The following is a 144,179-nucleotide window of genomic DNA, read 5'->3' as shown; positions in this document are numbered from 1 at the left end:
GCGTTTGCCCATTCTGTGCATCTCATGACATGGACTCGTTCAATATGTGACCCTTTGTGTCTCTCGGGGGGACAGGAGGAGGGAGGCATGGGAGAGCCTGCTAACAGGGGCAGGGTTTCTTTGGGGGGGTGATAAAAATGTTTTGGAATTACAGAGTGGTGACAGTTGTGCAATCTTGTGATACACAAAAAGCCACTGAAGTGGATCTCTTTTATTGTTTAAAATATATATAACAGGAGGAGGGGGTCAATGGGGGGAAAGGGAGGACATCTGTAATACTTTCAACAATAAAGTTAAAATGTGTGTGTGTGTGTGTGTGTGTGTGTGTGTGTGAACATAACATTGACCAGTTAAACCTTTTTAACTCTGTACCCTTAAAATACAAGCTTTGCATTTTCCCCTCCCTGCAGCCCCGGTCACCGCCATTCCACTCTCTGTCTCTATGAATGTGACTGTCTAGGTGCCCCACATACTTGGAAGCATCCGGTATTTGTCCTTTTGTGCCTGGCTTATCTCACTTAGCATAATGCCTTCAAGGTCCGTCTATGTTGTAGCCTGTGTCAGGATCTCCCTTTTAGGGATGAACACTGTTCCATTGTATGGATAGAACGCATTTTGTGTATCCATTCATCCATCATGACATGTGGGCTCTTTCCACGTTAGCTACTGTCAATAGTGCTGCTATGGATATAAACATGGGTATGCAAATATCTCTTTGAGACCCTGCTTTCAATGCCTTTGGGCATATACCCACAAACAGAATTTTTTGAATCGAATGGTAATTCTATCCTTCATTTATTTTTTATTTACTTTTGAGGACGTTTTGTTTTTCCGCTTATTCACTCGAGGCACAGGGCGAGCAGCTGGGTGAGGTGAACTGGAAGGCGGCGGGTTTAGCGGGTACGAGAACAGACTCTGATGTCACCTTCACTCAGTTCAGCTCCTGCACCTGCCACATATTGGACCGAAACGTGAGGTAAGCCACTTAACCTCTACGAGCCTCTATTTCCTCGTCTGTGAAATGAGGATAATACAACAACAGTCCCTACCTGAGGGCTCTGGTAAAATCAAAGGACGTATGCTTCCCCCAGATCCTGGGCTGCAGTAGGTGAACCAGGCTCAACGCCAAATCCTGAGGGGCCAGCAGGAAACAGGACAGCCAACTCGGTACGCATCAGCTGCTGAGGTGGTCACCGGCGTTTTTATTACTGTCCCCAGAATCTCAAGAAAGGTGTTTGATAAAGACGTGTTGGCATCATGGTGGAAGAAAGGAAAGAAGGAAGGAAGGGAGGGAGGGAGGGAGGGAGGGAGGGAGGGAGGGAGGAAGGAAGGAAGGAAGGAAGGAAGGAAGGAAGGAAGGAAGGAAGGGGAAGGAGGAGAGGAAGAAGGAAGGAAGGAAGGAAGGAAGGAAGGAAGGAAGGAAGGAAGGAAGGAAGGAAGGAAGGGGAAGGAGGAGAGGAAGAAGAAGAAAAGGAAGGAAGGAAGGAAGGAAGGAAGGAAGGAAGGAAGGAAGGAAGGAAGGAAGGAAGGAAGGAGAAGAAAAGGAAGGGAGGGAGGGAGGAAGGAAGGGACGGAGGGAGGGAGGGAGGGAGGGAGGGAGGAAGGAAGGAAGGAAGGAAGGAAGGAAGGAAGGATCAATGTATGGATAGACTCTCTTGGCGGTCAGAGAGTTGGTATTTAGAATCCCCAACTAGTTGGACGGGTTAACAACCTCCCTACACATACAGCCCCACCAGTGGGAGAACCTGCCTGAGCTCCCTTCTCTGCCCCGACAGAGTAAGAAGACACCCTTAATACACAGCCTCAGTGTACACAGCAACCCCCTCGAAAATCACTCTTAACAAAACTCTAAAAGAAAGATACGCTTGCCACTGCCGTGAGAATTATAGGTTGTCAGCAGCCCAGCATTGGTGCATTTTCCTAGACTTTATTTATTTTCAATAATGAAGTTGCCGGGCCCTTTGATCATGGGGGCCATGCCATCTTTGAATCTCCTCCTGCCACCTGACAGAGAAGGGGCCACTACACCACCCGACCTCAAGCAAGCCGCTGGCTTCAGCCAGACAGCGCCATGAATAATAATGAGCTGCTACCTCCCAGTGTGGGTGTGGAGGGTGAGGGGCAGCGCGGCCCACACCAACCTTGGACGCAAAGACAAACCCCAGCTCAATTCATTGAAAGGTAATTACAGGGAATGTCAGAAGCTGTTGCGGCTTTATTTGTACTGGAGGAAGGTGCAGAAACCTAATCACTCCACATATTCCAAAATAATCTCGAATTCCCACTGTGAATATGGGGTCAGTCACTCCTCACTACCAAATACAAGCATCTGCAAAGCACTTCACTTCTTTCAAATAGAACAACAACAAAAATGAGCTATTGCCTTTTCAATGATCCCCAAAGGGAGTGTAGCAGAGAAGCAGTGTTTATTAAGCATCTATTATATACTGTGCTAGACATTTATGGATATGTTTCATGCCAATCACATATCTTGTGAGGTTCCCATTTTACAGATGGAGAGACTGAGGTTTAGGAGTTAAATGATTTTAGGTCACAAAGGGATCTGTACGCATACTCATGACTCCAAAGCTGGGGTGAGCTCCCAGATGCCCGCGCTGCTCATCTTAGTAGTTGGTTCACCCTGTAGCTGACGCTGCTCCCTGCTTGCCACCGACCTGCCCAGCTGCCCACAATGATGTCCAGTCATGTGGATGCTCTGACCCAGCCAAAAAGATGCCCATGCCGAGCTAGCCTGGGTCTGCAGCCCACATGCCCGACTCAGTGTGACAGGGGCAAGAAAGCTGCCCACGATCCCGTCTACACACAGTGTCTATGCCTGGCCCCTTGAGCCCTGTTCGGGGGTTTCACTCCATTGTAGCTGTGGCCAGACACCTTGACCTGATTCCTACCACCCTAAACCCCTAGGACTGCCCTAGCCCTCTCTGCGTCCCTGGCTCATGCCCAAATCACCTTTCTTCTCTTCTCCCTGAAACAGATCCTTATTGTGAGCCTTCTCTGAACCAGGCTCAATACCGAGTTCTAAGGGGCCAGCAGTGAACAGGACAGCCAGAGCCCTAGCCTTGGCAGAGCAAAGGGGACAGACACAAACCATCTGAGATCAGACATCTCCAGAGTCATCCATTCAACACACCAATGTTCCCACTGAAACAGTAACAGGGCATCCAGATGGACCCGAACATCATCCAGAGGGTGACCTCAGTTAACCCTCCACAAGGGACTATGAGTTAAGTACTAATATTATCCCCAGTTTACAGATGGAAAAACTGAGTTCCAGAGAAGCTAAGCAAGCCCAAGAGCTCCCAGTTGACAAGTGGAGAAGCCAGGGTTTAAACCAGGCAGCGTGAGTCCAGCGTCTGCCCAGAGAGCTGCCGGATGAAGTGTCCTAGTCGACTTGGGTAGCCAGTAGGCGCATTTACTTCGAAAACAAGTTTAAAAAATAATTCAGTTGGAGGCTAGCATACTCACAGTGGCCAGACATCATCTTTTAAAACAGCTTGTTTTTACCACTTGACAGGTGTCCTGGTGGCCCCGGGCACAAATCAGGACTCATTTCGTTGCCAGGAGGCAGAGCCACGGCTGAAGATAGAGGACAAGCCCCCCCCGACAGCGCTTGGCAGGCCCAGTCCTCCGTCTGGCTGGCTGGTGTCCCTGGCCGAGAGGTCACAGCTGACGCCTCCTCTCCTCCCAAGCCTGGGGAGGGCCGGCCACCGTGAGCAGACAACGAGCAATTGATTTCAGATCTCTCTCTCCGATCCCAGGGACCCATCAATTACCCGCGCACACGAGGCCCATCCGAAGTATGGATATTACCTTCTGCGCTCACAGCTCAGCCGCGCGTCTTGCTCCAAGCACAGATGGGAGACACGGACGTGGGGTTAACCGATCAAGCAGCAGCCGCTCCTGAGCGAGGGCTGGCATAAAGTGGCTAGTTTCGCAGATGCACAGGCCCTTGCTCGCCAGTTTCCCGTGATAAAACCAGGTCACTAATGCCTTTGAGCAAACACACCCAAACTTACACAGTCAGGTTCATCTTATCTCCCCCAAGGGGTCACCTTGGAATACCCCACTCACCTTCCTCCATTCTACAGACATGTACTGAATACCAGCCAGACACAGAGCAGGTTGCTAGGACTAGGGGGCTGGGGCGAGGTTACAATTCAGTGCAGCTAAGTTCATTTCAACTGACGTGTTGTAAGTATCTACTGGGTACAAGGCAGCATGGCAGACAACCGGAATGTGAAAATGGGCCCTACTGTTAGGAGAAGGATAGACAGACAAACAAAAGTGTGTCCCGCCCTGGCCAGTTTGGCTCAGGGTTTGGAGCGTCAGCCCGTGGACCAAAGAGTCTCGGGTTTGATTCCAGTCAAGGGCACGTACCTCGCTTGTGGTTTGGTCCTCAGCCCTGGTCGGGGTCATGTGGAAGGCAACCAGTCGATGTATCTCATATCGGTGTTTCTCTCTCTCTCCCTCCCACTCTGTATAAATGGGGGTGGGCAATATCCTCAGGTGAGGATTTAAAAAACAAATAAAAGTGTGTCCTGCGGGGTGGCAGGAGGTCGGGGGAGGGCAGAGCACAGGTGCGGGGACGACACAAGATAGGTGATGCTGAATCCCGGGAGAAATGGTGGTGGGTGTTACGCTAAGAAAGGCAAGAATTCCCACAATAATTTTATTTCCTCTAAATCTAGCCCAGATTCCAGTTTACTGAACTAGCAGGAAGTTCATACTTGGAGTCCCTTCTTGCCCCCAAATTCTCATTAAGGTCTTAAGGGTCTTACATAGAGCCAATTTGGGGATGTCCAGTAGATCCACACTGGTGGCCTTTTTTAAGACCTTGGGGATTCTGTGGGCAGATGGCAATATTGCCTCCATGCCAAGTTGGGCTCAGGAAACTACCCAGACTGGGAGCCCCTGTGCTGGGGACCCAGCCTCCTTAGAACGCCCTCTGGACCCTGATACCTCCAGGAATTCTCTTCTCCTTACAGAACTCCAAAAGCATGTCCATCCTGGTCTGCGGGAATTCTTTCTTTCTCTCCCTCCTCACTTTGCATTACACACACACACACACACACACACACACACACATACACACACAGTGAGCCTAGGTTTTTTAAAAAAAAAACAAAGCCAGAAAGGAGATCCCTCCTCAGGCAGCTTTTCTTTTTCACCCAGACAAACGCTCCTACCTTAGAATAGGGAACGCGAGAACGCAACGCAAATTAGTGTATTAAGTTATCCCATCTGTCAACGGCAGACTCAGAAACAGAAGTATTTAGAAAGGAAAAGAAAATTTCACTTGCAAAGAGCGCAAGGGCGTCAGGCGAAGGATTGGCTCGTCAAATGCAAAACACAGCAATTGTTTAAAGGAAAACAATTGCAAAGTCACCAAGCTCACCGCGATTACATTAATCTGTTCATGGCGTGAAAACAGCAACTTTCTCACATGATAATCATAGTCACAAAGGTATCTTCCGAGATCATAGCTACAAGGACCAAGGATAAGGTTGCCTTTGTTAGGCAGTCCAGGTTCAAGTGAACTAGTCCAGATTTGTTATTTCTGGGACCCGGCTATTTTGGGTTTGTCTCGGGGTTTATGAGTCTGTAGCTATGTTGGTTCTGCTCTTTGCCCCCTGATGTGGTGTATGAAGTCCTTAATCATATTGGAAGCAGGGCAAAGTGGCTGTTTGGGCTTCTACAAACCACAGAATCTGTAGAGAAAATGCAAAGAGAACCCAAACTTGTTAATCAGAGGAGATCATAAAAGAATCAGTGCCCGGCCGGTATAGCTCAGTGGTTGAACATTGACCCATGCACCAAGAGGTCTCCGGTTTCATTCCCGGTCAGGGCACATGCCCAGGTTGTGGGCCCGATACCCAGTGGGGGGCATGCGGGAGGTGGCCAACTGGTGTTCTCTCCCATCGATGTTTCCATCTCTCTCCCTCTCCCTTCCTCTCTCTGTAAAATCAATAAAAAGAAAAAAATGTAAAAGAAAAAACGAATCAGTATGCAAACGTAAAGCCAGGGCAGTTTGGGAACACAGGCAGGGGAGGGCATAGACACAGGGTCACATTCACCCAGCTGGGCAGCTTGCACGAAGCGTGAGGCATTGGGGGGGTGGGGGGGGTAGAAGACCTGGCTAACGGCCAAGTTGAGAACCTCGGCTGTATACATGTGCCAAGAAGGGCAGCTCTGTGCCAGTGGCCTCGGAATCCTAAACCATTTGCAGACACTGAGTCCGTTTAATTCAATCTCTTCCAACACGAAAGGCAAAACTGACGCCACAGAGCTTGGATATGTCCAAACACTATGCACAGACTGATTGGAATATGGACATGACCTCTCGAAGGGGTCAATACGCATTTTGCCGGTGATGTTCTGGGATCTTTTCTTTCTTTTTACGTATTGCTCATTTTAATTGAAAATAATAATCCATGGTCACTGTGAACCATCTCAATGATAAAGAAGAAAACAGAGCCGTGGCCGGTTTGGCTCAGCAGTTAGAGCATCGGCCTGCGGTCCAGAGAGACCCGGGTTCGGTTCCCGCTAAGGGCACGTACTTCGGTTGCAGTTTGTCCCCGGCCCTGGTTGGGTCGTGCAGGTGGCAGCCACTAGATGTGTCCCTTTCACATCGATGTTTCTCTCTCTCTCTCTCTCTCTCTCTCTCTCTCTCTTCCTCTCTCTCTCTCCCACTCTATCTGAACAAAAAATGGAAAAAATTTCCTCAGGTGAGGATAAAAAAAAGAAGGAAACAGCGTACAAACCAAGGGCTCCCTTTATACCTAGCCTCATCTCGCTCTTCCCCTGGAAAACGATCTTAGCAATAGAGTGACTGCCTCCCCAGATATTTGCACTTATTCGCCAATTTGTATGCATATAAGTGCATTTGATGAAGGCTTTCTCTACTTAAAGGGCATTATACAATATATATTCAGTTTGGCTTTTTTTTTCTTTACTGAGCTTGGTAGCACAGACATCTTTTCACGTCCTATAGCTTGACCTTCTTCGTTTAAACAGCTGCAAATCACATCACGTGGGTGCTCTATGGTCGATATAAATGTTACTTATTAATGCACAATTAGGTTATTTCCAAGCCCCCAATGCATATAAATAATGGCACCTAGAACATAAGACATGTTTGTACCAATACGTGCATATTCTATAGAAGAGCTTCCTGCAGGTGAAACGTGGATTCGGTGAATACAGGTGGAGCAAAAGTAGGTTTCCAGTCGTTCATATAGAAAATAATACAAGAATTAATAAGCATACAAGAATAAACTGTGTTTCATGTACTCACAACTGTAAACCTACTTTTGCCCATCCCTGTACGTATATTTGATCCTCTTGACACCAGCACAGTAGGGGGGACAGATTCATTCCGTACCCCCTCACTAAACCAGATATTAACGACCTTTTAAGAAGCTTTGTCAATTTGACATGCGGAAAATAGTATCACATTTTCTTTCTTTCTTTTTTTTATCCTCACCCGAGGACATTTTTCCATTTTTTGTTCAGGTAGAGTGGGAGGGAGAGAGAGGAACAGAGAGAGAGAGAAACATCGATGTGAAAGGGACACATCGAGTGGCTGCCACCCGCACAACCGACCAGGGCCGGGGACAAACTGCAACCGAGGTACGCGCCCTTAGCGGGAACCGAACCCGGGCTCTCAGGACCGCAGGCCGACGCTCTAACCGCTGAGCCAAACCGGCCAGGGCTAGTATCACATTTTCATTTGCACCTCCTTCGTCATGAGTAAGGCTGAGTAGGTTTGTACGTGCCCACCTGGCTCAGGCCAGTGGGGAGTGTCCACGGTGGCCTGGTTCGAGGGCCCCGCCGTGCCCAGCATTGACGAGGAAGAGCCAGGGGACGTGTAGCCTGGCGTGACCACCACAGGGGACCCAAAGCTGCTCCAGCTTTAGGCTGTCTCTCGACTCTTCTCCCCACGGCAGGCTGTCTTGAAGGGAGATCTGAGCGACGCATCTGCATGGCCGCCACTGTCACCCAGCCGCGACCATTACCTGGCAGCTGTGGCTGGCTTTTCTGTTACATTGTTGCCCTTTTGTTACCGATCTGCAGAAACTCTTCGCATTTGGTATCGGGGCTCTTCGTTGCCCATGCTACAAGTACTTCCTCCCAGTGTTTGCTTTCCTTTAACTTCACCCCTGTGTTTCACTATCTAGACGTTTTTTAAATTTTTTTTTAAATTTTTTTCGATAGTAAAATATGTTCCTTTTTTTTTTTAAGCCTTCTGTGTCTTTTTGAAGAATGTTGTCTCCTTTTAATAGAAAGAAAAAATGGGAAAAGGGTCCCATTACTTTATCTCATACCTTCCCTGACTGCACAGTATATTATGGACATAAATTTAGTGGAAACGATTATATTATACACCGACCAGGGCTTGATTGAGTTTTCTTCTCATCATTTCCAGTTTTTTGCCATCTAATTATTCCAAAATATGTTACCTTTTGAAATTAGTGGCTCTATTTGTTCAAGACAAAGCCCATAATTTCCCCCACAATGTCACCAGTCACTGTGCAGCAGAAAGAAAACCTTTGCAACAGAAGACACGGGCGAGAGTCAGCCTTTGAGAGATGAAGCAGACCGGGCTCTCGTGGTGGGCGGGGCCTGGCGGTGTGCGACCCCAGCAGCAGCAAGGGTGGGAGGGAGCCAGGGGAGCCGGGTCGGAGCACCTGGTCCACCCTGCACACGCCTGGGTCATCCTGTCGCAGCCTCCCTTTGGTTTCTCCACAGCAGCTCTCATAGGCTCCAACTGTTACATTTACGGCTTGGAAACCGGAGTTGTCTGGCACCTTCAGGACTCACTATTAGGCAAGAGGCTGTGGGACATCTGGTCACCACTAAGTCCACCTGGAGAAGGATTTGGGGAGGAGGTCTACCTTGCAGGGGATGGGCCGGTAGGGCTTTCTACCCCACACTTAACCTTATCCCATCTTATCCTCCAATGTCATTACTATCAGTTCATTCCAGGGGCCTGCAGGGAACAGCCCAGCACGGCCCTGGATGCCATCGGCCACGCCCACCCTCCCTGAGCTCCGAAACCCTCCTGAGACCACAGGGATTAGCCCCAGACAGTGACCAGTGACGTGGGACTGTCTTCAGCTCCCATTTTATGTCAGGATGAATTTGGACTCTGAAGTTTATCTCCTTGTTGCGGGGGCTTTAGGAGGGAAAGATTACATCGTTCTCTGAAGTGTGCGTCATTAGGCCCCAAATCCTCGAAGCGTCGTTAAAGCGCCTTCTCGCTGAGACGCTCTCAATCACAGCTTGACAGATATCGGCAGGAATAATCTCGCCATGATTTGGGAGCTAAACCGGCTGGGAGGCTCTGTCAGACGTAATTTCGCTGCAGCCCTTGGAGCCTGGTCCTTTTGCCGCGTGTGACTCAGAACCCATGAGTGTCGCAAAAACCAGAGGCTGGTCCTGGTTCTGTTTTTCCCAGGAAAAGTCATTCCGGGTCCTCCCTTACCGGGCCAGGCTACCATGAACCTACAACTGCAGATTCAGTCTGGGACCAGGGTAGGGCTTAGTCCATGGTCAGAGTACAGCCCGGGGCGAGTCTGTGGCCTGGGTTACAGCCCAGTCTCTGGCCAGGGGTTCACGGACTGAACCAGGCCTGGCATCACCCGAACTCAGCTCAGGGTACCAGGATCCGACACCTCGTCTGAGTACGCCCAGCCAGGCTGTGCCGATAGCCACTGAGAGACTCGATGTTTTCGGTGAGAGGGAGCAGACAGGAGTGTCGGCAGGTGAGGGCCCGCACTAGAGGGGGGCAGGGGGAAGCTGAGGCAGAACCGTGAGGGGTCCGGAATGGTGACAGGAGAAGCTGGGGTGTCACCAGGGCCTCAGCCTCAGAAATCCAAGGCAAAGACAGAGGGACCCTGCATCATTCCCAACTTTCTCCCAGCAAAACGTACCACCAGCTCATTTTCTTTCTTATCCTCACCTGAGGACATTTTTGCATTTATCTTCAGAAAGAGCTGGAGGGAGAGAGGGGGGAAGAGAGAGAGAGAAACATCGATGTGAGAGAGACACATCGAGTGGTTGCACCCACAAGACCCCAACCAGGGCCAGGGACAAACTGCAATTGAGGTACGTGCCCTTAGTGGGAGCCGAACCCAGGATTCTCTGGTCCACAGGCCAATGCTCTAACTGCTGAGCCAAGCCGGCCAGGGCCATCAGCTCATTTTCTGATTTCAGCAGCAAAAAGAGCCTCAATCTTTGGGGAAGGGTCCAAGCTGATGCCAAGTTTCCTTCCCATGATGGCTGAGGAGATGGCTTAGCATGGAGCCCAACTGACTTGCTGGGGGACCTTCAGCAGGTCACCCTTTTTCTCTGGACTTTAGGGTATGCTTTACAAAAGAAGGCATTGGAGCAGCTCATCGACCATGCCCTCAGTGCAGCCAGCTGGGAAGAGGATGAGAAGAGAGCACCAGTTGGGAGGAAGGGCGCTGGAAAGGTCCCAGGCAAGAGAGAGCTTGGCAGGTGCGAGGACCTGGACCGAGCCTAGTATAACAGACAAGTAATGGGGGCAGAAAAGTAGGTCGTGACTAAGCCCACAAGAGGCAAGGAGCCTGGTTTTCATCCTGCCAGCAATGAAGAGGCTCGAAGGGTTTCGAACAGGAGCGAGAACACCATCAGATTTGCACTTTAGGATGACCTGTCTGATTGCTGTGTGCAGGACGGATCAGAGGATGGAGACACTGGTGGAGAAAAGGAGGAGATGATGCAATTGTCCAGGTGAGAGATGCTAGAGGCCTGGACTAGGGAAAGGGGCAGAGGGATTGGTGAGAGAGACAAATCGAGCAAGTAGAGTGTCGACAGGACTTGATGACCAGCAGATACGAGGGGGTGTGAGAGAGGGTCAAGGAGAACTGGTGAAGGCCAAGGTCTGGCTTGTACAACAGGGGGACGGGCATGAAACTCACTGAGGTGGGAAGATAAACAAGAAGGATTGGTGGGGAAGGTGATGGTGGATGCCAGGCTACACCTGTTGAGTTGACTACGGGACTTTCAAGTGGAGGTGTCCAGGAATAAATTGGGAACAAGGGCCAGGAGTTCAGATGAGCAAACTGAGCTGAGGATACAAATTAGGGAGATTGAAACATTTCCCAGGGATAACGTATAGGGAGAGAACAGAAGGGGGCCCCGGATGGAATCTTGGGACACTCATCATTGAGAACCAACAGAAGAGAAGTCAGCAAAGGAGACTGAGAATGAGTAAGCAGACAGGTGGGGGGAAAGAAGTTAAAAGAGGTAGTGTATTAGGAATTACAGAATGATACTGAATGTGGCCGAGAGACAGGATGTGAGAACTCAAAGGATTCAGTGACCATGAAGGTCCTCGGTGACCTCATAAAAAGCAATTTCCAGAACTCTTCTGGGGGTGGGGGCAGAAACAAAACTGGAAGGAGTAGAAGAATGAATTGGAGACGGGGAGGTGGAGATAAGAAGGGCAGACAACTCTTCAGATAAGTTTTCTTACGGGGGATACGGTGGGATCGCTGATGAAGCAAGGCACGGGTGTGGGGCAGAGAGGTGGGTCCCAAGCAGAAAGAGACTTGAACATGTATGAATGCTGGTGGGACGGGCCCGCCACAGGAAGAAATTAGACACAGAAAGAGCTGTGGGGAGAAGGAATGGGCCACGGGGTGCCTGTCATTATCAGCACACAGGGTGCGTCCCACGCATTAACTATTCACTTCACTTACCACCACCGATAAGTTATTTTAATCCTTCTTGGGCTTCTTTATTGACTCCCTTCGCCACTGATCGCTAAGCTCCAGGGATCTCCCAGTCTCTGTCAAGATGATCTCATCTTGCTTGATTTTTCATCATGACACTTAATACTCCCCGATGTGACAGGATTTGCTTGCTGTTTGCTTTTTATCTGTCTCCCCTCCCCCAAACGCAGACCCAGGGTGGACGGGACTTGGTCGGCCTTATTCTCTAGGACAGCCCAGCACCAAGCACCGAGCGCCACACTCCGCCCAGCTCGCCGTAGGCTCACAACAAATGTGTGGAATGAATGGATCGATCGACATCTTCCAGGGAAAGGTTCTCAGAACCACAAAGTACTGCTTGGAAGTGAAGGGTCAGGAGAAGAGCCTAACATTTATCAAGCTATACCATCTACCGCCTGTCTCGTTTCATCTGAACTTCGTGGTAACGTTCTGAGATGAGACTTGTAGTTGCCTTTTCAGCAGGGAAGAAAGTGGTCTCCGCAGAGATGGAGCGCTGTCAGAAATCACACAGCTCATACATGGCGGCGCCAATGTATTATTTTTATGTTTCTATTTGTTTTTCTCAAAAAACCGGGGTTCATTTCCTGCCCTGTCTCCCTGGCCTCTGGGGATGTCACAGACCCCTGCCCTCACCTGTGCTCAGGACAGCAGGCCTGGGAGAGAGGCTGACTCAGTCCAGTGTGTTCTAGAACTGCCCCCCCCCCCCGGCTGCACCACATGGAAGGAGGGGGCGCCTTCCCCAGGGTGTTGGTGGCCTGAGTTGAAAGGCAGTCTGGAGAGAGACTTGAGAGAGAACATGGGCAGGACCCGATGGGTGCTGGGAAGCGGAGGTGGGAAAGAGCGAGAACTGGGGTAGACTTGGGAGTGGGTGCAACGGGCTGAGACCCGGAGAAGAGAAGGGGCAAGTGTGGGAAGAGAGGCGGGGCCATTGGATAGCGAGCGGGCAGGCCTGTGGACACCCAGGTGGTGGTGTCCAGGGCAGAGCTCCAGGGAGGGGCCAAGTTGGGGGTGGTCAGTAGCGCCCTCATGGTGGGTGCTCTTGCTGAGAAAGCCTGGTGAGAGGGAGGGGCTGGGGAGCATTCCGCAGGGTGGGCAGAAGGGAGTCGGCCAGCTGTGCCCAGAGCAGCGAGGAGTCGGCAAGACAGGAAGAGAGCGCCCCTTCTGAACTATGTGGTTGTGGAGACAAAAGACAGGACAGATGAGCTTTTCTGTGTGTTCGCTCGACAGAATATTCTACGGCCTCCCTGGATATACAAGCTGCCATCTCCCCCCAAGCCTCTATCAATAGAAGCAGCCTGGGGAAAAGATAACACCATGGGTTTGGATGCTCTTAGCTGCTGGTGCCTAATGACTACCCAAGAAAACACATCTAGAGAGTTGTAGGCAGATTGGCCTGCCAGCTGCCTGGGGAGAGGAGTCATTTCTCCATCCTCAGGGGAGGACAAAAGACAAGCACAGACAATACTGAGCTCCTACTGGGCGCCAGACCCTTGGCACACATCATCTTATTTAATTCAGTGGAAGGGGATCAGCCCCATTTTGCAGATGAGGAGACAGAGGCTCAGAGGGGCCTGCCAACGCGCCCCAGTTAAAGGAGAAGGTCCATGCCTGGCCTCCACCCTCTCCCCCAATCCTGAAGCGTCAAGTCCAAACGCCATGCGCTTGATTTTGCAGCTCTGTTTACTATTCTTTCCACAAGACGTCCATTTGTAAGAACTAAAACGGCTGGGCTCGGCAGCAGGACAATAACTATAAAGAAAACTGCCATTAAGAGCGTGGAGCTCGCTCCCAGCATCACTGTATATTCAAAGCACATTTCAAAACCGCCATTTGACATAGCTGGTCATTCCAGGGGAACCCATGTGCCTCTCTCCTGCCGGGCCCCAAACATGTCCAAGGTGGAATCAGGAAGGAGAGGAGGTGAGGGAGCAGGAAAGGAACTAGACCTTCCCTTAAGGGGCTGTCAGCAGTCTTCGGGGCTCAGGACTGGTCAGCTGATTGCTCCCAGCCCCTCCCTTTCTAACCTTAGAGACGGGGAAATGGGACCCAGAAAGGAGCGGTGACCAGGCCACCCGGGGTTAGTTCCCAAGTCCCCTGCCTCCTAGCCCACAGTAATCTCCCCAAGATAGCGTGCAGCTTCCTGAGGGGCCAAGAAATCCATTTATAAGAAAAATTTGTATATGTATTACTTTTTTTATTTAAATTAATTATTTTACCTTGAAAAAGAATCCCTATGTATACCTTCCAATGCAACTGGCCAAAGACCACTTCCCTATGAAAAGAATAAACATCTAAAGAGCAACCAGCATGTCACTAGCTTTGTCTTTTATCATTAATTCGCACGACTGTACCCCACACTCCAGCCACACTGGCCTTGCTTTCAGTCCCATGAAACCCCCAACCTGCTCCTGCCTCAAGGCCTTTTCCCTTGCTCTGCCCTCTGCCTGGAACATCTCAAGGCTCACGTGGCTAGATTTCTCTTATCGCTGAGATCTCAACTCAAATGTCACCGCCTCTGAGAGGCCTTCCCTGACTACCTCAGTCACAACATTGTCACTCCCTGTAACAGGGATCTCAAACTTGAGCACGTATCCGATCTACCTTGAGGGCTTCAGATACAGATTGCTGGGCCCCACCCCCAGAGTTTCCCTTTCAATATGCTAGGTGAAGCCTGAGAAAGTAGAGTTCTCGTAGGTCCCCAGGTTGTGCTAATGCTACCAGTACAGGGACACTCTGAGAACCACTGCTCTTGTTGTCTTCATAGTATTACCACTGTCTGAAATTGCCCCGGTAACCCATCCAGTTACTGCTCTGTGGTCTCCCCTTCACACTGACTGGATGTTTCCAAAAGCAGGGTATCTGCATTTCTTATTGCAATATCCCCAGCGCTCAGAACCGAGCCAAGTATGTGATAGATGCCTCAGAACCGAGCCAAGTATATGATAGACGCTCAATGAGTACTTGTTGAATGAATCAATTAGCAAATGGGTAGATGAATGGATGATGAATGGATGATGGATGGATGGATGGATGGATGGATGGATGGATGGATGGATGGATGGATTCTCACCTCAGCCTCCAGATTCCTGCCTCCACACATTCTATCTTTATTCCACATCAAGCTGACCCCCAGCTAAAACCAATCCCATCTTTGATTTCCCAAAACCCACTGATAAAAGCAAGCACATGGGACAAAAAAACAATACAGAACATTTTGGCAAAGATGTTGGAAGGCCACGGTCAGGAGACACACTTACAAAATGACAAATGACTTTAAACTGCGCATTGCATAGCTGCTCTTACGGTCATTTCAGCTGCCCTATCACCCCCACTGGTCCCCAGCCTGCTGCCATTTTGAAGGCTCCTCCTCTGCCTTCTCCTCCTGCCTGCTCTTTTCCTCCTCAAACACCTAAAAAATAATCTTTCTCAGTTTCCAATATAGAGCCCCTTAACCATTACTTTTCATTGCTTAAGGAACCCAATCAGACCAGTCAGTACACCTCCTCTGTCTTTAAAATCACCTGCATCTTGAGCCCTGGCCAGTTTGGCTCAGCAGTTAGAGTGTCAGCCCATGGACCAAGGAGTCACGGGTTCGATTCAGGTCAAGGGCACGTACCTCAGTTGAGTGTGTCCCCAGCCCTGGTGAGGTCGTGCGGGAGGCGACCAGTCAATGTGTCCCTCTCATGTTGATGTTTCTCTCTCTCTCCCCCTGCCCCCTACTCTCTCTGAAGATAAACACAAAAATATCCTCAGGTGAGGATTAAAAAAAGAATAATAATAAAATAAAATCACCTGCACCTTGGAGACTCAGATGCATCGTATCTTCTTCCCCTCCCCATAGTTATGTAACCTCCTGGAAACAGTGCCTCGTGCCGTGACGCCTTCGTCCCAGCTCCCTGGCTTCACCCTGAATGACCTCGGGAGGCAGGTCGACTGCTGGCAGCGGGACCTGGCTGTCGGGGGAGGAACAGCTAAGAGGTGTGACGAGAGTGAGGAAAGCTTTAAATAATTGCTGTGCACGGTGGAGGGGCGAGCTGGCTGGAGCAACGCGGGTCCTCCTTCTGGAAACTGGTGAGGAGTCGGCCGGGAACAGAGAACCAGGATGTGAAGGCTCATCCCAACGCTTCTTTCTCCATCCTCTTGGTCACTGTTATTTTCCCAGTGCTGTTGTACCAGACTGATGACACGAATGTTGTTCCACAGTTCTGGAGATGGGAGTTTGGAGTGGCGGTGTTCCTTCTGGGGCCCTGGAAAGAATCTGCTTCCTTGACTTTTCTGGAAGTTACCTGCATTCCGTGGCTCATGGCCCCTTCTCTGTCTTCAAGGGGTGTTTTCTCTTTCAATCTGTCTCTCTCTCATGGGCATCTTTGGGGGAGGCGTCATTATTCTACCAGTCACCCACTGGGTGGGTCACTCCCTGAACTTTAGCAGCATCTACCTGCCTCTTTGGAAAACACGCATCAACACTCTCCCTGCAGCCTCCTCTCCACCAGCCTGCATGCCCAAGCATTCCACCGCAGCCGTTCTGCAACATCAGGACCTCCAAACCATCTGCCTCTCCTCTTACTCCCACCCAGGTGCCTCCCTGCCTTCCCCACCTCCCTCTGTCACTTGGATCCTATGACCTATGATCACTGTGTTGCCTCACCCCTCCGTCTTCCTGTCACCTCTCCTGGCCATCGCCCAATCCTAAATGATCAACCACCTTCCTCTTCCATGCTATCTGGGGAGACACTGCTGGACAAAACCGCACAACAATAACATGCAAATCTCCAGTGTGCAACACCAACTTCACCATGGAGGCCAAGAAAAGCCAGAGGAAGATTTCAAGCTTGGAGGTGGTCCAATCAGATTTATATTGTAGAAAAATAATCTCTGCAACAGTGTGAAGGATTCGAGGCAGGAAATAGAGAGATGAAGGAGTGCACTCTTTTCACACCAACACTACCCCTTATGCTCTATGGTTAGTTCACAGCTAGCATCCTCCTCTTCCTCTTCTCTAATATTCCTGCAGTTCATCCTATCACTTGCCTATGTATCTACCTCCTTGGCTAGAAAGGCAAGAAGTTTAAACAGAGGGTCAAACTTCAGGTTCAGTCCCTTCGCTGACAAGCTGTGTGAACTTGGACAAGTTACTCAACCTCTCTGCGCTTCCATTTCCCGATGCACTCAGGACACTCAACTAAAACAAGACTGAATGAATATTATCCGCGATCAATAGCATTACGATATTCATAAAAGGCGCCTTGCAAACTGTAAAGCATCCTATAAATAATACCTATTATCATTACCCCAGTTTATCGCTCCCCTGAGGGCAGGGCTCGTACCTTTCTTGTATTTGCAGCCATCCCTCCCAGGGCCTCGCACACTGAAAATACTCTATAAATGCCTTAAGAGATAAATAAAGCCATTGGATATCACATTAATGAACATTTAAAGAGGGAATAAAACATTACCAAGGCTGCCCTTGTAAAATCTTCTCCTTCTCTCTCCCATGGTGATCTTTGCTCTGATTTGATTTTCTCTCTTCTGAAAGATCCATCCTTACTACCCATAGGCAGAAATTAGTGTGTTCAGAAAGGTACCTGCCTCCTGGTGCCACCACCCAGGGGACCAAAGAGTGAAGTGTTACAGGCCCTGGTGAAACCTTCAGGTCTCAAGAGTTTGTTTCCAATACATTCAATGGGCTCATCCAGTGCCTCTTTGTCCGGAGAATTTGTTTTATGCTGCTCTTCTGAAATTATTGTCTCTACAGTATTCCCCCTTTCTCTGCAGGGGATACATTGCAAGACCCCCAACAAATGCCTGAAACCACAGATAGTGCTGAGAACTCTGGATAGACTCTGTCTCTTCCGATGCACACATACTTTTCACTTCAAGGAGACACTTTAAGGCTCCTCTTTGGCATACCTGAAATGCCAGCATCACTACCCTTGTGCGTTGGGGCCATCAATAAGTAAAAGAAGGGTGACTCGAACTCAAGCACAGTGATACCCTGACATTTGATCTGATGACCAAGGTGTCTACTGAGTGACTAATGGGCAGGGATGAAGGCATGATTCATGTCCTGGACCGGACGGAGAGGGACACACCAGATTTCATCACACTGCTCAGAAGGGCACACAATTTAAAACGTGTGAATTGCTCTGGCTGGTTTGGCTCAGCAGTTAGAGCATCAGCCCGCGGACCAGAGAGACCCGGGTTCGGTTCCCGCTAAGGGCATGTACCTCGGTTGCAGTTTGTCCCCAGCCCCGGTTGGGGTTGTGTGAGTGGCACCCGGTCAATGTGTGTCTCTCACATTGATGTTTCTCTCTATCTCTCTTCCTCCCTCTCTCCGTCTGCTCTGTCTGAAGATAAATGCAAAAATGTCCTAGGGTGAGGTTAAAATAAAAATAATTAAAAAAATTTTAAAATGCGTGAATTGTTTATTTCTGAAATCTTCCATTTAATATTTTCAGACCATGGTTGTCCGGGTACCTGAAACCACAGGAAGTGAAACCAGGAATTAGGGGTGACTACTGTACTTGGAGATCCCCGAAATGGGGCTTCCTCTCAGAACCATCTGGTCACCCAGGTCCCCGCAGACACCCCTCTTCCCAGCATAAGCAGGAGCAATCATGGCCCACACCACTCTCGCACATCTAGGCTTAGGCATTGACTTGGGATCACTGGTTAATTTTAAGAAACACTGAGGCACCTGGACCTGAAGGATAAGTTATTAGGGGAAAGAAAGAAGCAAACAGAATTAAATCAATCCCACCCCAGGAATAGACCTCAGGTAGCTTTGAGGCTTGGACCTACTGAGTGATGCTATGTCTAGAAAATTTTCTTCTGCGTCTCTCCAGGGTCACAGTCATTGCTCAGCAGGGCAAAAAAGCTGTATTTTACTGGTTATTGCCAGACTGTTCAAAATGGTTGGGGGAGAGGGGCACCCAGAAAGGATAACAACCCCCGAGAATGACAAAGGCTAACTTCTCTCATCCAGCAGCGGCGTCATCCAAAACTGAACATCCCCAGAGGGGAATTTAGGGGTCCTCAAAGCCTGTACATCTCTCTGGGAATGCCCCGTAACGTCTCATGCTTTGTGTAACTGGCTTCTTTCACTGAAAGTTAAGTCTTGAACAGAGGGACATAGAAACTGCCAAAGTAGGGGGTCTATCCCATCCCACACTGTTCCTCTTCCCACCTTCAGGAGCTGCCTCGATTCTCCAGTGCACCTCCATTTGGGGACTTCGACAGCCTCTGCTTTCTGAGAGTTAGCCAAAGTTGGTTTCTGAACCTTGTCATCCAATCCTGGGGGAACATGGAGATGGTATAAACATCCAGCAAAGAGGTTGACTCCTTACATACATCTGTCCCAAATGATCGGGGGGCTGTACTCCCCATTTTCTTCTGCAGCAGATATGCCAGAGTGGAGAACACATTCTCTCTCCCAGGTCCTCAGGGGCAGGACAGAAGATGCGTGTGGCGCTTCAGGCTCTGGCGATCTTTGCCTGCCTTGCAAAGTTCAGTCCTACTGCCAACGGCTCACATAGTGAGCCAGAAGAGAAACTCTCAGAAGTAGAACCATTTGCCAAGAGCAACTCATGGTCTTGAGCTACCCTTGAAGGAGTTGAGTCAACCCTACACCACTGAGATGTATTGCACTGAGAATTTCTGGAGGATAAGAAATGCAACTCTCACCCACAACTTGGGACAGTTATCTTGCCTGGAGTTCTTTCTCTCCACCTTGAGGGGTGTTACAAAATTCATTGAACTGTGTTTAATCTAAAATACGTGGAGGCAGATCTGCCCAAATCCCCAGCTCCACACTCCCCTTGCCCTGGTAGAGAGCCTACAACTCCCTAATGAACTCTGAGTTGAAGTCCAGCCCTTTCCCCAACAGAAGGCCTTCCGCTAAGGAGGCTGGGGGTCCCTGAGGCGTTCTGAAGACACTCCCCCTTAGGGTGCTGTATAAGAAAGAGTAGGCAAAATGACGTAAAAAACAACCCCAAAATCCCAGTGGCGCAGCACCATAATGTTTGTTTTTCACATCACTGTACAACACAGGTCATTTGGAGGTGTGGAAATTTCTACTATGTGCCTGTCATTAGGGACCCAAGTCCTTTCTACCTTGTGGCTACACCTTTATCTCAGTGTTTGGAGTTCTGTCCTTTCATCCAGTGGATGGTGAAAGAAAGAGTGTGGAGAATTACACAGGAAATGTTTGTGGGCCATGCAGGTTATTGCTTCTGCCCACATTCCATTGGTCAGAACTCAGTCATGTGATATCGCCTAATTGCAAGGGACCCTGGGAACTGTAGTTTTAGGTGCATGCCAGATAAAAAGGAAGAGGGCCTGGTAAACAAAGGAAGGCCACTGCCGCTTAGCATTTGTGCCATGGAGTAGGGTCTGCCTCCCCTAGGTGGTGAGTGCCTCAAAAATGGGAACTGCTTTCATATTTGCTTCTCGGACTCATGAACTGCAAGCTGCAAACACAGGCTGAGTGGTCCAGACGGTGGCGTGCCAGAAGTGGAGGTCCCGACTGAGCACACCACCCACCATGCTGCCAGGCATCTGGCAAAGACAGGCAGATCATGACACAGGCCACCAGATAGGAGCCTGACCAAGAGGGCTTAGGGTAGGGAAGGAAAAAGAACCTAGAAGAACCCAAGGCCAAGGAAACAGCCCTCAATTGGAGCATGGAGGGCTCTGGGAAGGGCAACAATCCCGCTTGGACTTAGAGTTTATAAAGGACTGTCCCATTCAATGTATTAACCCTTGCCACAAAGAGGTCAGGCCTTATGTACCTAATTCATAGAAATGGGAATCGAGGGATTTTCCCCCTAGTCAACCAGCACTAGAACCCAAGCCTCCTGCCTAAGGAACTACATGAACCTACCAGACTATCCATTACTAATCCATGAACATTCAAGGACACACCGTGCCTGGCAGCAGGGTGGGTGGTGTGCTCAGTGAGGACCTCTGGGACCTGGAAGCCCCCGCCTCCCTCGAAGGGCTCTGTGCTGTCTTCTGCCCTAGGGAGCGAGGTGACCACGTACACCTGGCAATGAGTTATATCACCCAGACGAGTCTGAGGGATCTGCCTCTTATTTCCAAAAACATTGTATGTCATCGGCCATATTTAAAAATCAACAGATTTCACATAAAATTCTGGAGTCCTGGCTTTTCATTTTTTAAAAGTCAAGAGGTCCAGCCATCGTGGGTCCAATTCCCACAAGGTGACAGTCATTCAGGACTGAGCATCTGTCCCCATAGACAGGACATGTGTCCTCCAGGTCCCCACAACCTCACCTTCCTATTTTTCTTCTTTCTGAACCATGTCACTCATGTAACCCTCCCCCTGGCCCTTGTAGGCATTTGAGTTTGCGATTTCTGTCCTGTGCATTCTCAAGTCTTCGACCACTTACTCCCTGCCCAGTCAATCTGCCAGCAGGTGTTTGCCGAGTGCTGTTCTGGTCCAAGCTGGTGCTGGACAGTGGGGATAAAACTAGACACAGTCCTGTCCTCCGAGAGCTCCTAGTCCGGAGAGAAAGACAGATACAGAAACACATCGTGGCCAGTGTGGGACGTTCTGTAGATCCCAGATTTGCAAGTTCATGCAGATGCCATCAGTGCCTGACCCACATCCCCTTGGCTCTCATCATTCCTGTGCCAGGTGATGGTTTCTACCGTCAGCACGTACCACTCTCTCTTGAGTGTCTCCATGTGCAGGCTAGAAATGCTAGGGAACAGATGTCCCCAGGTGTCAACCAACAAGTAACCTTCAGGTGGAAAAACTGTGATTCGTGTTCTATGCGGTCTACCAGATGTCCCCTGTGGCCAGTCGCAGTAACCTGCCCAATAAGGCATTCTATACTTTCCCTTCCATGCCACTTCTCCTGTCCCCCAACCCCCTTTCATTTCTCCTTCAGTTCACCTCCCAGGGAAACCATTTGCATTCACAACTTTGTCTGCTTCTGGGGGAGCCCAATCAGAGGCACGCACCAGTAAACAAATGGGGTGCACAGCCCTTCCAGCCCTTCGGAGTCTGTTTCCTTCAAATGGAAACTTGCTGTTAATTAGCCTGGAATGGGTCAGGGGATTCGCCCCAACAATTCACCAGCTTTTCTTAACAAACAATCACCATACTAATCAGACTAAAATGAAGTATCACAAGCATATCACATCAAACATACCAATATAAAATAAGAAATAAATAAAACCATCAACGTGATCGTGAAAATGCTGCCTGAGCCGGTGCAGAGGGCGTGTGTGTCAGCACTTGGGGCTGTGTTGTCTCTTGGTGGCCCTGCCGCACACAGAGCCAGCTCATTCAGTCCCTCTGGAGGGGCTGGGCCCACAGCTGCAGAGACTTTCCTTTCAATTAATGCCTTTGCTGGTGCTTTTTGAAAGAAAGCAAGCCAGTGAAAATTAGGAAACAGATCAGAACCCAGGGGTGAATGGTGTTTGGGAATCTTCATCCCAGAAACTTTCCGCCTGTTACTTCGTCAGTTCCTCCTGCCTGACCTGTGCGGGAGACAGTATCATCTTCCCCCTTGCGGAGGGCAACGGGACTCAGGAGAGTCAGGTGGCCTGTCCAAGATCACATGTCCCAAATCCATGTGACTTCAAGCCCTCACATTGCCTTCTCCTCAAGCTGTATGTGTGTCTGTAGACTGGACTCAGGAGGAAGAGCATGAAAACCAAACCCTGGGCCCAGCCAGTGTGGCTCAGTTGGTTGGGCATCATTCTGTGCACCAAAAGGTTGCTGGTTCGATTCCTGGTCAGGGCACATGCCCGGGTTGCAGGCTTGATCCCCAGTAGGGGGCATACAGGAGGCAGCCAATGGATGTTTCTCTCTCATCGATGTTTCTCTCTCTCTCCCCCCTCCCTTGCTCTCTCTGAAATGAATTTAAAAAGACATACATAAAAAAAACAAAAACAAAAACAAACCTTGGGTCTTAGAGGAGCCACTGTAGGAATGGGCATTCAAACTGCAGGCTGCTGCTTCCCTTTGTTCAAGGCACCCAGAGAACAAAAATTTGAAGCATAAGAAACAAAGATAAATCTTTTTTTTTTTTTTTTTTTTTTTTTTTTTTTAGATCATCAGCAAGGGATCAAGGATGCTCAGAAACATCTATGGAGCTGTTTTTAAAAAGTTATTTTTTTTTTAATCTGATAGAAGCTGTGTACTAATTGTTTGGACAGACAAAAACAAAATCTCTTTCTGTAATCTCATCATGTGCTCACAAGTAGGTGAGGCCAAAAATATAGGGGTCCCACCTCTTTGGGTGATGTAAAGACTCAGTGGCAACACACAAGCACCAGCACAGGGCCAGGCACTTAGCAATGGCTCAATGCATGTCTGCTCACTCCTCCCCCCTCCCCCCGTCCTAGTGAGGGAGAGGCCCCCGCATTGACTTTTCCTTGCTAATGTCTGCCTTCCAGGATTCCATACTGCCTGCTTCTCTCAAGAAGCTAAACCAATATTTCCAACCCATCAACACTTAAACACGAGGCCAATTTGCCCAGTACACTGTCTATTTATTTTCCAGGCTGCAATCTTTATGGTGCATATTCCTGAGGCAGTTAATTTGCTCTTGAATACATCTCTTTGTGCATTGGTTACCCATTTCATTAGCTGCGATATTGAGACTGGCTGGGACATGTGTGGGATTTTTCACTGAGTGAAAGGAGCATTTTAATAAGCCCCATCATCACTGGCTTTATGGTGCTATTTGATGAGCAACAAATGTATTCATTTGGCAGCTGCATTCCTTAATCAGGTATTCACTGGGTAACAGCATATATAAATATGGAAAAACAGAATTTGGGGAGCTGAGTGCAGCCATTTTCCGCGGGGATTGGGGCATTGTCTGTATTCCCCATCAGACTGCAGGCAAGGGCCCCTTCTGCGGGACGTGGCGTTCTGGATGTAAGCATGCGGCACCCAGATATGGCATTAGCGTCATCTATCAAGAGCAATCCTCCTCCACCAAGGGGCCAGACACTCCAGGGGACCCTGTCCCCTCTTCCATATCAAACAAGACCTCAACATTCCGGGAGTTTTTTGACCAATGGTACTAAACCTTTCCTGTGATTTTCCATTTCATTCGCCTCCATTTAGTGATAAAAATTACTAATGTATGTTAGCTCTTTTTTAACAGTTTTATTGAGGTATAAGCTGACTTAAAATTGTATAGGTTGCAGCCACGATGGAAAACAATATTGTGTTTCCTCAAAAAATTAAAAATGGAACTGCCACTGACTCAGTGATCCCACTTCTCAAATATATCCTAAGACGCCTGAAACACCAATCAGAAAGAATACATGACCCCATGTTCATAGAAGCACTATCTACAGTCAGGAAGATTGGAAACAGCCCAAGTGCCCATCAGTAGAGTGGATAAAAAGCTGTGGTACATTTACACAGTGGAACACTATGCAGCTGTAAAAAAGAAAAGTTCTCTTACCCTTTGAGACGACATGGAGGGACCTGGAGAGTATTATGCTGAGCAAAATAAGCCAGTCAGAGAAAGACAAATACCACATGATCCCACTTGTTTATGGAATACAATGAACAAAATAAGCTGACAAACAAAATAGATCCAGAGACATGGAAGTAGGGAACAGACTGATAAACCTCAGAGGGAAGGGAAATGGGGTGGGGGGTGGGGGAAGAGATAAACCAAAGAACTTACATGCATATATTTATAACCAATGGACACAGACAACAGTGTGGGGAAGGCAGGAGTGGGGTGAGAGCGGGGAGGAGGGGGTCAATGGGGAAAAAAGACAGTACATCTTACTTTCAACAGTAAAGATAAAAAAATAAAACTGTACATGTTTAAGGTATACAACCTGATGTCTTAATATATGCAGATACTGTGAAATGATCACCACAATCAAGCTAATTAACATGTCCATAAACTCACAGTTTCTTTTTTTTTTCATGTGATGAGAACACTTAAGATCTACTCTCTAAACAAATTTCAAGCATAAAATACACAAGTCATCGTGTTATACAGTATCAGATCTCCAGAACTTAGTCATCTCGTATAACTGAAACTTTGTACCCTTTGGCCATCTCCCCATTTTCCCCTTCCCCCAGCCCTTGGCAACCACCATTCAACTCCCTTCTTCTGAGTTTGGCTATTTTAGATTCTACATAGAAGTCAGGTCATGCCGTTTTTGTCTCTGTCTGGCTTATTTCACTTAGCACAGTGTCCTCCAGGTTCATCCGTGACATTATAAATGAGAGGATTTCCTTCTTCTTTAAGGCTGAATAATATTCCATTGCATATCACCACCTCTTCTCTATCCATTCATCTTTTGACACACACCTAGGTTGTTTCCGTGTCTTGACTACTGTGAATAATAACGCAAGGAGCCTGGGAGTGCAGATCTCTCTTCCAGATCCTGGTATCGGTTCCTCAGGAGACATGGCCAGAAGGAGGATTGCTGGGTCCTATGGTAGTTCTGTTTTTAATTTTTTAAAGCCTTTGGAGAAGCCGCCATACTGTTTTCCATAGTGGCTGTACTAATTCACATTCCCACCAACAGTACACAAGTGTCCCCTTTTTTCCTCATCCTTGCCAACACTTATTATTTATTCTTTTTGATAAAAGCCCTTCTAACAGGGGTGAGGCATGTTTGTAGAAATTTCTTAGCACTGGTTAGAGAAAGGATGACTCAGCTACTTAGGGGCCTGTTCTGCGCCCAGTCACTTCCAGGCTGTAAGAGCAAACTTTAGATGTGCCAACAGAAGGGGGTTTGGCGATAAGCAGACCTCCGGCCCCCTACAGGCCAGCGGTGGCTATTCTGGGACGATGCCTCTACTCGGTGAACCCTGAGGGAAGAACGGAACAAAGAAAGGAGAACATCCAAGTAGAAAACAAGCAGATGGAGGAAACCCAGCCCAGCTGCTGGCAGCCGTGAGCGAGGAACAGTTATCTCGGTTTAGAAAGGAGAATGTCTGAAGGACTTGGCCAAGATCATAATTAAAGGAGAAAATGCATTTAATGTTGTGAAAAGAACATAGGTTTTTGTTGTTGTTGTTGTTGTTGTTGTTTTCCTCATATCTGGAACTACCTGAACCTTTCCTGATGGTCACTGTCAAAACAGGTCCTGGATCAGGGAGAGGTAGGCTGGGACCTCTAACATGCAGAGAGCAGGGAGGCCCAAGGTCATAGCCAAAGGGACATGGTGGACTCAGGTGTGGATAGTTTCGTCCCAAATGGAGGGCACCCAGATGAGGGTCCAGACACCAGGAGATGGCAAAGCAATCCTGGGAGGCTAGGGGTGTGGTCCTTGCTTCAAAGAGCAGCGGCTAGGAGTCCGGAGGTATCCGTGCTGGGTGACAGACCAGGAGCAAGTGCCCCTCACCAGCCTCCTGCATCTGCTCCAGGTAGCTCTACTTGCGACACACTTCACAGGTGACAGCTTTCCTGGCCGCCTCAACCACCGACATCTCCTTATTGGCAGGAACCATACCATGCTGGGTGTGAAAAATGAAACAGAAAGGGAAGAGCCTGCCTTTCAGGTCGGCTGTTGGGGAGGAGAAAGATCACTCTGGAACAAAAGACAGACTAGAGCTTTGCAGCTCCAAGTCTTGCTGCTCCCAGGACCAGCAGCATGGACACCACCTGGAGCTTGGTTCAAAGGCAGCACCTCGGGCTCCTCCCAGACCTCCCGGATCGAGATCTGCATGTTAACAAGATCCCCAAGTGACATACGTGATCCTTGTCATTTGAGAAGCAACCAGCTGGAGAGCTGAACTTGGATCTTTGGGACTCTAAACTCCATCCTCTTTGAATTCCCTCATTTCCATGGCCCTCTGAAAGTCCTACAGCATTCCGACACAGTCTCTCTTCACGCTTCTCCAGCCTGAATTGAGTTGAGCAAGGGAGGAAGGGAACACTGTAAGGGAAACTAGAAGTCATTAATAGAGTGCCTACTCGGAGCCATTCACAAAGCTGGAAGCTGTCGCATGCATTCTCTTATTAAGTCACCAACGCAAGCACCGAAGGTGAAAGAATAATGAGCACCATTTGCCAGATGGAGTGAAACTGAGAATAGTTGAGTAACTTGACTGAGTTCTCACAATTTGAACTTATTGAGCTGCAAGAAACAGAAAGACCCCATGCTAACTCAATCAAAGAAAATAGATTACCCAGAGTCCCAAGATAGGAAACACAAGACCAAATCTTTTGGAGCCTGAAAGCGAACACCTGTTGAGAATCAAGGTCTCGGTCTTTGTTTCCTGGAAATCCATCTCGACCTTGAGATGGGGATTCTTGGACAAGTGACTTATTGAGGGAGTCCCTTAAGAGAAAGGGGCAGAGGGAAGCAGGACAAGGTGGGGGGCAGGGGGCAAGGAAGAAGAAAGCTAAGCAAGGATGTCACCTCAGGTGGAGACGGAGAACATGATGGAACGTGATCAAGAGAACTAGGGAATGCTCATGTTCTTCTACGAAAAGTTATAAGCGGGGCAGGCTGTGCTGGAAATTCCTAGTTCTGCTCACTAGCTGGAATGCATGTTCCTCTGACTCCAAAATCTATGTTCCTCCCACATTCCTCCCCCACCCTAGTGTGGCCTCCCAAAAAGATGAGTTTCAACATGGAGCTGAGGACAGAGCCTGTGCGAGTGGAAGGCTTTAATAGGTCCCCTCCTTGCTCGGCTCCAGAGACCTTCACACTTTATATTAAAGCAGGTTAAGTTTAGCTAAAGTCACAAACAAATGCCAAAATGTAGCAATCCACATAAATATCCCTGACTAGGGGACAGATTTTTTTCCATGTTCCTTCCTTGAGATGCATGGATCCACCCTCCTTGTCATCATACGTGTCCACCTAGCATCATATGCCGTCATCTGCTCTTCAAGATCCTTTGATTGGCAGAGCCAAGAGATGAAAGGAGCCTTGGTTCCCAAGACATCCTGTGGAAGGTCACCCATCAAGTGCCCAAATGTACAGTGTTATAAGCAAAAAACAAAACATTTATTGTCAAAAAGCCACTGAGATTTTGGAGATGTTTGTTACAGCAACCAACACGAATTATGCTGACTGATATAAGTAATAATCATAAATTTAAAAAACGGAGGCTCCAAGAGCCAAGGTTCATATTGCAGTTGTCTCATGTTGAATTCGGGGCTCCTTCCCCCGTGGCACCCTGCAGGTAGTCCTGGTTCAGGCTCTAGCTCTCTGTGAGCCTCAGGGGAAGTCACTTCCCCTCCCTAGGCCTCAGTTTTCCCATCTGCAGAATGAGAACCCTGTCCTGGGTAGTGGCATGGGGCACTCTGTAGGTAAGTCTTACTGCTGCCCTGCAGCCCAAACGCATCACTCCATTGGGACCTCATGCAGAGTCACCACCCACAATCCTTGGGCCAGTGAGTCGTTCATTGCAAGATGAGGGTCATCAGTGCAAGAAAAGGGTCAAAACTTTTTTCTCCCCCAAAAGTCATTCCAGTTGGTTATATAACCATCTACATTTAGAATGCCTTTACAGTAACCATGGCAACCACGGCATATATGCAGTTCAAACTTTGTTCTAAATCTGCTGATAAGGATTTTTAAAAATGGCTCCTTATTTGGACCTTAGAGGGCCGGGCATGGTTCTGTTCCCTCCTCTGTGGAGCTCGGCTTGGCTGATGGCCATGAGGAGCCAAGGCAAAAGGGGGAGAGCTTTCCTGGTGGAGGTGAGCAACATCTAAGTGAATTTTGCCAGATTACTGGGGTTTTCCAGGCACAGGAGAGAGAGAGGGAACTCCTGCTGGGAGACAGAGCATGTGCAAAAAGCGGGGTGAAACAGGAAACAAGCAGATGGGTGTTTCCAGGTCTAAGTGTGGGAAGGGGGACAGTAGCAGGTGAGAGGCTGGGGAGGTAGTCGAGGTAACCGGGTGAGTGTAACAGAGGATCCAGTACAAAGACGAGCAGGGTGAAGGAAACACAACGTGCTCAGGATGAGAAACGGCGGCACCATTACCAGCCCGTGGCCTGCGGGGAAGGAAGCTGCACAGAACCTGAGAGCTGGGTGCAGAGCCGCAGCCTTCAGTAAGGACACAGCCAATAACCAGTGACCTGGGGGAAGAAATACCCCAGCTGCATCTTCCTCCCTCCCTCCGGTCTCCGGCCAGGCCCCCCAGGGGCCCAGTCCAACCTGCAGGCAGAGAACAGAAGAGCCATTTGATGAAGTCGGCAGCGATCGGCCTGCAGCAGGCAGAGGAGGGTGGAGGCGGCAGAGGGGGGATCCGGAGGGGTAACCGGAAGGTGTCCGGCACACCTGCAGTAAGGGCAGGTGTAGTCTGTGTGATTGTTCAAAGCCTATCTGTCCCATCCAACCTTGAACTCCATGAGGGCAAGGACTGGTCACCGCTTTATTCCTAGCAGCTGGCGAAGCACCCACACGTAGAAGGCACCCACTAAATATTCACTGGAAATGAATGAATGAATGAAAATAGGTGGTTGAGCAAGTGAACATACTCCTCAGTATTGAAGAGCAGACACTCACAGAGGGAAGGCCTCAGGGTTACTCAGGACTGGCCATTCCTCTTCAGACCCAGACAGCTGATGAATGGTCATCACTGAGCATCAGCCATGACCTCCAGCCCCTTGTCGCCCAGCCTGGGGCTCAGCCTGGTCCAGGGGCGGGGCCTGGAAGAGATGCCCTGACATACTCTATCTTCCCCATAGACTCAGAGCTGGACCCCACTGTGCATACCCCCAGACTCGGTGTGGGACCCCAGGGAGCCCCAGCCCTGCTGTCCACCAACTCCTCTGGTGGGTCCTGCCCGGCCCTCACCACATCTAACCCCTGCACGTGAAGACCAGCCTGATCATCCTGAGGTCCCCGTGCCTCCTCCTATCGTGTGGTTAGGATCATGAACTGCCTGCCACTCAGTCCTGCGCCAGATTACACCCCACCCACCCACCACACCTGGCCCAGTCCCACCAGCTTCCCTCTCAGGGGCTGCTAAAGTCCCAGCATTGCAGCTGGTAATGTCTGCATAGCATCCAAAAAATCATGTGCCTGGGGAGAAGGGGGCATCCAGGGTCTGTAGGCTTTGAACCTGCGACAGGGACCAGGCCAATCAAGTCTGGCTCTGCCTTCCTGTCACCTCCCTCTACATGGAGAAGGAGACCAAGTCTGCTGTGTGCAGATGTAAAAGTTGCTCACCGAACAAAGGTGCCTAGCTGAGTCGAACAGTGAGGGTTGAAATACAGCCCGTGCTCCACTGGCCAAGCGGCGCACCGGCCACGAGCTGGGGCTGCCCAAAGGAAGGACCACCTTTTTCTAATCTGAACAAAGATGCCTACGGGCTAGCAGGCTTCCCCGACAGAGAGCCTACACAACACCTGGGCAAAGGAGCTATACCCAACACAACCGGGGCCTGGAATATTCTCTTCTATCTCTGAATTTCAGGAAATCAGATGGCTTCGAGGCCAGCCCTCCGTGTGGAAATTCATTACACCCCCAAAAAAGACCCGGAGTAACAAAAGATATCACTGCAATTACATTTATCAAAAAAGCGTGGCAATCAATGTCTCATGCACAGACCGCGTTTCAAATGCCCTTAATCAATGGCTGTGCTAATTACACATTTATTGCAATTAATTTTGTTTCAATTATGCCTTAATTACTAACCTTGAGTGAGATTGGGCAGCTCAGTGAATTCATGTCACCACACAGTGAGGACCCAGAGATAAGCTGCCGTCCTTCCACTGAAAGATGCTGCTCCATTAAAAGTTGGTTTATTGGATCAAGGCCTTTTTTGGAGAGGAGAGGGTTGGCTTCTCCAGGGAGGCCATTCATAACGGGAGTCGGAAATTGAATGCAGGAATGGAGGCAGCTGCGCTCACTGATTAACTGGAGCTGGTATTTCATTTGCTTCTTATTGACGCCGATTCCTCCCTGGTTCATTAGCTGTGGTCAGAGTCTAAATGCCTTCAGAGTTCATGCTTTTGTGATGTTCCTGCCTCTGATTTGGTCCTACCTGTTCCTTATCTTCCCTGGAAAGAGAGCTCTTTCCCAGCCCCTCCTCGTGCCCAAAGGGCTCAGCTCTGCTTTTCTCCGGCAAGGCCTGAGCCCCTTGGCATCAACGGCCTGCCCGTCGGGACTCCCAAGGAGAGTGCCATTTCAACAACCCAGGCAGAGGGTGTTGGCAGAGAACCTGCCCTGTGCCAAAGCAAGAGCAGTGTGCCCAGTAGACAGAACTCAGGCTCTGGAATCCCTCGGTCCTGAGTTCAAGTCCCACTTCTGATACTTCCTAGCTCTGTGGTCTTTGGGCAAACCATTTAATCTCCCTGAGTCAAGTAAATTAAAAACAAGAGCCCAACCCTGGCAGGAGCTCAAAAAAGGGTCAAGAGCTTTCTTTTTTTTTTTTTTTTTATCCTCACCTGAGGACATTTTTTGTTCAGATAGAGTGGGAGGAAGAGAGAGAGAGAAACATCGATGTGAAAGGGACACATCGAGCAGTTGCCACCCGCCCGACCCAACAACCAGGGCTGGGGACAAACTGCAACCGAGGTACGTGCCCTTAGCGGGAACCGAACCCGGGTCTCTCTGGACTGCAGGCCGACGCTCTAACCGCTGAGTCAAACTGGCCAGGGCGGGGTCAAGCACTTTCCACAATAAACCCTTCTCTGCGGCTTACAGCAAGCCTGCCTCCAGGAGGTGTCCTGACTTCTAGGAGAGCCGATCTTAATGTAAACCATCTTCTCAATGAGCTCAGGAGAAAGGAACTGTACACATCTGCTACTCCATACCTTCACCTTAAAGATGGGGGAACCGAGGCAAGAACGGGGGAGCCTGAAGGCACATGATGAGTTGGTGCAAGAATTAGACTAACACCGAGTCACCTGAGTGCCAACTCTTTCCTGTCGCATCACAAAGCAACCTCTTTCAAAAGCTACTTGTCAGTATCTGATAAAGACTGTAGATATAGAAATGTTCCACAGACGTGCTCAAGGATGGAGGTATAGAGATCTTCACTGCAGAACTATTTGTCATCAGAAGAAAGGTATTAACAACCTAAATATCCCTCACTAGAGAAACACAGTGGCAAACTGTGATGGATTTATAGGCTGGAATACTATACAGCCATTAAAATGGATGCATTTGATCAATACTATCAGCATGGATAAATTTCTGAACTGTTTGAATTTTAAAAAGCAATCTGCAGAATATTTACAGCATGATATCACTTATGTTAATTTTTAAATTCACATAGGCAAAGAAAGAGATTATAAATACATCCATATGTAAATGAGGTATTAAAACACGAGCAGGAGGAATATATCAACTGGGTGACTACCTGGAGGAGAGAGAATAGGACTGAGAGGGGCCCCAAGAGGCATTTACAGTAGTAAATGCAGCATTTCACTTATTTTTTTAAAGAAATATTTAAAGCAAATATGATTTATGTGTTTGTTTGGGGTGGTAGATGCTCGGCTTTTCTACTTTCCAAATTCCTTGTTCCATTTAAAATATTTCATCATTACCATGAAAAAGTACAGCAGTTAAGCTTGATAATCATCATTCACTAAGAACATAGACACTTCACTCCAAGGTCATTCTAGGTTAACACTCTCTGGTGCCACCAGAAATAGGGAGACCACACACCCCCAGATTACTAGACCTCAAGCAGAGCTTGGAGGACATTAGTAGGTACTCAATAAATATTAATTAAATGAGTTGATTCATCGGATGCTCAATAAATGCATTTTCTCTCCTTTGCTTATACTCTCAGGAAAACCACGAAACGAAGTAACGTGAGACATGAAGACTGATGACGAACCCATCGCAGCTGCCAAGGGCCCAGCCTCTCAGAGCAGGGTGATGGCGGCTGGGACGAGGGCAACAGTCGTGGAAACAGGGAGAAGTGGACATTATTTCAAATGTAATTCGGGGATGAAATTACCGTGCTGACCTGGGGAATGAGGCGGAAGATCACATATAATCCTGGCTTCACTGCTCCCTGGGAGAAGACCCGGCTGGAGGAGGGATCGTGAGTTCCATCCTGGACACAGGCATTTAAGGTGCAACCCAACCTTCAAAGGGAGTGAGCACCTTTCAGTACCCCCTCCAATGCCAATGAAACCTCTTCCTGGGGTTCTGCATGAGGGGCTCAGCTCGACACCAGGGCAGTGGGCCCCAGAGGGTTTTCAGGGAGGATCCAGTGATTCGGACGTTAGTTTGGGGGCTCGCGGGTGGGCTTTGGAGCAGCAGTTTGGCCTGAGCCCAGCAGGACAGCCGTGGTCCTCACTTTTGCATGGTCAAAACTTCTGACCATTCAAACGATCTGGGTAAGAGTGTTCCCCACCCCCACCGTGAGGCTTCCTCCCGACTGGATATAAAGTGGACCCATGCCTACAGCCTGTCCTACACCTGGAGCCAGCAGCTGGGGCTACTTACATAGAAATACGAAAGGGTTCCTGGCCCCCAAGTTCCTGGGGAAATGCTTTGCTTTGGTAGCGCGCTGGCGTGCGTCCAACAGTCAACGTCCGCCTTCGTAACCCTGAAAAGGAAACAGGAAAAAAAGCATTCTGTGAGGGGAAGATTTTACAGTGCCAGGGAAAATTATGCAAAGAAAATCATGAACCTAATCAAAATCTTTGTGGGTCATGCTGGAACGGCCTTTTCTTAAAACATTCGTCTTGCTCTTGGGTCTCGTTCCTTTTTTTTCTGTCCTGAAGAGTGTGGAAATTCTGGCTTTTTCCAGATGGGCTCGCTGACTCTGGGTACAGCAAAGGCTGCACACAGTTGGTTTTCTTTCGGCTTTTCCTAACTTTCATTTATTTTTCTTCCGTCCTCACCCTGGCCTTGGGCCAGTGCTTTGGGGTCGAATAAATTTAAATGTCATTACTGATCGTGCGAGAAGCCCAGCCCAGTGTTCAGCCATATCACATAGTGAAGCTTTCACAAAGGGGCCAGGGCCACAGGTTAAAGGCCTTCAATAGCCCCCCTCACACTTATCCAAAAATCCTTCGGGCACCGGTGCATCAAGTCCCAGTTCAAGTTCAAGTCTGTGCAACTCTAGGGTATCGCCAATTATCTCAACGACCCTTGCAAACCGCTCAGAAATTTCTCAAAACAAATCAGATTTTCATTCAGTGCCCAATTAAATATAAGTACATAGCACACAAGACGCTGAAGCAGGGCTTCTTAACCTGGGTTCTGCAAGGCTATGGATAGAATTCAGGGGTCTATTAACTTGAGTAGGAAAAACAGTGACATCATTTTTTTTTTTTTTCACTACTCTCTGACTGAAATTTAGCATTTTCTTCCACTATGAATATAGGCAACAAACTACAGTAGAATTAGCAGGACCTTGGCTTTTACCAACAAAATCCATGGATGTTTTCATACCACCTAACTGTTGCTGTATTTGTCAGATATATTGAAATATTTATATTCAACATTACTTTGAAATCACAGTATTTATAAAACCCTCCCCTAGATTGATAGAGTGTTAACAAAGAAGCGTATTTATCATAATACCGCAAAACTGTTTTCCTAACATCTGAACAACTATATTTCAGTATCATTTGGTTTCCTTTGGAATCCTTTGTATGTTATGCTTTTAAAAACTCTATACTGAGCAGAGGCCCACAGGCCTCACCAGACTGATGGGAAGGGGTCCTTGCAGAAGAGAAACACTAGGAACTCCGCTTTGGAGGGGGCGTAAAAGAGGAGAGAAGAAATCAGCAGCCATGGATGGAGAGCCTGGTAGTGCCATTCTGTCCTGAGCTCACCAAGGGGAGGAGGGGTCCGACGGTGAAAGCGACAAGATACCACCTCTCCTCCACCCCCTTCCTAAGTCAACACTTCTCCAACTTTTGTGTAGGACAGCACTTGGCTTTGCCCAGAGCCAGGTCTGGCCTTTGTTCCCAGCTCCTGGAAGACAAGCTCTGAAACCTGGAAACTTCCTGATAGGAGTGAGGATTTGGAGGTGCGTTGTTATACAGCAGTAGCTGACTGTTACCCCTCTGGACACCAGTGCTCACCCCACTGGAAGAACATCAGGTTTCCCCATCTTCTCTAAGTCAGTCACCCCAGAACCTAGCCCATGTCAGGGGCAAACCTTGTGCCTATTCCCAACTCTCCCCGCTCCACCTTCTTTGTTCCTAGTTTGCTTCTCATTAGCTGTGTGGTCTTGGGGGAAAATAGTTAACTGCTCTGAGCCTTACTTCTTTTTTTTTTTTTTTATCCTCACCCAAGGACATTTTTTTGATATTTTGTTCAGATAGAGTGGAGGGAGGGAGAGAGAGAGAGAAACATCGACATGAAAGGGACACATCGAGTGGCTGCCACCCACACGACCCAACCAGGGCCGGGGACAAACTGCAACCGAGGTACGTGCCCTTAGCGGGAACCGAACCCGGGACTCTCCCGACCGCAGGCCAACACTCTAACCTCTGAGCCAAACAGGCCAGGGCTGAGCCTTACTTTTTTAGTGTTGTTGGGAATATTGGATTTTTACAAATGTTACTCTTTATAAACTCTCTAGGATAATTCTAGGAGTGTGGAATATGTTCAATAAATGGTCAGAAACCTGCCATTCCAGATGGATTCCTGAGAAACAGTGTGGACATTACTCCACTGAGAAATGAACCAAAGCTAAGAATGGATGAATGGATGGGTGGGTGGGTGGGTGGATGGAGAGAGGGATGGATGGATAATATACAAGGATTTGTGTGAATGACTGGACGGATGATCGAGGGATGAAGGAGGATGTCTGTACCTTTGGAAAGACATTTATAAACGGGTGAGTGGAGCCCCTCCTCCCCGGGGCTGCCTACCTGCCTCGCACTTGCTTCTCTGTCTCTATCTCCCAGCGCCCACTCATCGCTCTCCTTCTCAGTCAACTCCTGGGTTTATTTTAAGTGTCCTTTTAAACAAATCACAAAACTCAAATTGGCTGGTTGAGGGTTTCTAGCATTCTAATTGTGAAGCATGCTTCTGAATGACTCAGGAGCTGATGGGATCTTGAAAAAAAAGCCCAAGATGCTGAGAGAAAATGAGAAACATGACATTTAGAAAAGGAAGCCAATTTTCTTTAAAAACTATTGCCTCTGTAAACCATATTATAAATCCAATAAATTCACATAATATGATGGCAAGTCCCTCACAAAAGACAGAGGGGAGGGGAGAGGAAGAAAAAGGAAAAAAGAACAGGAAAGATCTTGCGGAAACTTTCAAAAGCATGCCTCCTTTAAAGACATCTGCTGTGATCATTATGACAGTTACTAAAAGCCAGGCCACCTGCATTCACAGGCAGGCTCCGCCACGGCCAAGTGGAGTCACCTTGAGCAAATCATTCTCCTCTCCGTGCCTCAATTCCTTCTCTATAAAAGGAGGGTGCTAGTAATACCTCCTTCATCGGGTAGTTGTGAGGTAATACTGGTACAACTCTTAGAAAGCTTCCAGGCACGCACAGCAAAAGTGCACGGTAAATGTGAGCAAATATTATTACTATTACTCCCACAGATGCTCACTAGCTGAAGAACGCAGCACCAGGACCGGGGTGGCCACGGGAGAGTGAAGAGGTTGCGCGCTACTCTGAACACTCTCATCTGCAGCCTCACTTATTGATCTTCTCTCCCCTGATGACCCCCAGCGATGCTGACATTGTCTGCTCACAGAGTCAATCCCAAACGACATGCAACCCAAGCATGGAGGTGGACCACATGGTCCAGTCTCAACACAGTGTTATGTTGAAACAGTCCAGCAACCAAAATGTAATTCAAAGTACTTCAATATTTACTCCATCTTTCAAAGAATTTCAAAGAGAAAACTACATTCTTTTTTTTTTTTTTTATCCTCACCCAAGGACATTTTTCCATTTTTTGTTCAGATAGAGTGGGAGGGAGAGAGAGAGAAACATCGACGTGAAAGGGACACACCGAGTGGTCGCCACCCGCACGATCCAACCAGGGCCGGGGACAAACTGCAACCGCGGTACATACCCTTAGCGGGAACCGAACCCGGGTCTCTCTGGACCGCAGGCCGACGCTCTACCGCTGAGCCAAACTGGCCAGGGCGAAAAGTACATTCTTAATACACAACAAACATCTTTAAAATCTCCCCTATGGCTGCTCATAGCATTTACCCAGCACTCTCTACCCTTCGCTCACTCTCTACCGCCAAGATCATGAGGCTTTTCTGTTCCTCACCCCCCTGTACATTTCCACCTTCGTTCTTCGTTGGATAGATCGACTTCACCTTCTAAGAGTTCTAGTGCTTTCTCTCCATTTTGTTCTTTACCTGGATTCTGTGCAGGAAGGTGAACTCAGGAAGTGGCTGCAGAGGCCAGAATTCTTCCCCACAGAATCGGGGAGAAAGTTAAAAACGCGCACCCACCACCGCTGTCCCTGCCACCCCAAGTTCTCTGAGACCTCCACGCCTTAGCTCAGCCATTCGCTCTGCCTGGAATGCATGTCGCTTCTGCTGCGCAGCTCTGGCTGGGCCCGGCGCCTCGGACCTGTGCCAGGAGTGACAGACACCGGCAGGGGAAAGGACAGAGGGCTGGGAACGTGAGGTCCAGTTTGGGCATCTGACTCACCTCCGATCTCATCTGGAGATGCAGAACGTGTTCCCCCCCAGACTGGATGACCACCACCTAGCACGTGGTCTGGGGCCGTAAGAGCTGGTAAACAGTGGGACTAACTGACCCCCAAAAACTCAGATTCTGTGACATTTAGAACAAAAGAACCCCATGGGGGCAGGGGAACAGCCAATGTTCACCCTCAATAGCCACGGCCACTAACTGCCGCCCACTGGTCCCTGTGGAGCAAAAACCTCAGGCTCGGAAGGCAGTACAGGGTCCTGCGGACCAGCAGGTCCATTGCGGCATCTCTGCTTCTTTCTTCCACCCCTAAGGTGGAGCCTAGGACCCCTAGCCCACACCTTTGGGAAAACACCTTAGAAACTTTATCTTTTACAAAACAGTGTCCAGTTTTCTTTTTTTTTTTTTATCCTCACCCGAGGGTATTTTTCTATTTTTTGTACAGATAGAGTGGGAGGGAGAGAGAGGAAGGGAGAGAGAGAGAGAAACATCGACGTGAAGGGACACATCGAGTGGCTGCCACCCGCACGACCAACCAGGGCCGGGGACAACCTGCAACCGAAGTACATGCCCTTAGCGGGAACCAAACCTGGGTCTCTCCGGACCGCAGGCCGACGCTCCAACCGCTGAGCCAAACTGGCCAGGGCCAGTGTCCAGTTTTCAATGGACTTTCACCTATGTCCTCACAGCGCCATGAGACCAACAGGAGCAGAATCCCAACTCTGACCATAACTGCGTGTGGCTTCGAGCATGTCACTTCCCCTGTCTGGGGCTCGGTTTTCTTACCTGCAAAAACGGGAGTGTGTTAGTCAGGATAAACTAAGCTATGCTACATCACAAACATGCTTCAGGTCAAAAATGTATACTTTGTTCCCCCAAAATGTTTTCCTTGTTCCCAGTAAATACCCAAAATGAGCTTGTGAGGAGCTTACAGGGCACCATCGGGAAAGTAAGCCTCTGTATTCACGTGGCAAGGGAGGAACTAAATCAGAGGGGGCTTTCCCTATCTCGGAAGTGCCACACGTGGCTCCCACTCACCTTAGTGGCCAGAAGCGGTCACCTGGCCCTGCCTGACTCCAAGGGAGCCCAGAAATATACAAGAATAAATGGAATCTTCAGTGAGCAGTACCGTCTCTGCCACAGACATGATAATAACACCTCCCTCACTAGGTGACTGTAAGGATTAGGTGAACAATTATATTTCCAGGAGACCTCACATTCAAACCTCAGGAGAATATAACTGCGGCTTCTCTGACGAGGGCACGCCCGAGGTAAAATCTGAAGGATGCGCAGGCGTTAAGTGAAGGAGCATTGAAGAGAAGGTGGTGCAAAGAGCATTGTTGGCAGAGGAAACAGAGGAAAGAGCATAGACAAAGGCGCAGTGGCAGGAAACCCCAGCACATTGAGGAGCTGAGGGAATAAAGGCCATGACGCTCAAGTATGAGACCAGAGGGCAGCTGGAGCGCAAGGGGTCAGGGGGCTCAGCAGGGGACAGTGTTGCAGGCTGCAACAGGATTTGCGTGTCCTTTATCAGCAGAGCAAGCTGATGTGACAGTTACTGTGGTCATCATTCCCACTTTGCAGACGTAGAAGGGGATGCTCAGACAGGCCAGGAGACCCACGTAGAGTTCCACAGCCAGCAGAGGAGGGGCTGGGATCCTGATTCAAGCCCTAACCACTGTGGGGTCATCGTCAAAGGCCTCGGGCAATTCAGGGTGGGGGGAATCCCCCCCATCATGAGAAGAACCATTTCCTTCCTGGGGCACATGCCACCTCCCAGCCTGTGACGTGAGCGGAAAGTAGAGGCTTTCCCTGGGCCAGACACACGGTTGGAGCTTGGACAGACTGCAGCCAACAGCCGAGGAGAGAGACTTCAGAGACCCCACGCCCTTCCCATCTCGGCTGAGCCACTGTCTTAGCGTGTGACTAGTCTCTCTCAGCTCTCAGTTTCCCCACCTCTGAAGTGAAGGCGTTGAACCAGATGGTCTCTGTGGCCCCCTTCGGCAGCCGGAGCGTTAGGTATGTTTTCCGGCCGAGTAACGAGGGGGGAAAGTGAGCAGACACCAAACCAGTCTTTATCTGGAGAACCGCAATTTGCCAAACAAGAAAATCAAAGGGAAATTGCAAAGATGATGAGGGATGGACCTTTTTTAGGAACAACAACCTAATCACAAGTCACTGCTGAAGGAGAAATGTCACAAAAAACCTTGATTTGCAGCTTTAGGGAGAAACGTGCCTTGGGAGACAGGCGATTAACCACGCGAGAAGCTTCTCGGAGGCGCAGATGAATCATGGAAGGCAGCATCTACAGGCTGGAAAGGCTGCCAGACAGCAAGTGAGCAAAACCCTGGTCCGAGCCATGAAGTCCTTGCGGACCACCAAGAATTCAGTCTGCCTCTTCCTGGCCCCCTCTTGTGATGGGAGCTGCGTACCTGTCCCCTCTTTGAGTGGCCAGCAGTGCCTGGCACATAGCAAGAGCTCAGCATATATTTTTGAATGAATGAATGAGTGAGTGAATGAATGAATGCATGAATGAATGAATGAGTGAATGAATGAGTGAATGCATGAATGAATGAGTGAATGAGTGAATGAGTGAATGGCTCTGGGGCTGCTCCAAGAATTCTCCTGATACTTTCACCATGGGTCTTCTGGAGCACCCTTGGTCTTGACCACCTGTCTTAGAAAGGGATTCCCCAAAGCAGACCTTGATCTGGGAGGTGCTTTTAGGAACCCCTAGTTGGGAATGAGGAACTGAGACAGGGAAAGGAAGGAAGCTGATGGGGGGGGTTCGAGGAGAGGCATTAATGAGCATGTTACCACTGTGAGCAGTTGTAGCTTAATCCCTCTGGGGAACCTCTGGGGGATGATACCGGACTGTGCTGACCAGTACTGCAGCCACTAGGCCCCTGGCTACTGAGTACTGGCACTTGTGGCTAGTCCAACTGAGATGTAGGGTAAAGGTAACACACTCCAGACTTTGAAGACTTCGTATTTTAAAAAAAAAAAAAAAAAAAGTAAACGATTTCATTAATGACTTTGATATTGACTACGTATTAAAATGACACTATTTTTGATATATTGAGTTAAAATGCAGTATTAAATTGATTTCACCGGTTTCCTTTTAACCTTAACGTAAAAGTACATGTATGGCTCACAGTGATGGCTCACCTGACATTTCCCCTGTGCTGTATCACATAGAACAGTCCTTAGTAACTCCCCAGGGGTGAGGAAGCTGAGGTTCCACCCAACCCCTTCCACACAGCCTTGGTTGAGTGTGGCTCCCAGAGTGTAAATCCCCCCGTGTCTGATCCTGCCCAGGCCCCGGGGGCTCCTGCAGCAGAGGAGACCTCAGGCAGGGTTACAGGACTCGCCCGGAGTGTAGGGTCTGTGGGCAGAGCACCAACAGCCCCTGCTACTCTGCCCGACAGAAATCTGATGACCACACTTGTGTGCTACCACGACACCCCAGCCTCTCGCCTCCAAACCAAACAGCCCAATGTCCCTGCACATGTCCTTCTCATAAGATACATTCCCTGCCGCCTCAGCTTCAAGTTGCCTTCTTTAAACACGTACCAGCTGGTCACTGTCCTTTTTCATAGGGTATTAATTGAGATTGTCTGTCATTCACAAGCCTCTTAGCCTCTGTCGTCAAGGACCCTTTGAGATTCTGGGAACGTATGGATGTCTTCCCTGTCGGATGTACGCCACACTCACAAACCTTTGCATTGTGCTTCCAAGGAGTTCTCAACCCCAGTGCCCAGACATAGCCCCTCCACAGGTCCGTAGGCACAAGGTGGGAAACCCCAGCTCTAATGCTTGCCTGTCCAACTGCTCTCTTCCTCCACTACATATACTCACCTCGAAGTCCTTTCCATCTTCTCACCAGAAAAGGGAGAGAATTTCTCAAGCTGTAGGTGAAGGCAGGCACCCCCAGGGGATCTGCTGCCCGCAGAACCCTGAGCGTGGAGCGGCACCCCCACCTCAGCCCCCAGGGATTCCCTGGTTCCTCGTAAAAGGCCAATTTTGTGAAGAGGGGCATTTTAAGCAACCAGGGTACCAAGACAAGAGCCCCCTGACCTCAGGGCACAGACGTTAAGGCAAGGACATTGGTGTATCTTACACATGCCAGCAATTTGAAATTGACGTGCCATGTGATTTTGATCCTCATGACGATCACTGAGGTAAACAGGGCTGTGGTCTTGATTCTGCAGATGGAGAAAGTAAAACTCAAGTGGAAAGGTTCCCACCCAAGAGCACAGAGCTAGCAAGGAGGGGGAGGCCAGGACTTGAACCGACATCTTCTGACTCCCAGCCCCACGTCCCATCATCTAGATGAGGTTGCTCCTTGTGGGGGAGATGGCCAGCTGTCCACCCAAGTCCATCCTCCCTTTGATCCCTAGTTGTGATGGGGACATGGCCATCTGGCTAGGGCCTGCATTTCCCTGCTTCTCTGGAGGCTAGGGACAGCCACGTGCCCACTCCAGTGACGGAATACGAGTGAGCATGACATGTGCCGCTTCTGTCTCACTTGTTCACAAAGAATTTATGGCCCTGATGGCCTGGCTTTGTACATGTTTTCCCCTCCTACTGGCTGGATGGCAATAATCCAAGTGACCTTGGAAACCACGGAAGATGGCAGAGGCCTGATCAGCCTGGGTTCCTGCGTGGAGCAGAGCTACCTGCCGCCCTAGAAAGTCACCTCTGACTATTGTATTGTATCGCACGACTTCTTTGTCCTCTCAGCCGTGTTATTTGGAGTCTGTTCTTATAGCAGCTGTGCCTTTTATTCTCACTAACACACAACCCTTCAGAACATCAAGCCAAATTCCCTTATTATACAGAGTCAGTTCTCCCTCTTGCTCATTAATCCATTCATCCATATAGAAAGAAGGCCTCTGAATGCTGGGAACGTTGGCGCGCCAAGACAGCCATGGGAGTCTCACTGTATCAGCGCCTCCAAGGAGAGAAGAGGTGCAGGGAGCCCTGGCCGGTTTGGCTCAGTGGTCAGAGCTTTGGCACATGGACCGAAGGATCACAGGTTCGATCCCCGGCCCCACGCGGGGCATGCAGGAGGCAACCAATCAATATGTCTCTCTCATATCAATCTTTCTCTTTCTCTCTCCCCCTTCCCCTCCCCCCTCCCTCCCCTTCAAGCCATCTGAAAATCAATGAAAAAATATCCTTGGGTGAGGATTAACAAAAGCAATAAATAGGAGCAGGGCTAGCAGATCGCCAGCAATGCTCACAGGGGCTGGACCTGGCGCCTAGACAGCCAAACACACGGCCCCCGACACTTGACAGATACGACCGGCAGCTCTGTCGACCATGTACACTCACAACCCGGGTGCGAGGGACGCTGCAGGCCGTGCCAGGCCATGTGGCCGGAACAGAGTGGAAAACCCAGGGCTGTGGGGCACAGGCCTGTAGCATCAGGAGGGCGGGATGTCCCCTGGTTCCCACGAGAGGAGGTGACGGGCTTGTTTGAATAATGCCACGATCTGGCAGGGATCTGAAACCTACTCCTCAGTGACAAGTAGGAACCGCACCTGGTCCCCTTGATAAGGAGGTTGTGTGACAGGGGACCCCAGCTCGGGGGCTGAGTGGAGGGGGAACCTGCAGTTGGGCCATGCAGGGCCTCTCCATTTCACCTGCATTGAGGCAGCAAGACCCACGCTCCCAGGGGCTCACATCCGCAGCACGAAACAAGTCCCATCGACAGCAGCTCAGATGGTCTCAAATGGGCAGCATCTCAGCCCAGAGAACCTCAGACCCCGACTCATTAGCACTCACTGAAGAGGACTCAGAGCTGAGCTTCAGCCCGAGGGGGGCAAGGGGTAGAGACACCCCCTTCCTCGCACCTTCCTGACCCTCCCTGCAAATCACCCTGCCTCAGTGATGTCAAAAATGCCCACCCCCCGCTTGTCTGAACCCTGGCTTGCCTTCACAGTTCCTACGTTTGACACAAACAGACATTAATACATCTGCCCTTTGCTCCTGGAAGAAAATCAGCTCCGTAACCAAGACGACTCGTTTTGGCCTATAGCACTGAAAACAGAAGGCAGCTAGCTGTCAGTGCTAAGGGTCCACCCGGGGACCCTCACTGCCAGACTCCCACCTCCTGTCCTTCTGTCTTGTTCGATCCTGGTGACCCAGCCCAGCCAATCAGAGGCTGTGTTTGCTTTCTGCATCGGCCTTTCTCAACTCGGATAATCAATTCCTGGCTTGAGACACCATCTAGGCGGAACCCACAGAAAGAGATGAACTTCGGTGGGCTGGGAACGTAGCTCAGGACCCCAGCTAACAGTAGGCTTCAGAATCCTGCCCCCCGCAGAAGTGACCCCCGTAAAGGCACACGGGACCCTGTGTGGCCGCTCTGCGCGAGTTCAAACTTCAGGCCGCAGAACCGAGAGTCCTGGGCATTAGGACTTCAACATGCACATCTGAGGGCAGTCATAATTCAGCTGATAGCAGACCGTTCCCTTTCCGGGAGGGTCAGCAAGCTGCCCGTGCCTCCGCCGGGGGCGGAGCTCTCTTTTCCTAGATGGACAAGCTGCACCACGGGGGTCGAGTGTCAGAAGAAGGGCTCCTATGTGAGATGACCTAAGGAAGGAGGGGCAGCACCCTGAGTAGGAGATGGGCAGAAGGGAAGAGGAGGAGATGGGGGAAAAGGGGTCTGGTCCCCAGACTTGAACAGGGGTGTGAATGAATTCACTGTGCCCAGGGAGGGTAGACGGGCTGCAGAGAAGCTTACAAGATAACGTGAACATTTTGCTTTAAGAGGAAGGGACAGTATCTGCCTTCATCTCCCTGCAGAAGGGTAACCAGTGTGCCCCGGAGGACGAACCAAGACCTTTGGGTATAAACCCAAGGCAGGCATGTTTCAGCTGCAGGGAAATACAAGCATCGCAGGCGCTGAAACATTCAACCTCGGGGCTACCTGTCACGACAAGCATCGCAGTGAGCACCCGTCTGAGGTACCTGTCAGGACAGCAGACCATCACGGTGCTTCAAGGAGTTTTCCTGCAGCACCCAGATTCTGTGATGTGTCAACTACGAGAGCTGGATGACATGGTTTAGCTTGAAGCCTGCCCTTGTGGTCCCTTCATCCTCTGGAACACTTACCAGCCTCTCTCCTTCCCGGCCAGATGAATTGTAAGGAGAGGAGCTAATGACGTGGAATTCTACACAGAACTCATGACATCCACCCAACTGTCCAGGCTACTCTATATTTATAGCAGCTACTACTATAAGTCACCAGATCTTTCTAAACACACACACACACACACACACACACACACACACACACACACAGAAAGACAGCTTATCTAAAAAGTGTCACAGGGCTTCTGGACCCTGTCTATAAACTAAGCCTCTTAGAAGAATTAGGCTCCGCATCTACTGGGCAGGGACTTCAGCATCGTTCTAAAATAGCGTTCCCCCTGCCCCTGAATGATGGCACATCCTAGTCCCCAACACCAGTGTATACGCGTTTTTCTATCGAAGTAAAACGCATAGAACATTGAACCGTTTTAAAGTGCACATTTAGTGTAGTTAGTAGTGTTTACTGCATTCATGGTCTAGTGTAACTACCACCTCTATCTGGTTCCAAAACTGTTTCATCACCCCAGAAGGAAACCCCTCCCCACTGGGCAGCCATGTCCCCTTCCTCCCTGTCCCCAGCCCATGGCAACCGCTAATCTACTTTCTGCCTCTATGCATTTTCCCCTTCTGGATCGTTTATCTAGTGGAATCACACAATGTGTGACCTTCTGTGTCTGGCTTCTCCCCCTCAGCCTGTCTGTGAGGTCCGCCCATGTTGTGGCGTAGATCAGTCCTTCGTGCCTTTACACAGCTGGATAACCTTCCACTGCACTCGAGTTTGGAGTCAGATGCTGCTCACGTCTTTGCCCTGGGCTCTGAATTCACGAAGCGGGTGTCAGTGGGCTCTGATGGGGTGGGGGCTGGTCACACAGACAGCGGCCTGCCTCTGCTCCCGCCATGCACCCTCCACCTTGCAGCCGAAACGATCTCGCTCGGGGAAGCTGATGGTGCCAGCCCCCTGACCGCCAACGCATTGGCCCCGAGAGGAGGAGCCCGACGGGCAGTCTGGGGACCCCAGGGTTTCCGGTGTGCCTCTGTCAACTCACCCTGCTCACTCCTGCGACGGCGTAGAATCAAGGCGGGTGCTGTGGAATGATGGTGAGAAAGTGGGGAACGTAGTGACCAGAGCGAAAAGCCACCCGCGGGAAGTCTGGAAGCCTCCGCTCAGTGTCCCTGCGTGTGTTCTCCTTGGGCCGGGCCCCTCACGTGATAGCCAGCCGTATTTAGTTCTGATCCTTTCCCATTTCTGACCATTGGTTTCTTGGCCATTGAGCTGGACCGAAGCAGGAATACGTCAGTGTGCTTACTTCTATCCCGCTGGTTACACAAGTCCCCGGGTAGGTAAGCGCTATGATTTCCACAGGTGTCAGGACGGAAGTCCGCACGGGCTCAGCAGCTCCTCCGCCGTCTTCCTGGAAGATCAGGCTTGAGGCAAACTGTACCTCCGTCCCCACCAATCTCACGGCCCTTCCCCCCTTTCGCCTCATTTTTTTTTTATCCTCACCCGAGGACATTTTTCCATTTTTTGTTCAGGTAGAGCGGGAGGGAGAGGGAGGAAGAGAGAGAGAGAGAAACACCGACGTGAAAGGGACACATGGAGTGGCTGCCACCCACATGACCAACCAAGGCTGGGGACAAACTGCAACCGAGGTACGTGCCCTTAGCGGGAACCGAACCCGGGTCTCTCTGGACCACAGGCCAACACTCTAACTACTGAGCCAAACTGGCCAGGACTCGTCTCATTTTTTTTTAATTCTCACCTGAGGACATTTTTGCATTTACCTTCAGCTAGAGCAGGAGGGAGAGAGGGAGGAAGAGAGAGAGAGAAACATCGATGTGAGAGAGACACATCGGCTGGTTGCCACCCACACGACCCCAACCGGGGCTGGGGACAAACTGCACCCAAGGTATGTGCCCCTAGCAGGAACCGAACCTGGGTCTCTCTGGTCTGCGGGCTGACACTCTAACTGCTGAGCCAAACCGATCAGGGCTCGCCTCATTTTTGAGCACTTGGACCTTTGAAACATAGACTTACGGCCTTTGCATCACTTTGAGAGAGCAGCAGAGAGAGACCCTTTCTGGCTGGGAGGGAGCCGGGTGAACAAGTGGAGAGGCATCAGAGCCCAGCCTCTCCGGGAGCTGGAGCCTGTAGCCAAGGGACTGAGACTCAGAAGGGGGCTGATGAGTGCTAGTCACAGAGGACCTTACGCAGGGAGCTGGCACCATCAACCATGAACAGGGACGTCACGGGTCAGCCTTTGTGGCTGGGCTTGCACTATAAGCTGGATCCCCAGCTAGCAAAGTCAACACCTGCCACCCCTTCTCCCTGACCTGGCCCTGGGTCACCATCTCCATGGTCTCTGTCCTTGGGACAACCTTGTCCTATCTTCAGTCTCCCCCACCACACACACACACACACAGATTCCTCCACGCCACCCTTCAGGGGTCCTCACCTCCTCATCCGGACAAAAGGCCCCGCCTCGGCTCTGCCTCTGTCCCGAGCCCTCCTCTCCCTCCTTCTACCCCCCAGACACGTCCACCTCTGCTGTCTGTCCTTCCTCACCTCCGGCTCTCCCAGCCTCCAGCAGAAAGACAGCCCTCCTGCACAGAAAGATCTTTCTGACGCATAATGGAACCCAACATTCACCCTTCCTAACCCTCCCAGTGCCTTTTTAGCCCCAAGAGGAGACCGAGTCTTAAGTCAGGCATTCAAGGACCATCTGGCCCGGCCCCTCCCCCATCTCTCATCCACCACACACTCTACAGAACCTCCCCCGTCCATCCCGGGCTCCAGGCCTGCTCCCCCTCCCCCAAGCATCTCTCCCTCATCCATGCACCCCTTCCCTGTGTCCTGCCTTCCACCCCTCTGAGCCTCAGCTTCTCCCTCTGTAAAGGGATACATTTGGACCAGCTAATCCCTGAGGCTCCTCCCTCCTGGTTCTAAAGAAAAACGCAGGCTCCACGCCACATACCCTTTCCTCTGAGCATCCACGTACTTCCCGTGGGAAACCGGAAGTGCCGCGAGGGTCCCGGGGAAGCAGCGGCCGGGGCCTCTCGCAGGCCTTTTCCCCTGGCTGCTCTCAATGCCTTCCACCACCCCGTGAACAAAAAGCCAGGCCTGCGTCCCTGAGGAAACCAGAAAGGAAGCGGAGAGCCAAATCAGTGTCCACTGTCAGAAATCGAAAGGAAAAGGAAAGAGACGGGGAGAAACAACGAGATACATCAGACTCATGGACCGGATAACTGATCTCCCCACCGCTGGGGACCCGCAAGGGCCAGCGAGACCGGGGAAGGTGAGGAGAAGAAAGGTTTGCCAGGGTCCCCACTGGGCTCCTGCTCCCAGGTCTCAACCAGAGCAACACTGACGCACGTCGGTTCAGACGTACAGCCTTTGCCTCTTCCTTGGTGTACCGATCAAGAGCAGGCGTTCACCACGAGCGAGTGGGCTGACCCCCAACATGTCCAGTGTATAATTCTTTATGTTGTGAGACGGTCAGTTTATCTTTGTTTCTTGCTCAGTCCTCGAAGCAGCACGGATGTATGCCTGGCCTTCTTGGGGGGGAGAAGAGGGATGGAGAAGTATGTTCTGGGACCCCAGCTTTTACCTGTGGGTAGTGGCCAGGGTTAAGCAACAGGAAAAGAAGCTTCTCTCTTGTCACATCTTAATGTTTTTATTCTTTTTCAATCAACACCCACTGTCGTTGGCTCAGGGGTCTCATTTTGGTTTGGTTGTTCTAACTCGCACAGAAGTGACAGGAGACATTTTAGTCCCCAGGCTGTTTGAGCAAACAAGTGAACCTTGGGAGGCCGAATACCTGATTGGTCTTCTCCAGTTTGTCAAACAATCATCTATAATCTGATTGGTCTTCTCCAGCTTGTTAAACGATCATCTATAACCTGATTGGTCTTCTCCAGCTTGTTAAACAATCATCTATAACCTGATTGGTCTTCTCCAGCTTGTTAAACGATCATCTATAACCTGATTGGTCTTCTCCAGCTTGTTAAATGATCATCTATAACCTGATTGGTCTTCTCCAGCTTGTTAAACGATCATCTATAACATGGTCTGCACATCATGGCCTGCAAGCCAGAGAGAGCCCACCATTTATTTTTGTAAGGTCACAAGTTTAGCATGCTTTTTACATTTTGCAGTGATGTTTGTTCAATCAAAAGAAGATTATTTAATGACATGTGGCAATTGTATAAAATTCAAAGGCCAGTGTTCATAAATAAAGTTTTATTGTAACACAGCCATGCACAATCATTGACAGATTGCCTGTGGCTGCTCTCACAGTAAATGGCCCACAAAGCCAAAAATGTTCACTCTCTGGCCCTTTATGGAGCCCAGCTCCAAACCACCACATCCTATTGTTGCGAGTGTTCCAAGAGTCAAGAATATATTAAAAAGTTCAATTTTAGTCCTGGCTGGTTTGGCTCAGTGGTTAGAGTGTCATCCCGTGGAGCAAAGAGTCATGGGTTCGATTCTAGTCAAGGGCACGTAACTTGGTTGTGGTTTGGTCCCTGGCCCTGGTCAGAGTCGTGTGGGAGGCAACCAATCGATGTCTCTCTCACATCAATGTTCCTCTCTCTCTCTCTCTCTCTGTTCCTCTCTCTCTCTCTCTCTCCTTCCCTCCCTCCCACTCTATCTGAAGATAAATGGAAAAATATCCTCCAGTGAGGATTTAAAATAAAAAAATTAAATCTTAATCAAACATCCCTAGAACCTTGAGTATATTCTTGAGAAACACTATTTAAAAAACATACTCAAGGACTTTGCAGAGTAATGCAGGTTTTTTCTCTTTAAACTTTTCATTATAGAAATTGTAAAGCCTATTCAGTAGTATACACGACAGCATAATGAGCCCCCACACTCCCCCCACCCAGCTTCAACAGCTATCTATTTATAGTCGATCTGATTTTCAATATACCCCACCCACTTCCCCCTCCTGTGTTATTTTGAGGCAAACCCCAGAGTATATCATTTCATCTGTAAGTTCTTCGTAGCAGACACTGTTTTAAAACAAAATTTTACAACTGGGGGAGGCTGACAAGCTGTGAGCCACGAAGTTTGCTGCTAAGGAGCCCTAAGCCTGGGGGGGGGGATGGGACACGTTATAACTGACGGGGCATGCATGCCACCACCCCATCTTCCAAGCGGAACTCCAGGCTGGTGACAGTCACCAGCCATAAGGAGAGGGCAGCCCCTCCCTTCCCCACCTGTTGTGATCAAGGGAAAGAAGCTGACCGAGCAACAGACAAGAGGGGCTTAATGTAATTCAAACCTGGGAAGGAAAGACCTGCTTTCAGCCCGTAAGTTTCCGAAAGGTGCTTGAGTACTGGCGGAAAACGCCCCGGCGGACGGTGAGGTCTGCGCCTTCTCTCTGGAGCAGCCAGGTTGGTGGGGAGAAAGAGAAGCAGCTGCCTGCCTGTGTCCGACCCCTCTTTGTCCTTCCTCCCCTCTGCCACCCCCGGGACCCAAAAGAGACCCCATTCCCCTGCCTTCAGGAGAAATAAACAAGACAGAGAAGAGTCACAGCAGAGGTCAGGAATGAGGGAAGTGTCCCCGGAGGTCAGACCCAGCTGGCCGACTCTCTGTGTCACTGGGCCTGGCTGCAGTACCGCTGAGTCTGTAAACAGCAGGCTGGGCGCGCTGTGCGGCTGTCCTGTCCGTGTGATCGGCTCCGACCCTCCGTGCAGGAGCTCCCTCCATGAGGTGAGTGGGCCTCAGCCCAGCAACGGAAAGGCCCTCAGAGCAACACTGAGGTTTCCCTGAGGAAGAAGAAATTCTGCCTCAAGATTGCAGCATCAGCTCTGCCTGAGACGCTCCAGATTGCCAGGTTTCAGACGTGCCAGCCCCCACAGTCACACGAGCCAATTCCTAGAAATAAATGCGTGTACATAAATAGAGATAGAGAGATCAAGATAGAGAAAGATAAGATAGATATATAGATATGGATGTGGATATAGATATAGATACCCATGGTGATAGATATATAGAAAGATAGATATAGATATAGATGATATAGATACAGATACAGATACAGATATAGATATCCATGGTGATAGATATATAGATATAGAAAGATATAGATATTTAGAGATGTAGATGATATAGATACAGATATAGATATCTATGGAGCTGATCAGTCACAGATACATATAGATACAGAAATATAGATGACTGTAGATATAGATGATATAAATGTGGATATAGATATCAACATAGATATAGATAGATGTAGCTACAGCTACAGATGATGAGAGACACAGAGTAGAGATAGAGACAGAGACAGATATCCTACTGGTTCCATTTCTCTGGAGAACGCTGACTGATATACATGCTGATTATTTCTCCCCCCCAACTCTATAAATTTGTGAGAATAAAATTACTAATAATGCCTAACATTTATTGAGTGCTTACAACACGTCAGGCATGGTTTCGAGTGCTTTTCCTGCAGGAACTCACTTCATCCTCACAACAGCCCTATGAGGGGAGGTATAATCATGATCCCCATTTTACAGATGAGGAAACTGAGGCACAGAGAGACTAGGCTCCTGTGAGCCTGTAGCAAAGAGCTGATGGAGCTGGGAGGAGAGCGTGTGTTCCCTCTCTGTAGGCGGACCTAAGAGTCCACTTCCCTCCGTAGGAGGCCGGGACACCTACTCGGAAAGAGCATGCGCGGGAAGAAACGCACCGAACGCCGGAACAGGCGCTCGGTCTTTCTGACCCTGCTGCTGCAGCGTCCACACGGCAAGTCATCTCGGGGAATTATCCCACTACCTTTCTGGGACACCACGGGGAACATTTTAATGTAGTAAGTCTTCCCACCTTCTCCTTTACACGTTCCCTCTGATGTTACCTCATTTATGTCGTGCTTGAGGAGTTACTAATTCAATCAAAGATACCCGAGTGGAGCCCTGCTGCTGCGGAGGGAGGGGAGGTGCCCGAAGCGCCCATGCAAGCAGGCAGACACTCCAGGGCCCCGAGAACCGGTGGTCGCCCGGACTCGGTCACCTGCACACCGAGCTGTGGCCGCCTGTGGCTGTTTCCCAGGAAGGCTCTGGTAGGATGGGGTTTTTCCCTCTCCGTTCCCTTAAAAACATACCTGACTGCTTGCAATTCAGACTCAAGCAGCTTGGCAACGTGCTGCTGAAGTGCAGGGAGGTGAGACTCGGAGATGCGGAGGGAGGTCCTTCAGCAAGGCCGGCCGCAGGCAAGAGGCCACCGGGGTCTCCAAACAGCGGGGCCTGTCTGCTGGGGAACCTGAGTCTTTACCCTGAAAGTCCTAGGGAGCCACAGCAGAGTTTAGAGCCAAGGAGAGACAGGATCAGCTGTGTGTTTATAAAACATGATGCTGGTGGTGGGACAGAGAAAACCGGCGGGGGGTGGGGTCAGAGAAAAGGCAGAAAAGCACATCAGGAGCTGCTGTTGGAGCCCGGGCAGACGCGGAGTGGGGTTACAGCGAAGGTTCTGAACATGGACCGGGAGGAACTCGGGAGGTAGGCGCCACTGGAGACACAGCGAACCACAGGAGTCTGCTCGGTAATAAAATGCACAGACCGGTGGCTCCAGCAACAGAAACTCATTGTCTCACAGCTCCGGAGACTGGGAGTCTGAAGTCGGGGTGGTGGCGGGTGGGTTCCTTCTGAGGCTTGAGGAGAGGAGCTGCCCCAGGCCTCTGTCCTTTGCTTGAATGTGGCCATCCTCGTGTTCACACGGCTTTCTCCCTGTGGGCACCTCTGTCTCCAAATGTCCCCTTTGCATAAGGACACCAGCCGTGCTGAATTGGGGCCACCCTAAAGACCTCATTCTAACCGGTACATCTGTAAAATCTCTGCCTTCAGACAAGGCCACATTCTGAGGTGCTTACAATGTCAGCATGCATGTGGGAGGTCACAATTCGGCCCATAATACTAAGATAAGTGTGATGGGGGGGGATATAACGGCCTTTCATGTTTTCAGAGAGACTCGAGTTCCAGCGATTCTGCATCTCTGTCACCTGACAGGCTCTGATTGTCTGCCCGGTGAGGCCAGGCCTTACAGAAGCCTCCGCCGCTCTGAGGGTCCCAGTTTCCAGGATTAAATCCAATGCAGCAGCCGGTCCTGCCGGTGCCCCCGTGGGGGGAGGAACACAGCCCTGGGCTAGCGGCAAAGCAGAGGCCAGTGAGACCTACGTGGGCCCTGGGGGGGGCTGACAAGGGGGCACTGGAACTTCATCTCCGGCATGACTGTCTCTTCTCGGGTCCCCAGCTCTGACTCACGGTCCCCTGGGGAACTGGCTAAGTACAGACTCCCACGCCCACCCCCGGAGATTCTGCAGTGAGACCCCAGACCCTGTTTTCATCATGTGTCCCTGGTGACTCTGGTCTCCCAGGGGCGTTTGGAAGCTGCTGCCCCACGGGCCCTTCCCTCCAAGGGCCTGAAGATAAACATGCGCCCCGGGTGGCGCCCAGCGGTTCCATCCTGGGGGACTGGCCCGACTCCTAGCCCTTGATTATCCCACCAAATTGTCTCCAGGCAGATTCTAATTTCCATTTCTATTCCCGCCTCTCGACTCTGATTACTTCAGCAAGTGCATTTCAATTGCCCCAATTCTTTCCTGTCTTCAAGAACAGCTTCTAACTTCAATTTTAAAAAAAATAAATATCAGCCGTTTCCTAGGTTCTGAAAGCTTTGTGCTTCCAACCTCAGGGATGGGGTTAGGAAAGGATTTTATTTCTCCTACTTGCCCCTCCTGTGAGTGGACAGGGACAGCCTTACGTGACAGTCTGACCCAGCCTTGTGAATGTCGGTGAGGATGAGCACTGGTGGGTTACTCAGGTGTCAGTTCAGAGTGGCCCCGTGGCTGACGCTGGCACACCGAAGGCCGCTTAGGACAAACCTCTGCAACGTGGGCACGGGCATGGCCAGTGTGCAGGGCAAACCCCTGCAGCTAAGCAACTGCCAGGCCAGGAGTTGGTGGGTGACGCTCCATCCTCTGTGTGTCTGCACTGGGGTAACTCCTAGGCAGGTTCCGCACTGGGTCCCGGAATTCCCAGCTGAATTGAGCTCCAGCTGCCCACAGCGCTGCCCTACTTGCTAACACACCACCCTTACTGGCCTCCTTCCCTCCCGTCTCCTTGTCTCCAGTCCATGACAGGTGCTTCCTGGGACCCCCTCCCAGGGAGATGACTTATACTCAGACCCTCGTCTCAGCGCCTCATCAGAAGGAACGCCAAGCAAGACAGGCCCTGTTCTAAACTGTTCTTCAGTGCTGGGTCAAAAAATCAAACCCATGACTGTATTTTAAATCTGACTATGGGATAGTTAGGCTCCAACATCATAAGACGGTGGAAGGTCTTTCTGGCCTCGCTAAATCCAATGCTTTCATTCCATCTGAGTGCTCCTGAGACTTTGAACCAAATGATTTGAAGCTCAAATAAATTGTCAGCATCTACAAACCCATTTCAACCACCATAACCCAGACAAGGGTTTCCGGAAGTGGGGCTATACAAGGTGCTGCCACTTTGGAAGAGTCTGGCTGTCATCCGCATGGTCCAGCGGTTTCGTTCCTAGGGCAGTACCTCGGAGAACCGAAAAGATGTGTCCACACAAAATCTTCTGTGTGATGGTTCACAGCAGCGGGATCCCATCAGCTCTGCTGATGAACAGACAACGTGTGGTGTACCCACACAATGGGATATTGTCCCCCCGTGAAAGGAACGAAATACTAATATACGTACAACAAGGACGAACCTTGCAAACATTATGCTAAGTGAAAGGAGCTGGTCACAATGGGCTGCATATTGTATGGATTCATTTATACCAAACATCCAGAACAGGCAGGTGCACAGGGACAGAAGCAAATCAGCGGTGTCTGAAGAGTGACTGCTTACAGGTGTGCGGCTTCTTTGGGAGGTGAGGAAATGTTCTAAAATTAGTGCTGATGACAAGGACTCTGTGAATATGCTAAAAAACCTCTGAGTTGTACTCTTTCACAAGGTGAGTTTGATGGTATGTGAATTATATCTCAATGAAGCCGTTATTTGAGAGAGTGAGAGTGTGTGTGTGTGTGTTCCTGAAGTCCCCTGGAAGCCCGTACCTTGAAATTCTTTTTACAACGTGCTAATTTTCCTAAAATAGCTCTTCAGAGCCATAGTACCTCAGAAGAAAGTGAAGCTAAAAGCCTGGCTGAGGGTCGTGGGGATGGCAGAGCCGGGTTCCAAGCAGACCATGGGCCCGTGAGTGGGCACAGCAGAGGATGCTGGGGCACCTGGCTCCGGATCCCACCTGCAGGCACTGGGACCTCGGCAGATGGTGCCACAGGGTTTTGAGACCATTAAATGAGATACATTGACATGAAAATCTGCCCCAGCCAGGCAGAAACAAGTCTTCTTAGAGCAACACTTGAGGGAGGTCATTTGCCCACTCGCTTGTTCAAGACACCTGAATCTTGACAGGAATGGACCAGGGGTTCAGACTCTCCTCTGTAACAAAGCCAGGGGGACTCTTTAACCCAGGAGCTCCAAAGGTCACAAAAGAATTCATTCAGAAGGACTGAGGTCATTCCCGGGGCTGAGGGCAGAACACAATTCAGCACGCAATTAATTTCAACAACAGGAAGCTTAAGCGACTACGGAAGCCTTGAACACAGCCTGTGACGTCATCCCCATTTTACGGAAGAGAAATACTGGGACTTGAACCCGCATCTCCAGACACACACCATGTCCTCAGGCAGAAGCCAGGCAGGCCAGGGCTTGGGTAGCACCAGGCTAAGAAATTCAAGAAAACGAGGATGGAGACAAAGCCAGAGCCACACCTAGAGCTGCTTCCTACACCAGGGAGGCAGTGAGCATGGCCATTGGAGATGACCTTGGAGGGGAGCCTAGAGTGACCAGGCGTTCAGATTGGAACCAAACGGCCCGATGGTTCCTCAGAGAAACCACGCAATAGCCCTGCTCTGTGGAGATCAGAAGGTGAGTGGGTGCCGATGAGGAAGCAAGACTTGGAAAGGTGGTGACTCACCCAGCCATACAGCTGGTCCACTAGGGAAGCAGAATTCTAACTCAGGCCTCTAGGACTCCAAATCATATGTCCTGTGCCCCTTGGTACCCAAAAGAAAAAGTTTTGTTCACCCTGGTCAGGTGGCTCAATTGGTTGGAGCATCATCCCTACACCAAAATGTTGCAGGTTCGATTCCCCATCAGGGCACATACCTGGGTTGCAGGTTTGACTCCTGGTCGAGGTGCATACAGGAGGCAAACTGATCAATGTTTCTCACATCAATGTTGTTTTCTCTCTCTCTCTCTCTCTCTCTCTCTCTCTCTCTCTCTCTCTCTCTCTCTCCCCCCTTTCCTCTCACTCTAAAAGCAGTAAACCTATCTCAGGTGAGGATTAAAAAAAGAAGTTTTGTTCCATGTACTTAGATGTGTGTGGGAAAGACTGGAACATGACCCCCAAAAGTAGTTGTTTCTTGACTTGCAACTAATTTGTTTTCAGCTATAAAATGGAAACAAAACCTATGCCATTGAGCTGCTGTGAGGAGTAACGAGTTGATTGACATAAAGGACCGATGGGGTCCCTGTCACACAGTGGGTGGGCTAAATGTTGACTCCACTCCCTCAACAAGGCTGAAGGTCAGGTCTGCAGCCTGCTCCTCAGTGCAGATAAAAAGACAGACACACAGCAGTAGTGCACGGTGGGGTGGGCAAGGCCTTGAGGAACATCTAATCCTATGCAGTAGGTGACAGCGTGAGAGACTGAGGCTCAGAGAGAAGCAGCAACTTGCCCAGGGTCATCCAGCAAGATGGATTGGTCATTCGAAGAAAGAGCCATTCCACTTTTCTGACTTTGTCCCCTCAACACGGAAGAGTAAAAATGATTTCTCCTCCAGCAACCCTTGGCGACTTTTTTTGTTTTTTGTTTTTTTTTCAGATAGAGTGGGAGGGAGGGAGAAGGAGAGGGAGAGAAACATCGATGTGAAAGGGACACATCGAGTGGCTGCTACCCACACGACCCAACCAGGGCCGGGGACAAACTGCAACCGAGGTACGTGCCCTTAGCGGGAACTGAACCCGGGTCTCTCTGGACCGCAGGCTGACGCTCTAAACCACTGAACCAAACCAGCCAGGGCAGTGGCTCTTAATAAAGACACTTCTCTGGCATCAATGCTAAAACTGCCTAAATATGGCTAACTCTTGGATAATGCTGGCTAAACCCAGCAATTGTCTGAGTCTAAAGCATCCTTTCCCATCAATACACTTTTTTTTTGTGGGAAATGCTTACTTGCCTTGTGTTTCCTATGGAAATGTGATTTGTACATACATCCTCCCTGCATAAATATTTAGCTCCTCACCGTGCTGCACAAATTCCCCGCAAATTAGGTAGAAATCAGCCTCAGCTGACACAAGCATCTATCCTGATCCAGGGGAAAATCATTATTATTTAGGACTTATTAAGCCCCAACAGTAAGTACTGGATGGGCCTGGGAACTTCAATAAATACCAAATGCAAATGTAAGCTCAACACTTGAGCCCAAATTGCCCTTGTAATTTCTGCCTGCCAGGCGCCCACAAAGGGTTGAAGAAGGAAAACGGGTTGCAGCTTGGCTCTGCCCATCGCAAACTCTTACGCCGAGAGCACACCACTGGGTCCCTCCTCGGCTAGAAGGCGGGTCTAACCATACCTCTCTCATAGGGTTTTTTATTACAAAGATTAAATGAGATAATACGTGTCAAGTGCCCAGTGTGGGGCTGGCGCATAATAGATGCTCGAGAAATGTTCATTGCTCACACAGTAATGAACCCCAAATGCTGAGATGTGGAATTGTTACTTCACGGGTGGGTTATGGTTGTATCCCCTGTGCTACGAATATAATTTGCTCCAGTCCTCACCTGGGTTTAGGTGAAGGTTGCAGTTAATATAAGACCAGGCAGAGAACCAGTTCTGTCTAGCTTGGGACACGAATCTACCTAATAGCATTATCAGACTTTGCGGCCATCACGGTCCCTGCCTGCCCATACCCCTTGGGCGTGTTACTGTGTGCCAGGCCAGATGTGCCAAGGAATGAAGGCCCCCAGGAGCTGCCCTCGACCAGGGGATTGGTGTATGAACACCCCAGCCCACTCCCTTTTGCCAGGGTCATTCTGAGACAGCAGCCATCATGGGTTGGCACCTTCCTGTCCCCGGTTCACTTACCTACTGTGTCACCTCCACTTCCAAAACAAAGTCCCTTGGCTTGAATCTTCTCTCAAAGCCTGGGAGAACTCTGAAGAGTCCAGGACGTGCCACCCCAAAATATGTCACTTTGTCATATTGAGTCTTTTGAGCTGAAGTCACTTGAGAAACTGCAGGTGGAGGAAGGGCTCTCTGACTCCCTTTCCTACCTCGACACAGGCCGTAAAACTTCCCGAGAGAGGCACCCGCCCCGTGCCAGAAGACAAGAACGTCTTCATCACTGGAGATTTGGAATCCGTGCTGAAAGGGGTCTATACAAACCAACTTACCGAAGTACCCCTAACCACCCGCTGGTCCCCTCCCCGACATCTCTCCCCGACATTTCTCCTCGGTCCACTGCCCCCAGCCCAGACTGCTTGTCTTCATTTCTTCACAAATGTATCATTTCTTTGTAGAGTTTCTGCTCCGGTCACTTCTTCGGGTGTTCATTCTTCTGTGAAGGCCCCACGTACGTGTGAAAACGTACTAAAACTTGTGTGCTTCTCTCCTGCTGAGGCAGTTGAACTCCCAGGCCAGCCGGAGAGCCTGGGAGGGTGGGGAGAATTTTCCTCCCCTACAAACCAAACTAGTCCTGGATGCGCCAGGTTCTGCGTGCTGGGCCTGAAGCTCAAGATCAAACCAAGGACAACGAGGGAGTGAAAACTGCTCCCAGGCCCCTGAGGGCTGGCCCTCCGGAGCGCCAGCCCCACGTACGCAGCAGTATTTCCTTCGTTCTGAAGGTGATCGCCCCCACATACACCTGCTCTTACCCCGGGGACAGTTCCATCATCCACTCATCCTCCGACACCGGGAACCTGGACATCATCCTCGAAGGTCCCTTTCCCTCCCCCGCCCCCACACTTCCCACAATGCATTCGCCAATCCTGCCAGTCTGACCTCCTCCATCGCTCCTGGAATCAAATCCATCACTTCTCTCCATCCTGTAACCAATGAGTCCAGCAAGAGCACCACCATCCCCGGCCTGGACAGCTGCAGCGGCCTCCCGACCTTGCCCCATCTCCGCCGTGGCTCCCCACCATCCCCCCTCCGTGCCACAGCCAGAGGACCGGTTCTTTGGAACGGCAAATAACCATGGCAATGACGAACTCTTAGTGGATGCTTACTTTGCGCTAGGCCCTGATCCTCTGACCCCCAACGTAAAACCGTCCAGTTCCTGTGGCCTGAGCATAAAGGCCCCCAGCTCCTTGCTTGAGCCTGCAAGGCCCCTAGGATGTGGCTCCCCTCTTCCCCTGCTGGATCGAATCCTGAAGGGTCTCTTCTTGAACAATAGTGTGAGTCCGTTCTCCCCTTTTATTTTTCCATGGAGGACTGATGGCAGAGTTAAATACGGACGGACATCCGTAAGAGCCGTGAAGACCTTTTATTCGGAAACGGCAGGGGAACGCCATGAGCTCCATTCTGCTGTGTGCAGAAGTGGGAGGCGTCTCCAAGGGAGAGTGGGGGCGGGGGAGGGAATGGCGAGGCCTTGGGCAGAGTCGGGGAGGTAACAAAATTACAAAAAGCAGGAAGGGGACGTTGGCCCACGGAAAGCCCTTCGGGGTGTGCTAACACGGATTGAGCGCCTACACTACCAGGGAGACGGGCTCGATCCTCCGACGTCTGCTGGAACAGTCAATTCTTTCCGCGGCCTTGAGGTTTCTTAGGGATGTGGCCTGGAGCTGTTGGAGCCTCCGCTGGTGTTTGCTCAAGTCTTTACAGGCCAAGGCGGAGGCCTAGCCAAGAAGAGGGCTCAGCCTCCCGGACAGAGTTCGGTGGAGGAGAATTTGTGTCACCCACTTTGAACTCAGTGCCAGCTCATCTCCATGCCAAGCCCACCCATTATCTTCTCGGGCCCTATGCTGAAGCCCCCTCCATCCAGAGGAAGAGTTGTCTCCCCGGCTGTCACCGGGGGACCTGAAATGAACACGAGGTTAAGGGCTATTCTATTATCCCCTCTAACCCATCCATTGGTTCTTTAGTGCTAAAACTCTCCCCCGACCCCTACAAGGCCTGACACGGGACCCAACACCCAGTAGGTGCTCAATGAATGTTTGTTCCAACCGGCCTCAATCACAAACGTTTGGGATGCTTCCCTCATAACCGCCTTCCCCGGACCGAGGTTGATTGGACAATTACTCCAGCCCCAGCACAAATCACCCTCAGGCGCTCGATAAAACTATTCAATGGACGCTGCTGACAAAGGAGCTGATTGCATGGCTTTGACCCTGAAAGTAATTACCTGCACCAGCATCCGTCTGCCCGTGGGGTGGCCTGGAAGGGGCCTCACCTCAGTGCCGCTCTGTCTTCTAAATAAACTCAAAAGAGCATACGTGGTCACTTCCCCCAGGGATCACTGTCACTTGTGAGAGATCAAACACAGGGCAAGAAGTGCAATCTGCATGTGCAAGCACCGCCCAGGCTCCAGGATTGCTCCCTTAATCATCTCCATCCAGACACCAAACACGCAGCCCCCTGCCCCCTGGTCAGCAGGACAGCCCGGGATCGAATGGCTGCTTGTGCTGCCCTTGGCCCATCGCTCTCTCATCCACACATCAGCCACCACTGGCCCCATGACCTTCTTTCTCCCACACTGAAAAGCCGGAGGTCATCCTTGATGCTTCTGCCTCTTCATGCCTCCGTCCACCCCTTCATTCATTCACTCCACTCGCACTTCCTAAGCGCCTATTACAAGCAAGTAGATAGTGCTGGGCATAAACTAATGAACGAGATGGGCATGATCCCTGTCCTCGTGGAGCTCATAGTTGAGAGAGGGAAATGGAGACTAACCGAGAAGACTAATGTTGATCTTCAATTAAACACACCTATTTTTAGTCGGGTTTTTGGCCAGGTCCTGTGGGGAGAATGTAGCATAGAATCATTGACCAACACGGCCTTAACATTCCTCTCATTTTGACCAAACTTTAGACAGTTTCTTCCTGGCTATAGATTTCTGAACTCCCTTTTCTTAAGAATTTTTATTTATTTATTTATCTATCTATTTATTTATTTATTTACTTTTAATAAAATAAAATAAAATTGCTTTTAATAAAAGCAATTTCTTTATTGCTTTGAGAGAGAGGAAGCGAGAGGGAGAAAGAGAGAGAAACATCGATGAGAGAGAACATCGATTGGCCGCCTCCTGCATGCCCCCCACTGGGGATCGGACCCACAACCTGGGCATGTGCCTTGACTGGCAATCGAACCGCCGACCTCCTGGTGCACGGGTCGACGCTCAACCACTGAGCCACACCGGCTGGACAAGAGTATCTACTTTTAAAAACTTCTCATTGTACGTTCTTCCGCTGCCCCTTTGAGATATAAATCTTCTCCCAGCCTCTTGCTAGTTTTATAACCAGAACTGTCTTTCTCAAGGACCCAGAAGCCATCCCCTAGAAATGTAACCCTCAAGAAGGCTAGTGCCCCCCCAGCTCCGTGGGAGGGCAGGAGCCGGGCTTTGATAAGCACCGATTAGCACACTTGAACGGCCTCATCAAGCAGACAGATGGTCTCGCCAGTTTCCCATTAGCTCCCCCCAGAGCTTAGAGCCCTCCTGCCTTTTGTGGAGTTGAGTTCAGTCTCTCCCCCTATTGCAACTGTCTTCAATAAAGTCGTCCTTGCTTGCTTGACTCTGCCCAGTGCCATTTTTCTTTGACCTCACACAGACATGAATAAAACATGGATCCTGCCTCCAAAGAATTTAAGGTCTGATTGGAAAGACAAATTAAAACTTTCCAAACTGTAGTAAATGCTATGACAGAAAACCAAGGGAAACACATTTAGATGAGACTAACACTGAGGAAGAGCCGTCTGAGAAGTGATATTCCCGCCTGAAGTAATGTCCTGGGCAGCGGGACCAGGACACACCAAGACCTTCAGTGTGAGCATTCCGTCTGGGATATACCAGGGCTCTGTCCCCACGTCCAGCCCCGTCATGTTTGCACGTGTCTCTTCTTCTCCCCAGCAAAGCATAGCTCTGACTGTGTGCTCCCCTTGCTCAGTAACCTTCCATGAACCCCAGGCACCCCCAGAATGAAGCCCACAGCTCTTAACTTCCTGAACCTTGGGGCAAGGCTGTGTTGGAATCTGGTGCTTTTGCCTCTCCAGCCGGGGGAGAGGAAGTGTCGCAGTGACAGGCCGTCCTCAGGGTGCGGCAGAGGAGGGGGCTTCTTGCAGGCCGGGAGAAGACAGCGGGCAGCACCAACGCAAAGCACCCGCGGACTGGGCCTATTCATACAATCAAAGCGCTGACGGGAAGAGAGACTATTCTTTCCTACTGGACCAAAAACCCAGTTATTTTGCTTTATTCTGGGACAAGGAACTTAAGCAACCAGGAAACACAAGATCAGTCTTTGGTTAGTTTACTTCCCAACCAAAGACATGGCTGGCCCCTGGGACCTCACTAGCCCTGGAGCCCCTCTGTCCCCACAGATCCACCCCCACAGCTCCTCCACTCTGCTGATGGGGAAGGAGCACGGAGGTCACCCGTATATTGAGAGAGAAGTGGCATCCTGATGCCATAAGCTGGGACCCCCAGGAACACCTGAACCCTGCCTCCTGCAGGAGTCCTCAGGGAGCCCCGAGGAGTCACCAAACAGGAAGCACCGTGTTCTGCTGCAGTGAGTCGGGTACATGCCTAGTCGACTCAGCTCCAAGGACCCAAGGCTGGAGCCCAACTAGGGGAGCCTCAGCTTCCCTGAAAGCCCCCGTAACACAGCCGGCGGGGGGGGCGTGCTGGCCTGAGCCCCCTCCTCGGGACGGGAGGGGTGATTTCCACGCACTGCCCGCTGCAGCCTTGCCCACAGCTCCCCGTGATCCAGTCACTGTGCTGACCCATCAGACAGTTAGCTCCTCCTCCTCCCTGGGAGGCGCGAGGGCAGCTCCCCAGCACCTCTGACCAGTCTCCAGCTCTCTGACCTGCCGGCCCTGCGCACAGGTCTGTCTCGAGCAGACCTTCCTGGGCCATGCTCTCCATCCCAGAGCCAAACCTTTCTTTTCACCTGCAAACACCTCCTTTCTTCGCCCCTAGGCCTGGGCCTGCCATGCCTCTGAGCTCTGGCGGGCGCTCCACACTCAGCTCCAGCCCCCTCAGGGTCGGGCGCTCCCTAAAGCCAGGCCGCGGCCCAGCCAGCCTCTGCCTGGACCCTTGCCTCTTGCCTCTGTGATGAGCTAGCTCTATTTGCATCCCGTCAAGGGCAATGAGTTACCGTGGAGAGAGGAACGGGACTTTTTTCTTTAATTCAATTAAGCCACATGCTGACTGTGATACTTTCTGCACTATCTAAGGCAGCAGGTACCTTTGCAATTACTTCCCCTCTGCTGAGGCCGCACGCCGGCTGGGGGTCTCCAGAAGATAACGGTGAGGCTGTGGAATCACAAGGGCAACGTGATGTGGGAGGGGACGGGCCAGGGAGACTGGGAGACTGGCCAGGAGGCACCTGAGAAGGTCAGCCAGGAACGAGACAGCACGAGGTGGCCCAGAGCAAACCACACCTGGGAACCGGCGGAGACGTGACTTCCAGCTGTTTGCAAGGGCCTTGGAGGAAGAGGGCATGTCTTAATTTGGGTCCCCCCCCAAGCAGACCTGGAGGAGGGTCTGGTGCAGGCAGTCTGTGCGGGAGGAGTCTGAGGAAGCCCGTGAGGGGTGGGGGGAGAGACGGGAGCGAGGACTGGCAGTAAACGCTGCATCAATGAGCGGGCGGGCTCAGTCTCACTCGGAGACACCTTGGAAGTGTCCCCAAGGGGTGAGGAAGCTGGGTGTCCATTCACTGCAGTGGGTGGAACGATGATCCTCGAAAACATACCCACATCCTGCACCCGGAACCTGTGAATGTGACCCTCACTGGAAACCCGGCCTTTGCCAGTAGAATTAAGGATCTTGAGACGAGACCATCCTGGATTACCCAGGTGAGCCCTGAACCCAGTGACAAGTGTCCTTCTAAGAGACACACGGAGAGAACGTGAAGAGGCCCTGCGAAGTCAGAGGCGAGGTTGGAGTGATGCAGCCACAGGCCAGGGAGCGCCAGGGGCCACGGGAGCCCGCGAGCTGGCAGGGGCCGGGAAGGACGCCCCGGGGGCCTCCGAGGGAGCGAGGACCTGCCAGCACCTGACTTCAGACCTTGGCCTGGAGAACTGCGAGAGAAGACATTTCTGTTGTTTTGAGCCACGCGGTTGACGGTCATTTGTCACTGCGGCCACAGGACATGGATAACCCACCAGCTCCCGTCCCCCTTTCGTTCAGGATTACTCCTGTGGTCCACCCGGCATGTCCACCTGCGCCACCAAGGGCTGAGCTCGCTCCGGAGAAAGCCCTCAGGCGGGGGGTGCCTGTGGGTGCGGCAGAAAGGCATCACTGCGTACAGGAACTGCCCACTGCAACTACAGTGACCTCGGTGGGAGAGCGGGTGGGGAGGGGAGGACACTGGGACCACCTGCTACAGGGTGGCAGGCACTGGATCAGGGCCACCTTCTGGTCCCCCTGACCGTGTTTTCCAAGGGGGCCCCATCAGGAAGCAAGTTCCTCCTTAGAATCAGACCTTCAGGCCCAGCCGGTGTGGCTCAGTGGCTGGGCATTGACCCATGCACCAAGGGGTCACTGGTTCAATTCCCGGTCAGGGCACATGACCAGGTTGTGGGCCAAATCCCCAGTGGGGGGCGTGCAGGAGGCAGTCAATCGATGTTCTCTCTCATCAATGTTTCTATCTCTCGCCCTCTCCCTCCCCTCTCTCTCTCTGTCGAAGAAGAAGAAGAAGAAGAAGAAGAAGAAGAAGAAGAAGAAGAAGAAGAAGAAGAAGAAGAAGAAGAAGAAGAATCAGGCCTTCAGGTAGGAAAAGAACCCACATCAGGGCGTACCAGCTGTGTGCACAGACCCCCACACAGCCTTCCAAGGCCCCTGTGAAATACGGAGAATGTGGTGGGCAGAACCATGGTCCCCTCCAAAGATGCTCACGTCCTAATCCCCTGAACCTGCGAACATGGACTTTACATGGCAAGAGGGACTTTGCAGATGTGATTAAGGGTCGTGAGATGGGAGAAGTGCCTTAGATTGTCCAGGTGGGTTCTTGGAAATCAAAGGAGACAGGAGGGTTGGGGTCAGTCAGGGGGAGAGATGAGCAGGCTACCCGCTGCCGCTGAAGGCGGAGGAAGTGGCCAGGAGCCAAGGACCGCAGGCGGCCTCTGGACGCTGGAAAGGCAGAGCAGTAGTTCTCCCCAGAGCCTCCGAAGGGACGCAGCCCTGCTGACCCCTTGATTGTAGCCCAGCGAGACCCATTTCCGACTCCTGGCCTCCAGAACTGTGAGTCTGTGGTACTTTGTTAGAGCAGTCACAGGACACGAGTAAGCATTACAGACTTGGGAAAAGGTGGGATTAGCGCGGGGACAGTGAGGGATGACTGGGAGGGGTGCTTCTATCAGCAGCTTCTCTGTGGCGAGTCTGAGATGTTCACGGGTACGCTACCAAAACTGGGGCTCCTTCTCTTCGGGGGAGATCATTCCCACGTCACAAACTGAAAACAGTCCCCACTCATTATCTTGCATGGCTCTTAGAACGTTATCGGTGTTAACTCACGTGATCCTCGCTACACGTGAAGATTGGTGGTTACCGTCATGCCCACTTTACAGGTGAGCACGCTGATGCCCTCACAGGCTCAGACGTGTGGCTGCACTGTGCACACCGGCGTGCAGCACAGACAGCACTGGGCCTGGAGTCGCAGTAGGAAAGATGCCGTGCATTTGGGCATGGCCACGGACCAGAGATATCAGAGAGCAAAAGGAGGGTAGATGTTTACGGGAGTGTTAACAACCTGGACAAAATAGCACAGCCACGTTCCACAGCGCCAACGTTCTGTTACTAAAAGGGAGCCTGTGAAGACAGCCAAACGGTGTGACCACGTTTCCGACGCCAAGCAGCCAGGTGCCAGAGAACGTGTGGCCTCGCTACTCCCTCGTCCCCACAAACCCAGCAGCCCCCGGGCCCCAGCCCCCAGCCAGCCCGGAGCCGGGCTGCACACGGACTGTGGGCCCAGAAACACATTCAGAGGAGAGAACTGTGAGAGGAAATGACCCACGGAGATGCCCACTGAGACCCCTGGGCTAAGAATGAGGTGCTCTAGAAAATCCAGGAACTCTTCAACAGAGGCAGACAAATAGGGAGAATAAAGCTGCTCCTGCCGGGCCGGTGTGGCTCAGTGGATTGAGTGGTGTGCCCTGGACTGAGAGGTCCCGGTCCGATTCCCGGTCAGAGCACACGCCCGGGTTGCGGGCTCGATCCCCAGTAGGGGGCGTGCAGGAGGCAGCTCACTGATGTTTCTCTCTCATCAATGTTTTTATCTCTCACTCCCTTTCTCTCTCTAAAAAAAAATCAATAAAAACATATTTTTAAAAATAAAATAAATAACTAAAATAAAAGTTAAAAAATGAAACATTTCTGATTTTTTAAAAAAATGTTGCTCCTTACAAACGCACATTTAGCAAACACACAGGGCTTGGGCCGGAGACTCCCACCTTTTCCCTCGTCGTTCACGTCTTCCATGCCTGGCCCCTAAGCCGCTCTTTGCTGCCCGCTAGGAAGATGTGTAGTCGCAGTTACTTAGCTGGAATGGGGTGCAGAGAGAGGCTGTCCCAAAGGGGACCAGGACCCCGGGCCACCCACAGCCGACCTAGGAGTAGCTTGACATCTTAGAAGGGACCCGTCCTGAGAGGTCACGCAGGCCACACTCCCGTCCAGCACTAAATGGTCTTGTAGGCTCTGCTCGTCTGCCTCCGAGGACGGGGCACTCCGGCTGCTGCTGAGCGCTCTGCGGACATCTCGGACGATGAGAAAGGCAGGCTCTGCCCAAGCACGCCATGCTGCCCCGTCACTGTCCGCAAGCACACCGGTGGCCGAGAAGGTCTTTAAGACCATCCTCAGCGAAGCACCACGCCGCCGCCAGGAGCCATCCTCTCCGATCCGAATGAATACACCCCTCGACCACGCTGCCCTTCTCTGGTTTACAGCACGCACCGTCTCTGTTTCGGCTGCTTTATAACTGTCTTCCCATTTCACTGAGAGCTCCTTGAAGGCGTACAACGAGTTTCCTGACCCACATAGATGCTTAAAAATCCTTTTGCTAAAAAATGCTTTTCTCGGCCTGGGCTGGGGGGCTCAGGTGGTTGGAGCATCATCCCGTACACCCAAAGGTCTCTGGTTCTATCCCTGGTCAGTGCGTGTACAGAGGCAGCCAATCATGCTTCTCTCTCACGTTGATTTCTCTCTCCCTCTCTCTTTCACTCCCCCCACTTCCTCTCTCTCTAAAATCAATTTTAAACAGAAGTACATATCCTCGGGTGAGGAGTTTTTTAAATGCAGCTCTTTAACAACATTCACCAAGCTTTCTTGGCTTTGGGTCTCTGTCTTACAGTGTCTTTTCTCTCTCTCTCTCTCTCTCTCTCTCTCTCTCTCTCTCTCTCTCTCCCCCCCCCCTGCCATATGCAGGAACCAGAAAGAAAGCCCCCACTTCTGTGCTACCACACACCCCACAGAATATTAGCCACCTCTCCCCTCCCTGACCCTAAATACAGTTCCCAGCTTCACTCCACCCCAGAGGAGATGAACTCAAAGCAATGGTTTGGGGATCTTGGGGCGGTTTTCGAACCCCGTGGTTCTCAGGCTGGACCATGCATCACAGCCCTCTGGGGGGCTTGTTTTAAGACTCAGAGCTTCTGTTAGAGGGTCTGTGGTGGGACCGAGAATCTGAATTCCTGGCAAGTTCCCAGGAGGTGGTACTGGTCTAGGAACCACACTTGAGGACCGTGGAGGCACAGTGCTTCCCTGAGGTCAGTCCTTGGGGACATCCCAGCCACAGAATGGCTCGCACACAGGGCAGGGGAGACGTGGAGGGCTTGGGCACCACCCTGCCTTTTCTCATCACCCAAGGCACCCGCAAGCAGCACCTCGGAGGCTGCAAGTGGAGGGTACAGACTCCACTGCACACACATAGCATCTCCACTCATGCTTGTCTAACCTCGGCTTGTATACCTCCAGCAACAAGACGCTCACCACTTGTCAAGTTTCACTAGCCCGTCCTCAGTTCGTTCTCACACTGAGTGACTTGCCACCTCCTCCCTGGGGTTGCCAAATAAAATAAGGGACAGCCAGTAAAATTTGAATTTCTGACAAGCAATGAATAACTTTTCAGTGTAAGTACGTCCCGTGGAGCATTATTATTTTTATTTGCTAAATCTGGCAACCCTATACGCCTACCCATCAGGTCTCCAGATGTGCGAGCCACCAGCCCTGAAGCAGCCAGGTGAACTCAATCTCAGGTGCAGCTACTTCCTCTACTTCACCAAAGCCAGGCAAGCCAATGCCAAGGGCCCCAGGAAGTACACTTGCCAGAACTGCCCTTGGAACCAGGCCTTACAGCTAGTCCTGGGCTTGGTTGCTGTCAGGAAAATGACCTACCATCTGGGCTCCCCAGGTGTGGGCCTCCTTGCCTGGAAGCAGATAGACCTTGACGCTGGAGCCCTAGCAGACTCTCAACACCTGGTCATCCATCCACACCTGCACCATAAGTGAATGTTAGAGCCTGGACGAAAACCTGCTTCTTCTGATTCTCATGCTATAGCCTTTTTAGTAATTCAAGAATCACTTATTAAGAGATGACACCAGGATCTCACACAGGGGCTACGTGGTACAGGAACCTTCCCAGGCAAGACTTGGTATTGCAAAACTCCAAATACCAAGAGTTAGAAGAGTCCTGTGTACTCTGTGATGTTTCCCTAGAGACCATCCAGCCCAGCCAGCCCAGCCACCTCATAGAAGGCCAGGGGGCGAAGGGGCTTGCACAAGCTCAAATTCAAGTTGATAGCACAGCTGAATGAAAACCCAAGTCTACTGACCGCAGCTCATACCTCGTCCCACCATGCCAGGGCCTCTTCCAACCCAAAGGGGAACTACTGGCAAATGAAAACTGCAGAGGCAGACCATGTGTCTGTCATGGAACTTGCAACAATAAACAATGCTGACAGCCCTGGCCAGTTTGGCTCAGCGGTTAGAGCGTTGGCCTGCTGACCGGAGAGTCCTAGGATCGGTTCTTGCTAAGGTGTACCTCGGTTGCTGTTTGTCCCCGGCCCTGGTTGGGGTCGTGTGGGTGGCAACCACTTGGTGTGTCTCTCTCACATCAATGTCTCTCTCTCTCTCCTCCCCTCTCTCCTTCCCGTTCTATCTGAATATAAATGCAAAAATGTCCTCAGGTGAGGATAAAACAAACAAACAATGCTGATAGTGCCAAGCATTGAAGAGGATGAGGATAACATCGTACTCTCCCATACCGCGGTGGAACATGTAAATCACTGGAGCGACTTTGGAGGGCAATCGGCAATGCCTAGTGAAATTGAAAGTGCACGCACGTACTGCACAACCATGACATGCCCCACAGAAACGCTCCCACGGGTATCCAATGAGATCCAGGGCAAGGATGCTTATTACAGCATTGTTTGTTATGGTGAAAAATTGGAAACAATCTCAATATGCAACTCGATGGAAAGGAGAAGCAAAACGTGGCTTATCGACATGACAGATGCACCTTGCAGTAGTTACAGGGAACGGATTAGAGCTAAATTTATCAACGAGAATAGAGGTCAAACGTGGCCGTATGTGAAAAAGCAAGGTGTTAGGGGACCCAGAGCAAATTTATATAACAACTGAAATATTATATATATTTATATAAATATGGAAACAGTTTCACAAAACAATACCATGCCATCTATCATTTAAAATACATTGTATACGTGTTTAAAAAGACAACGGGTTCAAAGCATTGACTTCTTAAGGTCTTGCCCAGAAGGAAACACATCTATTCATCAAAGTCACGAGAGTGGGTGATTCTGGGGAAAGGGTAATGTTTAAAATTTGAGGCTGTCCATCCAGGGCACTTCAACTTTGTAGCGTTTTATCTTTTATTAAAAATCTTACTTGAAGGAAATGTAACAAGGTGTTCACAGTTATTATCCCAGTGCTGGCCGTGCCAATTCATTACTTTGTGTTTTTCTTTTGTTCTAACTTCTCAAAGAAAAATAAATGGGCTATTCAGAGGCTGCTGCTCTCTGGGACCCCCGCCCCCGGGCTACGTAACTGACCAAATACACATTCCTCAGATTTCAATAATTCATCCACTGAGCAGGGGGCATGAGTGCGGGAAAGACTCCGTCCTTTGGGGAGTACGAAAGAATTCATCCAGTCCAGGCTAAAACCTCCCTCCCTCCATCCGGACTACAGATGACCTTGGGCTTGAATGCAAAGCGAAAGGGCTTAATGCAGTGGATGCTTCTCCCGGTCTACCTTAGAGAGATGGAAGGGAACTCTCACACGGCTCAATAATTCATCAGAACCTACGCATGACTAGATGGAGAAACTTCCACAGGCATGGTGGGCTGTGAGTCCAGCCAAGACTCCGTGACCGTTCTCTGATGGGTTTGAGATAAGGGGTTCATTCTAGTTTGGGGATGGCAACAGAGGCTTGATTCCCTTTCGATGGGAGGGGCAAACCCTAATGTGCACACAGATCCATGGAGAGCCTGTTAAAATGCAGATCCTGATTCAGCAGGTGGGGTGAGGGGAGAGCAGGAGCTGAGCAATGAGCTGGGATGTTGCATTTCTGTCAAGATCCCAGATGTTGGTGCTGCTTCCCCAAGGACCACACTTTGGGTCTCTTCGCTGCCTACTGTCAGCTGCCACCTGCTGCTTCTGCTTTGCCATCCTACTTAAAAATAAAAGCACAGACGTCTGATGGTATTGGGGTCAGAGGGACCAGGGACACCTGATTCCGGCCTGCTAGGCCCCGGGGGGATGGCGGCTGGGGCCCTTGTTGGAGCCCATGGGTTCTGTGAAGGGGGTAGGGGCAGCAGGAAAGCACAAGTTTGTTGGGGTGACCGATGGTCCCAGTTTGCCTGGGACACATGACTTTCAGAGCTAAAATTAGAAAAGTCCCAGGCAAATGAAAACGTGGCGGTCACCCTAACAAAACCCAGCTCGGAAGACTAATTCGTGGTGATAGAAATGAGAAAGTGGTTTTCTCTAGGAAAGGGGGGGACTGACTGGAAAGGAAAGTGGGGGACCTTTCTGGGTGGACAGAAACATTTTATACCGGGGTACACGATTGTCAAAACTCATCAAACTTGAGGTCTGTGCATTTTCTTGTATGTAAATTATATCCCAGTAAAAATTTCTAAAACAAAACAAAAGCAGTCTCGTCCACCAACTCTCCCTAAACCCTAGCCTAAACCTTGGCATCTTGCCAGAAGAGACAGTCCCTGGTGACCCACCCAAGAGTAAGGAAGAAGTTGCACCTGAAGCTGGTCCTGGGCACACACCCTTTTCAGAGTCAGCGGCCCCCCTATGTGTGAACATGTCCCCTCCGCAGAACATTGAATTCGTCTCACTTAATAACCCTTCTCTGCAGGAGGAATCTAGAAATGAGGTAGGCAGAGATGCACATAGAGGGGTAAAGTTTTTCTTCTCCCTGCACAGAGGTCATCTTAAAAGGTCAATGTAGCCACTGAGAGGCTGTGTGGCCAAGAGGAGTATCAGCAAAGTGTGTCCTTGTTAATGTCGCATTCCTGCCTTGCCAGTGCCCCTGCCTGGGCTCAGCCCTAGCCTCTACCCTGCCTGGGTGTCATACAACTCAAATCCAAGTTAACTGAACACAGGCTGTCTCTCCCCAGCTCCGCTTCCTCTCTGTACACCCCCTTCCCCGGCCTCCCCAAACAGCAGACCAGCTCCTTTCAAACCCCAGGGGTCCCTGATTCTGTAGGTCTGGGGCCTGAGCATCTGCATTTGTAACGCATTCCCAGATGATGCTGCGCCTTGAGAACCATCCCGTCTGACTCACAACCCAGATTTGCCGGCTGGATAGATAACCGGACTAGCAGACTCGGCCGGGCCTCCCTTCCTGCTTCTGCGGCTCTCTCGGGGGGAGAAACGTTTTAGGCAAATCTCTCCTCCTTTCTAAGACTCAGCTTATCCATTTGTAAAATAGAAATAATTATGCCAACCTCACAGGATCATGGTGTGGAGCCAATGAGATAACCCAGACTTTCCTGAGAACCCCACTGAAATCTACCTCTGCCTGGAATCCCTCCTTGACTCCCCCACATTCACGCAGTTTCAGTTTCCTCTGGACCCCTCCAGCCATAGCCACTCATGGGACACTGAAAACAAACGGCCTGCGAGGGAGGGTCACACACTCCCAGAAACCAAGTCTGCGTCCAGACCTTAGGCAACATCCTAGGGCTACAGAGATGGGGAGACGGTTGTCCCCAGGCTGGTGAGAGACAGCTGCTGGAAGACGCATTTAACAAACCCATGGGCAATGGGGGACAGCACAGGGCAAGGCCTGGCGAAAGCTGCGAGAGCTGGTCACCGTCCCTGCTGGAGAAGAGTCCAGCAAGGCTCGCTCTTGGAGGCCATGCACGAGCCAACGACTGAGGGATGAGCGGAAGTCTGTCCGCCCCCCACTTCCTCTGGTGACTCACAAGCAGCTCCGCTTAGGGACTTGCCCTGACCCTCAGAGCACAGATCTGTGCACACAGCAGGTGCTCCAAAATGTACCATCGTTGGACTAAGAGCCCAGCTCTCGTAGTGGCCCCTGGGAACAATGCCTTGTCTGACCCAAAAGACCAGCAGGCTGCCTTGCTCCGGCGAAGCTAATGCAGGCAAACGGTGACTTCTCCGGCCAACACAAATCGGAGAGAAACCGGCTCCCTGCTCACGTCGCTTCTGCCTCTAGCTCAGCCACCACGTGGCTACCACCTGCCCCACTCAGGTCACCCCTGTGCCTTTGGGCCACAATCACTGGCTCCCTGAGGCCTAGGTCCCAAACAGCTTTTATGTTATCCCTATCTTAAAAACAAACAAACAAACAAAAAACTCCTAGCCCCTTCCCAGCTCCTAGTTCCTGAAGGAAGCCAGGGAGACTTGAGAGAAAGAGACCACATGACCCCAGGCCCGTTAATTCAGCCACTGGGTCTCAGCTTCTCCATCTATGAAGTGGGGATAACAGTGCTACCCTCAGGGGCATGGTCAAGACTAAAGGGACCCTGCGCTGGCTGGTGTGGCTCAGCGGTTAGAGCGTCAGCCTGCGGTCCAGAGAGACCCTGGTTCGGTTCCCGCTAAGGGCACGTTCCTCGGTTACAGTTTGTCCCCGGCCCTGGTTGGTCGTGCAGGTGGCAACCACTCGATGTGTCCCTTTCACGTCAATGTTTCTCTCTCCTTCCCTCCCTCCCACTCTGTCTGAACAAAATATGGAGAAATGTCCTCGGGTGAGGATAAAAAAAAAAAGACTAAAGGGACCCTAACAGTGAGAAGCCTGACTCCTGCCGACAGCACGCACCTCTGCCCCTGCCCCACCCACCAGGTTCCTGACCCGGGGAAGGGCGAGGGGGGACATCAGTCCACAGCGGGTTCCTGACCCAGGGGAAGGGCGAGGGGGGACGTCAGTCCACAGCGGGTTCCTGACCCGGGGGAGGGGGGGCGTCAGTCCACAGCGGGTTCCTGACCCGGGGGAGGGGCGAGGGGGGACGTCAGTCCACAGCGGGTTCCTGACCCGGGGGAGGGGGGACGTCAGTCCACAGCAGGTTCCTGACCCGGGGGAGGGAGGACGTCAGTCCACAGCGGGTTCCTGACCCGGGGGAAGGGCGAGGGGGCACGTCAGTCCACAGCGGGTTCCTGACCCGGGGAGGGGGGACGTCAGTCCACAGTGGGTTCCTGACCCCGGGGAGGGGGGACGTCAGTCCACAGCGGGTTCCTGACCCGGGGGAGGGGCGAGGGGGGACGTCAGTCCACAGCGGGTTCCTGACCCGGGGGAGGGGCGAGGGGGGATGTCAGTCCCACAGTGGGTTCCTGACCCGGGGATGGGGGACGTCAGTCCACAGCGGTCCCCTCCGCTGCCATCTCCAGCTCGCGCCGCCCCTCCCGGGGCGTCTGGAAGTGTGACGGCCCCAGTCCTCTCAGCTCTTCTCCCTGTGACTCAGCCCTGGGCAGTAAGTGTGGAAACACCACCGGCAGAGCCTGCTCGGGTGACATTTCAAACCCAGAGCATCTTTCACATGCCCCTCCCCCACTGGCTGCGTGGTCAGCATCCAGGCTCAGAAACGCACGGAGCACGTCCGTCTCCTTTTCCAGGGCCCTTGTTCCCCCCGCTCACGTGGGACAGCACCTCACATCTGCAGACCTCTGCCACCGCCTCCTCTCACTGAAGCCCCCCAACACTGCCGACAAGGAAACGAACGCTCAGAAGGCCACATCCACTGCCCAAGATTACAGCTGGTTTGTGGCAGTTCGGATCTGAACCCAGGACCGCCGGGTCTTTTATATAAACTCAGAGAGGAACAAGGTAAGTCCACTGTTCCTCTTGCTCTTCAAACAGTCCTCAGCACCAAGCAAGAGTGGACCAGATACTGGACACGGACCTGGACCCCCCAGCACCCACTCGCCTGCCCACGGACGTGCAGTCCAGCCAGCGAGGCCGGAAGCCCAAAGCATCCCAGCCGGATGCCCTCCCCAGGGGGCAGCTGGACTCCCTAGACGAGCTCCCTACAGAGCCTGACATCAGCACCCAGGGCGCCCACAGTGCGGACTCTGGTCCCGACCCTCTGATACCCGTATCCTACCAGGCTCAGCCTCGGGTTGATTAACAGACAGGCCTGGATTTATATCAGCATGAAAGATCCGGCTAAAGGGGCCAAGAATGTAATTGACCACACCTGCCCCTGCCTCCATGGGCACCCCCACAAGGTTCCCCACTTTCTCCAGCCTGCCCCACCTTCCGTCACACCCCTCCCTCCCAAACCTTCTCCCTGGGCCCCAGAACACCTGTGAGAAGTAAACAAACTCACCGCCATGCTTGACCACTTCACCAAATGTTCAGCAAGTGCACCTTCTGTCTCAGCTGAGGCTCTGTCCTCCAGAGCCCCACTGTCCCTGGAGCCCTCTCCAGCTCCCGCCCCGCCCCCACGTCCACAGACTTAAAGTCCCCGTTTGCAAGAAGCACCCTCATGGCTCCTCACTGCCACTGCCCGGCCACGGCTTCCCTGTAAAGGTGTCTCTTCAAACTCTCTTCTCCCCATCTCCTCATCCTTCCCCCTAAACACCCCCACTACCTCGGGCTTGGTCTCCCTCTCCACCCTAAGTTCTGGCACCTTCTAGGGCAGGGTTTCTCAACCTCGGCACTACTCTCTGCTGCGGGGCTGTCCTGTGCCTGGCACGATGTTTAGCAGCATCCCTGGCCCCCACCCTCTGGACGCCAGCAGCACACCCTCCCAAGCTGTGACAACTAGACTGTCTCCAGGCATTGTCTCGGGTCCTCCACGGGGACAACATCAGCCCTGAGTAAGAACCTGGTCTAGAGCAACGTCAGCATCCGGACCCCAGGTCCAGCGCCCCGACCACTCCAGCCCCAGCAATTCACCCTGCATCGTTCCTCTCCTGGGGCAGCCACCTGCCTGCTCCACTGCCCAGGGCCCCCTAGAAGCAGGTGGAAGAGTGAGGACTGGATTCACCCAGACCAGCTGCAGGGTCCAGGTTTCATCCAGCCAGGCTGCCGGCTCCTCAGCACTTCCTGTAACTGAGCTGTTATTGGTTCATATTTCTTCCCTCTGCCATTGTCTTCTCTGCCTCCTTCCCTAGGATGTGAACTCCTTGAGAGCAGGACCTTAACTATTTTCTCACTGTTCTAGCCCTTACGCTAGCAGAGTGCCTGGCCCAGGGATTACTGATGGACGGAGGGAGGAGCAGGAGGGAAGAAAGGAAGACAGGAAGGAAGGAAAAATTGAGGGGAAGGAAGGGGAGAACCCTGCAGAAGAAGGGAGGAACTGATCAGATGAAGCAACAAGAGTCACATATCTTATTGAGCTTTGCAATAATCTGTAGCCAATAAAAGGAACAACGTATCTCTACACTTACTGACACGGAAATATCCCTGATAAAGCTGACTATTTATACACCCATCTGTGTATTAATGCCCAAAGAAATATCCGAAAGAATGCTCACCGTAAGGTTGAAGATTTTAATCTTCAGACTCAATTTAATTGAAATTGAAGTTGAAATAGCTTCATGTGGCCTGACCACTGTGGCTCAGTGGTTGAGCATCGACCCATGCACCAAGAGGTCACCGGTTCGATTCCCGGTCAGGGCACATGCCCAGGTTGTGGGCCCCAGTGGGGGGCATGCAGGAGGCAGCCAATTGATGTTCTCTCTCATTGATGTTTCTCTCTCTCTCCCTTCCTCTCTCTCAGAAAATCAATAAAAAATAAAAAAAATAAAAATGAAATAGCTTCACGAGCCTAGTGGCTATTATATTTGAGAGCAGAGCTCCTGCGTGGACAAATTTTTTACATACTTAGAAAAGTAACACTAGATGTGAGTTTTAAATTAATAAGAACTCAGAACAGCGTATCTGAATCTGCCCCAGCATCTGGCCCAGTTCCAACCTGCTGTGTCGTTCTGTATCCATTTATTAGAAGATCTGAATGCCCCATCCAAACTTTCTTGGCAGATGTTATCATTTTTTTACACAAACTAGAAGATGATTTCTTAATTTCTTACTCGGTTTTTGAAAGTGAGGCAGAGTCAATGAACTCACACATATTCCTGAAACTGACTTTCTCAGACCTTAACAGAAGGTACTTAAGTGCACAGATGTTTCCCGGTTTTAAAAGGAGGCCTTGCTGCGTAGGAAGAACACATTCCCCCTAATTTTTTGCTCAATTTGTTTTAAGTCGGTAATGAAATCTATGAATCCGCGCTCCCTTTCTTTGGAAAAAATGGAATTTTGATCGCTTTTAAAATCAGAACGCAATGGGATAATGGAGAAATCAGTCTCAATAGCACATTTCATGTCCGTTTCAGAGCTGCGGTGTAAACAGATGATGCTACGCTTTGGGGGTCTTTGAGATTTTTGCCACAAGCACAGCAGCTCAGGTGGAGTACTGCCTAATGCGTGCTTCTTGGGTAGATTTTTGTCAACAAATTACATGTCTGCTTGTTTGAAATAAAATCATGAAGTTGTTAATGTCTTTGCACAGAGACTGCTCCATTCGGTTTGCCCTGGGGAAGAAGACTTGGTACTAATCACCCCATTCTCTCCTGGAATAAAGAGCTTCAGAAGGGACAGAAAACCCACACTGATTGCTCTCTTACTTCCAGCCAACTAGTCATACACCAAAGAGGTCTGAACACGCAGCTACTCATAGGGGCCCGAACAGAGAACGGGGGGGGGGCACTGCCTGGCCTCTGGGTTCACAAAAAAATAATAAGACACCGAAAACATGTGTCTTGCTCCCCACCCGAACGCATGCACTTTGTAGATCCTGCATTTGAAAATGCAGAACAGGCTAACGGGGGGAAAAAAGTTTCCCCCAATCTCCCCACCTGGAGACAATGATCCCCTTTTGGAGAGCACTTGTCCACATCTCTCTCTATTCCAGTGGTTCTCACTGAGGGCATTGCTGTCCCCCAGGGGACACTTCGTGGGTGGAGGCAGAGATGCCGCTAAACTTCCTGCAATGCACAGGACGGCCCCTCACACACACAAAGAATTACCCAGCCCAGATGTGAGTGGTGCCGAGGTGAGGAACCCCGCTCAACCCACGTGGACGTGTGGTACTGTGATCATTACGTAATCGAGTTCACACCATGTGGTTTGTCACCCTGCGGGACCACATGCATTGCTCGGGGTCAAGCACTGCCCGTTTCCTAGAAAGGGCCTTGTTTAACTTTTTTATTTCTTTAATCCTTACCCAAGGGTATTTTTCTATTTATCTTCAGATAGAGTGGGAGGGAGGGAGAGAGGAGAAACACCAACTTGAGAGGAACACATCGACTGGTTGCCTCCTGCACGACCCCAACCAGGTCCAGGGACAAACCACAACTGAGGTACAGGCCCTTGACCAGAATCGAACCCGAGACTCTTTGGTCTTCGGGCCAACGCTCTAACCGCTGAGCAAGACCAGCCAGGGCCTCATTTAATGTTAACAGAACTCTAGAGGGGAGAAAATATCACAGATTGTATAGCTGGAGAGACGGAGGCTCAGAGAGGAGCAGCGTCTTGCCCAAGGTTACACAGCAGTTAGTGGTGTGAAGTCCGGGTCTGCGGGGTTCCAAACCCCACCTTTCCCACCACCTGCTGATTTGCTCCGGATCACCCCAGGGCACAGTTTACAAAAGGCAATTATGAACCTGGGAATAAGACCCTTGATTCCAGAGAGCTCCCTCCCTCCTTCTGCCAGGGAAGGACACAAGACATCGGCAGTCTGTGACCCCGATGGGGGCCTTCGCCAGAATATGACCACTGGCACCCCGATCTTGGACTTCCTGCCTCCAAAACTGTGAGACATAAATTTCTGTTGTTTATAAACTACCCAGGATGTGGTTATTTTGTTATGCAGCACAAACAGACGAAGGCACTTATTTTCTCACTTTTCCTACCTTCTGCTAACTTGTTAAACAGAATGTTTTTTGTTCTACTGGTGAAATTATTGGCCCCGCTCTTTTTCCTTCAATTTCCTTCATTGTTTTTTTTTTTTCCTTCTGGAATCTACCGTTAGAGTTGAAAAGCCGAGGCTATCTGACTTCGGATTTTCTTTGAAGACAACCCACTTTTTCTGCCTCGATTTTCATCAGTCTTCCTTTATCTTTGAAGTGGAACGGTTTCATCAGAATCTACACCTTACTATTTAGTTTCTTATTCCTACCAAATTTACTTGGTAACCCTTTCAGAGCTGAAAAAGCCTACCTACCTCCACTTTGGTGACGTTTTCTTCGATTTCCTCTTCGAATGTTGTTTCTGTTGCATTTGCTCCATTTCTTACGTCCAAGAAGACACAGTGTCCATCCGTCGATTCCAGGTTCCCTCTTCTCCACAGCTCGGTGTATCAGTCTGGACCTGGTCAGGGAACAAGACCACACCAGTTACTTTAACAGAAATAACTTCAAGTAAACAATGGCTGACTGGATACAAAGTGTTAACCAGGTACTGAAAAGGCGGAGAGAGAGCACTACGATGATAGGATGATAGCAGTAGCGTCTTCAAGGAGTCGCTACCACCCTGGGAGCTGGGAAGACAAAGACAGGAAGTTGGTGGCTTTAAAGGGGGTTTAGGCCCTGGCCAGTTTGGCTCAGCGGTTAGAGCGTTGGCCTGTGGTGCAGAGAGACCCGGGTTCGGTTCCCACTAAGGGCACGCACCTCGGTTGCAGTTTGTCCCCGGCCCTGGTTGGTTGTGCAGGAGGCAACCATTCAATGTGTTCCTTTCACGTCGATGTTTCTCTCTTCCTCTCTCCCCCTCCCACTCTATCTGAACAAAAAAACAAAAAAATGTCTTCGGGTGAGGATAAAAAAAAATAAAATAAAGGGAGTTTAGAAGCTTGGAAAAAGGGGTTCTGCGAAGCTGATAATCAAACCTTGGAGCTGTGCTGGCATCTCTGAGCTCAGGGGTCCCACAATTGTCAGGGACAAGATGTTACAACGCCTGTGCTGCCCCCGCTAAGGCCTGGAACAGTGAGCGACAGGTCCTTTAAAAAAAGGCTTCTAGCCCTGGCCAGTTTGGCTCAGCAGTTGAGCGTCGGCCTGCGGACCAGTAAGTCCCAGGTTCGGTTCCCGCTAGGGGCACATACCACACAAAAAAAGAGGCTTCTAGACCAGTGGTTCCCAACCTTGGCCATATGTTGGAATCACCCTGAGAATATTAAAAAATACCAATGCCTGGATCCCTTCCCTTCAGATTCTGAGCTCACTGGTCTGAGGTGCTGCCTGAGCATTAAGTTTTACTCCCCAGGTGATTCTAAGGTGTAGCCAAGATTGAGGACCACTGGCCTAGAATAATCTCTGCATGGCACCTGTTCCCACCTCTGAGCGTAAGGTGAGCGTTCACAGCCCTGGTGGCAGAGCATCCTGATACCCACCTGAAAGAGCTCTTTGACACAGGTGACGCTCCTCCCTGCCCCAGGGGGTCCTGATTGAATTCATTTACGTTGGGGTGGACATTGGGATTTTTTAATCCTGGGAGTTCTAAGTGCAGCCAGGGTTTAAGTAGAGGAAAGACCCATTACACGTATTTCTCCTACCAGGGAGTTTTGATGAGTAGACGGCAGACATCAAAACATTCTAACATTTGTCAGCCTCAAGATACTGGGTTGGTGGAACGAGTCTGACAGTTGGATCATTTAAATAGGGAGCCCCTTCTCTACCAGACGTCACACGTTAAGATAAACTCAAAAGCCCACACACGTGCCCTTTTATTTATTTCACGATGGAGAAGATTAGGAACACGAGTGAGGAAGATAACTTTCCATTTCCTTTATTATAACTGCAAGTTAGCTTTGGGTCCCATTGTCCTGGGCCCGTGGCTCCTGGACCAGTGTCAGCATCACCTGGTATATGGTTAAAAATGCACATTCTGAGGGACTTCCGGTCAGGATGGCGGGAGGTAACCGCGGTATCGCGTCCTCTCAACCACATCAAAGTTACAACTAAACTACAGAACAACCATCATTCAAAACCACCTGAAATCGCGCTGAATGGAAGTCCTACAACTACGGAATCAAAGCAGCAGCCACATCCAGCCTGGTAGGAGGGCGGAGGGGACGGGCTGGTCCCACACCCACGTGTGGCGGATAAAAATCAGGAGGACACCTCGGCTGGGAAGGTCCTTCCTGAGGACTGAGGGGTCCCCGTCCCACTCCAGGCGCCCCGCTCAGGGTTCCAGTGCCAGGAAGAGAATCCCCATCACTTCTGGCTGGAAAAACCAGCGGGAACTGAGGCTCAGGGAGGCTGAGGCGGCCGGAGCCCCAGGCGGCTCCTTAAAGGGCCCGCGCACGGACTTATCGGACTCTCTCCCTCTAAGCTCGGAGGGGAGGCAGCTCGAGGGGCGCCAGAGTCATACAGGGAAGAACTGATCTGTTTGGCATTGGAGCGAGGGCTAGAGAGGGGGCTTTCTCCTGGACAGACGTGCTGTCAGAGGCCTTTGTTCCTTTGGTGAGCCCTTCCCGGGGGCGACAGACAGCCGCCATATCTGGGACTCCAGCAACCTGGCTCACACTGGTAGCCCCGCCCTGCTGACTCCCTGAGGCCCTGCCTCACCCATCTTTCAGGCCCACCCAAGCTGTTGCCAGTTGCTTAAACATAGGATTGGCCTGTCTTGGATCCTGCTTCAGGTTTTCCTAAATTCTTTCAAACAAGCAGCATCTGGTCTCAGCTAGCCCCATACCTCTCGTTAAGTAATACACAGAAACAAACACAGGGAGGCAGCCAAAATGAGGAGACAAAGAAACAGGTCCCAAATGAAAGAACAGATCAAAACCCCAGGAAAAGAACTAAGCAACCTAACAGATGCTGAGTTCAAAATACTGCTTATAAGTATGCTCAATAAACTTAGTGAGGGCCTCAAGAACATAAAAAAGGACCAGTCAGAAATTATGGATGCACAGTCAGAAATGAAGGAGGCATTAACTGAAATAAAGAATAATTTACACAGATTCAATAGTAGAGTACGTAAATCCAAGAAGAAAACCATTGATTTGGAATATAAGGAAGCAAAAAACACCCAATCAGACAGCAAAAAGAAAAAAGAATCCAAAAAAATGAGGATAGTGTAAGGAACCTCTGGGTAAACTTCAAGCGCGCCAACATTCGCATCTTGGGGGTGCCAGAAGGAGAAGAGAGAGAACAAGAAATCGAAAACCTGTTTGAAACAATAATGGCAGAAAACTTTCCTAACTTGGTGAAAGAGACAGACATACAAGTCCAGGAAGCACAGAGAGTCCCAAACAAGATGAACCCCAAGAGGTCCACACCAAGACACATCATCATCAAAATGCAAAAGGTTCAAGACAAAGGGAGAATCTTAAAAGCAGCAAGAAAAAAGCAGTTTGTTACCTACAAGGAGTTCCCATAAGGCTGTCAGCTGATTTCTCAAAAGAAACTTTGCAGGCTAGAAGGGAGTGGCAAGAAATATTCAGAGTGATGAAAAGCAAGAACCTACAACCAAGATTACTCTATCCTGCAAAGCTGTCATTTAGAATCAATGGACATATAGTTTCCCAGACAAGAAAAAGTTAAAGGAGTCCATCACCACCAAACCGTTATTCTGTGAAATGTTGAAGGGTCTTTTTGAAGAAAAAGATAAAATATATGAACAAACAAAATGGCAATGAATACATATCTATCGACAATGGAATCTACAAACAAAATGAACAGGCAGAGCAGAAACATTCTCATAGATACAGAGAACATTTTGTTGGTTGCCAAATGGGAGGGGGGTTGGGGGAATGGGTGAAAAAGGTGAAGGGATTAAGAAGTACAAACTCATTGCTAGACTGACAAACCTCAAAGGGAAAGGGGTTGGGGGGTGGGAAGAAATAAACCAAAGAACTTATATGCATAACCAATGGACACAGACAATAGTGTGGGAAAAGGCAGGAGGGGGGCGGGAGGGGGGCGGGAGTGGGGAGGAGGGGGTCAATGGGGGAAAAATGAGGAACATCTGTAATACATTCAACAATAAAGATTTTTTTTTTAAATGCACATTCTTGGGCCCCACCCCAGATCTACTGAATCAGAAACTCTGGGGGGAGGACTCAGCCATCTGTGTTTTACCAAATCTTCCAGGTCTTATGCCCATTCAAACTTGAGATCCACTTTTCCAACCAGTGACACCGGGAAAAAAGAAAGCCCATGTCCCTCTCTGGCCCAGGAACCCCTTCCATCGACAATGGCAGAGAGTAGCTCCCCGCCTCTGGTAGACCAACGGCATCACCATAGCAACATGCTCTCGGTGGGTCTCAGACATTCACCAGGAAAACATCTTGTCTTAATAAATGGAAGAATTTGCATGTAAAATCAGACTCCTGTGCCCTTTGTCTCTCTGCCTGCCTGTGACAACTGGTTCCATCTCTTCACCTTTCCGTGCGGCAGGCTGAGAACTTATTTTTGTCTAATCCCGCCTTATCCTCTCAAACCGGTGCAATTTTCTCCAGATTTTGACAACGGATCATCTGATGGTCCTCGATGTGGCCTACTGTTGTGACTCTTGTCCTTCAGCAGTGCTTTCATTAATGCCTCTGTTGCACTCATGCTGGGGAGGGGTCACATCAAACTGTTGACACTAATTGAGCTCAGAATAAAGTGAAGCCCCTGGTTTCATTTTCCACAGTGGATGCTAAGCCGCGTCGTCTCTGCCCTGCATCTCAGCCGCTGTACATTGTGAGCTGACAGCATCTTTGCTTCCTGGTTCAGCTGTGCCCGGGTAGCATGCTTCGTTCATGCTGGGGTGCCAACCGTATCGGTTTGCCAGGGACTAAGGGGTGTCTCAGGAAACAGAACTCTCGGGACTAAAACCAGGAAAGCCCCCCCCCCCAGAGCAGCTTTCAACCAGTAAAAATGGGATCTGGTAGCTAAGCCAGCAACCTTGTTCTTCGGTGGGTGTGACGGGCAGCCCCCAAGATGGCCCCCAGTGATCCTGCCACTGGTAGTCGTGTGTGATCTCCTGCCCGTGGTGGTGGGCGGGACCTCGTGACTCGATTTTAACCCAGGAAAAGGGATGGGCTCCCTCTTCTGAGATTAGGTTGCAAGGAGACTGAGACTTCCGAATCGCTGGCTTGTCTCTCACGTTCTCCCTCACTGGCTCCGAGAGAAGCCAGTGCCCATGTCGAGAGGTACCCTACCAACAGGTCCACGCGGCCAGGGACTTACACCCCCAGACAACTGTTATCGGTTGAATCGTGTCCCCAGAAAAGATGTTACAGTTCGACCCCTGAACCAACCCCAGCTGCCCTCTTTCCTGGGACCGACCCTTCCCCACCCTTCATTCCCATGGTTACTGCAGAAGCCGCCCTTGCACACACTGTGACCTCACTGCCCTGGCCACAGCGGGCGGGCCTGGGGGTACCTGACCTGAGTGGGACCTGGACTGTGACAAACTGAGAACTAAAGCCATGCCTCCTTCAGGGTAGTAGTGCGATACTTCAGATTCTGGAGCTGTCGGCCTCCATGTTGTTCCGTTTCTACTATGACCAACATGTAGGTTTCTTTCACTTACAACCGAAGACCTGACTCAAACAAACAAGGCTCAAGCAAGAAAGAGAACGTCCCTTTCACCACCACAGTCACCCCAGAGGTGAAAGTCACATTTGCACAACATTCAGAAGATAAGAGATGTACCACTGCCACCCGAGCCTGAGCCCAGCTTCCTTCCGGGAAGTTCCCTCTGATCTTCCCTGAAAAACAAGCACCATACCAGACCCCCCAGCCTCAAAAGTTACCCTTGGATCTCCCTGTTGTGCCCAGAAATAATACCTCGGACTGGCAGCAAAGTTTACATGGGAAGGAGAAATGGAAAATACTATGAAGCAAAGGCACCGCAAGTTACTCAAGGATGGAGATCGGTTCAATAGGTGAGGAAATGCAAGAGTTATGGAGAAACCAGAGGAGAAATATTTATTGGAACAGCTGTGACTCCAGACCCTCCCAGCTTAAATGGGAGGCCCAAATTCACCCCCATAATATTCACCTTTGTGTAGCCAACAACAAAAAGGGCCTGGGGCAGACATGGCATCAATGCTTTTTGGATGGATGGATGGATGGATGGATGGATGGATGGATGGATGGATGCCAAATGAGAACATGGTGGTTGGCCCTCTCTAAGCAGAATTAGGAACACTTAGCTGAGGTGAGTGGCAAGGGCGTTTGGTTGATCCTGGTAGCACATTTGGCTGGCAGGTCTCTTAGGGGATTGGAACAAGTGGTTGTGAGGGGTGTAGAGAGAATACTGCCTTCCCACTGACCTGCTGTGTGACTCTGAGCCACTGCCTTTGCCTCTCTGAGCTCGTTTCCCCATCTACACAAATATAGGCGGTCATCGCTCTCCCTCTCTCTGGTCCCTTCCACCTTCCAGACCCGAGGAAACCGCATGGGGTATGGGGTTGGGATGTTCCCGAACTGTGAAGGCAGAGCCACGCCCCAGGCCCTCTGCAGAGCGGGTCTCCCCCGCCCATCTGCCAGTTCCGTTTACAGAATGACACGAGGATGGGTGGGCAGCTGGAAGGTCTCCAACTTCTCTGAGAACATCTCTGCAGATGCTCCTGAAAGGGTGAGACGTGGGCCTTGTGGCGAGTGAGAAGTTTGGAACGCTGCCACTCGGTCCCGCCTGGCCCCCCGGGTGCAACACACTGAAAAGTCCCTGTGGGAGCTCTGCGTCTGTCCATGAGATGACCGGGGCTCTGTCAGAGATGGTGCCCTCCCCTGCCCTGCCCCGGTGTCGGAGGATAAACTCCTGGACCTCTGGCATGACGGTGATGATGGAAATGATGCAACTCTCCCCTGAGAACAGACAGGGCCACATTTAGGGGTATCCCTTTGTCCCAAGTCAGTCCACTCTCTGCTCCTCACTGCCCAGGGCACTTCTGAGTCTCTTTACAAAGATGTTCCTCAGCCTCCAGGTAATCAGTTAATGTCAATGTACACCAGCGATGGGGCTCGCGATCCTACAGACCCACACTTTCCTGGAACCCAGCCAAGCCATCTTGGTGCAAATCATTAACACAGATTCACTGTGTCCTGGGAGCTGTGCTAGGCTTCTCTGATGCAGTCCTCAGTACGGCTCTCTTCAGGAAGTAGTCGATCCCAATATAATACTGAAGAGTAAACTGAGGCTCCGAGAAGCTATTAACTTGTGGCCCAGTCAGTGGCAGAACTGAGATGAAAAAGTGGGTCAGGCCCTGGCCGGTTTGGCTCAGCAGTTAGAGTGTCGGCCTGCGGTCCAGAGAGACACGGGTTCGGTCCCGCTAAGGGCGCGTACCTCGGTTGCAGTTTGTCCCCGGCCCTGGTTGGTTGTGCGGGTGGCAGCCACTCGATGTGTCCCTTTCACGTCGATGTTTCTCTCTCTCTCTTCCTCTCTCTCCCTCCTTCCCTGTCTGAACAAAAAATGGAAAAATGTCCTCAGGTGAGGACTAAAAAAAAGAAGAAAAAGTGGGTTAGTCCTAGGCAGAGCTTGTGCCCTAACCACTTGGAGTACTGCTTCCCAGCACAGCCCGGATCTTAAAACCAAAGACTCTTCCAGCCGGGACCAACGGGCTTCACGCTTGCTTGCAGCCTGGCCAAACTTCACTGCACAGTTGCAGGCGATGGGCTGGCCGGTCCTACCACACCTCTGTCCGTACTGTTCGCTCGCCCCAGTATGCTCCAGGCTCTGCTCACGGGTCCCCTCCTCCACACACTTCCTGACCCTTCAGACCCCCACGGTGGAATGAACATGCTCTCACTGACTCCGCAGTATCTCCTACAGGAAACATTTCCACCACCGTTTGCGTGTGGATCTCAGCCTTCTGGCTTCCAGGCTTCGGGGAAAAACAGTTCACGCCTTACCCATGTCTGTTCGCCCCAGGTCTAGCACCGTGCTGGGAACACAGAGGCTCTCAGTAAATACTGGATGAAGAACTGAATAAAATGAAACCTCCTCAGAAATCCGATTTCAAGCAGCCAGGACAGCAAGTTCATGGGGCAGGGACGCCTGGCACACAGCACGTGCTTGCTCAGTGGAAACGTATTTCACGAATGAAGGATGGACATGGCTGAGCGTTTACACCCTTATTTCTGTTCACTCTCCACGTGACCGAGAGAGCTGGTTCCAGATGGAATCTTAGGATTTAGAAATGGAAACATCAGCCCTGGCTGGTGTGGCTCAGTTGGTTGGAGCATCGTCCCGGACACCGAAAGGTGGTGGGTTCGATTTCTGATCAGGGCACATACCTGGGTTGCAGGTTCAATCTCCAGCCAGGGCACGTATAGAAAGCAACCGATCCATGTTTTTCTCACATGTCGATGTTTCTCTCTTATATAAAAAAAAAATTTTTTTAATTAAAAAAATAAATGAAACATCAAGTAGTTTCTAGTAAATTGACCATTAGCTCTAAGTGCCTGTTATGGACTGAATGTTTGTGTTCCCCCCAAATTCACATGTTGAAACCCTAATCCCAATGTGATGGTATTTGGAGGTGGGGCCTTTGGGGGTAATTAGGTCCTAAGAGTGGAGCCCTCGTGAATGGGCTCAGCGCCCTTTTAAGAGGAGGCCAGACTGTCAGCTAAGCTTGTTCTCCACCATGTGAGGGCACAATGAGAGGCGGCAGGGAGGGTCCGTAGCAGAACCCGGCTGTGCTGGCCCCAGAATTCCAGCCCTCAGACTCCAGAAAATGTCTCCGTTGCTTACAAGCCGCTCGGTCCAAGGAGCTTCCTTACAGCAGCCCAAGCTGGCGAAACAGTCTGGAAGTAACTTTTTAAACTTAAAACCATCCTTCTGAGACAACACCCCTTCAAACTTCAGTAAGAAAAGAAGCTCTCGATTCAAAACGTTGACAATAAAGAGACATTAGTCACTCCACACTGCAAACGGGGTTGGCCTAATTCTGGAGGGCTGATGAGATCCTCAAAATAAATGTATACATATAGAAAGCCTTTTTAGAGCTGGGTTTTCCCAGAAACAGACCCGAGGCAAGGGTCTGACTGCAAGTCCTTTATTTGAGAGGTGACCCCAGGAAGCCCCAGCAGGGGAAGGGGAGGGAAGACAGAGAAGAAATGGAAGCCAATTAGTAGCATCTTGTCGGTTCAGTTAGCACTGTGGGCAGCTAGAGCTCCTTCCTACGGAGGACTCGAGGAGACATCTCCGAACTGACCCATCTAAGGGGGAAGGGAACTGGGCCATTATTCTCCAGCTCCCGGCTGCCAGGCCTGAGTGGGGGGAGCAGTGGCACCCCAATATTTCCAGCCTGCCCAAGCACCCAGGGCTGAGAGAAAGCCCTGGAGAGGAGAGTGGCCCACAGTGACTATGGACCCTCAGCATATTCAGAACGTCATCAAGAGTCTGCACCCAAGCCCCAGGGAGACAAGAGCATTTGTCTCCAACCAACAGGTATTGGAACCCAATGTAAAACGGGGCAAGGAAGTGGGGGTCCGGGCAGAGGAGAAGCTAGAAACTCCCATCTGCCTCTCCTCCTCTCTCCTGCCTTTTGCCTTCTCTCCCTCCCCAGCCCGGAGCCTGTTTCTTCCCAGGCTGCGCCGCTGTCCCACGCGGCAGGCACTTCCAGCACCCCTCCGGTCCCTTTTCTCTCCTCTCACGAGCCCATAACGCAAAAGTGAAGGATCTTGCTTAATATCTGTTTACTTAGGAACAGTGAGCTTTATGTACACTGATCTTAATTAAAATCTCAGTGAGTTTCTATTTGTGGATGGAGAGGCATTCTGCCCAAGAGGGGGGCCTCTGAAATCTTGGCACCTTCTTACCAACGCACCCCCAGCACTTGGAAGAAACACTTGGGATTCAGTCTTTCCCTGGGGAGCCCAGGAAGCTATTCATGTTCTCAGCAGCACCAGTTCTTAGCAACTTCCCTCTGTGAGTGAAGTGGGTTTCTCTCCAGACTTGCTGGAGTGGCGCCTCGGGAGCGCGACGGAACTCCATCTGGGTGGGCGGCCGATGGTGTCAGGAGGGGTGTCTGCAGCGAGGCGCTCGAGTCGCACCTAAAACAGTCTGCGGTAATTGCTCTCCCCTGCCATTTTGGGGGTCCCCTCTAAACGACCGCAAAAAAAAAAAAATGCCCTGACCAGTTTGGCTCCGCTGCCGTTACAGCCTCGGCCGGCAGACCAATGAGTTGCAGGTTTGATTCTGGTCAGGACATATGCCTGGCTTGCGGGCTCATCCCCAGTAGGGGGCGTGCAGGAGAGCCTGTTGATGTCTCCCTCACACAGATGTTTCTATCCCTCTCTCCCTTCCTCTCTCTCTAAAGCATCAATTTAAAAACTATTTTTCAAATAATAATAATAAATAAAAATAAAGAAAGAAAAAAATGGCCCTGGCCAGTTTGACTCAGTGGTTAGAGCATCGGCCCACCAACCAAGGGTCTTGGGTTTGATTCCCAGTCAAGGGCACATTCATGGGTTGCAGGTTCAATCCCCAGCCCCGGCTGGGGTTGTGCAGGAGGCAACCAATCGATGTATCTCTCTCACATCAATGTTTCTCTCTCTCTCTCCCTCTTCCTCTCTCCCTCCTTCCCTCCCACTCTTTCTAAAAAGCAATGGAAAGATATCCTCGGTGAGGATTAACAAAACAAAAAAAAAAAGGAAAGAAAGAAATGTAAAAAAACCCAGAGGTCGGGAACCCCAGTGGTTTTCACCCTGGGGTGGGTGTGGGCACCAGAGAAGGCCCAAGTGACTAAACTTCTCCCATAGGAACCTGGATGCTCCACTTTTGTTGATTTTACATGTTGGGTTTCTGGAATGCAGTTCCACGTCTTTAAAAAGTTAGAAAACCACTGTTCTATAGTTCCAACCAAGGAGCATGGCTAGCTCAGGAGAGGCTTGTCTGGGACCTAGGTTTACTGACTCCTGGTCTAGTGCTCATTCAGCTCAATGCCACAGCCAAGCAGGCCCAGAGGTGTGGTCTTCCTTCAAATGAGGACCTTGGACCTGGAGGCCCAACCTAAAAAGGGAGTCTGGGTCGGGGGGGGGGGGGGTTGGGGAACCTGCAGCAGCACGGATGTGGGACAGCAAGGATGATAGCCTTGACCTGCAGTGGCAGCAGGAGCTTGACTTACAGGTGTGGGGGAGGCCAAAGGAGATGGGATGGAGACCCCAAGATCAAGATGGAGCTTAGGAGCCCAAACTAGTTCAGTGAGGCAGGGCCCAAGGCCAGGAGATGGACCAGGGTGGCCAAAGCCCTGAAAGATGGAGGTCAGCAGCACCTGGAACACACAGTGGAAAGGGCAAATCCCTTCTCCACCTAGGTCCTCCCTCTCCACCCCGCACCAGGAGGCTAGGGATGCTGCCAGGGCCTCGCAGGAGCTCAGTGCACTTGGAGCAGCAGCCAGCAGAGGTGCGGCAGCGCCACCTCCTGGTGACTCTGGGTAGTGCAGCTCAAGCCCAGCCAGGCTCAAGCCTCAGGCAACACTGGATTGGGGGAGAGGAGCTGGGCCCAGAAGAGCAGATCAGCTGTTTATTACTTTTCTTTTTTCTACATTGTCATGGAAACTTTAAACATACAAAAGTAGCGAGAATTGTAATAAAAAATTCCCAGATACCTGTCACTCCCGTTATTAGTTCATGGCTAACCTTGTTTTCTCTTCCCACCCACCCCCACTTACCCCTCCAAATTATTTCAAAGTACATCCCAGGCATCATATCATTTTATTCCTAAGTGCTTCCTTTGTATCTCTAAAATTAATATTTTTATAATGCAAATGCAATATCATTATCTCAGAAAAAAAACAGTAATTCCTTAATATCAAATATCCAATTGTCTCACGAATTCATAAGTGCTTTTCTACGGTTTGTTCATCAGAATCTTAATAAAGTCTACATGTTACAACTGGTTTACTGCTTTTTTAATCTTTTTTTTTTTTTTTTTATCCTCACCCAAGGATATTTTTGCATTTATATTCAGAGTGGGAGGGGGAAAGGGAGGAAGAGAGAGAGAGAAACATGGATGTGAGAGAGACACATCAACTGGTTGCTACCCACACAACCCCAACTAGGGCTAGGGACAAACTGCAACCGAGGTACGTGCCCTTAGCGGGAACCAAACCGGGATCTCTCTGGTCTGCAGGCCAACACTCTCACCACTGAGCCAAACCGGCCAGGGAACTGAACTGACAACCTTTCAGTGCATGTGATGATGTGCAACCAACTGAGCCACTCTGGCCAGGCTGAATCTTTTTTTGTTGTTGTTAATCTTCACCCATGGATATATTTTTCCATGTTTAGAAAGAGTAGAAGGGAGGGAGAGAGGAGAGAGAAACATCGATGTGAGAGGGACACATTGATTGATTGCCTCCCGCATGATTGGACCTGCAACCCAGGTATGTGCCTTTGACTGGGAATCAAACCTACCACCCTTCAGTCCATGGGCCAACATTCTAGCCGCTGAGCCATACGGGCCAGGGCAGGCTGAATCATTTTTAATCTGTAAGTTTCCCCTCCATTTTTTTTTCCTTGTTTGTTGTTTTTACTTGCAATTCATTTGTTTAAAAAACCTGTCATTTGTCCTGACATTTCCCAGTCTGAATTTGCTGGTTTTATCCCTGTGGTGTCATTGAACAGGTTCCTCTGATTTTCTCAGGTGCGGATTATGTCAGTTGGAGGGATCTAGAGGCCTACTCAGATTCAGTTTTGCTCTTTTGTCACATGTACTTGGGGGGTGGCTGTTGTATTCTTTCAGCTGATGTCTACTGGGCTCTCTCCCGATTATGTCAGCAATCACCCATGGTCATTACCTAGATCCACTATTTCATGAAGACTGCACAAGGTTGATATTTCAATTCCATCATTAGCTATTTGCTTTTAAACTCAAGATTCATTATTGATTCAGAATTACTTCCCACAACGAAAATGACCCCATGGGAGAAAACCTTCTTCTGGATCCTGGGACAAGTCTCCACTTTCTAGACCTTGTTTTCCAATAAGGTAGCCGCTACCCATATGTGACTATTGACTATCGAAAAGTATCTAGTCCAAATTTGAGATGTGCTCTAAATGTAGAATACATTTTCAATGTCAAAGATTCAACATGAACAAGTAATGTTAACTATCTCTTTAATGTTTCTGTCATTTGCATGTTGAAATATTTTGAATAGATCGGGTTAAATAAAATATATTATTAAAATTTTAATTGTGCTTCTTTTTACTTTTTGAATGTGGCTACTAGAAATTTTAAATTGTGTGTGTGTGTGTGTGGCTCCCATTTGTGACTCACACTCTGTTTCTGTTGACAGCTCTGGTCTAGGACTTGTCTCAGTGAATTCATTAACTCTTCCGTGAGCTCTGCCTAGGTGTCAGGCACTGTTCAGAGAATATGGCGATGAACAAAACAGACAAAGCCCCTGCCCTTGTGGGGCTAGAGACATACAAATAGCAAATCCTGAGTAAATCCTGTGGTAATAAAGTCCTGGGTAGGGGGGTAGGTTAAAGAAGACCCCTCTGATGAGACCTTTGATCGGGAGTTTGAAAGAGGCGAAGAGTGAGTTCCATGCATATAGTGGTAAAGGATATGACTGTATGCAATAAAATCAACAGATGATAACTGACAAATCATCTTACATATGGAAACTAATAATTTACTACTTAATAATCAACAGACTAATGAAGAAATGCTAAGAGCTAAGCAACTAAGTACTACATGTCAAAATTTGGGAGAATGGCTAAAGCAATACCTGGAGGAAAATGTATAGTTTAAAAAGTATTTCTCATAAAACCAGAAAAATGTAATACAAACAAGCTAAATGTTCAATCATTTCAGAAGTTGGAAAACAGCAAGAGAAATGACAGCTTGAACTATAGCAGTAGAGATGGAGAAAGATTTGGATTTTTTGTTTGTTTGTTTGTTTTTATTTGTGAAGATTGAGTTAATAGGATGAATGATACACTCGGAACTCAGCGGAAAGGTCATAACTAGAGATATAAACCTCGAAGTCATCAGCATATAAGTAGTATCTAAAGCCAGTTAGAAAGCAATTGTAGATAAAGATTACAGGACCTGCCCTGGCCGGTTTGGCTCAGCGGTTAGAGCGTCCGCCTGCGGTCCGGAGAGACCCGGGTTCGGTTCCCGCTAAGGGCATGTACCTCGATTGCAGTTTGTTCCCGGCCCTGGTTGGTCGTGTGGGTGGCAGCCACTCGATGTGTCTGTTTCACATCGATGTTTCCCTCTCTCTCTCTGCCTCTCTCTCCCTCCCACTCTGTCTGTACAAAAAATGGAAAAATGTCCTCAGGTGAGGAAAAAAAAAAAAAAAGATTACAGGACCTAGGTGAGCTCACCAGAGCCTGAATTCTGAGCCTAAACTGGTTAAACCTTGTTAGGGGTCCCAAGATATGTTAGGTGCAGAGATACTGCTTCAGACTAACAAGGCTGACCAGAGCCTGGTGTATAAAGCAGAACATGCAACAAGGAACATATCTGTCAGGTAGACCAGATGTCATTATCATTATCATCACCATCATCATCATCAACACTATCTCCATCATCATCATCTCCATCATCACTATCTCCACCATCATTATTGCCATCCATTCATTTATTCACTCTCTCACACAGCTAGTGTTATTACCCCTCTTGTATGAAAGGGGAAACTAAGGCTCAGCAAGCTCTAGTAACTTTGGCCACAACAGCGCTGGGATTTTATCCCAAACCTGGAGCCCTGCATCACTCGTCCAAGGATGCTCACTGCCACGCTGTTTAGAACAGCAAACAGCTGGACACAGCCTCTGCCATCACTGAGGGAATGTTCAAACAATTCCAGGTATGAACAAACGGCAGACTGGCCTGTTGAAGCTCCAACCTAAAATTCAGTGGTAGGTGTGGCAGCAGGAGCACTGCACACGGAGTCCGCACGGAAACTCCAGTCCTGCTCCACCACCGATAGGCGTGTGACCTGTGGCAAGTCACGTCACCCCCGAGCCTCAGTTTCCCCACCTGTTCAGTGAGGGATAAGACTCCCTTTCCTAGGACCACACAGGTCTGCGGTAAGAGCCAAAGAGAAATAAATGTGAAAGCGATTCGTTTCAATGGAGGGTTGCACAAACAGGGGGGCGGGGGTGGCTGCTGCTTCCAGAAATGCAAACAGGCCTGGCTCCACTCAGTGGTTCCTGGAACTCTGGGGGGCCCCATCCTGCCAGCAGTGTGACAGGGTCAGGTTTTGAGGTCCCCATACACACACACACACACACACAGAATATTCCCACCCTTGGACTCCAGTGACCAGGGGCTCCCTACCTTGTGCCCCTACTTTAGAGGGCCCTTCTCTGCCCTTCTGATGGCCAATGCCCCTCCCCAGAGGTCAAGGAGTGTGAAGGACCAAAAGGATGTGACTACCTGTGGCCCTTCACTCCCCCCCCAGACCATGTTGCAGTTCCCCAGGACCCCAGAATTCCTTGGCTAAATGCCTGCTTCCAGGACCTACGTCAATCTTTCTTTGGGTCCTTCCTCCCAAGGGTGGGCTGTCCCCAGTGTGTACAGCCTCAAAGGGCCAAAAGTAGGTTATCTGCAGGGGGATGGAGGAGGTGCAGACCACTGGGAAATGCAGCGTGGAGTGACCCTATGCATGCAGGGCGACCCCTCGTGGCGCAGGAACAAAGCTGGGAATGGGAAGAGGAACAGATGGGCTCCAGACCAGAGCCTCCATTTGTATACTTGCCCCAGACCTCCCAAATATTAGGGTTATGCGCAAATGTCATAACACTGATCATGCCCCTCCCTTGCCCTGTGAGGCTGGTGATAAAACACAGAGAGCAAAAACAATCATTGCCGGAGGCCTAATTATGGCGAGCAGCTTGGTAGTGCTGTATATAGACTCTGCTTTGGGGAAAATGTGCTGATTTATGCAGTTCCCAACATTTAAAGGTGGAGACCAGACTGTGGCTGAATCAGATCAGATCGTTCTCTGGGACAAATTGCAATCCTGAGCTGCCGAGCAAAAACGTGTCAAGGATTGTCTGTCCCCTTTTTCCCTTGGCCTGCTACTGGCTTCACCTTGGGTTCTCTGGCCATTCCTCTGAGCCAAGGGCTCGAGTTGGCCCCGTGGACACTGAAGCAGAAGTCAGTAATTACTGAGCACCTGCTCATGCCACAGCCTGCTGAGCTCCCACAGACCCTCTTGGCATGAAGCCTGTCCAGCTGCAGAAGACTGCAAAACGGCGCCCCCGCCCCACATCTGCACCTGCTGGCTATGTAACTTTGAGCCCTCCCACTCTGACACTGGGCTCAGTCAGGTGACTTGCTTTGGCCAATAGGATGCTAGTAACCATGAGCAAAGGTTTGAAAGCTCTTGGGCTTGTCCTCTTTGGCAGCTCTTGGAGTCTACCGCGTAAAGAAATCTGGGCTGGCGTCCTGGAATATGAGAGACCACATGGAGCCCTGGGAAGAGACCCCCTCGCCTCCGCCCATCATCTCAGACATCCCAGATGAGGCCATCATCTGCCAGCCAGCCCCAGTCGCCCCACCAATGTATGGCAGGCCCATGACTGAGCCCTGCCTCATGCAGAACCACCCAGCTGAGCCCAGCCCAAGTTGCCAAACTACAGAATTGTGAGTTAAATGGATGTTTGCTGTTTTCAGCCCTCGACAGCAATGAGAGTTCTGAGCCAGACCTACAAGGATGAGTAGGATTTGCCAGGTAGACAAGCAAGGAAAGGCAAACCAGGCAAAGGGAACAGCATGAGCAAAGGCATGTGAACCCGGGGGCTCTGCTTTCAGAGAATTACAAGCCACCCCAGACGACTAGATCACAGGGCCTCTGCGAGTGATGAGGCTGGCAGGGTCGGCAGAGGCCCTGCCACAGGGGAACTCGCTGCCTGTGTGGGACTTGCCCGGAAAGCAGTGGGAAGGCATCTGGGCAGGAGAGGGCCGAGGTGAGGTGTGGATTTTGCAAAGGTCACTTTGGCAGCAGTGAGGGGAAGCAGGTGCCCACCCTCCACCTTCAGCAAGCGGCCAGAGCCACCAGCCTCTAAAGCAGAAGTGGGGAACGTCCAGCCCGTGGGCCATCTAAGGACCGCAAAATGAATACCAGCTAACATCTCACGCCTCATCAAATTAGCCCAACCAAATATAGCAGGCTAATTTTTAAGTTGATAATTTTGTGTGGCCCATGAATGATGTGATAAATATCCAAATGGCCCTTGGCAGAAAAAAGGTTCCTCACCCCTGCCTAAAGGATGTCAGGCAGCAGGCCTTCCTGCCACCCCCGACCTCTGACCTGAGAGAGGAGGCGCTGCTAATATCCCAAACCAAACGCACTCAAAAGGCACCCAAATGTTTCCAGTGTTCGCTTTCAGAAACCAGCTCCCATGCTGTCTCAAGGGCAGTGGCAGGCATGTGGGATCCTTGGCTCAGTGACAAGGAGGAACAGGTATAGACGATGAGAAGACAGCTTCACAAAACCATTCCTTTTCAGAGTTGGACGGGACCCCGAGGACCAGTTTGCCCAGCCCCCTCTGACAGAGGTGTCTACCACACACCCTTTCTTACAGATCTTCAGGGACGGCGTGCTTGGCACTTTATCTGCCCGAGTCCACCACAGTCTTATTGCTGGTCCACACCTGCTCCTGTCCACAGCAGCCTGCAGAGGTGACGTCAGTGTAAACCCCCGATTTACCTCTTCTCCAGCCTGAACATGATCCTGAAGTGATTTGAATTTGCAGAACGGGAAGGGTCGACATTTAACTTCATTCCCAAAACCAAATTTATATCAATGTGGCCGAAATACCTTTTGTGGCAATTATATCAGTCCAACCCCGTATTACCTTCAGGATCCCATCTCTGGGCAAGACGGTGTTTCGTATACCCTGCTGTTATAGCTGAATTGCACGTTTTTCCCTTCGTGACAACATTATTCAAAACAAGCCCTGGAGCCAGTTCATCTCTGGCCCTTCCCTACCCCAGCCCAGCACAAGATCTGGCATAGAGTAGCACCTCATTAAACGTCTACTGAATGACTGAACCTCTTTCCTAAAACAGTGATGGTCACTGGATGGGATGTACTGGGCAAAATACCTACTACCAAGTTATGGGCTCAGGTGCTAGATTGCTTGGGTTCAACTCCCTGTTTTCACTAGCCCCTCCCCTTAGGCCCACAGTTCCCAAACTGTGTGCTAAGACACCACTGGGCACTGTAGCAGAAATGCATGGGGGTACCACAGGTGTTCCCAAATGTTCAAGAGAAACATGGCAATACTGTTGGATACCCACAAACTACAGTTCACGGTAGTCACACTTTCAACATTTGTGCTACATTTCTTCTGATGACATCACATCATTGCAAAGCTGGGTTTTCAGTGGTTACTGTGATAGAGCAGAAAGCATTTGAAAATCAGTGCAGAACAAGAAATGAGGATGGTAGCGTCCCACCTGACTCTAAGTTTTGAGAACTGTGCGGTGCTCAACAGATCCACACAGCCCGGTATGACGTAACTCTGGTTACTTAAGACGAAATAAGTTTTTTACTTTAATTTATGTGAGTTCTTTTTTTCACATGACTACTAAGTTAGGACATAAGTCCTTATAAGTTGTTTGGACTAACTACCTAATAAACAAAACTACTAGGTATTTCTTTTGGCCTTTGGGCATTGTGAAAAAATTACTGAGACACTAAGGGTTCTCGGAACAAAGAAATTGTGTGAATTTCTGTGTTAGGCATTTTACTTCACCTCTCTGGACCTCAGTTTCCCTCAGGATAAACTGGGAATGACAATATAGCATAAGGCTGCTGATAGGATTAAGTAAACGAGGCTATGTGTAGTATTTAGGACTGTATATATGTTGTTATTATTACATAGAGATCAAATCAGAAGATGGCAAAATTATAGGGGAAATGTCTAAAACACAGAACAATTTTCTAACCTTCTCTCCTTTCATCAAAGGCGTAACCACCACCACATCCCAAGTGGTATGACATCCACTGCAAAGAGCACTGGACTGGGAGTCGTGAGGGCTGTGTTCTAGCCACAGCTCAGGTTGACACCTCGAGCAAGGCACCCACCCTCCATCCCATCTCCCTCAGCCTCAGTTTCCACATCTGTATGTCAGACATGCAGCTGTGACTGTGGAGTTGGGAGGGAGGGAGGGAATGAAGACTTTTCAGATGTGCAGTTGCCAACAGGGCCCTGATCACGACAGGACAGTGCCTCCTACACCATGAACAGCGCACACATCGGGAAGCTGGCGATTAATATTGCGCAATTGATATGCTAATTACAAGCCATCTTTATCAGCTTGTTGCTGCAAGTTCCCCAGGCTCCGGAGGCCACAGTCTGAAAGAATGAGTTTCTGGGCTTAGTCTGAGTTGAAGGTAATTAAGCATGGCAGAGTTACAAAACCACATGCTTCAAACTGATTCAGACCTCTCCCTAAATTAGAACATCTCAGAATGTGTCGGAATAGTGGGGTTTTGCCAGCTGTATAATCAGGTCCGTGTTCAATTCCTTAAATAGAGATTTGTTGATAAACCAACCTACTGTTTTTAAAATGCAGTTGGTGTTCGAAAAGAAAATAATAAAGCTTTCCTTTAAAAAGATCTCAGTTTTCATCAGATCAAATTTCCTTTGCCTGGTGCCTCCAGGGTTCCTAGGGACTCTGATTTTTTTTTTTTTTTTTTTTAATGCTGAGTTATTCCTTTATTAGACAGTCATTGAAATCGACCTCATTCCCATAGAGGGGTGATTACGGGCACAGAAAATGCATTCATTCCTTTTACAAGGCCTATGGCTGACAGAAGTGATTCTCGGGTAGCTTCAATGGAAATTCGGTGTTTTATAAAATGAGCCCTGAGATTGTTATACAGCTGATTTGGCATGTTTTCCTAAATGCAAAAAAATAAAATGAAAATGGGAGAATGGTGTCTGTCAGATGAAGGGCTCTACATGTAGAGAGAGGACTCCCTGGTCTTAACAACTAAGGAAGACGGGTGTCACTCCCTGACCTCATCAGCCCACTCCCCAGCCACCCAGATCTGTCTGTGAGCCTGGAGCAGAAAACAGACCTACCTACCCATGGTGCCCAGATCCTCCCTGTGGGCACGTGGCGTACAGACACTGTGACTTAAGAATGTTTAGACTGAACAAAACAATTCTTTTTGGCTTTTGAAAAATCACTGTACCCCATCCTTGACACTGACTGCCATGACCTCACAGACACCTCTGGTGCAGGGCAAGCCTCCCGTAGTTAGAGAGGGGTGCAGTCAGGACCAAGAGCTTCCTCCCCACACAGCTGCTAGAGACGGATGGTCCGGATTCAAATCCTGGCTCGACCACTTACTAGCTGTGTGACCGTGAGCAAGTCATTTAACCTCCCTGTGCTTTGCTCTTCTCATCTCTGCCAAGCAACAGTTGAGAATCAGTCGCTGACTTACTGGCAAAGTGCTTGGAACGGGGGCTGACACACACTGATGAAAGCGAGCTGCTGGGGTTTTGTCTCGTGTCTGCCGACAGACGGTCTACTTTACTCCTGCACCGGTTGCATGCCTGCACCCAGGGTGTCCTTCCCCACAACCCCCGGCAAGCTTCCTGCTCGCTTTCCAACTTTTCACTGCTCCAGACAAAAGTCTGTCAGTCCCCGTCTGTCTGTCCTGCCTTCTCCATGGAGACGGTTTCAGACGTGCCTCTCCAACCACACCTCTGATCCTCGCTCTTAACCCATCTCGCCTTTTCCACAAGGAAAGAGATGCCAGCAGAACCCCTCAGCCTCCTTCCACATCTCTCTGCCCTACTGCCAGCCACACGGCCTCACCCCCCACCTCCCATCACTCTGCCCTCTGAGGCGGGTCCTCATCCCTGCGGGGGCCTGCCAGTGCGGGTGGGCATGCCATGCGCTGCACGCGGGCACCTAGCCAAGGACATTTTTTTGGTTTTTGTTCAAACAGAGTGGGAGGGAGAGAGAGGAAGAGAGAGAGAGAGAGAGAAACCTCTACGTGAAAGGGACACATCGAGTGGCTGCCTCCCGCACGACCCAACCAGGACCGGGGACCAACTGCACTCGAGGTACCTGCCCTTAGCGGGAACCAAACCCGGGTCTCTCTGGACCGCAGGCCGACGCTCTAACCGCTGAGCCAAACCGGCCAGGGCAGGAGTGTCTTTTCTAATTCATCCACCAGAGTGGCCTGTTTTTCAAATTTGAGCAAAAGTATCTTCTAGACAAGCGGGAACCCCGGCCCTGGAATGCAAACTTCAGACACTGCCTGCGCATGCAGAGCCCTTTCTCACTCGGCCACCTCTCCGTTATTCTCCTTCTCGCCAGGTTCCACCGTCAGGTCTGTGGCTATCACGGGCAGAGGACAACAGTAAGGACAACTGGCCAACAACTGGAAATGGGGCAAAGAAATCACTGTGTTCCTTCAGTGTTCCGTGTCTCCAAGCGTCCACTGTCTGAGTCTCTGCAACTACGCTGCCCAGTCCGGTACCCGTCAGCCTCGTGTGGTTACTGTGCGCTTGAAGTGCTGCCAGTCTGAACTGAGATGTACTGTACGTGCAGAACACATGCTGGATTCCAAGGACTTAGTAAGGAGATAAGAATGTCGACTATCTCAGCAATAAGGTTTTTTTGTGGTTTTTTATCCTCACCCAAGGACATTTTTGCATTTATCTTCAGATAGAGAGGGAGAAAGAGAGGAGAGAAACATTGATGTGAGAGAGATATATCGACTGGCTTCTACCCACAACCGGGGCCGGGGACAAACTGCAACCGAGGTACGCCCTTAGTGGTAATCAAACCGGGTCTCTCTGGTCCGTGGGCCAGTGCTCTAACCACTGAGAAAACCGGCCAGGGCTCTCACCAATACGTTTTACATTACATGTTGTGGTAAGTTTCTACGGCTGCCATAACAAAGTGCCACAAATCGGAGGCCTTAAGACAATAGAAATGTATTGTCTCATGGTCCTAGAGGTTAGAAGTGCAAAATCAAGGCATCAGCAGAACCGTGCTCCTTCGGAAACCGGAAGGGGAGAACCCTTCCTTGACTCTTCCCAGCTGATGGTGGTGGCTGTCAGCCCTTTGCATTCCCTGGTTCCCAGCGCTGCCTCTGCTGGGACGTGCCATCCTCCTCTCTTCTAAGCACATCACCCTACTGAAGGGCCCACTTTACTTCCTTATGACCTCATCTTAACTGATTACATCTGCAAGGAACCTATTTCCAAACAGAGACACATACTGAAGTACTGGGAGTTAGAACTTCAAATGGCTTTTGGGGGGGACAGTTCAACCCATAACACGTGTTTAAATGATACTATTTTGACTAGATTGAGTTAACGTAATTCAAATGAATAATTGCATCTGTGGCTTACTTTGGGGGCTCACAGTGTATTTCCATTACTCTAGGGATGTGCTCTGTATTGACTATTGATTAGGTTACTTTACCACTCTGAAAGCATAGATATTAACCCTAGAAACCCAACAGTGATCAATGAATGTTATCCTGTAGAGAAGTAAATGAAAAGATTACAACACAAAGCTTATAGATTTCTTTCCTATGTTCTTTAGCAATCTTATTGCAACATTCATCTTTTTTTTTTTTTTTTCCACATCTTTATTGTTGGATGTAAAATGCATTACAGATGTTCCACATTTTTCCCCCATTGACCCCCCTCCTCCCCACTCCCGCCCCCCTCCCACCTTTTCCCAAACTATTGTCCGTGTCCATTGGTTATGCATATAAGTTCTTTGGTTTATTTCTTCCCACCCCCCCAACCCCTTTCCCTTTGAGGTTTGTCAGTCTAGGAATGAATTTGTGCTTCTTACTCCCTTCACCTTTTTCATCCATTCCCCCAACCCCTTTCCCAACTGGCAACCAACAAAATGTTCTCTGTATCTATGAGAATGTTCCTGTTCTTCCTGTTCATTTTGTTTGTAGATTCCATTGTTGATAGATATGTATTCATTGCCATTTTGTTTGTTCATACATTTTATCTTTTTCTTTAAAAAGACCCTTCATCATTTCATATAATAACGGTTTGGTAGTGATGAACTCCTTTAACTTTTTCTTGTCTGGGAAAGTTTTTATATGTCCATCGATTCTAAATGACAGCTTTGCAGGATAGAGTAATTTTGGTTGTAGGTTCTTGGTTTTCATCACTCTGAATATTTCTTGCCACTCCCTTCTGGCCTGCAAAGTTTCTTTTGAGAAATCAGCTGACAGCCTAATGGGAACTCCCTTGTAGGTAACTAGCTGCCTTTCTCTTGCTGCTTTTAGGATTCTCTCTTTGTCTTGAACCTTTTGCATTTTGATGATGATGTGTCTTGGTGTAGGCCTCTTGGGGTTCATCTTGTTTGGGACTCTCTGTGCTTCCTGGACTTGTATGTCTGTTTCCTTCACCAAGTTAGGAAAGTTTTCTGCCATTATTGTTTCAAACAGGTTTTCGATTTCTTGTTCTCTCTCTTCTCCTTCCGGCACCCCCAAGATGCGAATGTTGGCACGCTTGAAGTTGTCCCAGAGGCTCCTTACACTATCCTCATTTTTTTGGATTCTTTTTTCTTTTTGCTGTTCTGGTTGGGCGTTTTTTGCTTCCTTATATTCCAAATCGATGGTTTGCTCCTTGGATTTACGTACTCTATTATTGAAGCTATGTAAATTATTCTTTATTTCAGTTAAAGCCTCCTTCGTTTCTAACTGTGCAGCGATCGTTTCTGACTGGTACTTTTTTATGCTCTTGAGGCCCTCACTGAGTTCATTGAGCATCCTTATAAGCAGTATTTTGAACTCAGCATCTGTTAGGGTGCTTATCTCCATTTCACTTAGTTCTTTTCTTGGGGTTTTGTTCTGTTCTTTCATTTGGGACCTGTTTCTTTGTATCCTCATTTTGGCTGCCTCTCTGTGTTTGTTTCTGTGTATTACTTAATGAGAGGTATGGGGCTCGCTGAGACCCGATGCTGCTTGTTTGAAAGAATTTAGGAAAAACCTGAAGCGGGATCCAAGACAGGCCAATCCTATGGTTAAGCAAGTAGCAACAGCTTAGGTGGGCTTGAAAGTTGTGTGGGGCGGGGCGGGGCGGGGCCTCAGGGAGTCAGCAGGGTGGGGCTACCAGTGTGAGCCAGGTTGCTGGAGTCCCAGATATGGCTTCTGTCTGCTGCTCCAGGGAAGGGCTCACCAAAGGAACAAAGGCCTCTTACAGCACATTTGTCCCCGAGAAAGCTCCCTCTCCAGCCCTCGCTCCAGTGCCAAACAGCTCAGTTCTTTTCTGTATGTCTCTGGTGCCCCTCGAGCTGCCTCCCCTCTGAGCTTAGAGGGAGAGAGTCCGATAAGTCCGTGCGCGGGCCCTTTAGGGAGCTGCCTGTGGCTCCAGCCAGGTCAGCTTCCCTGAGCCTCAGTTTCTGCTGGTTTTTCCAGCCAGAAGTTATGGGGATTCTCTTCCTGGCACTGGAAACCTGAGCGGGGCACCTGGTGTGGGATGGGGACCCCTCAGTCCTCAGGAAGGACCTTCCCAGCCACGGGAGCCTCCTGATTTTTATCCGCCACACTTGGGTGTGGGACCAGCCCGTCCGCCGCCGCTGCCGCCACCCCTCGCGCCGCCGCCCCTCCTACCGGTCTGGATGTAGCTGCTTTTTTTTTTTTTAATTACGTAGTTGTAGGACTTTCATTCAGCTTGATTTCAGGCGATTTTGGATGATGGTTGTTCTGTAGTTTTGTTGTAACTTGGATGTGGTTGTGGCAGAACGCGATACTGCGTTTCCCTACGCCGCCATCTTGACCGGAACTCGCAACATTCATCTTTTAAGAGTCTGTAAATATTTCTGTCCCTCTGAGGCTTTTTTTTTAAACATTTTTTTTTTCCTTTATTTATTTTAGAGAGAAAGGAAGTGAGAGGGAGGGAGAGATAGAAACATCGATGAGAGAGAACATCGATTGGCCGCCTCCTGCAGGCCCCCCACTGGGGATCGGGCACACAACCTGGCATGTGTCCTGACCGGGAATTGAACTGGCGACCTCTTAGTGCCTGGGTTGACGCTCAACCACTGAACCACACCAGCTGGACTCTCTGAAGCTTTTTTGAACTCTCCTTCCCATCTTGCTGGTTTCCTCAGTAAGGAGTTAAAGTGACACATGCTCAATTTCTGGAAAGTTAAGTTTCTAACATTCTGGAACTTCTACTTTGTCATGGGGATTCTGAAGACAATGGAGCCTGAACGGACTGACTCCCTTTCCTTCCCATCCCCATTTCAGGCTCTTGCCTTTTCAGAGCAAAAGCTGGTTTCTGAAGAAATCACTTCTGTGGGGCTCCTAGACAATTAACTAGTGAGCAGTGCAGAGGTAAGAGCCAAAAGTGACCATTCCCAGAAAGGCTAGGCTTTTCGAATCTGTAGACCTGCGTGAGCTGCTGAGCCTTCCGGGCCTTTAAAAGGTCAGGAAGTTGTGGACATGGGCTGAGTTACCCACCTCAAGGATGGAAGAGTTCAGAGAGACCAGGGAGCAGAGAGCCTCCTTTGGACACCTGGGCAAGAGGGCTAACAGCCTCCCATGAACCACAGGTACTCGGGGCCAGAGACCCTGCTCCTCTGCTCATCTTTAAGGACACTTCTCAGCCACGTGTGAACCCCAAGGAGTAGACAGCAAAAGATAACAGCCCAGCAGAGGGACATCAGAGGAAGATGAGGTCGAAGAGTCAGACCACAGGGTCACTTAACAAAACTGCAGCTGGAAGAGACCAATTAATACATGAATTTAAAAAATGATAGCAGGCCGGGTCAGTGTGGCTCAGTGGACTGAGCATCCTCCCACAGACTGAGATCTTGGTTCTATTCCTGGTCAGGGCACATGCCCAGGTTGCAGGCTCAACCCCCAGAAGGAGGCATGCAGGAGGCAGCCGATCCATGTTTCTTTCTGACATCAATGTTTCTATCTCTCTTTCCCTTCCTCTCTCTCTAAAAAAATCAATAAAAACATATTTTAAAAAAATTAAAAAGGATAGCAGGCTGTAAGACAAGCCAAACCCATCACAAAAAGAATATCTGCAACTTGAAAACAAGAACTTTTGAGCTTTAAAAAAAAAAAAAAAAAAGTAGATGAATTAAAGGAAAGGATAACATTGTTGAGCCCTGAATCAGAAACCTGGAAGATCAAGTGTAAGAAATATCTTAAAGCTTAGAGAAGAAAGACAACGAGAGAAAAGTCAGGATGGAAAAGATAAAAGATTGAGAAGAAAGATCCAAGAATCCTACTTGCACAGAACAGAAGTTCCAGACAGAGACAAGTAAGAGTAAGGAAGAGGGGCAATAAATAGCTAAACTCTTACCGAAGAAAATTTCCCTGAACTGAGCAAAGATCTGAATAGCCTATTCAAGTCCACAGAGACAAAAGGACTGCCTGCCTAAGAAATTATTCATGTGATAGGATGGAAGAAAGACACTCAAGGACATTCAAGAACTCAAAGGTGAGCCAGCAGACAGACAGCAATGTGTCTGAGCCACAAAATAGCTGCTGCTTCTCTTCTGCCCTCCAGATCTCCCCCAAGAATCTCTCTTTTGTGGCTCACCTTACCAAGAATACATAGGTAAAGGAATTTGCAGAATGTAGTTTTGCCTGGCCATGTCCACAGAGTGCAAAGCCACCAGACCCAGCCAAGGCTAAGAACTGAACAGATATAACAAGCCCGTCTTGTCTGGGTGGCTTCCAGTCCATGAATGACTGGACAAGGCAGTGGTGCGAGGGCTCAGCCATTTCTGCCCAGTGGGGGATTCCTTTCATAGGCCATTGTTGCTTCCGAGCCCCCCTGTCAAGCTGGCAGGGACAGTATTAGGAACACATCCTCGTGTGATGGACCCACCCGGCCTATCCTGATTCCTCCCATTTCCTTTCACAGGTATTTCTCCACAATAAATCTTTTGTGTTGCTAATTCTGTCTCAGGATTTTCATCTCAGAAATTCCAACCCACAGAAAATAATTGTAAAGCAGGTATTATAACCATGTTCAAGGACTTCAATGAAAAGATGCTTCAAAAAAATGAAATAGAAAATTTCAACAGATAAGTTAAAAACTACAGAAATGGGCATTCTAGAACTAAAAAATAAAATATCTGAAATTTTCTTTAAAAATTCATTGGGTGGAATAAACTGAAGTCATCCAACCTGAAGAACAGAAAGAAAAAGACCAAAAAAAAAAAAAATTAACAAAATCTCAGTGACCCATGGAGCAATATGAAAAGGTTTAGCATATGTGTAAGTGGAGTCCCAGAAGACAAGGAGAGAATGAGACCCAAAAAAGTTTTTTGAAGCAATAGTGGCCAAATTTTCCCATTTTTGTGAAAGTTATCAATTTATAATGTCAAGAAGCCCAACAAACCCCAAGCAGGAAAAAAGTACAAAGAAAACCACCCACGGTGAAAACCAAGGATAAAGAAAATATGCAAAAGCAGCCCGACAAAAATTACACATTGCATACTAGGGAACAACGATTGGAGTGACTTCTGACATCACATCAGAAATAATAGAGGGCAAAAGACAACAGAATAACAACTTTGAAGTGATGAGAGAATAAACGTCAATGCAGAATTCTAACGTCACTTAATACTTCAGAAATGACTATATTGCTACATACAGAATTACTACGAACTTAGTGGATTAAAAAAGTCTCTTATCTCACGGTTCCTGTGGATCAGAAATCAGAGGAGAGCCTGGCTGGATCCTCGGCAAGGATGCGCTCAAGGTGTTGGCCAGGGCCCAGCTCTCACATGGAAACTCAGCTAACCACAATGAATCCTCTCACAGGCTCACTCAGGTTGGTGGAAGAATTAATTTCTTTGAATCTGTAAGACTGAGGCCATCCTCAACAAATAGACACTGTCTGCAATTTCTTGCCCTGTGGGGTCCAATTACTTCAGGGCATCTTGCTTGCTCAGAGCCAGCAAGTGGAAAAGAAACTCTTGAGTGAGCAATCAAAGCCCAGTCTTTTATCACGTAATATAACCACGGAAGTGGCATGCCATCAATTTGCCATATTCTACGGGTTAGAAGCAAGTCACAGGTCCCAAAGAGGGTTATTAAAAGGCATGAACATCAGAAGATGGGGGATCATTGGGAGTCACCTCAAGGTCTGTCCACCAAAATGAAGGTAAAACAAGAACATTTTCAAATGGATGAAAACTAAGAGAATTCATTGCCAGCAGACCTGCGCTACAAGGAATAGTGAATGAAGTTCATCAAGTGAAGGAGAATGACATAGACGAAAGTTCTTCAAAAAGGAATGGTAGCCCTGGCAAGTTTGGCTCAGCGGTTGAGCGTCGGCCTGTGGACCAGAGAGTCCCAGGTTCGGTTCCCGCTAGGGGCACGTACCACAAAAAAAAAAAAAGGAATGGTAGTCCCTGAAAATTTTAAACATGTAAATAAATATAAAATATTAAAATCGTCATAATTTCCAAGAAGAATCCATCTGACTAAAGTAAAAATTATAGCCCTGGCCCATTTGGCTCAGCAGTTAGAGCATCAGTCTGCAGATCAAAGAGTCACAGGTTTGATTCCAGTCAAGGGCACATACCTCAGTTGCGATTTGATCCCCGGCCCTGGTTGGGGTCGGGCAGGAGGCAGCCAATTGAAGTGTCTCTCTCACACTGATGTCTCTGTCTTTGTCTCTGTCTCTGTCTGTCTGTCTGTCTCTCTCTCTCTGTCTTTCTCCCCCATCCCACTCTATCTGAAGATAAATGGAAAAATATCCTCGGGTGAGGATTTTTTAAAAAGAAACAAATATAGTAAAAATTATGAAACTATATTGCAGGGTTTATATAACATGTAAATGTAATATACATGATAAGTACAGCATGAAGGCTGGGGCGAGAAAATAAATGGACCTATATGGGTGTTAGGTTCTTAAATTTTGTGTGAAGTGGTAAAATATTAAGTCTAAGTAGAATGTGGGAAAAGTTAAGAATGAATAGTGTAATCACTAAGCAACCATTTTGAAAAATGCAAAGAAGTATAGCTAAAAAGCCAATTAAATTAAGATAAAGTTCTAAAAAGTATTTATTTGACCCAAAAGAAAACAAAGGAGGAACAGAGAAAAGAAAATATATATGACAGACAAATAATAAAATGATAGACCTATATCAAATAAATCCATAAATTATAGCATCTGTAAGTGGACTAAACACTCTGACTAAAAGGCAGAGAATGTCAGATGGATTTTTTAATGGGGGACGTGTAATAACGTCAACAACAAAAATATATATATTTTAAAAGCAGGCTATCTTGACTATAAAACACAACTTACATATAACAATACAACAGGTGAAAGGAAATAAATGAGAAAAGATATACTATACAACATAAAATCAGGGTATAAGAGGGCTGGAATAAGGGCTATGTTATTTCAAATGAAGAAGACTTCAAGACAGAAAGTATTAGAAGAAATAAAAAGGAACATTTCATGATGGTAAAATGGTCCGTTTTCATTAGGAAGACATAAAAATTATACTTACACCTAATGATAGGGCTTAAAATGCGTGAACAAAAATTGACAATATCTAACACTCCGCTCAGAGGTTACTAGAAGTAGATTTTTTAATCATTAAAAATGTAAAAGATTTGGCCCTGGCCAGTTTGGTTCAGCAGTTGGAGCGTCAGCCCACGGACTGAAGGGCCTTGGGTTCAATTCCCAGCCAAGGGCACACACCTGGGATGCAGGTTTGATCCCCAGTCCCAGTTGGGGTTGTGCAGGACGCAACCAATCGATGTGTCTCTCTCTCATCGATCTTTCTCTCTCTTTCTCCCTCTTTCCCTCCCTCCCACTCTATCTAAAAATCAATGGAAAAATATCCTCAAGTGAGGATTAACAAAAGAAAAATGTAAACGATTTGGATAATGCCATAAGCCACCTTGATCTAATTTATATTCATAGAACACTACTGTAGCCAATAATAACAGAATACACATTTTTTTCAAATTCTCATGGTACATTCACAAGATAGACCATATCCTGGGCCATAAAATAAATATCAATAAAATTAAAGTAATACAGAGTATAATGTATGACCATGGTAAAATTAAATTTAAAATCGTTAGTAATTAGATATGTAGGGGGAAAAATTAATTATTTGGATATTAAACAAAAACTTCATAAATAATCATTGTCAATGAAGAAATCACAAGTGAAATTTTAAACCATTTTGTATGAATAATGAAAATACAATATATAAGGTTTTGTAGGATGCAGTTAAAGCAATGCTTAGAGAAACCTTTGTAATTTAAATATTTATGTTAGAAATTAAAATAGATGTAAAATAAATCACCCAAGTTTCCACCTAAAGAAGCTAGAATAAGAAGAGCAAAGCACACCCAAAGTTAGTAGAAATAAAGTATTTTTTTAAAGAGCAAAAAACATCTAACTGAAAATAAATAGAGGAAAAATAACAAGCCAAAAGCTTGTTCTTTGCAAAGATTAATAAAATTAATAAACCCCACATTTGACTGACCAAGGAAAAAAGAGAAAGAACACAAATTACCAATATCAGAAACGAAAGAGACAGATTTACAAATCCTACAGATATTAAAAGAATAATAACAGAATATTATAAATAACTTTGTGCAAAGATTATTTAGACAACCTAGAAAAATAGACAAGTTCCTTGAAAACTACAACTTATACCAAAATTAGTATAAATCTAAATAGCCATATATAAAAATAAATAAATAAATAGCCATATATTTAATAAGAAATTGAATCCATAATTTAAAACCTTTCCACACACCCACACATAAAAATCTTAGCACAAATAAAACTTCGCATGGTTTCACCTGGGAATTTCATTAAGGAGGATTAACTCCTCTCCTACAAAAACTCAAAAAATGGAAAAGAGAACATTTCCCAACTGATTTTATGAGAACATAACCCTAGTGACAAACCTGACAAAGAAATCTCACACTCTGTCTGAAAATCAATGGAAAAATATCCTCGGGTGAGGATTAACAACAACAAAAACTTCTCCATGAAAAACCACAAAACATTACTGAGATAAATTAAAGATCTAAATAAATGGAGAGACATACCAAATACACCGACTGGAATACTCAATGTTTTTAAGATGTCAGGTACCTATACATTTAATGCAATCCCAACCATAATCCAATCAGTCCATCTTGCAGAATATCACAAAATGATTCTAAAATTTACAGAGAAGGCAAAGGACCGAGCAATATCCATAACAACCTTGAAAAGGGACCAGTTTGGAGGACTACGCAACCTGACAAAAAGACGTCCTATGAAGCTTCGGCAACTAAGGCCTTGGAACACTGGCATAGGATAGACAGAATAGAGAGTCCAGAAATCCATTCTCATTTATAAGATCATTTGAGTTTCGATGAAAAGATACCAAAGTACCACAGTAAAGAAAAGAAATGTTTTCGACAAATGGTTCTGGGACAACTGCATATCCAATATGGAAAGACAGTGACCCTCAACCCTTACCTTCTCTCACCGTGGACTAAAGTTAAATCAAGATAGCATAGATTAAAAAACAAACAAACAAATAAACAAAAAACCTGGCCAGTTTGGCTCAGCAGTTAGAGCGTCAGCCTGCAGTCCAAAGAGACCCGGGTTCGGTTCCCGCTAAGGGCACGTACCTCGGTTGCAGTTTGTCCCCGGCCCTGGTTGGTTGTGTGAGTGGCAGCCACTCGATGTGTCCCTTTCACGTTGATGTCTCTCTCTCTCTCTCTTCCTCTCCCTCCCTCCCACTCTATCTGAACAAAAAATGGTAAAATGTTCTAGGGTGAGGATAGAAAAAAAAAAAGATAGCATAGAAGCTTAAACTATAAAACTTCTAGAAGAAAATGTAGGCTACTTTCTTCTCAACTTAGGGAGGAGGCTTCTTTGGCCGGTTTCTTAGGCAATAACCACTTAAAAATCATAAAAGAATAATCATACAAGCAAAAATCATAGAAAATTTATAAATTAGACTTATCAACATTTAAAATTTCTGCTCATCAAAAGATACCTTTAGAAAAATAAATATGCATTCCTCAGACTGGGGAAAAAATGCACAAAACCTGTATTTGCAAATAACCAGTATTCAGAGTATACGTTTTTTTAAGAACTCTTACAACTCAATAATTTTTTTAAAAAGCCCATTCAAAATGGTAAAAGAGCCCAGCAGGGCCCTGGCCAGTTTTGCTCAGCAGTTAGAGCGTTGGCCCATGGATCAGAGAGTACCAGGTTCCATTCCCGCTAAGGGCACATACCTAGGTTGCAGTTCATCCTGGGCCCCAGTTGGGGTCGTGCAGGTGGCAAACAGTCCGTGTGTCTCTCTCACATCAATGTTTCTCTCTCTTTCTCCCTCCCTCCTTTCCGTTCTGTCTGAAAATAGATGCAACAATGTCCTCAGGTGAGGATAAAAAAATAATAATAAAAAGAGCACAGCTGGTGTGGCTCAGTGGTTGAGCATTGACCCATGCACCAAGAGGTTGCCGGTTCGATTCCTGGTCAGGGCACATGCTCAGGTTGTGGACCCAATCCCCAAAGGGGGGCATGCAAGAGGCGGCCAATCAATGTTCTCTCTCACCCATGTTTCTCTCTCTCTCTCCCTTCCCTTCCTCTTTCTCTAAAATCAACAAAGAGAAAAAAAGTAAAAAAATAAAACAAAAAACAGTAAAAGATTTTAAGAAGCACTTCACAAGAGAAAATACGAGTGGCCCCTATGCACATGAAAAAGTGTCCAACATCATCAGTCAGTCATCAGGGAAAAGTAGATTAAAACACCAATTTACAAAAATGGCTAAACGTAAAGACTAACACCAACTGTTGTTAAGAATATAGTGTGACAGGAACTCACACATTTTTGAGAGGAGTGTAAGAAGGTACAATCACTGTAGAAAAAGATCCTGACCAATCCTTATAAAGCTAAACATACACCTACCCTATGCCCAGCAACCCCACTCCTAGGTATTTACCCAAGAGAAAGGAAAGCACATGTCTACAGAAAGATTTGCACACAAATGTTCACAGCAGCTTTTTGATGATAATAAAAAAGAATCTCGAGCAGTCTGTTAACTCATCTTTCTATCCACTGCCTCCCACTTCCCACTATTCCCCATAGAAGCCAGTGACATTTTCCTAAAACACAAGTCTGACCACATCACTCATCTGCTTAAAACTCTTTGAGGGTTCCCCACTGCTCTTAAGACCAAGATCAGCCCGGCGGTGTGGCTCAGTTGGTTTGAGTGTCGTCCCATGCACCAAGAGGTCACTGGTTGGATTCCTGGTCAGGGCACATGCCCGGGTTGTGGCTCAATCCCCAGTGTGGGGCATGCAGGAGGTAGCCCATCAATGTTTCTCTCTCATCAATGTTTCTCTCTCTCCCTCTCCCTTCCTCTCTCTCTACAATTCAAGATCAAACTCTTAATCGGGACATACCAGTGTCAGGATATGCTCAGCCTCCCCTAACACACCACTTCTACCCCTTGCCTCGGGAGGGAGAGTATTGCTACGGGCCAGGCCCAAGGTCTAGGGCTCTAAGCTGCATATGGCGCACAGTGAAGTGCTGGAACAGAGGGGATGTCTTCCCTGCATTAGAAATCTACTTCCAGGTGGCTGAAGAAGGTGGAGGCTTCTCTTAGGGTGACAGCCTGCCCTCTGTCACTCGTCCTTCTGACTCTGCCACTCTCCAGAGGGTGGGGATGGGGCTGGTTGGAGGCTACTGACCACAGGGGAAAAGCCTGGAGTGGAAAAGAAGTCCAGTTTTCTTTAGCTCTAGGGAGGTTTTGCTCTGGCCTTAGAGCCCCCCATTTTAATTCCTGACTCCTCCATATCAGAGCTTGGGACCAAGCTGAAGGTTCCTTTTCATGTGACTGTCCTCTACACATACACAGCACGGCGCTGGGGACAATAACTGTTTAATTAAGTCTTATTAATGGGGTGTACAATATGCATTTCCCCATCACCGAGCTCCCATGCCAGAAGATGAGTTTGAATGGGCTGGAAAAAAAACTAGTAAGGAGAAGGAGAATGTAAGGCTGCGGGCTGGTGTGAGGGGCCACCTCCCCTTAGAGGTGTCCCCTAAAGTGGCCGCACTCTTCCTTTGGGGTCCACCTACAGCTGTAAGTGCTCACTCTGCATGTCACTCACTGTGTGACCTTGGCCTCAGTCTCCCCCTGGGTGAAGACAAGGCCACATACCCTGAGCCTGGCAGAGGGGCCATGGGGGTGTGGGCGTGTGTCCTCAGGGCTCTGGACGCTGGCTTTCCAGAAGGGCCCCAACCTGAATGCTTCCTAGAGGAAGCTCCCCACTCAATTTGGTAAATTCTACATTTACATATAAATTGCTACCTAATGGCTCTGCCCTCCTTTATCTTAGCTCCAGGTTCTAATGAGCTGGAAAAATGGTCCTGTGTGAGGAATAATGAAGATTCCAGGCTGAGGAAGGGAGACAGTGTGGTTCTTCCCTCGCTGTGCCCTGGGGAAGGGAAGGAGGGGGTAACACGACACCCCCTCCCCACTGGGACACGTGTCCTAATGTCCCAGTGGAGGAGGGGGGACCATTTTTGTAACAGCTTGAAATAAGTGGAAAATCAAGCATGAAAGTATGTAAAATCCACTACACAATTTGTGAGAAGTGAGTCATAATTCTATTTGTTCTGCCCAGCATACATATCGCAAATTTTTCATCCAGACAGAAACTAAAAATAAAGATGAACCAGGAGCGCCATCTGGGGTGAGAACTGTCACTATCTCTGCCGCTCAAATTCAGAGATCTCTGTAGACAGCTGGAGGTGTAGGATGCATGACATCAAGTCACATGCACACACTCATGCACATATGCACACATGCATATATGCGTACGCGTGCACATGCATACATGCACACACGTGCACGTGCACATGCACACTGCTGGCTGCCAGGCCCTCTTAAGCACTTTAAACTACATCCTTCTATTTAATTTTCACAACCTGTGATGTTCAGATGCCCATTTAGAGACTGAGAAAATTGCCCGGGTGGGTAACTGGCAGGCTTGGGATTGGTCAGGTCTCATTCTAAGGCCCAAATGCGTTTACACTTAGCCCTGAACCTGTCCACTAGAGCAGAAGTTCTTAACTGGGGTCTGTGGATAGAATTCAGGGGGTCTGTGAATGGTGGGGGGGGGTACATCTTTATCTTCTCCTAACTTCTAACTGAAATTTAGCACTTCCTTTCAATCTGAATGTGAGCAACAAACCAGTACCTGGGAATTTATCACTAAAAGAAATCATTAATATTTTCATATCCCAGTGCTGTTGTTGGTGATATCTCAAAATGTCATTTACGCTCATCACTCTTTCAACATTAGACCCACCACAAGGTCTTGTCATTTGATTGTTAAGGAAGAAAGAAGCACTATGGCAGCAGGTAGCTCCCTGGAAATAAAGTTCTGCTACGCAGCATTTGCCGATTCCCATGGTGTAAATATTACCACTGCCAGTTTCGAGGATGGCTATGTTTAACAACTGGTGGTCAAATTTCCTGGAAATCTAACAACAACTGCTAGAAAGCAGGGACGAAACGACTCCAGCACACACCCCATCAGCAGGAGAGCAGTGCCCTGGGTCTGTCGGCCCCTGTACGCACCTCTCCTTCCTGAAACTCTCTGTGGCCTTCAGTATGATTTTGTTAATAACAACAATAATAGACTTTAAATATATACATATAATCCTTAATGTGCCAAGCCTATTAATAAGTATACTTAATGTGACCTATATCATTTAATCTACCAACGATACTAATGTAAGGCAAGTATTATTGGAATGGTTCTCAATGCAGGGAAAAGGGGAATGGAATATTACCCCTGGGGACATTTGGCATTGTCTGGAGACATTCTTGGCTATGTAACTGGGTTTGCTACAGGCATCTAATGAGTAGATGCTACTAACCACCCTACAACGCACAGGACACCCACAACACCCACCAAAGAATCATCCACCCCCAAATGTCAGTAGTGCTGAGGTTGAAAACTCCTGTACTCCTGTTTGACCATTTCAGAGAGGGGAAAACTGCCACCCAGAGAGATTAACTGGCCAAGTTCACAGAGCTATGGTGCAGCACGTTCTCAGGGAAGCCGAGTTCTGCTCCCTAACTTCCCCTCACAGGTACAGGAGCTCGCTGGAAGGAACGCAGCCTGTCCTGCGGGTCTTGATGTCTCACGGAGGCTCAGGCATCACATGTGGAAGGGCCCAACCTCAGCTGCTTCTAAAGAGGAGACTTGGCCCCAGAAATGGTTCTCAAGCCCTGGATGGTTTAGCTTAACGGTTAGCATCAGCCCATGGACCAAAGGGCCATGGCTTCAATTCCTGGTCAAGGGCACGTACCTGGGTTGTAGGTTCCATCCCCAGCCCCAGTCGGGTCATGGGGGAGGCAATCAGTCGATATGTCTCTCTCACATTGATGTTTCTCTCTCTCTCTCCCCCTCCCTTTCATTCTATCGAAAAATCAATGGAAAAATATCCTCAGGTGAGGATTAACCAGAAAAAAAATAAAGATTTTCAAGGTGGGTCATCCAGATGGCCCACTGGGCTGCCTGCAAAATTCACTGAAGATAATAAAATGGGGGGGGGGGTGAAGATTGCTCTCCCACAGATATTTATTAAGCTCCTACTTTGTGCCAGTACTTCTCTAGGTGCTGGGGATAGAGTAGGGGACAAAACAAAACAGCCCTTGCCTCATGAAGTGTGCAACCTGGTAGAGGGGACCAAAAAAGCAAATTTTAAAATGGGTTAAAAGAGGTGCTGTGATAAATAATTTTGTTTTTTTGGTACATGCCCCTAGTGGGAACCGAACCCGGGACTCTGTCCACAGGCCGACACTCCAACCACTGAGCCAAACCGACCAAGCCATGTGATAATTTTAGGGGGGTTTTCTTTAGACATGGTGGTCAGGGGAGACTTCCCTGAAGAGGTACCATGTGAGCCTGAGGGTGAGAAGCCAGCCATGCGAAGAGGGGAGAAGAAGCAACTACAGAGAGACAGGTAGGTGACTGGGCTCTGAGGAGGGACAGAGGAAATGTTCCAGTCACCAAAAGCAGGTCACGGTCACTGGAGCAGAGGACAGAGGGGCGGGGACATTCAGGACCTAAGAGGAAAGAGGCGAGCTGGGGCCATTGCACACTGGGCTTTGTAGGACTGTCCCAGTGTGCACAGTGTGCAGAACAGGTGTGACATAAAGGCGACGAGGCTGGACAAGTAACCTGGCAGTTGGAGAGGGACCACAGTTACCAAGATAGATGTCTGGACTCTCTTTTGCTCCCCCACCCACCTCCCTTAACCCAACACCTCTGCTGACCCAAGATTCCCAGGACCTAGGACCTAAAACGTGTGTGTGCGCGTGTGCGCGTGCGTGCAATGATGATGATGGTGGAACACTCAATGGCATTGGGGAAATCTTCAGCTCCAAGGTCAATCACAGCACTGGGGAACCAACTAGCCTGGCTCTTCGCTGAGAAGCGTATTAATAATTATCCATCGGGTGGCTGCAGCCCACTAATCACGACACTGCGACAGCACAGGATGGGCTGGTGCTCAGGACTGGTGAACTCTGTGAGCAGGGTAACAGATGCAGTGTCCAGAATTCTGAAACAGGGCGGCTCAGCCCACAGGGCAGAGGACCGCGGGAGGCTGAGGAAGCAGGGACGAGGAGATGGAGGGGAGGACACAGACACCACGTGGGCACTGTCTGAGCCTGTTGCTATGTGAAGCTTCACCTATACCCAGCATCTTGTTTGATCCTTCCACAACCCACGTGAAGGGCGCTATTTCCCCACTTTCCACTTGGGGATTTTCGACCCAGACAGGTCCAGATTGAAATCCAGATCTCCCCTTTCCTCCCTGAAATGCCCACCCAAGGTTTGGATTTCACCACCAGTAATTCGAAGGGCTTCTTTATCCACTCAGGACTTAACTAAGTCCGTATGCCCTGGATAATATGGGGAAGGAATGCTGAACTTGCTAGAACTCTCCAGAAACAGTGAATGCCCATGGGGTGACAAAGGTACTGGGAACTTGTGGACCCGTCTGACTGCTTCAAGGGGAGAATGTTTCTGAAACTATTGGACAGACCCATCTGTCCTGCATCCCCAAGAACACAGTGCTCAGTGTCCCTGCACCTCGCCACTCCGTTCCCTCCCCGGGGAATCAGGACATGTTTTACCGTGAGAGGCGGGCAGACCATCTGCAATGAAGGAGCCGCAGTCTGGCCCTGAGTCTATCTAGAGACCAGAACTTAAAACGTGGCCTTGGGAGGAAAGGAAAAAAGAGTGAGTTTCTTAGTTCCAGAACCTGCCACATCAGCTTCCAGCTTGAGCAGCTACATGGACTAAGTCAAGATAGGGGAAGAAAGGTACAGGAATAGCCTGGCCGGTGTGGCTCAGTGGTTGAGCATCAACCCACACACCAAGAGGTCACCGGTTCGATTCCCGGTCATGGCACATGCCCAGGTTGTGGGCCTGATCCCCAGTGGGGGGCATGCAGGAGGCGGCCAATGGATGTTCTCTCTCATCGATATTTCTCTCTCTCTCCCTCTCCCTTCTTCTCTCTCTAAAATCAATAAAGAAAAAGAAAAGGAAAGAGAGGTGAGGGAAGAGAAGGGCCAGGACTAGTGAGGGACACGAGGCACAAAATGTGTGTGCCAAAAAACTCAGTGATCAAGATAAAGAATGTTTTAATGCAGTGATTTTTTAAAAATAAAAATGAAAGCCAAAAAACAGAATCGATGATGAGCAAGATCAGTATCATTGATTTTCCATTTGCTTCAGTACAGCTCGGCTCAGCACTGTTACCGACCCTGTCTTGATTTCAAATTGCTCTGTTTTAAATCATAGAGCTTTTGCATTCCCTTTTTTTCAGATATTACAGTAAAGTATGATTTGGGTTTTCAGCGCCCCATTAAATGCTGCGCCTGGCACGAGGGCGCCCCTAGCCTCTCCCCAGTCCTGGCGCGAAGAGCAGGTGTGGGGAGAGCAGGCTAACTAAAACTCAGTCTTGGACATATGCAGAGGCCAAATGAGACCGCAGACATTAAGAGCCCGAACAGAGCAGGCCTTCAGCACAGGTTGTAGTGGATGGGCTCTGTGGGGCCCTCGCCCACTATTTGAGGGCCTGCCAGCCACCAGGACCTGCACTTCTTGCCTGAAGACTATCTTGGCCCCCAAGCGAGATCGGCTGGACCTGATAGATAATTAACACCCCTGGAGCAGCCCTCAACCGATGCTCCCCAGGAGCCAGTGTATTAATACCCCAGTCCCTCACCCTCAGATGGGGTAATTCTGAGATGTACGTGTTCTACCATTTCCCAGAGCCCCAGGTGAGATTAAGCTCCATCGCCCACACTGTGACTTGATAATACACCTCTAAGTTCCTCCGTCCCTTCCTCATCTCACTTCCTCAGCCTCCTCCTGGTGCGTCCCAGGGTCACCTCTCAAATACGCTCCAATTCTTGTCTCCGGGGCTTCTTCTAGGGCAACCAAACAAAAATACACCTGTGTCCTTTCTGCCCTCATTCTTGTCTCTGTGGATACGTAGAACGTTCCACATAAACTTGGAAGTCTGAGCATGCTCCAGAAGGAGAGACCCCTGACTCCAGCACCCTCTGGGGAGGGAAGTCAATAGCAGGGTAATTGTCAGCCATCGCTGGGAGGCCTGGATCTGAAATGGGCTCCGACGTGTTTCTGTAACGTCTGCACCTTGAGCTGAGAAATCATTGGCGGACACCTTTCCTGGCCATTAATTCTTTTACAACCAACACAGCCCTTGGGGCAAAAACCGACTGTCTGCCACCACTGCCAGCCTGGCCCGAATTCAGAACAGGAGGCATGACGCTCCCTCCGCCCTCTCTACAACCACCCCTCCCCCTGGTGTCGCCTCACCCACCCCGGAGCCCAGGAAGGCCCAAAGGCTGTTTGCACAGACCGGAGGAGAAGAGAAACGGCCCTGACCCCGAGGGACTAAGGGTTGAAGGCCATGGGGTTAAAAATCAGGGAAGGCAGAGACTTTTCTCATGCTTTCTTTTTAGAAAATCTTTTTTTCAGCACCTACACTTTCCCCCGGGATCTCCAGTGACACCTGCAGGAACCTCATGCGCAGGTATGATCATGACGCCCATTTCACGGGTGAAGAGGCGCTGAGGAGCGAAGTGTCTCAGCTTAGTTAGGTGACAAAGAGTCTCTCCTTGACCAAACTGTCGTCAGGCTCCCCAGAACTCTCTTCCCAACTAGGCCTGACTTTCGGGCTTCGGTGTTGTCTCTCCTAATGTGCAGTTTTAGCGAGCATCCTGCTAAGTTGGGTTGGCCAGAAGACCCACCCTCGATATATGATTTGGTTCCTCATCCTCCACCATCTCCCAGGTAATGTCTAATTTTCCATCCACTGACACTTCCCACCCTGCTTTTAGCTATGCATGACCATGTTTCCTTATTGTGTTCACAGCTGAACTCAATCTCTCCCCTACTGCAAAATCCCACTGCAGTGGTCCCTACACCTATCTAAATAGTCCCCTGAACAATATCTGCCTGACCACTTTCTAACCAGCATAGTGAATAATGTTTTCTTTAATACAGGTCACATAGAGAGTAAGTCAATTTGGACTCAGGTCTGTTTGAGTCCAAAGGCCATTCTCTTCCCTATGTCATATGTTCTCATCCTTTGGTAAACTTCTCCTGAGCACCTACTATGAGCCAGGCCCTTTTGAGATCATAGGAGGACACAAGAATAAGAAAGACACATTTTTTCCCTCTAAGAGGGATAAATAAAATGCTCCCCATTCTGCTCATTCTTTTTTTTTTTTTTAATCCTCACCCGAGGACATTTTTCCATTTTTTATTCAGATAGAGTGGAAGGGAGAGAGAGGAAGAGAGAGAGAGAGAGAAACATCGATGTGAAAGGGACACATCGAGGGGCCGCCACCCACACAACCCAACCAGGGCCGGGGACAAACTGCAGCCAAGGTACATGCCCTTAGCGGGAACCGAACCCAGGTCTCTCTGGACCGCAGGCTGACGCTCTAACCACTGAGCCAAACCGGCCAGGGCCATTCTGCTCATTCTCTACCCCAGGGGGCAGTGCCTATTATGACGTGTATCCAGGCTCTGGGGGCTTAGCATTACAGGGGCAGATCTGAGTAGATGCAACAGAGACCATCGAGCCATAAAGCAAAAGTATTCACCGCCTGGCCCTTTACAGAAAAGTCTGTTGATACGTCTCCAGGCATCGAAGATGCACCACCTTAGTTACTTCTCAACTCAACTCTACGAGGCTCACCCTATTATGATGTCCATTTTACAGATGAGGAATGAGGCTCAGATGCATGAGATGACTTGGCACACTGCTGGAAATATAGACTCCCAAAGCCCTCAACACTCATTTGTGGGAAATATGAAGTTATTTAAACAGCCTTAAGGGCACAACCAGGACCAATGGGTAGACAATTCAAGGTTGTAATTTTTTACTTTCTTTTTTTTTTATTTTATCCTCACCTGAGGACATTTTTTTTTTCTATTTCTTGTTCAGATAGAGTGGGAGGAAGAGAGAGGAAGAGAGAGAGAAACATCAACGTGAAAGGGACACACTGAGTGGCCGCCTCCCGCACGACCCAACCAGGGCCGGGGACAAACTGCAACCGAGGTACATGCCCCTAGTGGGAACCAAACCCAGGTCTCTCTGGACCGCAGGCTGGTGCTCTAACCGCTGAGCCAAACCAGCCAGGGCTAATTTTTTACTTTCTATAAAGAATTTACTCACAGTGAGAGATGTCCAAGAACGGACTTGGCCGCCTGGTTAGGCAGTGAAGTCTCCATCAGGGGAGGTGTTCAGGTAAGGGCCAGATAACCTGTGGGTGAAGAAGAGCTTGGCAATTCGAAGATTTGGATTCGAGGAACTGCAAAGGTCTTCTATCTCTCAGCTCTGTTGACTCAGGGATGAGGAAGCCAATGGAAATGTATCTACCACCGTAATCACACCGACAGCCACCAGGTGGCAACAGAGCCCCATCTTAGGCACCCAGAAGCAATTTTTCGCCTACTGAAAAGTAACTGGAAACCCAAAAACATTAACAACTAAATGATTCAGACAAATTAACATTCATAGGCAAAGACTATGAATCAGGTCTAGGGGAGAGCTTTAGTCCCCAGCACGACCTAAAAGTCTCAGAATCAAGTAAGTTATAAAGTTTCTGAAAGATTTATCATCCTTTGAAAACATTTTCCATCAAAGTACAACATACATACATACAGGAAAGTGGACAACTCATAAATGTACACCTCAATGAATTTTCAGAGCACCCCCGCGAAACCAGAATAGCTCAAGAAACAAAATATGACCAGAACCCCAGAAGCCCACCGCACCCCGACTTCTCACACCATATATTCGTTTCGCTTGTTTTTAGTTTTACATACATGGAATCATACAGTATGCCTCCTTTGAATCTTGTTTTGATAGCTACACTAGCAAAATCCACTGATTTTCCTGCGGATCCCTGTGGTTCATTCTCATTGCTGTGTAGTGGTGTTTGGTGTGAATACACCAGTTGATTTGTCCCCTCTCCTGTGGTGGTGCATCCGAGTGGTTTCCAGTTTGGGGGCTACTACACATAACGCTGCTATGAATTTCAAGTACACTCCTTGTGGAGAGGGCACACACATTTCTGCTAGGTCATAGGGGAGACAATGCTTTAGTGGACAATTTACAATCCCACTGCCGATGTATGAGAACTCCGGCGGCTCCGTAGCCATACCAAACTTCTCCGTCTAGGTAAGTTTTGGCGGAAGAAATGTGGGATCTGCAGTGAGCATTCCTGTAGCCCTCTGGGCCCTCCATGCAGCGGTGTCTGGACAGTAGGAGTGGGTGGGCACACACCAGGAGGAGGAAGATTCCACCCCACCAGTACATCCTGATGAGCCCTTCAGCACACTGATACCTGCTGAATGAAGATCCCCACTTCACATGCTCCAAGCAATTGCCAGAGTGGTGCAGCTCTCATCTGAGCACTGACTGTGTGCCAGACACTCTCCTCGGTGCTGAGGACACGACAGTGAAGATCTAGACACCCCTGCCCTAATGAAGCTTAGGTGTGAGTGGAGCTGGGGGAAGACAGTAAATAAATATATGTCAGGTGATGAACTTTATCTATAAAGAAAAACAAAACGGCAAGAAGATATAGAGTGCAGAGAGGATGCTATTTTAAAATGGGTGGTCACAATATCACCTCATACCTGTTATCAAAAAGACAAGACACAAGAAGTGTTGGCGAGGCTGCGGAGAAAAGGGAGCCCTTGTGTCCTGTTGGTGGGAATGTAAATTGGTGCAGCCATTACGAAAAGCAATATGGAGGTTCCTCAAAAATTAAAATAGAACTACCAAATGATCCAACAATCCCACTTCTGGGTATGTATCTGAAGAAAGGAAACCACTATCTCAGAGAGATATCTGGACTCCCATGTTCGTTGTAGCATCATTCACAACAGTCAAGACATGGAAACAACCTAAGTGTCCATCAATGGATGAATGGATTTTTTAAAATGTGGTATTTATATACAATAGAACATTACATAAAAAAGGAAATCTTGCCCTTTGCAACAACATTAATGGATCTTGAGGGCATTATGCTAAGTGAAATATAAATCAGACAGAAAAAGAGAAATAATGCATGTTCTCACTAATATACAGAATCTTTAAAAAGCCACTCATAGAAATAGAGTTGAATGGTGGTTGCCAGGAGCTCAGGGATTAGGGAAATTGGAAAATGTTGGTCAAAGGATACAAACATGCCTTGGCCACTTTGACTCAGCAATTAGAGCATCAGCCAGGGGACTGAAGGATCACAGGTTCAATTGCCCGTCAAGGACATGTACCAGGCCCAGGTCGGAGTCATGTGGGAGACAACCAATGTATCTCTCTCATATCAATGTTTCTCTCGCTCTTTCTCTCTCTCTCTCCCTCCCTCCTTCCCTCTCTCCCTTCCACTCTCTCTGAAATTCAATAGAAAAATATCCTCGGGTGAGGATTAAAAATTAAATAAAAGAAACAAAGGATACACACTTTCAGTTATCAGATGAGTAAGTTCTGGGGTAATGAACAGCATGGTGACTATAATGAACACTACTGTATTATGTACTTGAAAGTTGTGTAAGAGAATAAATGTTAAATGTTATCACCACACACTCAAAACACTGGTTATTATGTGAGAAGATGGAGGTATTAACTAACCTTATTGTGATAATCATTTTGCAACATACACGTATATCAAATCATCACATTGTACAACTTAAACTTACATATGTTGATGTCAACATCTCAATAAAGCTGGGCAAAAAAATGAAACAAAATGAGTGGTTACAGGAGTGATAAGGTGACTCTGAGCAGAAACCAGAAGTGAATGAACAAACCACAGGAAAAGAGACACAGGGAACCAGTCAGTGCAAACACCCAGCGGCAGTGTATCGCATTGCTGAAATAGCATCCCAGGGCCCCTAGTTTTACAAATTGGTCCTCTTGATTGTCAAATAGATTTCTAGGAGTAAGGTGACTGGGTCAAAGCCTTTGTGAACTGTTTGTCAGTTGATCACTACCTATTTGAAACCCTTTCCTCTCTTGGCTTCTGTGACACCATAGTCTAGTTTCTTTCCCTACCTCTCTAGCCACTCCTTCCCAGTCTCATTTTCCTGTATTTAATTAAATTTCGGAGTTCCTGCAGTCGGCAGAATGCTCCCCTCCCCCAAGACGTCCAGGTCCTAATCCTCAGAATCCGTGAAGATACTACCTTAAATGGCAAAAGGGACTTTGCAGATATGATTTAAATCAAGGCCTTTTCTTGAGATGGCATGAGCTTGGATTATGCAGGTGGGCACAATTATGTTAAATCGCTGGGTGCTTGTAAGAGGAAGCCAGGAGACTCCGTCAGAGAAGATACGGCAATGGAAGCAGGGGTCAGGGTCGGAGCGCTGAGTTGTAAGGTCTCAACCAAAGTTAATGGTTTTGAAGATCGTGGCAGGGGCCACAAGCCAAAAAATGCAGTCTCTGGAAGCTACAAAATACAAGGGAACAGCTCCTCCCCTAGAGCCTCCAGAAGGAATGCAGCCCTGCTAACACTTGATCTTAACCCAGTGAACCATTTCAGACTTCTGACCTCCAGAACAACAAAATAATAGTTTTATGTAAACCACTAAGTTGGTCATTTGTTACAGCAACCATATGACACAGTCCCCCAGCGTGTAGGAATTCCCTTCTGCTCTCCATCTAAATTTATTCTTAGGGTTTTCGTCAAGTTTGGGACAAACTCACAAGTTTGTATCTCTGGTCCACTGTGTGCATTTTTTTTCCACTTGACACTAATAGATTTATTTGTTCAGAGGTTCTTAATGTAAGCATTTTACCAGGCTTCTGCCATCGGCCCAAATTCATGTACTCAGTAAGAAAAAAAATTGTATATTCACAGTTAATCATACTCTAGTCATTTAATGTTCTCAGTATATCGCTCAATACCAGATATTTAAATTGTCTGATATATCCCCACTCTTTGTGAGTGGTGAAACCTTATTTTCCTCCCACTTCTGGTCGAAACCTCTGGTTAATCCTTGAACACTTAGCACACAAGAGAAGCCCATTCTCAGCATCACACATCCCCTCACTGTCAAAACAAACACATCAGGGGGTGATTCAACACAACTAGGGGAGGGGAAGAGCTATTGGCATCTAGCAGGTAGACTGTCAGCCAGGTTTGCTGCTAAACATCCTACAATGCACAGGACAATCCCCAGCAACAAAGAATTATCTGGCCCCAAGTGTCAATAATGCTGAAGCTGAGCAACCCTGTCTAGATGAATCCTATACAGGAGTTTTTCAACAAGGGTTTGGATTAACCTGGCAACATTTAATCCAACATCCCAACTGGAATGTACATTCAGTTTGATCACCTCATAGGGTTCTCTCAATCATCTGATTCACATTTGTTTCAAACTCTCACTGAGAATTTCCAAATTCTGTTTCTGGAGTGACCCCTACTACAATCACTCCATTCCATCAACATACTTGAAATGCCATGTTCTCCCAACATCCATTCAAGTTGAGACAGCTTTTGGAATGCAACATTTTTCAGACATAAGTCAGCAAAACCTATCTGAATCCAGTTTGCACTCACTCCGAATCACAGGGTGCTTGGGAAATTCTTTTGGTTTCCAGCTAACGTGTGCGAGAATATCCATTGGATTGAAAGCAATTGTAGACTCTAGACTGTCCTTTACAATCTGGATAACTTGGGATTCAAAGTTATTAACTCTCTTCTGGATCAGATTGAGGAGACTCTCCCTCTCTCGCTGACAGACTCCTGTAATTACCTCCACAATTTCAGACTGAGCAGTGAAGTGATCTTTATCTGCCACAATTGTAGGTGTCTAAAGATATGAGCTCCCAGGCTGTCCATCCATCATTTCTCCTTGAGTTGTTCTTCTAAAATATCGAGAGCTTAAGTTAGATCATTAGCAAGACTCCATAGAAGGCTGATGGCCCAACACTCCCTTCAGTGATAGTTGAGACTGTTCCCTCTAATGTAGCCAGTGCTATGCAGGTTGTGGGGTTTTGGGTTTTTTGTTTTTTTTTTCGTTTTTAATTAAATTTATTGGGGTGACATTGGTTAATAAGATTATATGAGTTTTGCCCTGGCCGGTTTGGCTCAGCGATTAGAGCATCAGCCTGCGGTCCAGGGAGACCCGGGTTTGGTTCCCGCTAAGGGCATGTACCTCGGTTGCCATTTGTCCCTGGCTCTGGTTGGTCATGCGGATGGCAGCCACTTGATGTGTCCCTTTCACATCGATGTTTCTCTCTCTCTTTCTTCCTCTTTCTCCCTCCCACTCTATCTGAACAAAAAATGGAAAAATGTCCTCAGGTGAGGATTAAAAAAAAAAAGTTTCAAGTGTACAATTCTATAATACATCATCTGTATATTGCATTGTGTGCTCACCACCTAAAATCTAGTCTCCTTCTGTTGCACATTTTGACCCCCCTGGGTTTTTTTTGTTAAGAGTAGCCACTGGGCTCTGGGGAAGGAGGTGAGAGGAAATGGAGGACAACGCTAGCTGCATCTTCCTCTTTAAATGAACAGCAAAAAGGGAGGAAGCGACACCCCACTCCACATATGCATCCTTTAATAAGCCCTACCCCACCACCTTCCCAGAAAGAACGTTCAGTCCCACCAACACTATACGAGTGCCATTTTCTGGTTCACATCTAGCCAATAATGAATTTTAACAAATTTCAAAATATTGACAATTTGATGAGTATAAAAAATGTTATCACACTGTTGAATTCTCCTTTCTCCTATTATATTCTATGAATTAAAAAAAAAAAAAGATACACCTGCCCTGGCCTATTTGGCTCAGTATTTAGAGTGTTGGCCTGAAGACCGAAGGGTCACGGGTTTGATTCCCAGTCAAGGGCACATACCTGGGTTGCAGGTTTGATACCCAGACCTGGTTGGGGTTGTGCAGGAGGCAACCAATCAATGTGACTCTCTCACATGGATGTTTCTCCCTCTTCTCTCTCTCTCTCTCCCTCCCCCCCCTTCCACTCTCTCTAAAAAAGTCAGTGGGAAAATATCCTCGGGTGAGAATTAACAAATAGAAAAAATGCTTAAAGATACCACCTATGTCTTTTCTCTAACTTTAAAGACAGTATAGAGCCTTTGCCACTAGATGCCAGTATTAACACTTGCCATGGCTCAGTCTTGACAACCAACCCGCCTCCACACTTTGCCAAATGTCCCCTAGGGGGCGAAATCACCTCCCTTCAACCAGAAGCTGAAGACTATCAAGACTGCACTGCTCAAGGAGAGATGGAATATATGGACGTACCTAATCGACCAGTATTCTCTCAGTGGTTCCCTCTTCTCTCTTCTGTGACGCCATGCTCTCCTGGTCTTTCCCCTCCCTCTCTAGTCTCCTTTCCTGCACTTAAGTTTCAGAGAGTACTCAGGGTCTCCGCCTCTCCGCCTCTCCATTATACTTACTCCGCTGGCGTTTTCATTTAGTACCCCAGCTTTAAGTGGCACCGCTAGTGATAATTGTAAAAATGTATATTTCTGATACATAAATACGGTGCTTTCCAAACCAATGGGGGGAGGAATGAGACTGGGACAACGGACTCTCCATATGGGGGGGGGGTGCGCACCTCTAGGAGGGCCAAGGGCCTTGGCCGTGTTCCCTTTGTGAACACCTACGGCAAGCGTTGGATTGCCGTGTACACAACACGCAACAGGTGACTCCAGCTGCCAGTGCTCCAGGAAAGCCCTAAAAAGCAATAGGGGGACGTGCAGGGAGGCGGTGAAAGCTGGTAATGGTGAACGAGACCACGAGAAATAAGAAGGCAGCAGGGATGTGAGATGCCAGCCGAGTGACAACGTCGGATTCTGTGAAATGAGCGCGTTTCCCACCCCGCACAACGAGAGCCAATCCGTGGAGGAAATGCGCAGCCTCATTTAAGGAACCAATCGGAGACCAAGGAGACCTATTATGACAACCTCGAGGACCAATGAAAAACGGGGATCCTCCTAGCCTGCCTCCCAAGCGCCAGTCCCGAAGAGATCACACAGAGGAAGATTTCTAGAAGGTACAAATTAGAAGACGAGCCCACGTCTGGACGACAGGATACTACGCTTACAAAGATGGGTTGGGAGAATTCTGTGAGCAAGTAGAAGAGCACTTCCTCGAAACCACGCGGGCGGCGGACCCGCAAGTCACCCTCGAGCCGAGGGCTGCAGCGCGGGAGGGGAGCGGGAGGGACGTGCTGCGTGCTGACGTAACGCGCCGGGCCCCGCCCCTGCCGCCCGCCCTTATAGCGTAACACTGGCGCGCGCGCACACCATTGTGTGGCTGGAGTTGGCCGCCGCTGCCGTGGAAGGCGCGTGTTTGGACTTTTGACGTCCCCTCACCCGCACCGCGGCTTCTGCCTAGCGGCCCACCGTCTGATAGACAGCCCTCGGGCCCCTCGGCCGCCACGGACATGCCGCGCGTCTACATAGGGCGCCTTAGCTACCACGTCCGAGAGAAGGACATTCAACGTTTTTTCAGTGGTTATGGCCGCCTTCTCGAGATAGACCTCAAAAATGGGTGAGTCGGTCCTGGACGCCTGCGTTATCCCGCAGTGCTTCGAACCTCGCGGTGCCGCAGCACTCGAAAAGGAAAGGGGCAAGGCCGCGGCGCCGCGTCGCACGGCCTCCAAAATGGCGGCGGCGCGGCACCACGGGTGCGCGCAAGGGGGCGGGGGCCGAGTGCGCGTGCGCGGCCCCGTCCTAACGACGCCCCGCCTGTTCCCGGCCCTCGCACCGCCCCCTAGGTACGGCTTCGTGGAGTTCGAGGACTCCCGCGACGCCGACGACGCCGTTTACGAGCTGAACGGCAAGGACCTCTGCGGCGAGCGCGTGATCGTGGAGCACGCCCGGGGCCCGCGCCGCGATCGCGACGGCTACAGCTACGGAAGCCGCAGTGAGTCCCACCCCCGTGCGCTCCGCGCCTTTGGGACCGGGGGGAGGGGGCAGGCATAGAGGGGGCGGGGTGGGGCCTCCCAGCCCGGGCGGACGCGGTGGGCGGGGTCGTTTGACTCGGGTGTCCCAGGGACCCGCTGCCTTCACGCCTGCCCCGGGCAGCCACGGGACGCCGGAGCGCGGAGATTGGGTCGTGGGGTTTGCTTAGTCTGAGTTTGGGTGTTTGGGGGTTTTTTTGCTAAGTTGGGAGGGGGTGGCTTGTCTGGGCCCCTGTCAGCACTGTCGTGGGCTCTGCCCACCGAGGAAGTGAGGGATGGCTGTATTTGTTGTTATTCCCTTTGCTTACCTGTCAGTGCATTAGCTAGAAAAGTGAATGTCTTAGTGTAGAAGTTTGGGGGCAGGCTGGGGTGGAGGTGGGGTGGAGACGGGGAATGGGAAGGGGGTTAAGTTTAGGTCTTAGTTATTAAAATTGGCGGGGGCCAAAGAAAATAACTATTTTGAACTAATGTGGTATTTACCACAAGTAGAGCTAAATAAGCTTTATGCTGTATTTGAACTAATTGGGGGCATGTTATTGGGAGGAGGTGGGGGGGTTGGTTATGTTAAATGTTTGATGTTGAAATTGTTGCATGTTGAATTCAAACTTTTTAACAAGTCCTTGATGTTTCAATTTGAAAGTGACCAATGGGGCTGAGGCTGTGTCCACTGAGGCTAAGATGACTGCCTTTCCTGATTGGCCTTGGCTTTTCCATACATTGTGTGACCCTTGCCCTATGACCCTTTGGCTGACCTTACCGGAAGCCATGACGACAGCAGCCTTTTGCCATTAGACGCAGGGTGATGGTGAGGATTCCAAGGGTTAGACAAAACTGGTTAATCTGAACTAGGTGACTGTTACCTTGCGTGTTTTGTGGCCAAACCACCACCAAAAACCTCACACTGTGATGTAAGTACTTAGTGTAACTAGTAAACATTTTTGTAAAATGTAGAAATGCATGTAATCAGTTAAGTTTTATATTTTACAATGTTCTGTAAAATAAAACTTAGCGAGGTAAATTGAATAAAGGAGCAGTCACTCTCTAACAGATTGTAGGAGAAGTTTAGTTGGATTTAGTCTATTTGGCTCGCCCTTAATTTAATTTGTGGCAAATCACAACTGTATCAAAGGTTTAGCAATATAATAGCAAAGTCCTACTCCAGTAAATAAAAGTTGATATGTTTGTACTAACTTTCAAAAAACATGTCTCTATCATTACAAGGCATCTAATTGTTTTCTTCATGTGATAAAGGTGGTGGAGGTGGATACAGCAGTCGGAGAACTTCTGGCAGAGACAAATATGGACCACCTGTTCGTACAGAGTTCAGACTTATTGTAGAAAATCTTTCTAGTCGCTGCAGTTGGCAAGATTTAAAGGTATGTGCTGTAATTAGAAATGAAAGTGATACTAGTGTGTAAATGGTAAGCTCTTGTTTTATTTATTCCTGAAAGTCGGGTGTAATGTGTAGATCTTTTTCTTTAGATTTTAGGATCTGACCTGTCTTGTTGCTTTTTTAGGATTTCATGAGACAAGCAGGTGAAGTAACCTATGCGGATGCTCACAAAGAACGCACAAACGAAGGTGTGATTGAGTTTCGCTCCTACTCTGACATGAAGCGTGCTTTGGATAAACTAGATGGTACAGAAATAAATGGCAGAAATATTAGGCTCATTGAAGATAAAGCACGAACAAGCCATAGGCGGTCTTATTCTGGAAGCAGATCGAGGTAATTTGAAGGATAATGGAGAGGGGAAGAAACAATATTAGCCAAAAACAAAGAATGATTCAAATGGTGGTATCTTAATTGAACTTAGGTCAGGTTTTGGCTGTATCATTGAGTTCTTTTCCAAATATTTTGGCAGTGGGTTTAAATTGTTGTAAGCAATTACTTTTTTTTTTTGGTTGGTTTGTCTATTTTTCATAAGTGGCACAAACATCTTAAGGTGCGTTGAGATTAAGATTTTGTTGGTGGTTCTCATAGGTCACGGTCTAGAAGGAGGTCACGAAGTAGGAGTCGCAGGAGCAGCCGCAGTAGATCTCGAAGTGTCTCCAAAAGTCGCTCCCGGTAAATAATTTTGGGTCTCTTTCTGAATGTTACTGTACTGTTTGTGAAGTACTTATGTGTTCTGGCGAGGTATTGAAAGAAAAACCTGGCTTTTTTTTTTTTTTTTCCTTTGTTCAGATCCAGGTCTCGAAGCAAAGGTCGATCACGTTCTCGGTCAAAAGGCAGGAAATCTAGATCAAAAAGCAAATCAAAGCCTAAGTCTGATCGGGGCTCCCGTTCACGCTCTCGAAGCAGGTCTAAGGATGAGTATGAGAAATCTCAAAGCAGGTCTCGTTCTCGATCTCGTTCCCCCAAAGAAAATGGAAAAGGTGATATAAAGTCAAAATCTAGATCGAGGAGCCAGTCTCGCTCCAATTCTCCCCCACCTGCTCCACCCTCAAAGGCTCATTCTGTGTCCCCTCCACCAAAAAGAGCTTCAAGATCTCGTTCTAGATCCCACTCAAAGTCAAGGTCACGGTCCAGATCGAGTTCCAGAGATTAGCCCAGAACTCTATGTTCTTTGCACACTATTATGGAACACTTTTCCTACTTGCTTAGGCAGTTACTCTTCCATGTTTGTACTTGGCCTCTTCTGCAAGAGGAATCTCCTGAAAACAAGGGCACACAGAAATTTGATTTGTGGCCAAATTTGATGAAAAAGATGGGGTTCTAAAGAAATGGTGGCATGAAGACCTCCTCCCTTCTTTGTAGAATTAAGATAACTTTGATTTTATAGCTTTTGAGCTAAAATAACTTTTGTAAAGATTAAGCTCATTTAGATTTTTTTTTTTTTTTTTTAAGTATTTCAGCAGGATCTGCTGCAGGGGTTTTGTTTTATTTGTTTGCTGACTTTTAAATTTAAACTGTTTCAAGCTTTGGATACTTAAGGCTTTAGAGGGAGAACCCATTTTTCAATTATGTTGGCTTTTATATAAAGCCTGAGTTATGTAAGATTTCAATAAAAGTTTGCTACCAAGATGATTGCCTTATTGAATAGGTCGCTATTAATTCCTTTAAATATTGATATCTACTGTTTGTGGAAACAATGTAAATTCTACTTAAATGTAAAACAAGGCAAGCCTCAGACCAGCAATAAATTATTCAATTTGGATAACATTATTTTGTTCTGTTAATCAAATTTGCCAAAGTCATTGTATCTGCCCATTTAACAAGTTAGGTTATAAATAAAATATTTTGTAGTCAATCTGTTATACAATTTTGCCTAAATTAAATAATGAAACCTATTTTTTTTTATTTTGATGCTTTTTAATTTAGATGTTTCTAAGAAATGGGTTGTTTTGTTTTGTTTTGCCCAATATAAATTGCAGAATTTCAGAGAAGAAACTGGTGCCTGTAATTATAGTTCGTTATTTTGCAGATTTGAAAGAACAAGTTAATGATTTGGGAAGAGGCAAGCCTCCACTGCTTTTCAGAATTAGGTGTTTAAGGACACATTAGTTTAAGACTTGGCTTTGACCAAAGTTCTCTTGTTTTTAGGGAAAGAACAAAAGCTTTTAGGAGAGGGTGGGGAATGTTACAAGGTGAAATTTGACTCTCAAAGTATGCAGCATCCTCGTGTTAATCTTACATCACATGTTGTAATAGGCAGGTTTGTCTACACTGTTAGCTGGCCTGTAGTGAATATAGGTAAATTACTGCACTCGTATAATTTTTCTAGTAATAGCAAAGACCATCTTAACTGAAAATCTAGTCTTACTCCATACCTGTGGACCTCCATCATTAGATAGCTAAACCACTATAACATTGGCCCACTTGAGAACACAGTTTCGTTCCTTGCCAACTTGTGAGTTGAATCAGACAGTCTCTACAACATGCTACATATTGATCTGTGACTGGATGGTGTATTAAGCTGATAGAGAGCAAAAGAAGTGAGCAACATCTTGATTCCCCTTTCTTTTACCTGACTGTTTATTGACACCATAGTGCCTTTATGGCCAGTTTAAGTCCTGCCTGCTCCTGTGCTACCATCTTTCGTCTTTGGTATCTTTCTCCCACTTTGTTAACCGATTTTTGCTTTATCTCCTCAATAAAATACTTACTGAGGGAAAGGCTTGTTTTGAATTTATTGTGTATTCCCACTTAGTGCCAAATTCTTGGCAAGTGGTCTTTAGAATTGGAGTTGCTATTCCTGATTTGAATGAGAAAAGGGATCTAGTTTTCCACTCCTCAATGATTTTGGGATAAACTGAGTTGTTTTGTGCTTCAGTGTCATCTGTGAAGTGGTAGGGATAAACCCTCATGGGTTGTGAAGATTAAAGGTTAGCATATAAAAAGTACTCAGAACAGTACCATAATAATTACTATCTGCTAGCTATTAGAAAGGAATATAAACACCAAATCATTTTTGTATTGACTGTTTTATTTTCACAAATTTACACATTTTTGTCTTATAGCAACTTGAACATTCTCCATGACAACTGGTTCTCAGGTAAACTAGGAAGCATTAATCATTTCTCAAGGCCTTAATTTAGATTTGGAGTGCTGGAAACTTTTGTGGTTTATACTTAGAAACCATCACATTTTTATTTACCTTTCAGAAAGCATTTTCTGACTTTGTCCAATTTTAGTCCTGTGGCAGTGGAGTGTTTTAATTTCTAATTATGAAAGTAATGTGTACTTGTACTAGTAAGTACCTCCTTTAGGGCCCACTTACTAAGGTAGCTGCCATTATCTGTATCTAGTCTTAATACCTATTTCCTTCAAAAAGCTATTCATACCACGAGTAGTGCTGCAACTTGTTTTTACTTAATATATATTAATACATCGATCTTTACATCACGGATTAGTATGCTATAGAATGGATGTATAATTACATTTTTCAAGTCTGTAATCCTTTTATGTGACAGCATGAAAAACAAATTACTAAATACTCAATTTCATACAATGAAACTTTTTGAGTGCTTATACATAGTTTAGTAACCTGATAATTAGTGTAATTATCAGTTTACACTAATTTAGTTTTCTGAAGCAGCAGCCATATCCTGAATAAGGTATATTTGTATCTCAACCACCATGTGTGATTTTTTTTATTTTTTATTTATTTGTTTTTTTGTTTTACAGATGCTTCTCATTTTTCCCCCATTGACACCCTCCTCCCCTTCCCCGCCCCCCTGCCTCATCCCCAGCTTTGTTGTCTATGTTGGTACAGACTGAGGCTTGTCACTCTGTACCCCACCTCTATGTACCATGTGTGTTTTCATTTGTTTTATTTTTTTCCTTTGTTGATTTTTGAGAGAGAGGAAGGGAAAAGGAGATGGAAACATCAATGAGAGAGAACGTTGACCCACTGGGGTTTTGGCCTGCAGGCTGGGCATGTGCCCTGACTGAGAATTGAACCAACAACCTCTTGGTGCATGGGTCCATGCTCAACCACTGAGCCACACTGGCTGGACTCCATTTGTTTAAAAGAATTAGTTATGCAATTTTGTAATTGATCTTTTAGAATCTAAATAGCTTGTTTAGAATTACCTGGCTATCTTATAGCAACCTCACAGTTGGGCCTCCAGAATAGTACTTAATAAAGTGATTAACTTCACTCTTGAATAGAAAGGAATAGAGGTTCAAAAATCAGAGGAGCACCTGGTCCGTGTGAATCACTGGTTGAGCGTCAACCCATGCACTAAGGTCACTGGTTTGATTTCCAGTCAGAGCATTTGCCCAGGTTGTGGGCCTGATTCCCAGTAGAGGGCTTGCAGAAGGCGGCAAATTGATACTCTCTCTCTCATCCATATTTCTACCTCTCACCCTCTCCCTCTAATATATCAATAAAGAAAAAAAACTGGTAGCTGTAAAACCCCTCTACTTAAAAAAAAAAAATTAGAACAGCAACAGTATAATCAAGAAACCAGGCCCTGGCCAGTTTGGCTCAGCGGTTAGAGCATCGGCCTGCGGTCTGGAGAGACCCGGGTTCGGTTCCCGCTAAGGGCACGTACTTCGGTTGCGGTTTGTCCCCGGCCCTGGTTGGTCGTGCGGGTGGCAGCCACTCGATGTGTCCCTTCACGTCGATGTTTCTCTCTCTCCCTTCCTCTCTCTCCCTCCCACTCTATCTGTACAAAAAAATGGAAAAATATCCTCGGGTGAGGATTAAAAAAATAAATAAAAAAGAAACCAGGATTATTTATGCATTCTTTTGGAGGTGTAAATCTAGAAGGAGTCCCATTCCTCAGTTTCATTATGGCTTCTTTGAATTTATAAAGGCAAGTGATAATATAGCTCACAGTAGGAGACTATAATTAAATTTATATTATTAACAATCATATTTATACCCACCTTTGAAGTCATTTCTAAGGAACTAGGTCAGTATTAGCAGGAAGATTTACAAACAGGGTTCCTAACAGCCCTAAAGCATTAAAATTGCAACTCCTCTTAGTGGAAAAGACTCGAGAAATCAGGATAAAGAGGCTCAGAAAGTAAATAGACTAATTTATTTAAACTTGAAAAACTTTTATTACAAAGCTACCTTTTCCCATTCACCAATTATTTTTTGTTTCATTTACACATTTATTTTTTCCTGAGCCATCTGAAAGTAAAACATCTTACTGTTTAATGTATTTAAAAAATGTTATTTCCTAGGAGCAGGGACATTTTATTACATAGCTATTCATTGAAACCAGGAAATTAGCACTGATGATGCACTGTTGTATGATCTATATTCCATACTTATATTTCATCAATTGTCCTATAATGTTGTTTGTATTTTTTCCATTGATTCTGGATCATTTGCTGAATTTAGTCTCCTTTAATCTGGAACAAGTTTCCAGCCTTTTTCTTAACCTTATTATTTTTGGAGAGTCGAGAACAGTTATTTTGTAGAATTTCCCTCAATTTGGATTTGCCTAATATCTCATGATTGCATTTTTGGTAAGAATATCAGAAATAAAACTCAATGCATCATCATACACAGTGACACATTGTAATAACTTGGGTCACTTAAAAGTAAGGTCAGAGGGGTTTTTTTGTTTTTAGGAGAATGAGTTACCTAAGGGGGATCTTTGATGGCATCAGATTGTACTCCATTACTGCCGAAAGCAGAAGAGTGGTTCCCCTATCCCAGGGCCAAAAAGGGAGTTGGAGGCAGCTTTTACAAAGATGAGAGGAAAATGTGATAGAAAATAAACTGTGTCCTGTAAAACTACCTTCTAATATTGTGAGGAGTGAGTGCTTTTGTCAAAGGACTTGGCACAGCCACGGGATAAATAGTAGCTTCCTTTATTAAAATATAAGTGGTGATGGAAAAAAGTATTCTATAAACAAAATAGTCAAAGTAGTATTCCAGCCAAATTGAGAAAAAGATAAGCAAAACAGTTGCTGAATATGATGCCCAGGTATTAGTATCTGCTACTACTTGAGTCATTCGTGAACACCCTTGAGTGTGCTATTTAAATACATTGCGGTTACTACTATTATACAAATTTCTAACACCAGCTACAGAATAGTATAACCTCCCATGTACTGAACCAGCTTTTAAGGATATATGCCTGTCCACTTCCTCAGATAACTTTGAGGGAAATACTAGGCATTATAGCTGAAGATAGTTCATTCAATATGTACCTACAAAAAATACCGCAAATTTCCTTAATCTATAGGGTGCCTATTTAAATGTCTGGTTTTGTCATACTGACAGCATTGATCTTTGTCTAGATCCATTAAACCATGAAGCCATGATTTTAAACTTTTTTTTTTCAGTTCATTGCAGTTCTCATTGATGTTACCTTGTTCCTTTGATCAGTGGGAGTCAGCTCAAGTTGTCTCCTGAGTTATTCTGAAACAACCCTAATAATAGTAGCTTCCTTGCTTTCTTGTGAGATTTCCAGGCTCTTTTAAATGTTTTGTTTTTTTTTTCTTTATTGATTTTTAGAGAGGAAGGGAGAGGGAGAAACATCAATAAGAGAGAACATTGATTGGCCGACTCCTGCATGCCCCCCACTGGGGATTGGGCCCACAACTTGGACATGTGCCCTGACCAGGAATCGAACCGGCGACTTCTTGGTATATGGGTCAATGCTCAACCACTGAGCCACACTGGCCGGACTCCAGGCTCTTTTTTTAGAGTTTAAAGTGAAAGAGTTTATTAGTGAAGTCCAGGTTTATCTCTTCAGTCCCATACCTGGAATTAGCCATTTCTCTAAGGAACCCTGATTCTTTTCATTTGGAAGTGGTATTTAGCAACCACAATCTGTGGTGCTTATTGCTACTGGTTTGGTCATAGCCAGGGAAACCATTGCCTGATTCTTCAGGCCGTAGAAGTCATGTTAACTTTCTGCTCTTGTGAAGGTCCTCTTCAGGCTAAAGGTCCCCTTGGCCCTGTCTCTGCAGCAGTTTTGAATCCCCTAACCATGTCGTTGTCCTGTACTGATTTGGGAGTGCCCCTCTTACTGCATGGGGTCCACTAGTAGACACAGCACTCCCAGTGTGTGCTACCCTGCACAGAGCAGAGCGTAGGGCTGTGATAGATGTTTCCTCAGCTGAATTCTGGGCCAGTTCTGGCAAAAGGGTGAGGAAACTTTAATACCCTGCAGAATCTCTTCTGGACCTTCAGAGGGTTTTTTCTGTTTTGTTTTTAAGATTTTTTGTTGATTTTTAAAAAGAGGGAGAGAGTGAAACATCAGTCAACTGCCTCCAGCACACCACCTACCAGGGAGCCCGCAACCCAGGCATGTGCTGGCATCAAGCCAGCAACCTTGCAGTGCACGGGAGGATGCCCATCCAACTGAGCCACACTGGCCAGGGCTCAGGGTTTAAAGCAGACAATGTGTCGTCTTGCTCTGGATAATAGGAGTAGAGGAAGAAGAAAATTCAGAACCTAGATTTCCATGTGATTCGCGAGTAGACCCACAGCATTATAATTGGAATGAGCAAATAAGATTTAAATTACAACTTTCATCACCTGTAGATGACTTTGCCCCTGTAGACCTAGCAGGAACTAAAGCCTAGATAGCTGGGGTTGTGATTGTAATAATGTGCTCATGGGTGTTTTAAGGAAGCCCTCAAAGAGTATAGCACCTGGAATCACCATGGCCCAAAGTCACATTCTTTAAATACCGGTTTTGCTTTTTTTAATCCTCACCCAAGGATATTTTTTCCATTGATTTTTTTGTTAGATAGAGTGGGAGGGAGGAAGGGAGAGAGAGAGACATCAATGGGAGAGACACATCAATTGGTTGTCTCCTGCTCCACACTGACCGGGACCAGGGATCAAACCCGTAATCGAGGTATGTGCTCTTGACTAGGAATTGAACCCATGACTCATCAGTCTGTGGGCCAACACTCTAACTGCTGAGCCAAATCAGCCAGGTGTGTGTATTTTTTTTTTTTTTAATACTTTTTTCTACATATCTCCATTTCTCTTCCATAAGCAGAGCACTTGCCATCCCTTGATTTTGACCATGGAATTTTAGCAACCATGACATATTTGGTAGATAAGACATGCCCTCCTCTTGCCCAAACATGCCTACTTTTTAATCGCTGAAATCTGTGAATGTTACCTTACATCATAAAAGGGACTTTGCAGATGTGATTAAGGTCGACATGAGATTATTCTGCTGGGTCTAGTGTAATCACAAGTGTCCCCACAAATCTGGAGGCTGGAAGGTCCAAAATAGAAAAGTGTAAAAACGGAAGCACAAGAAAGATTGGAAGATGGCTTTGTTTTTGTTTGTTTTTTCATCCTCACCCGAGGACATTTTTCGATATTTTGCTCAGATAGAGTGAGAGGGAGAGAGAGAGAGAGAAACATCGACGTGAAAGCGACACATCGAGTGGTTGCCACCCACACAACCCAACCAGGGCCGGGGACAAACTGCAACCAAGGTACGTGCCCTTAGCGGGAACCGAACCCGGGTCTCTCGGGACCGCAGGCCAACGCTCTAACCGCTGAGCCAAACCGGCCAGGGCGGAAGATGGCTTTGAAGATGGAAGGGGTCACAGGGTAAGAAAACAGTTCTCCCCTAGAGCTTCTGGAGGGAGCATGGTGCTGTGTACACCTTGATCTTGGCCCAGTGAAACTGATTTTGGACTTCTGATTATTAAGACAAATACATGTTGCTTTAAGCCTCCAAATATGTGGTGGTTTGTTACTGCAGCTACAGGAAACATGACTAAAGGTTTAAGAAGCACTTGCACAATTGGGCTCAGTCGTTTGTATCTCGGCCATCACCATGAGAACAATAGATGTCACACAGTGACACTATGAAAGTGACTGACTACTAGCACTTTATGAGAGAATCAGTTACTTGACCAACTTTATTAGTTTTTGTGGTAGGCAGAATGATGGTCCTTCAAAGATGTCCATATCCTAATTCCTAGAACCTGTGAATATGTTATGTGGCAAGGGGGGATTAAGGTTGCAAATAGAATTAAATTTGCTGATGAGCTGACCTTAAAATAGGGAGATTATCCTGGATTCTTTGAGTGGGCAGGATATAATCACAAGGGTCCTTAAAAGAAGGTGAAAGTCACAGTGATGTGACAATAAAAAAAAAAAGCTTTTACTGTTTATTTCTGGCTTCGATGTTGGAGGAAGGGGCCATAAGCCAAGGAAGGTGGAAAGCCTCTAGAAACTGGAAAAAGTCAAGAAAACCAAGTCTAGTGCCTCCAGAAAGGAAGACACTTCTGCTGACACCTTGAGACCTAGTGAGACCCATTTTGGACTTCTGACCTCCAGGACTACAAGATAATAAGCTGATGTTTTAAGCCAGTAAACTGATGGTGGTGTGTATTGAACAGCAACAGAAAACTCGTACAACTTGATCACTGATTCTTTTTCATTGGGTACCTCACCATCATCGTAAAACATGAATTCTAACGGTATGTTGAGAACAAAGGTCAGATATTTAGCAGGGTGGGGGTAAGGGAAACAGCTGAGACTCTGGCCCACACTGAGACAAATTTTTCTAGTGGTTACAAATATAAGCATCCATTCCCAAAGCCAAATAGAAATTTTGTCAGTCTCTGATGTGCTAGATAACATACACCCATGTCCAGGGGGAAGCAAGACCTTAAGGTAACCATGTTTGGTGGAAACGGGCCTTTCTTGCCTTTTCCACCTTGGGACCCACAAGTATATGATCTGGGGGTGGGGGTGTCCAGTCTTTATACAGGGGGTTCAGTTCCAACTCCCAACATCACAAGATCCCATCATCTGTCATGTGTGTGATGAAACTCAAGTCACTAGCAACTGGTTCCTGTCTCTATCCAATAACTACCTTCAGGACAAGGAAGACATCAGGCCTCCTTGTTCTGTTTGCCTCTGTGTGTCTAGCTTCTGCTAATTTTCCCTTAAAAGTTCAATGAATTTACTTTCCTTCCTTGGCTCGCTTGCTTGCTTCCTTTCTTGTAATACTTTATCCAGGATTTGGGGGTGTTTGTGTTAGAAAAGGCTCCCTACTAGCAAAGTCTGCCATATTGCTGGAACCAAAAGTGTTTTCACGCTTACATAAAAGGCACATCCTGATGATTTTTCTAAAACACACGGACTGCCCAATTGGTGAATTATAATCTGCAGGAACAGAAAGGTGTGGGCTGCTTACAAACAAGTTTTCTCGGTGTTTCTAGTCAATATGTTTTTTAATTTTGGGTCCATTCTTGGGAGATTAACTTGGAGAAGACACTGGGGGCTATTAGCTTGTGGAAGGGGGCTGTGACTTGAGGAAAGGGTTGGACTTCTTCACTTTCTCTGTGAGGGCACATTGGACCAGCAGAGCAAACTCTGGCTATATAAGAGAGAGCCGCCCTGGCCAGTTTGGTTCAGCGGTTAGAGCATCGGCCTGCGGACCTGAGAGTGCTGGTTTGGTTCCCGCAGGGGGCACGTACCTTGGTTGCAGTTTGTCCCCGCCCCGGTTGAGGTCGTGTGAGTGGACCACTCTATGTGTCTCTCTCACATCTCTCTCTCTCTCTCTCTCTCTCTCTCTCTCTCTCTCTCTCTCTCTCTCTCTTTCTCCCCTTCTCCCTCTCATTCTGTCTGAAGATAGATTTAAAAATGTCCTCTGGTGAGAGTTAAAAAAAAAGGCAGAACCTTCCCCAAATCACATCTTGGGAGGGGCTCTCTATCCCTGAAGGGGTTAAGCAAGCAAGCCCACCAAAGGTATGAAGATCAACATACTGTTAATGAGCAGAAAAATAAAACCTCAGCAACTCAAATCCATGTTATTCATTCCAGGGTCCCCCAGCTCAGATTACTGGTCTGTCTTAACCACTATCTTAAGAATGCATGTTGTTGAGAAGCCATATGTTTGTGTAGCTTCACCACTTTCTTTTAGTCATCTGAGAACCTAAAATAAACCTTTTGGGATCTAGAACAAGCACAGTCTGGGCAGAGATGAGAGAAAAATGAGTGGATGGTAGTGTGTGTATTGGTGTGTAAAAAGAAACCTATTGTTATGGCAACCAGCATCCTCAACTGATGCAATTCTGTTCCCAATAATATGAGATGTGATTAAAAACTGACTTTGCAGCGAGGAAGAACACATGTAACACATTGGGGTAGCAATTAGAATAGTTCAATGATGCATACATTTAAACCTGATGACCAGACAACTTGGAGAATTTGCCTGCAATTAATCAGGAACAACTTTCTCATCTGGACTTGAAGTCAGGAGTGTAGAAGTCCAACCTGTGGCCACCACTTTAGGGGATTCGATTAAATCATTGGTGTGGGAGAGGAGGCTGGGGCTCTGGAATGTACCAGGAACTGCTCTGTTTTCATCTGCATGCAGTACATCATTTAGTCAAGAGGTATTTATTGAGCACCCACTCAGCATCCAGCTCTGCGCTGGGGATGCAAAAACTAATGTTTCCTTCCTTCCTCCTTGGAGCTTGCAGTTTCTTAACCTCTCGAATTACACAAATCTATGCGAAGTTCCAGCTATGACTTGTTAGAAGGAGGTATTTTGTGCCACAGGAACCAGTAAAGGGAGATTTGACTAGTTAGATCTTGTGGAGGCAAAGAGATCAGCCAAGGAAACTGAAGCATAGCAGAGGGGTAACTTGGTCGAAGCAACACAACAGGAACGATTACTGAAAACGACCACATGCCAGGAAGTGGGTAACAGTTTTTACAATTGAAGAAATGGGGGACCAGGAAGATCAAGTGTGCTCCACGTCAAACTCTCGGTCAATGGCAGTAGAGTCATCCAAACACAGGAGTGCCTTAATGCCGCCTTTAACCTAAGCAGGAACAGAGTCAGAACCCACGCTGCGTGGGGTCTCCTTTCCTTAGGTCGCACAGCCCATCACCTCTCCCGGGTCCTTTTCAGATGCTCTTTGGCTCCCCTTGAACAGGGGCGGGGCAGGAGCGATGGGAAGTAGCTGGACAGCGCAGCGACCCAGGTGTTTGTAGGAGTGCAGCCTTGTCTTCTTTCATTGACCTCTCAACCTGGGCGCTCTTTCTTCCAGCTGGGTGGTCCGTGCGCCCCACTGCGCGCTGCTGGCTATGGGTGGCAGACAGAATCTCGATCCGCCTCGCCCGCGCAACAGTCCGGCGGCCCCAGGGGTAAGGGACTTGAGGCCCACGCGGCCAGACCTCGCAGGAACGCAAGAACAGGGCGCGAGCGCTGCCGAACCCGCGGGTCCGCGCCCCCCAAATCTGCGCCGCGCGCGGCCGGCGCCCGGCGTCCTGCAGGGAGGCGGGCCCGCTCCCCAGAGCGCGCAGGCGCGTGCCGCGTTGGGCTCGGACCGTAGCTCGGCGCTGGGCGGCCACAGGCTGGCCTCGCAGGTAGGGAGATCGCAGGCCAGTGGGCTCGGACACCGGGGTGCGGGACCCCGGCGCGACCCGGCCCCGCCCCGCACAGCAACGGCCCAGGTCTGCGGCTCCGGTGCGCTGCTCCCTCCCAGCGCCTCCGGCGGGGAGCGCGGGCTGGGGAGGAGGTTCGGGAGAGCGGGGCAGACGGGGGTCTGGGCGGAGTGCGGGGCCCGGCGGGTGCGGGGCTGGGGGCGTCCGCCTTGCTGCTGCGGGCGGCGATCTGGAGGCCGGGAGAGAGGAGGCTCCGTTTTTAGAGAAATGCAGTCAATTAAGAGTTTTTCATTAATGGGAGGGTGTAGTAGAGGGCGGGGTTTGGGTTTCCTTAGGAAATGGGTCATTTGGCAAACTTTCTCTTTTCTTCCGTTCATTTCCGATTTGTATAACGGAAAATCTGACAATTAATATTTTTTGCCATAAAGGGAAAGAATAAAAAGAATTCCGCCATTTTGGCGTTTTAAAAAATAATTGTTCTGCGGGGCTGACGGATCAGTGACCGCCCCGCCCGCCACTGTCTGTACTATTCCCGGGAGGACTCGAAGGAAGACGGGCGGCGGGTCCCGACCCTGGAACCCGCTTCCATCCCCTCGGGCGTCCCGGCCGCGTCGGGGTTCTGTCTGGGGCGCCAGCTCCCAACCCCCAACACCTAGAGCGAGTGCACTTATTGAGCGTCTGTTGTATACAAGGAGGCCTTGAAGGGCAAAGTGCGAAGGGAACCTTGGCTGACAGAGACCAAGGGAAAATAAACACAGTACATTTATTCAATAAATATTTATTGATCATCTGCTATGTGCTAGACACAACTCTGGGCTGGGGAACCAAGGGTTGTTGTAGGTCGGGCTCCCTGGAAACAAGACTCTGAGAGGCAGGCTTGAGTGAGGTTCCCTGGGTGCCCTTGGGAATATCACCGGTAGAGGAGGGAAGACAGTAGGTGGTTAGCAAAGAAGTTGAACTGCCTGTGTAGTCTCAACAGAGGCCTCAGCCTGTCCCAAGGGAAGCTCTGGAGCCCAGATGGCCTCGAAGAGGTGTCCCAAATTGAGGCAAGGGGGCGGGGCCTTTATAACTGGTATCAACTGGTCAACTGGATAGTTGCTTCCAGGAGAGGGCACTTGGGCGAGGCAGCTCCCCTGACTGAGGGTAATTCGCAGAGAAGCTGACAGCTGAAGGCTACCAGTGACAGCCTTCACTGTGTCTGGGACCTCCCACTTTATCCCCTCCTCCCCCAGCCTCTGAGGAGCACAGGAGGAGGAAATGGTCATCTAGACCCTAAGGCAAGAATGGCTAAGCTATTTGTGAATTTCAGTACCATTTGTTTCTTATATTATTGACCACTCTTTACTCCCAGATCTGTGATTCATTCATCCAGTGACTATCTGTGGAGTGCAATCTCTGGATCCGGCTCTTTGCACACCAGGTGCTTTGTTCTGTGTCTGGGGAAGACAGAGAAGTTAATGCATAGATTGTGCTGGAATGGAACACAGGAGGGGGTGATTGACTTTGCTTTGGGGGTGGATTCGGGGAGTCACTCAAGCTGCATCTTGTAGGATGATTAGGAGTTTTCCAGAAATATGCGATGTGGAAAGGTACCAAGCAAAAGGAACACCATGTGCAGAAGCCACAGAAGTGAGGTTCTGAAGGTGTGACCGGACTGCAGGGATACCTGGCTCAGGCCTAGGAGCCTCATCAGACCAGTTGTGCTGCTATGTGAACCTACTGGGACCTTATGAAAATGCTATGTAAGCTGCAAATACAGGGGTGGTAGTGGTAAAGGAGAGGGGAATTCAAATCATAGAGAAGGCAGTTCCAGGCCTCAGAAAAGCGAGCAGTCTAGTTAGGGAGAAAGAACACAGAATTGGTAGGTGCTGCTAGTCAGGAGCCCACAGCTCCATAATGGGTCCCAATACACAAGTGCACTGGATGATCCTCTCCTGCACAGTCAAAGACTTGTCTGCTAGAATTATTCATTTTCTCCTGCACTGTCAGTTTCTTCCTCTCTATAAGTTCATTTTCATCAGCTACAAATATGCTGTAACATTTCCTATTTTAAGATCATTTTTTTTTCTTTATTGATTTTAGAGAGGAAGGGAGAGGGAGAGATAGAAACATCAATGAGAAAGAACATCAATTGGCCGCCTCCTGCATGTCCCCACTGGGGATTGGACCCACAGCCTGGGCATGTGTCCTGACTGGGAATCGAACCGATGTCCTCTTGGTGCATGGGTTGACGCTCAACCATTGAGCCATACTGGCTGGGCACATTTCCTATTTTTAAAAGCAAAACCAAAGAACTCTTCCTTGAGACCACATCACTCTCCAAATACCAAGCCCCATTTCCACCCTCTCCTTCACTTGCCAACTCCTTGAAAGGGTTGTTAGACCCATTGTCTCTATTCTCCTACAGTGCCTGTCCTTATTGTCAGTTTCCCCATTAGAATGTAGACTTTGTGGCAGAGGTGTCTGTTTTGTTCACTGACCATCTGCATTACCTAGAACAATGTCAGCCACATCATAGGCACTCAATAAGCATTGAACTAATCAGTGATTTCCCTTTAGAACCCCCTCCGATCAGTTTTCTGTTGCCCACACTCTTCTGAAATGGCTCTCTTCAAGGTTTTGATGACCTCCTTATTGCTAAAATGGTCAGCTCTTAGCCCGCATCTGACTTGATCTGTCAGTGGCATCTGACACCATTGAGCTTTCCACCTTCCTGAAAAACTGCTTCATGTGTCCTCCAGAAACCCAGACTCTTCTGCATCTCCTCTCACCTCTCTTCTGCTATA

The 144,179-nt window shown here is 48.6% G+C and overlaps 1 protein-coding gene and 2 long non-coding RNA genes across 4 annotated transcripts; 1 reads left to right on the top strand and 2 right to left on the bottom strand.

The window, feature by feature from the left end:
- Window positions 1-18,212: 18,212 nt before the first annotated feature.
- LOC118618093 lies at window positions 18,213-24,265 on the bottom strand. The gene is made up of 3 exons (XR_004956999.1): window positions 24,236-24,265; window positions 18,967-19,073; window positions 18,213-18,257 (listed from the first exon to the last, which is right to left on the bottom strand). It is a non-coding gene; the product is annotated as an uncharacterized LOC118618093 (long non-coding RNA).
- A 54,133-nt stretch (window positions 24,266-78,398) lies between these two features.
- Window positions 78,399-121,166, bottom strand: LOC118619316. Its single transcript, XR_004957157.1, has 3 exons — window positions 121,008-121,166; window positions 119,834-119,921; window positions 78,399-78,538 (listed from the first exon to the last, which is right to left on the bottom strand). It is a non-coding gene; the product is annotated as an uncharacterized LOC118619316 (long non-coding RNA).
- Window positions 121,167-126,945: 5,779 nt separating this feature from the next.
- SRSF6 (serine and arginine rich splicing factor 6) lies at window positions 126,946-131,837 on the top strand. 2 transcript variants are annotated; one of them, XR_004957109.1, is made up of 7 exons: window positions 126,946-127,188; window positions 127,415-127,563; window positions 128,241-128,508; window positions 128,852-128,976; window positions 129,118-129,326; window positions 129,582-129,665; window positions 129,783-131,837. XR_004957109.1 is itself a non-coding variant. In XM_036245366.1 (6 exons), exons 1-6 carry the CDS (start codon window positions 127,082-127,084, stop codon window positions 130,144-130,146), a joined length of 1,038 nt encoding a protein of 345 aa, XP_036101259.1. In that variant the 5' UTR covers window positions 126,946-127,081; the 3' UTR covers window positions 130,147-130,620. The 2 variants fall into 2 exon arrangements, 1 of the variants encoding a protein (XP_036101259.1); XM_036245366.1 differs by lacking the exon at window positions 128,241-128,508 and having other exon boundaries at window positions 129,783-130,620.
- Window positions 131,838-144,179: the final 12,342 nt, after the last annotated feature.

Source organism: Molossus molossus, unplaced genomic scaffold (genome assembly GCF_014108415.1).
Source record: "Molossus molossus isolate mMolMol1 unplaced genomic scaffold, mMolMol1.p scaffold_m16_p_6, whole genome shotgun sequence".
Lineage (NCBI taxonomy): Eukaryota > Metazoa > Chordata > Mammalia > Chiroptera > Molossidae > Molossus > Molossus molossus.
Note: the sequence above shows the minus strand (reverse complement) of the source record. Positions and strands in the feature narration are given on the sequence as shown.

Excerpts from the sequence above, each read along its gene's own strand:
- SRSF6 (XM_036245366.1), top strand. The coding sequence starts at position 127,082 with ATGCCGCGCGTCTACATAGGGCGCCTTAGCTACCACGTCCGAGAGAAG. Across the intron at positions 127,564-128,851 it reads CTACAGCTACGGAAGCCGCA|GTGGTGGAGGTGGATACAGC; the intron begins GTGAGTCCCACC and ends CATGTGATAAAG. Across the intron at positions 128,977-129,117 it reads GCAGTTGGCAAGATTTAAAG|GATTTCATGAGACAAGCAGG; the intron begins GTATGTGCTGTA and ends TTGCTTTTTTAG.